The sequence below is a fragment of the Capricornis sumatraensis genome, chromosome 9, assembly GCF_032405125.1.
Source record: "Capricornis sumatraensis isolate serow.1 chromosome 9, serow.2, whole genome shotgun sequence".
NCBI lineage: Eukaryota > Metazoa > Chordata > Mammalia > Artiodactyla > Bovidae > Capricornis > Capricornis sumatraensis.
In genome coordinates, this window is record NC_091077.1 from 11,185,791 (window position 1) to 11,329,969 (window position 144,179).

Genomic DNA, 144,179 nt, shown 5'->3' on the forward strand with positions numbered 1-144,179 from the left:
TTATTTTATTGTACAATGCTAGGGGTGTACCTTAGCTCTGCTGGTACCCACAGCTCACAATCAAGTGCAACTGCCTCAGTGATGTACACTGTGGTCACACCCATGCTGAACCCCTTCATCTACAGTCTGAGAAATAAAGATATAAAGAGGGCTCTGAAAGCATTCTTTGTGAAGCAGACTACAAATGATCCATTGTCAGAATACTGAGGAAATGCACATGATAGCAGAAGACAAAGCCCCAGAGTCAGAAATTTTGATTATTTAATCAGATTGTTAAAGTAATATTTTTCTCGATTTCCTAATTTTTGTATTTCTTTGACCTCAACTTCATTATAAAGTTTAAGTAACTGACTTTATCAACCTTTCTGCTCTCTCTGATATCGAACAGCTTTGCTCATTGTTGTTTTCATGTTTTCCCAAATGTATTTCCAACCATGGCTCAGAAATATTTGGAAATCCCCATTTACCTAATGAAACAACATTTTAGAATATTTCAAATTATATACATCATATTAAATACTTTTTCTTTTGTTTTACTACTGGAATTGTCATGCATTATAGTACTCTGACGGAAAAAGGTACAACTGATGATGAAAGCAATTTATATAACTTAATAATAGAGGAAAATCTGAGACCACTCTTTGCCTTTTTATCTAACATTTCTTTCTGTAGCTCTACCTTAACTGCTCCTACTTACAATGCAGATTTTAACAGAGTAATGTGTTAAAGCTGGTCACTTTGTATTATTCTCCTCATTAGAATTCTGATACTCTTTTCTTATTTTTTGTTTTCTTTTTCTTAACTCAGTGTCCAAAATGCTAACTTTAGTCCCTGGCAAAGTTATTATCAAGTACATTTCTTCAAGAGGAGTCTTTATTACAAGATAAACTTTAATAAATATTGACCTAATATGACCTTAGATTCATAGATGACCTTTAAAAAGATGAAGATTTTTAAATCATATACTGAGCTACTTTGCAAAATATTTCTTTTTCATATTGTACATTTATTCATTGGAATATGGACATTTTTGGTGTTGGTTGGTTGTTAGTTGTGTCCAACTCTTTTGTGACCCCATGGACTGTAGCCTGCCAGGCTCCTCTATCCGTGAGATTTCTCAGGCAAGAATGCTGGAGTGGGTTGCCATTTCCTTCTCCAGGGGATCTTCCCAATCTATGTCTCCTGTTTGGCAGGTACATTCTTTGCCACTGAGCCATTTGGGAAGCCCAGAATATGGAGAACTGTTGTCCACAGAATAGGGCTTTTATATATGGGTGGAAATTTGATTGGCACTTTTTATAGTTTTATTGATGTATCATCTTTTCACCACTTCAAAACGTTTAATGCTGCCTATAGTATGACTCCTCCTGTTGCTATAAAGGAAATATGCCCCCTCTCCTACACTTTTTCATAGATGGGGAAACAGTAGAAACAGTGTCAGACTTTATTTTGGGGGGCTCCAAAATCACTGCAGATGGGGATTGCAGCCATGAAATTAAAAGACGCTTACTCCTTGGAAGAAAAGTTATGACCAACCTAGATAGTATATTCAAAAGCAGAGACATTACTTTGCCGACTAAGGTCCATCTAGTCAAGGCTATGGTTTTTCCTGTGGTCATGTATGGATGTGAGAGTTGGACTGTGAAGAAGGCTGAGCGCTGAAGAATTGATGCTTTTGAACTGTGGTGTTGGAGAAGACTCTTGAGAGTCCCTTGGACTGCAAGGAGATCCAACCAGTCCATTCTGAAGGAGATCAGCCCTGGGATTTCTTTGGAAGTAATGATGCTAAAGCTGAGGCTCCGGTACCTTGGCCACCTCATGCGAAGAGTTGACTCATTGGGAAAGACTGTGATGCTGGGAGGGACTGGGGGCAGGAGGAGAAGGGGACGACCCAGGATGAGATGGCTGGATGGCATCACGGACTCGATGGAAATGAGTTTGAGTGAACTCCGGGAGTTGGTGATGGACAGGGAGGCCAGGCGTGCTGCGATTCATGGGGTCACAAAGAGTCGGACACAACTGAGCGACTGAACTGAACTGAACTGAAAGTGATGGTGGATGAGCATTATCAATGTCACCAATTATGTTTCCCTATGCACAGAAATCTTTTCATGTTTATTTTCAAAAAGTGACTCAGGAGAGCATGGATTCCTATCAATTCACATGAATCAAGAGCACTAGTATTCCCGCACACACATGCATGTCCTTTCAACTGCTTCTGGTGACCATAAGCACTTTATAATATAGTCATCTGAAATAACAGAATAATCAAGAATACTGGCTTCAAATACAAGAAAAATGCCAAGAATAATCAGCAGATTATTGTCTTCATTCTTACTTCTGCTCCCTTTGCTCGTTGTATCAGTTAGCTATTGCTGCATAACCAGCTATCCTAAGAGCAAATGATATAGCATAATTCCTTTCTTACCAAATGATAATATATGATGTGATATATATTACACATAGATAATCAGAGTTCCACTGCTCTCTTCTTGTGTATAATAGTGAGCTAGGAGAATTCACATCTGTTTCTAAGGTTTGTTAATAATACGTGTGGTCAGGTTGCACTTCTTCCTACAATCAGTTTATCATGTTTTATACCTAGGTTCATCTTTTATTTTAGAAAAAAAAAGTATCAAAAGTGAATTTAATTTACCTATATCATTCCTGTATCTATATGTGACCATTTGTTTCTTCCCAGGAGGAAGAGATACCTATCACTGCCCAGTCTGAATCACCTACTAGTCCTCTAGATACTACTCTGATGCATTCATTGTTACATTTTCCCTTCTGTAAAATGTATTGGACTTTAATTTAAGTATGACACAATATACATGATACATAATTAAAATGTACAATTCAATAAATAAAAGGAGCCATACCAAAATTACAGTACCTACTTCATGTTTCCATTTGTATATAAAATTCAACAAAGTGCACAATAAATTTTAGTTTTTTTATGTGATTCTTAAAAATATAACATTTCTGAGCCACAATTTTCATATTTCTAAATGTCATGTAGTATTGTAAACATAGCATCAGGCAAATATTACATGAAATAAACGAAATGCGCAGACATATTTTCTCAGGCCCAAAGAAAATATTCGAAAGAAAGTTGTGTTCATGTATATGTAAATTCATTTATATAAATTTTTATTGCAAATAAACATACTCACACATATTTGTACACAAAAACAGACTCCTGATCTCATATTTTGTCTTTAAAGGAAACTTGGAGAGGATTAAAATGTAAAAAGTAAATCTAAAAATTAACATGAAATTGAAGAGTGTAGAAATTTACACAAAGATTTAAAGTAAGTGGTATAAGCAAATTTAAATGATTAATGACTTTCTTTACTTAATGTCTCAAAGATGAGAAATCCAAATCACATTTACATTTGTACATGAGAAATATTCTGCTGGTTAAAGAGACTGAATATCTCCAAATTAATTTTTAATTTCTTCTTCTGCTTAAGATGGGTGTCACAACATTAAATGCCTTTACAGGGGAAGCTAAATGAATGAACTGAGACACTTAATATCAATTTCCTGGGCAAACTTTATTAGTTAAATGTTTATATTCAATTCCCAATGTTTATTTTAAATACCATACTAGTGATAGAAAGCAAACACATGTATATATCTTTTCTTATGCTTGGTAAATGTCTTTATTTTTTTAATTTTTATTGGGGCAGAGTCACTCCACAATGTTGAGTTAATTTCTGCTGTACAACAAACCCCATCCTTAAACTTATACAGCGAAGTGAATCAACCATATGTATATGTACATCCAAGGAACTCTACTCACTGCTCTTAAATGGTGACTTAAATGGGAAGGAAACACATGTATGCTCTTATAATTTTAGGGTCAGAAGCCTGAAATGGGTCTCGTTGGGCTGAAATCAAGAGGTTTGAGAAATGTGGCTAAAATGGCAGAAAAACATGACCTTGAGTTCATCTCCTCCCATGGCAAAGCCAAAACTATAATTCACAGAGCAGCTTTTGATGAGAACTATCTATGAGAAGACTAGCCAAAATGATCTCCATGACTAAAGATTTAAAGAAGGAAACACAGCACAATGAGTAAGAAGGGAGGAATGCAATATATACCCAAGATCTCATTTCCAGGGAGGTGACTCACACAGGAAGATAATCACAACTTCAGAGGTTCTCTGCAAGAGTGCTGGGTCTGAGCCCCACAACAGGCTCTCCAGACCAAGAGTCCTACATTGGAAAGACAAGTCTTCAAAACATCTGGCATTGGAGTCCAGTGGGGCTTGCATATGGGAGAGTCAGAGGGGTACAGAATAAAGACTTCCCTCTTAAAGAGTGCATGAAAAATCTCAGTTGCTCTGAGTGAGACAGCGCAGAGACAGTTATTTGAGAAAATACCAGGTCAGACCCACATGCTTAACTTGATGAGCTTCTCAGATAGTCAAGAAACACTTGGGACTGCCCCTGAGGACATAGACACCACCAACAGTCATACTGGGGACCTCATTCTAACATGAGGACACTGCTGCTGGCAAACACCATTTTGGAGCCCTCTCTCTAGCATTCTAGCACAACAGTCTTACCTATCCACCAGTGGACCAGACCAGTCAGCTTCAGCCTCAGATCCAACCACCCCAGGATTTGGTTCTGCTATCTAGTAGGCCTCACCAACCCCAATAATCCCTGGGCTTTAAAGCCAACAGAACTGTTTGTGTGCTGTTTTCCTAGGAACTCTGTACAACCACACTTGCCAGGATCCAGACCTCCACACCAGCAGCCTGGTATTAGCCCTGGAACCACACAATCAGTCTTGCTGGAACCAGACCATGGTGTGTGTGTGTGTGTGTGTGTGTGTGTGTGTGTTTCTGATTAATTGTGTGTAAACACAAAAGACCCTAAGGCAATAGCTAAGGCAATCTTGAGAAAGAAGAAGAAAGTTGGAGGTAACACGCACTTTGATTTCAAACACTACAAAGTCACATAATCAAAACAGTATGGTTCTGGCTCAAAACAGACATATTGATCAATGGAACAGAATACAGGGTCCAGAAATTAACTCACATTGGTATGGACAGCTAGTCTATGGCAAAGGAGACAAAATGTACAACAAGGAAAAGAAAGCATTGTCACTAATGGTATTGGAAAGTTAGACAGATAAATGAAAAAGAATGAAACTGGACTACTGAGAAAGCAGACCATGTACAAAAATGAACTCAAAATGGAGATCTGAAAGTATAAAACTTCTAGAAGACATGGGCTGTATGCTCTTTGAATCTTGTCTGAGCAATATTTTTTTGATCTATCTTCTTGGCAAGGCAAATGAAATAAAAAATAAACAAATTTGCACAGTGAAGAAAACTTTCAAGAAAATGAAGAGGTGTCCTACTGTGGGTGTATGTTTCTGATTAGTTGTGTTTGACTCTGCGACCCTATGGATTGATTGTAGCCCAGAAGGCTCCTCTGTCCATGGGATTTCCTGGCAAGAATACTGGAGTAGGTTGCCATTTCCTCCTGCAGGAGATCTTCTCAACACAGGGATTGAACCTGCATCTCCTGCATTGCAAGTGGGTTCTTTACTGCTGAGCCACTAGATGAGAGAAGATAATTGCAAATGATATAGCTAAAGAAGGGTGGATAGCCAAAATATAGAAAGATGTCATATAAGTTAACATTAAAAAAAAATTAAAAATGAGCAGAAAGCCTGAATTGGCAGTTTTCCAAAGACACATACTGAGGCCAACAAGCATATGAGAATATGTTCAATATTAGTGTATGTGTGCTAAGTAGTTTCAGTCGTGTTTGACTCTTTGTGACCCCAGGGGCTGTGGCCCACAAGGCTCCTCTGTCCGTGGGATTCTCCAGACAAAAATACTGGAGTGGGTTGCCATGCCCCCCTCCAGGGGATCTTCCCAACCCAGAGATCAAACCTAGGTCTGTTACATCTCCTGCCTTGGCAGGCAGATTCTTTACACCTAGTGCAACCTGGGAAGTCGATATCAGTAATTACCAGGAAAATACAGATCAAAACCACAATCAGATACCACTTGACACCTATCAGAATGGCCACTTTCAAAGAGATAAGAAATAATAAGTGTTTTGAGGATGTGGAGGAAAGGGAAGCTTTGTGTCCTGTTGGTGGGATTGTATATTGGTACAGCCATTATAAACAACAGTATGAAGCTGTCTAAAAATAGTTAAAAATAGAACTTCTAGGGAGAACAAGATGGCAGAGGAGTAGATGGATGTGGAGTACATCTCTCTCCACGGATATATCAGGAATACACTTTCAGACACAGAAGTGTATGCAGAACACCAGTTGAGAGCAGACAGGAGTACATGACTGGTGGAAAAGAATATATAAAACCAAACAAAACTAGGTAGGATGAAGGAACTAGGGGGAAAAATAAGAGTGTTAGTGGGACTGGACCTGTCCTTGGCTAACTGGGGAACTGAAGCAGGGGTCCGATCCCCAAATCAGGACAATTGTCTGAGTCAGAGGAGAAACATTTAAGGCTGAAAGTGAAACAGCTGATCTGTTGCAGCCTAAATGGAATGAGAATCAGATAGTTCTTGCCACAGCCATACATGTCCTGGAGAGGGATACAGGTCCCCTGGAAGGCACAGCAGCTTGGAGCTGGAGTTTAGGGATTGTGGAGCAATCCTAGGGCGAGAGCTGCTATTGACTGCAGAGAGATGGATCGAGCAGATGTGAGGGAGGAGACTGTGGTGGGAAATGCCTGTGGAGGAAAGCCAGGCAGCCATGGAAGCAAGGTGATACTGCTAGTCAAGCATAGTGGGTGGAGCCATCACCATAGCCTCTCTCTCCCCACATGCCAGCATCAGAGCTGAACAATAGAGACTGGCCCATCAAAAGCCTGACCCACTGAACCACAAAGTAGGACCCCATCCAGGGTGCTCTTTTAAGTGACTAATGCACAGAACTACAGAGTAGGACCCCACCCAAGGTGCCCCTTTAAGTGCCTGACGTGCCTATCTACAGAGTAGGACCCCAGCCAGGGGAGCCCTCTAAGTGCTTGAAGGGGTGATGCTATGGAGAAAGACTGGCCAAAGAGGCCTTCTGATTGCCAGCTACAAGAGGCTTAAAAAGAGTATGATAGGTCCTTAATTCCTGCAGCAGAGGCAGTCCATGTCCCTGCACACTTGGTGCTGCCAGGGTCCCCACAAGCCAAGTAGCTGTGCTACCTTCATGCTCAACCCTCACTGGGGCAGAGCTGTCACAGCCCAAAAAAATCTTGCAGCTACACATTCAGGGTGGTTTTGATCATGTCAGACACTTTGCGACCCTGTGGACTGTGGCCTGCCAGGCTTCTCTGTCGGGGAGGTCTCAAGGCAAGAACGCTGGAGTGTATTAGCTAATACCAGTTGCCATACCCTTCTAGATCACTATATTTCCTGCTTCCCTAGCCACCAAATCCCCTGAGTACCTGGTGCTGCCAGAACCCCTGCTACACAAGCAGCTACACCACCTCCACTCCTGGCTCTCACTGGGGTAGACCCAAGTCCTCCAGGGCAGCCTTGGGAGCAAACCCCAGTGGACGACCCACATGCAGAGGTGGAAATAAAATCATAATTGAAACCCAGGGGCAGTGTGGCTAAGGAAGAAGACCCAAAACCTTCCCACCAGCTGTACAAGCTGCAGATTAAATCCATGTGACAACTAGGCAGACTCTTGTCTATGGAATATATAGAAGGACCTTGAGAGCTCCCACAAAAGAAAATGCACTAGTTCTGATATCTGTGGACATTGGAGGCAAGAATACACAGGAGTAGAACCAGATTAGAATCTGAGCTGCCCCCACAGTGGATCCAGAGACCAGCACAGTGTTGGAGGGCATCCGAGGGAACTGAGGTGGACTCTGACTCCCGGCGAGGAAAGGACACTGACAGCAGTGACTCAAGAAAAACATTTATTATTCTTGTTTTCACTTGTTCTGTAGAGTCTTTTGGATTTTTTCTCTCTCTCTCTCTTTTTTTTTTTTTTTGTCTTTTTATCCCCCTCTGTTGTAGATACAATTTTATTGGCACTATGAAATCTAATCTTTGCCTCCATCACATTTTTTATTGTTGTTATCTACCTCTGCCTCTAAGTTGGGCTTTCACAGTTCTGTAAACCTTTTTTAAAATTTTTCTTTCTTCTTCCTTTTTTTTCTCAATTTTAATTTTTTTAAACCTATTATATTTTTCTACAATTATTCCTTTGTTTGCCTTTCCTACTGTTCTTTTCCCCTTGCAGTTAATCTTGAATGTATATAAATCTTCTTCATCTACCTCTATTTAACTTTGCATATCTATTCTTTCTTTTTTTCTGTCCTTTCATTTCAATATATTTGTTAGTTTTGCTTTCATTGCTTTATTCCCAGCTTAGCACCTTGATTTAGTTTAGTTCTCCAGCTTGTGCTTTACTTGGTTTTGATCTTAACTGATAAATATAATTTTTTGATTTCCTTTGATCACCAGGTCAAGCTACTGTACTTTATTTTTGTTGGACTATTTGGAATTTGCTTATGGGTGTATATGTAAATGTGCATATTCCATTATTTTAATTATTCTTTGCCTGATTTTGTAACTGCCATTTGTCTGGTGTTCATCTTTGGTTTCTCATTTTTGGGCATTTGTTTTAATCTCACTTAATGGCATAACAAACCAATTGTGGAATCTTTGTTCTTGACAAGAGATCAAGCTCTGAGCCTTTGAGGTGGGAGCACTGTTTCCAAGCTCCTAGACTATCAGAGAATTAGCCCCAGGGAATATCAAATAGTGACAACTCACACAAAGGAAACCACTTGAATACAAGACTCAGTATCACCCAACCACCAGTAACATCCTATGCAGGACACCTCATCTAAACAACAAACAAAACAAAAATACAAACCCAAACATCAGCAGATAGAATTACCACCTCACTGAGAGGAAAAACAAGCAAACAAAGAAAAACTCAGCACAAATCTCACCCCGTACAAAGCTTACACAAACCACTGGACCAACCTTAGGAGGGCAGAAACCAAAAGGAAGAAAGAATTCAATCAACCCTGAAGCCTGGGAAAAGGAGACCTCAAACACAATAAGTTTTTAAAAATAATGAAAAGGCAGACACTTACGACACAAATGAAGACACAAACTAGAAACATAGAAGCCCAAATAAATGAAGAGGAAATAGGTGAATCACCTGGAAAAGAATTCAGAATAATGATAAAAGATAATAAAAATAAAAAACCTTGAAAACAGAATGGAGAAAATTCAAGAATCAATTAACAAAGACCTAGAAGAATAAAGAATAAACATGCAGAGACAAACAACACAATTACTGAAATTAAAAATACTCTAGAAGGAAAAATAGCAGAGTATCTAAAGCAGAAGAACGACTCAGTGAGCTGGAAGATAAAATGGTGGAAATAACTTATGAAGAGCAGAATAAAGTAAAAAGAATGAAAAGAAGTGAGGATTATTGTTACCATCTTTCTAAATTCCATATATATGCATTAGTATACTGTATTGGTGTTTTTCTTTCTGACTTACTTCACTCTGTATAATAGGCTTCAGTTTCATCCACCTCATTAGAACTGATTCAAATGTATGGCAAAACCAACACAATATTGTAAAGTAATTAGCCTCCAATTAAAATAAATAAATTTATAATTTAAAAAAAGTTTTTAAGAAAAAGAAAAGTAAGGATAGTCTCAGAGACCTCTGGGATAATATCAATGCACTAAAATTTGAATCAGAGGGGTCCCAGAAGAAGAGGAGAAAAAGAAAGGGTATGAGAAAGTCTTTGAAGAGATTGTTGTTGAAAATCTCCCCAATATGGAAAAGGAAGCTGTCAATCAAGTTCAAATGGCACAAAGAGTCCCATACAGGATAAATCCAAGAAGAAACACTTCAAGACACATACAAATCAAGCTAGCAAAGACTAAACACAAACAAAGAATATTAAAAGCATCAAGGGAGAAGCAACAAGTAACATACAAGGGAAACCCCATACGTTTAGCAGTGGATCTTTCAGCAGAAACTCTGCATGCCGGAAGGAATGGCAGGATATATTTAAAGTAATGAAAGGGGAAAATCTACAACCAAGATTACTGTTCCCAGCAAGCATCTCATTCAAAATTGATGGAGAAATAAAAACTTTTCAGACAAGCAAAAGTTAAGAGAATTCAGTACCAACAAGCCAGCTTTACAACAAATGTTAAAGGGATTTATATAGTCAAGGGATACAAGAGACGAAAAAGACCTACAAAATCAACCCCAAACAATTAAGAAAATGGCAATAGAAACATATATCTCAATAATTACTTTATATATTTTTTAATTTTTATTTTTACTTTATTTTTCTTTACAATACTGTATTGGTTTTGCCATACATTGACATGAATCCACCATGGGTGTACATGCGTTCCCAAACATGAACCCCCCTCCCACCTCCTTCCCCATAACATATCTCTCTGGGTCATCCCCGTGCACCAGCCCCAAGCATGCTGTATCCTGCATCGGACATAGACTGGCGATTCATTTCTTACATGATAGTATACATGTTTCAATGCCATTCTCCCAAATCATCCCACCCTCTCCCTCTCCCTCTGAGTCCAAAAGGCCACTCTACAATAATTACTTTAAATGTAAACGGATTTAATGCTCCAACCAAAAGACACAGCCTGGCTGAATGGATACAAAAATAAGACCCATATGTGCGCTGTCTACAAGAAACCAGCTTCAGACCTAAAGACACATATAGACTGAAAGTGGGAGTATGGAAAAATATATCCCATGCAAATGGGAAGCAAAAGAAAGCTGGAGTAGCAATCATCATATCAGACAAAATAAAACTTAAAGAAGATTACAGGAGATAAGGAAGGACACTACATAATGATCAAGGGATCAATCTAAGAGAAAGACATAACAATTGTAAATATCTATGCACTTAACATAGGAGCACCTCAGTACATAAGATAAACACTAACAGATATAGGAGGAGAAATTGACAGTAACAGAATAATAGTAGGAGACTTTAAACCTCACTCACACCAGTGGACAGATCATCAAAACAGAAAATTAATAAGGAAACATGAGTCTTAAATGATACACTAGAAGAGATGAATCTCATTGATATCTTCAGGATATTCCATCCAAATGAAAAGAAATACACTTTCTTCTCAAGTGCACAAGGAACATTCTCCAAAATAGACCACATCTTGGGTCACAAATCAAACCTCAGTAAATTTAATAAAATCGAAATCATATCAAGCATCTTTTCCAAGCACAACACTATAAGTCTAGATAATTACAAGGGAAAAAAAACTGTAAAAAACACAAACAGATGGAGATTAAATACTGTGTTACTAAATAACCAACTGGTTACTGAAGAAATCAAAAGGGAAATCAAAAAATGTCTAGAAACAAATGACAATGAAAACATGGCAACTCAAGCCTACAAGATGCAGCAAAAGCAGTTCTAAAAGGGAAGTTTATAGCAATACAATCCTACCTCAAGAAACAAGAAAAGCATCAAATAGACAACCTAACTTTACACTTAAAACAACTGGAAAAAGAGGAACAAAAAAACCCCAAAATTAGTAAAAGGAAAGAAATCATAAAGATCCGAGCAGAGATAAATGAAAAAGAAATAAAGAAACAATAGTAAAGATTAAAAAACTAAAAGCTGGTTCTTTGAGAAGACAAAAAAAATTGGCAAACCTTTAGCCAGACTCATCCAGAAAAAGAGAGAAGAATCAAATCAACAAAATTAGAAATGAAAAAGGAGAGGTTACAGCAGATAATGCAGAAATACAAAGGATTATAAGGGACTATTATGAACAACTACATGGTAATAAGATGGATAACCTGGAAGAAATGGACAACTTCTTAGAAAAAGTCAATCTCTCAAGGCTGAACCAGGAAGAAATAGAAATTATGAACAACCCAATTACAAGCACTGATATTGAAACTGTGATCAAAACTCTCCCAAAAACCTAAAGCCCAGGACCAGAAGGCTTCACAGAGGAAGTCTATTAAACATTTAGAGACCAGCTAATGCCTATCCTTCTAGAACTATTTCAAAAAATTGCAGAGAAAGGAACACTTCCAAACTCATCACTCTGATACCAAAATCATACGAAGACAACAGTCAAAAAAGAAAACTATAGGCCAGTTTCACTGATGAACATAGATGCAAAGTTCAGTTCAGTCACTCAGTCATGTCTGACTCTGCAACCCCATGAACCGCAGCACACCAGGCTTCCCTGTCCATCACCAACTCCCGGAGTTTACTCAAATTCATGTCCATTGAGTCAGTGATGCCATCCAACCATCTCATCCTCTGTTGTCCCCTTCTCCTCCTGCCCTCAATCTTTCCCAGCATCACAGTCTTTTCAAATGAGTCAGCTCTTCGCATCAGGTGGCCAAAGTATTGGAGTTTCAGCTTCAACATCAGTCCTACCAATGAACACCCAAGACTGATCTCCTTTAGGATGGACTGGCTGGATCTCCTTGCAGTCCTAGGGACTCTTAAGAGTCTTCTCCAACACCTCAGTTCAAAAACATCAATTCTTCAGCGCTCAGCTTTCTTTATAGTCCAACTCTCACATCCATACATGACTACTGCAAAAACTATAGCCTTGACTAGACGGACCTTTGTTGGCAAAGTAATGTCTCTGCTTTTCAATATGCTGTCTAGGTTGGCCATAACTTTCCTTCCAAGGAGTAAGGGGCTTTTAATTTCATGGCTGTAAGCACCATCTGCAGTGATTTTGAAGCCCCTAAAAATAAAGTCAGCCACAGTTTCCACTGTTTCCCTATCTATTTGCCATGAAGTGAGGGGACTGGATGCCATGATCTTCGTTTTCTAAATGTTGAGCTTGAAGCCAACTTTTTCACTCTCCTCTTCACTTTCATCACGAGGCTCTTTAGTTCTTCTTCACTTTCTGCCATAAGGGAGGTGTCATCTGCATATCTGAGGTTATTGGTATTTCTCCCAGCAATCATGACTTCAGCTTGTGCTTCACCCAGTCCAGTGTTTCTCATGATGTACTCTGCATATAAGTTAAATAAGCAGGGTGACAAAATACCTTGATGGACTTGTTTTTAAATCTGTTATTCCCTATTGTTTCTTCTGCACTTTTCTGATTAGATCTATTCCTAAAAGTTGCATAATCTCTGACTGTAATGCATTCGTTTTTACATTTAACTAAAGACCACTTTTACCCTCCATAAGTATATTTGAACCCATTTATCTTTATAAAAGAAGATATCATAACTTTTATACTTCTACCTCTTCAATTTTAAAATGCCCTTCTATTCTTTTATGCCCATGTCTTTGGAAATTTATTCTTGAATTAGCGACCCATGTGGATATATTTAAATTATCATTGTTTTTAAACTAGCTTTAGATTCTCATTTGTTTCTATTTCATAATGTTTTTTGAGACCTATGTGTTGTTGTTCAGTTGCTAAGTCATGTCTGACTCTTTATGACCCCATGGACTGCAGCACACCAGGCTTCCCTGTCTTTCACTATCTCCTGGAGTTTGCTCAAACTCAGGTCCATTAAGTCAATGATGTCATCCAACCATCTAATCCTTTGTCATAACTCTGTGTAACTCAATGAAACTATGAACCATGCCATGCAGGGCCACCCAAGATGGACAGGTCATGGTGGAGAGTTCTGATAAAACATGGTCCACTGAAGAAGGGAATGGCAAACCACTTCCGTATTCTTTGAGAACCCCATAAACTGTGTGAATCCTCTGTACTTGACCTAATTTCATTCCTACTGATGGCCTTTATTTCATAAATTCTTAGCTTCTTTTAACATTCTCTTTTTTGTGTTACATATATAGTCATAGGCATACAAACACACAAATAGCATTCTGTGGCATCACAATTGTTCTTCATGTCTTAGTGCAGTCCTTTTTTCTACATGTCCACTCTTTCTTTTACTCAATAATACCTCAAAGACTAAACCTCCATTCAACTAGTGTAATGCTAATTCATTATTTCAGTGGCTCCATAACATTTCATGTGACTGTGCTATTATTCACCTGCATAAAGCTTGTTTTACCAAAAGTTTTCACTTTTATCTCAGGTTCAAAGGATTTGTTAACAAAATGAGCCACTCGTTATATACAAACAAATAATACACATATTTACTAGAGAATTATCTTGGTTACTTTCAATATACTAACATTAAAAGAAAAGAGAAATAGAAAGAGCAGAGGATACAACACCAAATTGGGTTCTTACCAACATCCAAACTTAAACAGTGCTGGGAAGTCTCATGACACAGCACATCTGGAGTCCCAGTTGGGAAAGGGTCCCAGGCAGTAGTGTGTCCAATTTGTGGATGAAACTTCAAAGACCACAGTTCCAGTTCATTTCTAATTCCAGGAAGCAAACTGGTATCATCATCAATCTGTGAGCAAATTTCAGCTCTGTTTTCATGCTAATGCTGTTTGCCTTGTTGTGTAAAACTTGGAGTGTAGTCAAGCCTGTGTCTTGGTTGACCAGGTCTCCTCCAGGGGCTTAAAAATCTCAAGATGTTCCCCCCATTTTATCTATGGTGTTGCAAGTCTTGCACTCACAGCAGGCAGTCATTCCCAGTCAGGTCAGTGTCCAGGCAGCTTATAAGAAAGGTCAGAAACCTGCTCTGCTTTGTCTCTGAAGCCTAAACAAGGCTATTTAATTTCCCTAACAAAGCTTTAAATAATTTTTCTCAATTGTTGCTGTTGTTCAGTCACTAAGTCATGTCCAATCCCATATGAAAATCATACAAAAATATTTTAAGATTGCTATGTTAAAACTCTGATTCCCCATCAAAGGCAATATCGTTCCTTCAAGGGACATTGAGCGCTGTCCAGAGACATCTTGAACTAACATTCTACAATGCACAGGAAGACCTCACCACAAAGAATAATCAACTGGCCCAGGATGCCAACAGTGCCAAATGTGAGAAATCACAGTTAAAATATCTGTATTTTAATGTTAACAGTGTCTTCAGGTTATTTCCCCCATGTGTAACATTTCACCTTTCTGGAGAAAAAGCAGAGAATCCTTGCTTACTACCTGTTTAAAACCTCCAACCCCAATCAATGTGAGAGATCTTTAAGTTGTCTCACAAACTGATGGATGTGAAAGAGATTTCTTTTTGTTTCTTTAAACTATTAATCAACTTGAAGAAATATTCGTGTAGTTGATCAGCATGTTCATTATTATATGTCCATTGTTATTACATGTCCATAAATTACATGCCTTATATTGTTAGCAGAATTTTTAATGGTTTTTACAGATCTTTCTTCATTAACTCTTAGTTGAATATATTATCCATAAAAAGTTTTAAATTTTATGTAGTCAAATATATCCATCTTCTTACATGATTTTCTTGTTTTAATTATGACGGTTTTTCCCACATGTAGCTTTTATGTGTGTTGTTCAGTCACTCAGTCGTGTCTGGCTCTTTGTGATCTCACTGACTACAGCATGCCAGGCTTCCATGTCCTTCACCATCTCCTGGAGCTTGCTCAAACTCATGCCCATTGAGTTGCTGATGCCATCCAACCATCTCATCTTCTGTTGTCCCCTTCTCCTCCACACACTTTTATCTGTAGATCTTTACATACTCACCTAACAGGTCTTCTGTCTGTTTACACTGAGGTCTATAATCCTTCTGAAATTTTTAAGTTGTGTGAAGTAGAAACCCATATAATTTCCTTCTAGATGGATAACTACCTGTGCCAACTTCTTTGAAACAATCAGCCTTTATCAACCTTGTCATATATTAAAGGCCCATATGCACTGAAACCTAACCCCTTATTCATTCAACAAATAGTGGTAGAACATCTGTTTCAAGTCAAAGAGTTATAGATATACTTTATGTTATATTCTTTTATTTCAAATTCTTTGCTTACTTAATTATTGATCCATGTTAATATTGTTCAATTACTGCTATTGTACATCATATTTCAATAAGTTTTCAATGCTCCATTCATTTGTTGAAGACAGTTGTATAACCATAACTCTACTTAACTGGTTTTATTATCTCTGCCAATCATTTTATTTCATAATTTTTTCAGTTTCAAAGATTTGTTTCTATATAAGCACACTTCCCAAAAGATGATGCTGTGAAAGTGCTACACTCAATATGCCAGCAAATTTGGAAAACTCAGTAGTGGCCACAAGACTGGAAAAGGTCAGTTTTCATTCCAGTCCCATAGAATGGCAATGCCAAAGAATGTTCAGACTGCCACACAATTTCACTCATCTCACACACTAGCAAAACAATGCTCAAAATTCTCCAAGCCAGGTTTCAATAATATGTTAACCATGAACTTACAGATGTTTAGGCTGGATTTAGAAAAAGCAAAGGAACCAGAGATCAAGTTGCCAACGTCCATTAGCTCATTGAAAGAGCAAGAGAGTTCCAGAAAAACATCTACTTCTGCTTTATTGATTATGCCAAAGACTTTGATTGTGTGGATCACAACAAAATGTGGAAAATTCTTCAAAAGATGGGAATACCAGACCACCTTACTTGCCTCCTGAGAAATCTGTATGCAGGTTAAGAAACAACAGTTGACATGGAACAACAGACTGGTTCCAACTCGGGAAAGGAGTACGTCAAGGCTGTATATTGTCACCCTGCTTATTTAATTTACATGCAGAATACACTATGCAAAATGCAGGGCTGGATGAAGCACAAACTGGAATCAAGATTGCTGGGAGAAATATCAGTAACCTCAGATATGCAGATGACATCATGCTTATGGCAGAAAGTGAAGAAGGACTAAAGACCTTTTTGATGATGGTGAAAGATGAGAATGAAAAAGCTGGCTTAAAATTCAACATTCAGAAAACTAAGATCATGGCAGCCGGTCCCATCACTTCAGGGCAAGTAGATGGAGAAACAATGGAAACGGTGACAGACTTTATTTTGGGGGGCTCCAAAATCATTGTGGATGGTAACTATGGCCATGAAATTAAAAGACGTTTGCTCCTTGGAAGAAAAGCTATGCCCAAACCAGACAGCCTATTAAAAAACAGAGACATTACTTTGCCAACAAAGGTCCATCTAGTCAAAGCTATGGTTTTTCCAGTTGTCATGTATGGATGTGAGTTGGATTATAAAGAAAGCTGAGCAGTTAAGAATTGATACTTTTGAACTGTGGTGTTGCAGAAGACTCTTGAGAGTCCCTTGGACTGCAAGGAGATCCAACCAGTCCATCCTAAAGGAAATCAGCCCTGACTATTCATTGGAAGGACTGATGCTGAAGCTGAAGCTCTAATACTTTGGCCACCTGATGCAAAGAACTGACTCGTTGGAAACTACCCTGATGCTGGGAAAGGTTGAAGGCATGAGGAGAAGGGAATGACAGAGGATGAGATGGTTGGATGGTGTCACCGACTCAATGCACACGAGTTTGAGCAAGCTCCAAGAGTTGGTGGCATACAGGAAGCCTGGTGTGCTACAATCTATGGGGTTGCAGAGCTGGGCAAGACTGAGTGACTGTGGTAAACTAGTGTAAAAGTATTTCTATGAGTATATTTATCGACAATAAAAATATATGCAAATGAGCACACACATACATGCACATGACTTTCTCCTTGAACATTTTCTTTGGACTCAGCAAAATATATCCCCACATTTCATTTATTTCATGCAATATTCATCTGAAATCATGTATGCTATCCCACATAATGTTCATAAATAAGAAAACTGAGGTTCAGAAATAGTATGTTTTAATAATTACATAAAAGACATGATATATATTGTGCACTATCTTGAATCTTACACAAATGGAAGCGTGAGATAGGTACTATAATGTTTGTATGGTTCTTTTTACTTATCAAATTGTAAATATCAGTTCTGTGTTCTTTATAAAGTGATATGCTCCAATTATAGTCCAACAAGTTTCTTAGAAGGAAAAAATGTAACATCATATGTATCTGAATAGACTCTAGAACACTGGTAAGTGATTTATACTACCAGTATGTGATAGGAGTTATCTCTTCTGCCTAGGAAGAAAGTAAATTATCATATATAGGTATAAGAACATTAGAAGTAAGTTAAGGACCTCATTGACTATGCCAAAGCCTTTGACTGTGTGGATCACAATAAACTGTGGAAAATTCTGAAAGAGATACGAATACCAGACCACCTGACCTGCCTCTTGAGAAACCTATATGCAGGTGAGGAAGCAACAGTTAGAACTGGACATGGAACAACAGGCTGGATTCAGATAGGAAAAGGAGTATGTCAAGGCTGTATATTGTCACCCTGCTGATTCAACTTATATGCAGAGTACATCACGAGAAACTCTGTGCTGGAGAAAGCAAAAACTGGAATCAAGATTGACGGGAGAAATATCAATTACCTCAGACATGCAGATGACACCACCCTTATGGCAGAAAGTGAAGAAGAACTAAAGAGCCTCTTGATGAAAGTGAAAGAGGACAGTGGAAAAGTTGGCTTAAAGCTCAACCTTCAGAAAACGAAGATCATGACATCTGGTCCCATCACTCTATTGGAAATAGATGGGGAAACAGTGAAAACAATGTCAGACTTTATTTTTCTGGGCTCCAAAATCACTGCAGATGGGGATTGCAGCCATGAAATTAAAAGACGCTTACTCCTTGGAAAGAAAGTTATGACCAACCTAGATAGCATATTCAAAAGCAGAGACATTACTTTGCTGACTAAGGTCCGTCTAGGCAAGGCTATGGTTTTTCCAGTGGTCATGTATGGATGTGAGAGTTGGACTGTGAAGAAAGCTGAGCACTGAAGAATTGATGCTTTTGAACTGTGGTGTTGGAGAAGACTCTTGAGAGTCCCTTGGACTGCCAGGAGATCCAACCAGTCTATTCTGAAGGAGATCACCCCTGGGATTTCTCTGGAGGGAATGATTCTGAAGCTGTAACTCCAGTACTTTGGCCACCTGATGTGAAGAGCTGACTCATTAGAAAAGACTGATGCTGGCAGGGATTGAGGGCAGGAGAAGGGGACGACAGAGGATGAGATGGCTGGATGGCTTCACTAACTTGATGGACATGAGTCTGAGTGAACTCCAGGAGTTGGTGATGGACAAGGAGGCCTGGCGTGCTGCGATTCATGGGGTCGCAAGAGTCGGACACAACTGGGCGACTGAAATGAACTGAACTGAACTGAACTGATACTACTGGTGTTTCTCTTTCTGGCTTACTTCACTCTGTATAATCAGTTCCAGTCTCATCCACCTCATTAGAAGTGATTCAAATGTATTCTTTTTAGTGGCTGAGTAATACTCCATTGTGTATATGTACCACAGCTTTCTCATCCATTCATCTGCTGATGGACATCTAGGTTGCTTCCATGTCCTGGCTATTATAAACAGTGCTGCGATGAACATTGGGGTACACAGGTCTCTTCCAATTCTGGTTTCCTCAGTGTGTACACCCAGCAGTGGGATTGCTGGGTCTTAAGGCAGTTCTATTTCCAGATTTTTAAGGAATCTCCACACTCTTCTCCATAGTGGCTGCACTAGTTTGCATTCCCACCAAGGGTGTAAGAGGGTTCCCTTTTCTCCACACCCTCTCCAGCATTTATTGCTTATAGACTTTCGGATAGCAGCCATTCTGACTGGCGTAAAATTGTACCTCATTGTGGTTTTGATTTGCATTTCTCTGATAATGAGTGATGTTGAGCATCTTTTCATGTGTTTGTTAGCCATCTGTATGTCTTCTTTGGAGAAATGTCTGTTTAGTTCTTTGGCCCATTTATTTATTGGGTCATTTATTTTTCTGGAATTGAGCTGCAGGAGTTGCTTGTATATTTTTGAGACTAATTGTTTGTCAGTTGATTCATTTGCTATTATTTTCTCCCATTCAGAAGGCTGTCTTTTCACCTTGCTTATAGTTTCCTTCGTTGTACAAAAGCTTTTAATTTTAATTAGGTCCCATTTGTTAATTTTTGCTTTTATTACAATATTCTAGGAGGTAGGTCATAGAGGGTCCCACTGTGATTTATGTTGGAGAGGGTTTTGCCTATGTTCTTCTGTACGACTTTTATAGTTTCTGGTCTTACGTTTAGATCTTTAATCCATTTTGAATTTATTTTTGTGTATGGTGTTAGAAAGCGCTCTAGCTTCATTCTTCTACAGGCAGTTGACCAGTTTTGCCAGCACCACTTCTTAAAGAGATTATCTTTTCTCCATTGTATATTCTTGCCTCCTCTGTTAAAGTTAAGGTTTCCATAAGTGTGTGGATTTATCTCTGGGCTTTCTATTTTGTTCCATTGATCTATATTTCTTTCTTTGTGCCAGTACCATACTGTCTTGATGACTGTGGCTTTGTAGTAGAGCCTGAAGTCAGGCAAGTTGATTCTTCCAGTTCCATTCTTCTTTCAAGATTGCTTTGGCTATTCGAGGTTTTTTGTATTTCCATACAAATTGTGAAATTATTTGTTCTAGCTCTGTGAAAAATACCGCTGGTAGCTTGATAGGGATTGCATTGAATCTGTAGATTCCTTTGGGTAGTATACTCATTTTCACTATATTGATTCTTCCGATCCATGAACATGGTATATTTCTCCATCTATCAGTGTCTTCTTTGATTTCTTTACCAGTGTTTTATAGTTTTCTGTCTATAGGTCTTTAGTTTCTTTAGGTATATATATTCCTAAGTATTTTATTATTTTCGTTGCAATGGTGAATTTCTCTTTCTATTTTCTCATTATTAGTGTATAGGAATGCAACAGATCTCTTTGTGTGGATTTTATATCCTGCAACTTTACTATAATTCATTGATTCACTCTAGTAATTTTCTGGTGGAGTCTGTAGGGTTTTCTAGGTTAGAGGATCATGTTGTCTGCAAACAGTGAGAGTTTTATTTCTTCTTTTCCAATTTGGATTCCTTTATTTCTTTTTCTGCTTTGACTGCTGTGGCCAAAACTCCCAAAACTATGTTGACTAGAAGCGGTGATGGTGGACACCCTTGTCTTGTTCCTGACTTTAGGGGAAATGCTTTTAATTTTTCACCATTGAGAATAATGTTTGCTGTGGGTTTGTCATATATAGCTTTCATTATGTTGAGGTATGTTCCTTCTATTCCTGTTTTCTGGAGAGTTTTTAATCATAAATGGATGTTGAATTTTGTCAAAGGCTTTCTCTACATCTATTGAGATAATCATATGGCTTATATTTTTCAATTTGTTAATGTGGTGTATTACATTGATTGATTTGCGGATATTGAAGAATCCTTGCATCCCTGGGATAAAGTCCACTTGGTCATGATGTATGAACTTTTTAATGTGTTGTTGGATTCTGGTTGCTAGAATTTTGTTAAGGAATTTTGCATCTATGCTCATCAGTGATTTTGGCCTGTAGTTTTCTTGTTTTGTGACATCTTTGTTTGGTTTTGGTATTAGGGTGATGGTGACCTCATAGAATGAGTTTGGAAGTTTACCTTCCTCTGCAATTTTCTGGAAGAGTTTGAGTAGGATAGGTGTTAGCTCTTCTCTAAATTTTTGGTAGACATCATCTGTGAAGCTGTCTGGACCTGGACTATGTTTGCTGGAAGATTTCTAATTACAGTTTCAATTTCCATGCTTAAGATGGATCTGTTAAGATTTTCTGTTTCTTCTTGGTTCACTTTTGGGTAGTTGTACTTTCCTTTTTTTTTTTTTTTGAGTATATCTTTTTTTGTTTTTTTAATATAAATTTATTTATTTTAATTGGAGGTTAATTACTTTGCAATACTGTATTGGTTCTGTCATACATCAACATGAATCTGCCACAGGTATACACATGTTCCCCAACCTGAACCCCCTCCCTCCGCCCTCCCAATACCATCCCTCTGGGTCGTCTCAGTGCACCAGCCCCAAGCATCCAGTATCATGCATCAAACCTGGACTGGCGATTCGTTTCATATATGATATTATACATGTTTCAATGTCATTCTCCCAAATCATCCCACCCTCTCACTCTCCCACAGAGTCCAAAAGACTGTTCTATACAACTGTGTCTCTTTTCCTGTCTCGCATACAGGGTTATCATTACCATCTTTCTAAATTCTATATATGTGTTAGTATACTGTATTGGTGTTTTTCTTTCTGGCTTACTTCACTCTGTATAATCAGATCCAGTTTCATCCACCTCATTAGAACTGATTCAAATGTATTCTTTTTAATGGCTGAGTAATACTCCATTGTGTATATGTACCACAGCTTTCTTATCCATTCGTCTGCTGATGGACATCTAGGTTGTTTCCATGTCTTGGCTATTATAAACAGTGCTGTGATAAGCATTGGGGTACACGTGTCTTCAGAATGGGAGAAAATAATAGCAAATGAAGCAACTGACAAACAACTAATCTCAGAAATATACAAGCAACATCTGCAGCTCAACTCCAGAAAAATAAATGACCAAATCAAAAAAATGGGCCAAAGAACTAAATAGACATTTCTCCAAAGAAGACACGCAGATGGCTAACAAACACATGAAAAGATGCTCAACATCACTCATTATCAGAGAAATGCAAATCAAAAGTTGTACTTTTCTAAGTATTTCTCCCTTTCTTTCAAGTTGTCTATTTTATTGGCATATAATTGCTGATAGTAGTCTCTTATGATCCTTTGTATCCTTTGTGTTGTCTGTTGTGACCTCTCCATTTTCATTGTTAATTTTATTGATTTGATTTTTCTCCCTTTGTTTCTTGATGAGTTTGTCAGTTTTATTTATCCTCTCAAAGAACCACACTTGGCTTTGTTGAATTTTGCTATGGTCTCTTTTGTTTCTTTTGCATTTATTTCTGCCCTAATTTTTAAGATTTCTTTCCTTCTACTAACCCTGGGGTTCTTCATTTCTTCCGTTTCTATTTGCTTTAGATGTAGAGTTAGGTTATTTATTTGACTTTTTTCTTATTTCTTGAGGTAAGTTTGTATTGCTATGAACCTTCCCCTTAGCACTGCTTTTACAGTGTCCCACAGGTTTTGGATTGTTGTGTTTTCATTTTCATTCGTTTCTATGCATATTTTGATTTCTTTTTTGATTTCTTCTGTGATTTCTTGGTTATTCAGCAGTGTGTTTTTCAGCCTCTATATGTTGGAATTTTTAGTAGTTTTTCTCCTGTAATTGAGATCTAATCTTACTGCATTGTGGCCAGAAAAGAAGCTTGAAATGATTTCAAATTTTTTTAATTTACCAAGGCTAGATTTATGGCCCAGGATATCATCTATCCTGGAAAAGATTCTGTGTATGCTTGAGAAAAAGGTGAAATTCATTGTTTTCACGTGAAATGTACTATAGGTGTCAATCAGGTCTAACTGGTCTATTGTATCATTTAAAGTTTGTATTTCCTTGTTAAATTTCTGTTTAGTTGTTCTATGCATAGGTGTGAGTGGGGTATTAAAGTCTCCCACTATTATTGTCTTACTGTTAATTTCCCCTTTCATACTTGTTAGCATTTGTCTTACATATTATGGTGCTCCTATGTTGGGTGCATATATATTTATAATTGTTATATCTTCTTTCTGGATTGATCCTTTGATCATTATGTAGTGGCCTTCTTTGTCTCTATTCACAGCCTTTGTTTTAAAGTCTATTTTCTCTGATATGAGTATTGCTACTCCTGCTTTCTTTTGGTCTCTATTTGTGTGGAATATCTTTTTCCAGCCCTTCACTTTCAGTCTATATGTGTCCCTTGTTTTGAGGTGGGTCTCTTGTAGGCAGCATAAATAGGGGTCTTGTTTTTGTATCCATTCAGCCAGTCCTTGTCTTTTGGTTGGGGCATTCAACCCATTTACATTTAAGATAATTACTGATAAGTATAATCCTGTTCCATTTATTTTATTGTTTTGGGTTCGAGTTTATACACTGTTTTTGTGTTTCCTGTCTAGAGAAGATCCTTTAGCATTTGTTGGAGAGATGGTTTTATGGTGCTGAATTCCCTCAGCTTTTCTTTGCCTATAAAGCTTTTGATTTCTCCTTCATATTTGAATAAGATCCTTGCTGGGGACAGTAATCTGGGCTATAGGTTATTTTCTTTCATCACTTTAAGTATGTCTTGCCATTCCCTCCTGGTCTGAAGAGTTTCTATTGAAAGATCAGCTGTTATCCTTTCATGGGAATCCCCTTGTGTGTTATTTGTTGTTTTTCCCTTGCTGCTTTTAATATTTGTTCTTTGTTTTTGATCTTTATTAATTTGATTAATATGTGTCTTAGGGTGTTTCGCCTTGGGTTTATCCTGTTTGGGACTCTCTGGGTTTCCTGGACTTGGGTGATTATTTCCTTCCCCACTTTAGGGAAGTTTTCAACTATTGTCTCCTCAAGTATTTTCTCATGGTCTTTCTTTTTGTTTTCTTCTTCTGGGACTCCTATGATTCGAATGTTGGGGTGTTTAACATTGTTCCAGAGGTCTCTGAGATTGTCCTCATTTTTTTTAAATATAAACTTATTTTCTTATTTTGGAGGTTAATTACTTTACAATATTGTACTGGTTTTGCCATACAGTCTTTTGGACTCTGTAGGAGAGGGAGATGGTGGGATGATTTGGGAGAATGGCAATTAAACATGTATAATATCATATATGAAACGAATTGCCAGTCCAGGTTCGATGCATGATACTGGATGCTTGGGGCTGTCCTCATTTCTTTTAATTCATTTTTCTTTTTTCCTCTCTGATTCATTTATTTCTACCATTCTCTCTTCTACCTCACTAATCCTATCTTCTGCCTCCATTATTCTACTATTTGTTCCCTCCAGAGTGTTTTTGATCTCATTTATTGCATTATTCATTATATATTGACTCTTTTTTTATTTCTGCTAGGTCTTTGTTAAACCTTTCTTGCATCTTCTCAATCTTGTCTCCAGGCTATTTATCTGTGATTCCATTTTGTTTTCAAGATTTTGGATCAATTTCACTAACATTATTCAGAATTCTGTATCAGGTAGATTCCCTATCTCTTCCTCTTTTGTTTGGTTTGGTGGGCATTTATCCTGTTCCTTTACCTGCTGGGTATTCCTCTGTCTCTTCACCTTGTTTATATTGCTGTGCTTGGTGTGGCCTTTCTGTATCCTGGCAGTTTGTGGAGTTCCTTTTATTGTAGAAGTTCCTCACTATGAGTGGGGTTGTACAGGTGGCTTGTCAAGGATTCCTGGTTAGGGAAGCTTGCACCAGTGTTCTGGTGGGTGGAGCTGGATTTCTTCTCTCTGGAATGCAGTGAAGTGTCCAGCAATGAGTTATGAGATGTCAGTGGGTTTGGAATAACTTTGGGCAGCCTGTATATTGAAACCCAGGGCTATGTTCCTGTGTTGCTGGAGAATTTGCTTGGCATGTCTTGCTCTGGAACCTGTTGGCCCTTGGGTGGTGCTTGGCTTAAGTGTAGGTATGGAGGCGTTTGATGAGTTCCTGCCAATTAATGTTCCCTGGAGTCAGGAGTTCTCTGATGTTCTCAGGATTTGGACTTAAGCCTCCTGCTTCTGGTTTTCACTCATATTTTTGCAGTAGCCTCAAAACTTCTCCATCTATACAGCACCATTGATAAAACATCTAGGTTAAAGATGAAAAGTTTCTCCACAGTGAGGGGCACCCAGAGAGGTTCACAGAGTTACATGGAGAAGAAAGGAGGGAGGAGGAAGATCGAGGTGACAGGAGGAGAAGATGGGGAATCAAAAGAGGAGAGAGCAAGCTAGCCAGTAATTACTTCCCTATGTGCTCTCCACATCTGGACTGCTCAGAGATGTTCATGAAGTTATACAGAGAAGAGAAGAGGAAGGAAGGAGACAGAGGTGGCCAGGAGGATAAAGAGGGAATCAAAAGGAAAAAGACAGATCCAGCCAGTAATCAGTTCCCTAAGTGTTCTCCACCATCCGGAACACACAAGAGATTCACAGAGTTGGGTACAGAAAAGAAGGGGGAGGGAGGAGATAGAGGCGACCTGGTGGAGAAAAAAGAGAGACCAAAGAGGGCGAGAACAGTCAAGCCAGTAATCTCACACCCAAGTAAAAATGGGTACTGAAGATTGGGTTCTTAAAGGTACAAAATTGATAACAAATACCAAAAAGCAAAAATTAAAATCTAGAGTAGAGGTTGGATTTTCAAAAATTTAATACTAAAGAAAAAGAGAAAGAATCACAAAAATTATAAAATATATATATATATGAAGTTTGCTTTAAAAATAGAGTCTCTTATTTTTGCAAAGTAATAGTAGGTTATAAAAATGAAAATTGAAGGAGTAATAGAGAACTTAAAGTTTTTTTAATTTTTTAAATTAAAGAATGATAGTAAAAATAGTAATATATCTAGTACTTTCTCTGGTGGTGTTGTGGGCAGTGTGAAAGTCAGCTCATGTTCGGATAGTTCCTTGGTCCGTCTTATATTTCTCAAGATCTATAGGCCCCTTCCTATGTCGTCGGTACTAACTACAGAGTTTTAATCTATTGCACCTGTCACTTCCAAGGAGGTTCTCTCTGTTTTAGCTTTTTCTGTTCGCTGGTCTCTTCAGTGTCTAATTTCCACCCTTATACAACGGAATGGTGGTGGACTCTTTTTTAGGCTCACTTGTTCAGTCGTGGGGGGGGAGGGATGCTGCCAACAAATAACACTGGCATGTGCTCGCAGTGTCTCAGCCACACTGGGTTTGTCCCCGCTCACGGCATGTGTGCTTTCCCTGTCTACACTGCTTAGGCTCTAGGTTGCTCTGCTGGGAACTGTCTGAGGCTGGCCCTGGGTTGTATGCACTTCCCAGGTCTAAGCTGCTCAGGTTCAGGTCCTTGGGTGGTCCTCAGAGGCGCAGAATCGGTTGGGCCTGAGTTTTGTGCCCTTCCCAGGTCCGAGCAGCTTAGGTGACCAGGTGTTTGACCAGCATGGTCGCTGTGACTTATCTCCTCCCCCGACCCTGCAGCTCGGTTTTCTGGGTGTACAACCAGCACACCTTCTCAGGTGAATGTTGACCGTCCAGAATCCCAAGAAGTCTTGGTTAGCAACGAAGCCTGCTTGCAGCTTGGTAGATAATGCCTCTCTTGGGCCACGATTGCCCCTTTTGGGCTCTGGCTGCCCTCGCCTGCCTGTCACTGGAGGGGGATGGGTCAGTCTGCAGCCAGCTAGCTCTGCTCAGTCCTTTGTTCTGTGAGCGGGCCTGGTGGTGTCTTAGGTTAGGGCTTTTCGCGTGGTAGCTATCCCACAGTCTGGTTTGCTAGCCCAAGTTAGTTCCCTCAGATTGCCCTCGGGACATTCAGACTCAATCCTTACTCTAGCAATGCAGCCCGCGCCTCCCTGCCCAGCCCCCGCTTGCTAGTGGCGGATGCAGGCATCTGCGCTGCTTCTCCACTGGGAGTTTTCATTGGGCACATAATCTGTCAGTTTTAATAATTTATTTATTTTTCCTCCCTGTTATGTTGCCCTATGTGGTTCCAAGGCTCGCCACAGACTTGGCAGTGAGAGTGTTTCCTGGTGTTTGGAAACTTCTCTCTTTTTTAAGACTCTCTTCCCAGGTTGGAGCTCTGACCCTACCTCTTCTGTCCCTCTTTTTATCTTTTATATTTTTTCCTACCTCCTTTCAAAGACAATGGGCTGCTTTTCTGGGTGTCTGATGTCCTCTGCCAGCATTCAGAAGTTGTTTTGTGGAATTTACTCAGTGTTCAAATGTTCTTTTGATGAATTTACGGTGGAGAAACTGGTCTCCCCGTCCTATTCTTCTGCCATCTTGGATTGGGCTCTGGAAGATTTCTTATTACAGTTTTGATTTCTGTGGTTGTGATGGGTCTGTTAAGATGTTCTATTTCTTCCTGGTTCAGTTATGGAAAGTTATACTTTTCTAAGAATTTGTCCATTTCTTACAAGTTGTCCATTTTATTGGCATATAGTTGCTGACAGTAGTCTCTTATGATCTTTTGTATTTTGGTGTTGTCTGTTGTGATTTCTCCATTTTCGCTTCTAATTTTATTGATTTGATTCTTCCCTGTTTCTTGTTGAGTCTGGCTAATAGTTTGTCTATTTTACTTATCTTCTCAAAGAACCAGTTTTTAGCATTGTTGATTTTTGCTTTGGTCTCCTTTGTTTTTTGGGGTTGTTGTTTTTTTTTTTTTTTTCATTTATTTCTGCCCCAATTTTTACAATTTCTTTCCTTCTACTCACCCTGGGGTTCTTCATTTCTTCTTTTTCTAGTTGCTTTAAGTGTAGAGTTGGGTTATTTATTTGACTTTTTTCTTGTTTCTTGAGGTAAGTTTGTATTGCTATGAACTTTCCCCTTAGCACTGCTTTTACTGAGTCCCACAGGTTTGGGATTGTTGTGTTTTCATTTTCATTTGTTTCTATGCAGATTTTTATTTCTTCTGTGATTTGTTAGTTATTTAGAAGTGTGTTGTTTAGCCTCCATATGTTGGAATTTTTAATAGTTTCTTTCCTGTAGTTGACATCTAATCTTACTGCATTCTGATCAGAAAAGATGCTTGGAATGATTTCAATTTCTTTGAATTTACCAAGGCTAGATTTATGGCCCAGGATGTAATCTATCCTGGAGAAAGTTTCATGTGTACTTGAGAAAAAGGTGAAATTCATTGGGGGTGAAATGCTGTAGATATCAATTAGGTTTAACTGGTCCATTGTATCATTTAAAGTTTCTTTCCTTGCTAATTTCCTGTTTAGTTGATCTATCCATAGGTGTGAGTGGAATATTAAAGTCTCCCACTATTATTGTGTTATTGTGAATTTCCCCTTTCATATTTGTTAGCATTTGCCTTACATATTGTGGTGCTCCTATGTTGGGTGCATATATATTTATAATCCTTTTATCTTCTTCTTGGATTGATCCTTTGATCATTATGTAGTCTCCTTCTCTGTTTCTTTTCACAGCCTTTATTTCAAAGTCATTTTATCTGATATGATTATTGCTACTCCTGCTTTTTTTGTGGGTTTTTTTTGTTTTTGTTTTCGTTTTTGTTTGGTCTCCAATTGCATGAATTATCTTTTCTAGCCCTTCACTTTCAGTCTGTATGTGGCCCTTGATTTGAGGTGGATCTCTTGTAGATAGCATATCGGGGTCTTGTTTTTTTATCCATTCAGCCAGTCTTTGTCTTTTGTTAGGTCCTTACCATTTCTGTCCTTTATCAAGCCCATCTTTGCATGAAATGTTCCTCTGATATCTCTAATTTTCTTGAAAAGATCTCTAGTCTTTCCCATTCTGTTGTTTTCCTCTCTTTCTTTGCATTAATCACTGGGGAAGGCTTTCTTATCTCTCCTTGCTCTTCTCTGGAACTCTGCATTCAGATGCTTATATCTTTCCTTTTCTCCTTTGCTTTTTGTGTCTTTTCTTTTCAAAGCTATTTATAAGGCCTCCTCAGACAGCCATTTTGCTTTTTTGCATTTCTTTTCCATGGAATGGCCTTGATCCCTGTCTCCTGTACAATGTCACAAATCTCCATCCATAGTTCATCAGGCACTCTATCAGATCTAGTCGCTTAAATCTATTTCTCACTTCCACTGTATAATCACAAGGGGTTTGATTTAGGTCATACCTGAATGGTCTAGTGGTTTTCCCTACTTTCTTCAATTCAAGTCTGAATTTGGCAATAAGGAGTTCACGATCTGAGCCAAAGTCAGCTCCCAGTCTTGTTTTTGCTGACTGTATAGAGCTTCTCCATCTTTGGCTACAAAGAATATAATCAATCTGATTTCAGTGTTGACCATCTGGATATATGTCCATGTGTAGAATCTTCTCTTGTGTGGTTGGAAGAGGGTGTTTGCTATGACTAGTGCGTTCTCTTGGCAAAACTCTGTTAGCCTTTGCCCTGCTTCATTCCATACTCCAAGGACAAATTTGTCTGTTACTCCAGGTGTTTCTTGACTTCATACTTTTGCATTCCAGTCCCCTATAATGAAAAGGACATCTTTTTTGGGTGTTAGTTCTAAAATGTCTTGTAGGTCTTCATAGAACCATTCAACTTCAGCTCCTTCATCATTACTGGTTGGGGCATTGGCTTGCATTACCGTGATATGGAATGCTTTGCCTTGGAAACGAACAGAGATCATTCTGTCGTTTTTGAGACTGCATCCAAGTACTGCATTTCGGACTCTTTTGTTGACCATGATGGCTCCTCCATTTCTTTTAATGGATTCCTGCACACAGTAGTAGATATAATGGTCATCTGAGTTAAATTCACCCATTCCAGTCCATTTTAGTTCACTGATTCCTAGAATGTCAACATTCACTCTTACTATCTCCTGTTTGACCACTTCCACATTCCAGGTTCCTATGCAATATTGCTCTTTAGCTTCTATCACCAGTCACATCCACAGCTGGGTATTGTTTTTGCTTTGGCTCCATCCCTTCACTCTTTTTGGAGTGATATCTCCACTGATCTCCAGTAGCATATTGGGCACTTACTGACCTGGGCATTTCCTCTTTCAGTATCCTATCATTTTGCCAGGTTGTGTTGCAACCTGGCCAGCTGACTGTGAATTTGCTAACAAAGGACAGGGTTGGCAACTCAGCCTGTTTTTACACCTTCCTCTGAGCACACCCACGTCCGAGGTCAGGGGTGGCGGCCAGGAGGTTTTACCCCACGTTCGAGGTCAGGGGCAGCAGCCAAGAGGAGCAACCACATGTCCATGTAGTAGTGGCTGCATGGGTGCAGGAGGGCTGAGAGGAGCTACTCCACATTCAAGATCAGGAGGGGTGACCTCGTCCAAGGTAAGGAGCTGTGGCTGTGCTTTGCTGGAGCAGCCATGAAGAGATACCCCACATCCAAGTTAAGAGAAACCCAAGTAAGACGGTAGGTATTGCAAGAGAGCATTAGAGGGCAAACACGCTGAAACCATAATCACAGAAAACTAGCCAATCTGATCACATGGACCACAGCCTTGTGTAACTCAATGAAACTAAGCCATGCCATGTGGGCCACCCAAATTGGACGGGTCATGGTGGAGAGGTCTGATAGAATGTGGTCCACTGGAGAAAAGAATGGCAAACCACTTCAGTATTCTTGCTTTGATAACCCCATGAACAGGAGGAGGAGAGAGGGATTCAAAAGAGAAGAAAGCAATCTAGCCAGTAATCAAATCCCTATGTGCTCTCCACAGCCTGGAACACCCAGAGAGGTTCACAGAGTTACATAGAAAAGAGAAGAAGTAGGAAGGAGATAGAGGTGACCAGGAGGAGAATATGGGGCGGAAGGTCAAAAGGAGAGAGACAGATCTAGCCAGCAATTAATTCCCTAAGTGTTCTCCACAGCCGAGAATACCCAAAGAGACTCACAGAATTGGTAGAGAAGAGAAGGGAGAGGGAGGAGATAGAGGTGACCTAGGGGAGAAAAAGGAGAATCAAAAGGGGGAGAGGGCAATCAAGCCAGTAATCACACTCCTAAGTAAAAATGGGTACTGACGATTGGATTCTTAAAGGTAAAAAACTGATAACAAACACCAAAAAGCAAAGAGATGGTATGGGGAGGGAGGGGGGGGAAGGAGGAGGGGGAGGGAGGAGGGGGGAAGGGGGAGGGGGTAGGGAGGAGGGGGGAGGGTGGAGGGAGGAGGGGGGAGGGGAGGGGGGAGGGAGGAGGGGGGAGGGGGGAGGGAGGAGGTGGGAGGGAGGTGGGAGGGAGGTGGTAGGGAGGTTCAGGATTGAGAACATGTGTACACCCATGGCAGATTCATGTTGATGTATGGCAAAACCAATACAGTATTGTAAAGTAAAATAAAGTAAAATTTTAAAAAATCGGCAATTCAAAAGCAAAAAAATCTAGAGTAGAGGTTCAGTTCAGTTCAGTTCAGTTCAGTCGCTCAGTTGTGTCCGACTCTTTGCGACCCCATGAATCACAGCACACCAGGCCTCTCTGTCCATCACCATCTCCCGGAGTTCACTTAGACTCATGTCCATCGAGTCCGTGATGCCATCCAGCCATCTCATCCTGGGTCATCCACTTCTCCTCCTGCCCCCAATCCCTCCCAGCATCAGAGTCTTTTCCAATGAGTCAACTCTTCGCATGAGGTGGCCAAAGTACTGGAGCTTCAGCTTTAGCATAATCCCTTCCAAAGAAATCCCAGGGTTGATCTCCTTCAGAATGGACTGGTTGGATCTCCTGGCAGTCCAAGGGACTCTCAAGAGTATTCGTCAACACCACAGTTCAAATGCATCAATTCTTTGGCGCTCAACCTTCTTCACAGTCCGACTCTCACATCCATACATGACCACTGGAAAAACCGTAGCCTTGACTAGACGGACCTTAGTCGGCAAAGTAATGTCTCTGCTTTTGAATATACTATCTAGGTTGGTCATAACTTTTCTTCCAAGGAGTAAGCATCTTTTAATTTCATGGCTGCAGTCACCATCTGCAGTGATTTTGGAGCCCAAAACAATAAAGTCTGACACTGTTTCCACTGTTTCCCCATCTATTTCCCATGAAGTGATGGCACCAGATGCCATGATCTTCATTTTCTGAATGTTGAGCTTTAAGCCAATTTTTTCACTCTCCTCTTTCACTTTCATCAAGAGGCTTTTGAGTTCCTCTTCACTTTCTGCCATAAGAGTGGTGTCATCTGCATATCTGAGGTTATTGATATTTCTCCCAGAAACCTTGATTCCAGCTTGTGTTTCTTCCAGCCCAGCGTTTCTCATGATGTACTCTGCATAGAAGTTAAATAAGCAGGGTGACAATATACAGCCTTGACGTACTCCTTTCCCTATTTGGAACCAGTCTGTTGTTCCATGTCCAGTTCTAACTGTTGCTTCCTGACCTGCATACAGATTTCTCAAGAGGCAGGTCAGGTGGTCTGGTATTCCCATCTCTTTCAGAATTTTCCACAGTTTATTGTGATCCACACAGTCAAAGGCTTTGGCATAGTCAATAAAGCAGAAATAGATGTTTTTCTGGAACTCTCTTGCTTTTTCCATGATCCAGCAGATGTTGGCCATTTGATCTCTGGCTTCTCTGCCTTTTCGAAAACCAGCTTGAACATCAGGGAGTTCATGGTTCACGTATTGCTGAAGTCTGGCCTGGGGAATTTTGAGCATTCCTCTACTAGCGTGTGAGATGAGTGCAATTGCAGTAGTTTGAGCATTCTTTGGCATTCCCTTTCTTTGGAATTGGGATGAAAACTGACCTTTTCCAGTCCTGTGGCAGCTGCTGAGTTTTCCAAACTTGCTGGTATATTGAGAGTAGAGGTTAGACTCTCAAAAATACAATATTAAAAAAAATCACAAAAATTATAAAAAATATATATGAAATTAGGGTATTTTTTGCAAGGTAATAGTAGGTTATAATATGAAAATTAAAGGAATAATAAAGGACTTAAAATTCTAAAAAATGATAATAACAAAAATGTATCTAGGAATTTCTCTGGAGCTGTTGTGGGCAGTATGGGATCAGTTCAGTTTCAGATAGTTCCTTGTTCCAGCTTATACTTCTCAAGGTCTATGGCCCCTTCCAATGTAGTCATTGCTAACTACAGGGTTTTAATCTGTCGCACCTGTCACTCCAAAGCGGCTTCCTCTGTTTCCAAGTCTCTTCAGTGTCTAATTTCCACCCTGACACAAGGTGGCGAAGGTGGTCACTTATTTAGGCTCACTTGTTCAGTCGTGCTGTGGGGAGGGAGGAACACTGAAAACTAATATCACTGGCGTGTGTGGGGAGTGCTCGCAGTGTCTGGGCTACACTGGGTTTGCCCCCACTCACGGTGTGTGTGCTTTCCCAGTCTGCACTGCTCAGGCTCCCAGTTGCTCTGCAGGGAAACTGTCTAAAGTGGGCCCTGGGTTGCGTGCACTTCCCAGGTCTTTCAGGTTCAGATTCTCCGGTACTCCACAAAGGCACAGACTCGGTTGGGCCTGCGTTTTGTGCCCTTCCCAGGTCCGAGCAGCTCAGGCAACCAGGTGCTTGGTGAGCACACTCTCACCAGCTGGGCTGGGCATCATATCACCTCCCCGATCCCAGCTGCTTGGTTTCCTGGGTGTGCAGTGGGAGCGCTGTCTCGGGTGTGCCATGTGTCTCCTCTGAAGAGCTGATCTCTTGCTGTGACCCTCCCGTCGGATGTCAACCATCCAGGATCCCAGGAAGACTTTGTTAGCAACTGGGAGCCTGCTCACAGTTTGGTAGAGGATGCCCCTTTCTGGCTTTGGCTGCTGCCTGCCTGCCTCCCTGCCTCCAGCAGGGAATGGGCCTGTCCGGTCCGCTGCTGGCTAGCTCTCCTCTGGTATTCTCTCAGTCCTTTGTTCTGTGAGCAGCCTGGCAGTGTCTTGAATTAGAGCTTTTCGCGGGAAAGTTCTCTCTCTCTCTCTCTCTCTCTCTCTCTCTCTCTCTCTCTCTCTCTCTCTCTCTCTCTCTCTCTCTTCTCTCTCTCTAGCTATCTCACACTTTGTTAACTCCCTCAGATTGTCCTCAGGGCATTCAGGCCCAGTCCCTACTCTAAGCTAAGCAGCCCGCCCTTCACTGTTCAGCCCCCACTTGCTGGTAGCAGATGGGCTATTCCTCCACAGGGAGTTGCCCTTAGGCATGTAATCTGTGGTTTTATTTATTTATTTTTCCTCCTGGTTATGTTGCCCTCTGAGATTCCAAAACTCCCCACAGACCGGCCGGTGAGAGGGTCTCCTGGTGTTTGAAAACTTCTCTTTTATGACTCCATCCCTAACTTTTTTGTCTCTCTTTTTATCTTTTATATTTTGTCCTCAGTTCAGGTCAGTTGCTTAGTCATGTCCGACTCTTTGCGACCCCATGAATCGCAGCACGCCAGGCCTCCCTGTCCATCACCAACTCCCGGAGTTCACTCAGACTCACATCCATCTTGTCTGTGATGCCATCCAGCCGTCTTATCCTCTGTTGTCCCCTTCTCCTCCTACCCGCAGTCCCTCCCAGCATCAGAGTCTTTTCCAATGAGTCAACTCTTCGCATGAGGTGTCCAAAGTACTGGAGCTTCAGCCTTAGCATCATTCCTTCCAAAGAAATCCCAGGGTTGATCTCCTTCAGAATGGACTGGTTGGATCTCCTGGCAGTCCAAGGGACTCTCAAGAGTCTTCTCCAACACCACAGTTCAAAAGCGTCAATTCTTTGGCACTCAGCTTTCTTCACAGTCCAACTCTCACATCCATACATGACCACAGGAAAAACCATAGCCTTAACTAGACAGACCTTTGTTGGCAAAGTAATATCTCTGCTTTTCAACATGCTATCTAGGTTGGTCATAACTTTTCTTCCAAGGAGTAAGCGTCTTTTAATTTCATGTCTGCAGTAACCATCTGCAGTGATTTTGGAGCCCAAAACAATAAAGTCTGACACTGTTTCCACTGTTTCCCCATCTATTTCCCATGAAGTGATGGCACCAGATGCCATGATCTTCATTTTCTGAATGTTGAGCTTTAAGCCAACTTTTTCACTCTCCTCTTTCACTTTCATCAAGAGGCTTTTGAGTTCCTCTTCACTTTCTACCATAAGGGTGGTGTCATCTGCATATCTGAGGTTATTGATATTTCTCCCAGAAACCTTGATTCCAGCTTGTGCTTCTTCCAGCCCAGCGTTTCTCATGATGTATTCTCCATATAAGTTGAATAAGCAGGGTGACAATATACAGCCTTGACGTACTCCTTTCCCTATTTGGAACCAGTCTGTTGTTCCATGTCCAGTTCTAACTGTTGCTTCCTGACCTGCATACAGATTTCTCAAGAGGCAGGTCAGGTGGTCTGGTATTCCATCTCTCAGAATTTTCCACAGGTTATTGTGATCCACACAGTCAAAGGCTTTGGCATAGTCAATAAAGCAGAAATAGATGTTTTTCTGGAACTCTCTTGCTTTTTCCATGATCCAGAGGATGTTGGCCATTTGATCTCTGGCTTCTCTGCCTTTTCGAAAACCAGCTTGAACATCAGGAAGTTCATGGTTCACCTATTGCTGAAGCCTGGCTTGGAGAATTTTGAGCATTACTTTACTAGTATGTGAGATGAGTGCAACTGTGCTGTAGTTTGAGCATTCTTTGGCATTGCTTTTCTCTGGGATTGGAATAAAAACTGACCTTTTCCAGTCCTGTGGCCACTGCTGAGTTTTCCAAATTTGCTGGCATATTGAGTGCAGCACTTTCACAGCATCATCTTTCAGGATTTGAAACAGCTCAACTGGAATTCCATCACCTCCACTAGCTTTGTTCGTAGTGATGCTTTCTAAGGCCCACCTACCTCCTTACAAAAACAATGGGTGCCTTTCTGGGTGCCTGGTGTCCTCTGCCAGCGTTCAGAAGTTGTTTTGTGGAATTTCCTCAGCATTCAAATGATCTTTCAATGAATTTGTGGGAAAGAAAGTGGTCTCCCCGTCCTACTCCTCCACCATTTTCTGTGCTTTTTTTCACACATCTTATTAAACAGCCTTATAAACAGGTGTAGACACTCATAGCTGACTATATACTTGAGAGAGAAGTGGGGCTCTGGACAGCATCCATTATCATTTGGTAAGAAAGGGATTATGTTGTATCATTTGCTTTTAGGATAGTTTGTTATGCAGCAATAGCAAACTGCTATTTTATCATTATTTTATAATGATAAAAGTGAATAGAAGTAAGAGCAAAGAGAATAGTCTGCTGCTGATTATTCCTGCCAGTTTTCTTATATTTGAAGCAGTGTTCTTGGTTGCTCTGTTATTTCTGTAAAAATAGTGTTTCAAAGGGCTCATTTCCCAGTCACCAGAAGCAGTAAAGAACATGCTCATGTGTGTAGGAAGGCTGGTACTATTGACTCATATAAATGGAATGAATCTTTGTGACTCCATGGACCATAAGTCCCCAGGCTCCTCTGTCCATGGGATTCTCCAGGCAAAAATATAGGACAAGAAATAAATCTAGTCCTATATTAAATGTCCACATGTACTGAAACTTAATTTCTCATTCATTCAGCAAATAATAACAGGACATTTGCTAGAAGCCAAAAGAGTTCTGCTAAGTCGCTTCAGTCGTATTCAACTCTTTGTGACCCTATGGGCCATAGCCTGCCAGGCTCCTCTGCCCAAGGGATTCTCCAGGCAAGAATACTGGAGTGGGTTGCCATTTCCTTCTCCAGAGGATTCTCCCACCCAGGGATCAAATCCACATCTCTGGCATCTCCTGCATTGGCAGGCAGGTTCTTTACAACTAGTACTACCTTATGTTTGCTTATATCAAATTCTTTGCTTTATTAATATTGACTCAAGTAAATATTATTTAATTACTACTATTGTACATCATATTTCAGTCAGTTTTCAGTGCTCCAATCATTTGTTGAATACAGCTGTATGATACCACTCTATTTAATTGAGTTCATTATCTGTCAACCATTTTATTTCATAATTTCTCATTTTCTTAGATTTGTTTCTATGTAAGTACACATCTATTCACATACCATTTTGAGAAATTATGGCTGATATCACAAATGAAAGCCCTGCTTCTCTGAGACTTGCATTATAATGGTGAGGTACAACAAAATAAAATATATATGCATATGACCTGCAACCCCAGACAAGAATCTTGTGAAGATCATTCACAGTTAGAAAATAAATTACCATGTTGTGTGAAGAACTTAATAATGTGGGCTAAGGGGACCTTTGTACAAAGCAAGAGCCAGGAATAGAGTGTTTCCACTGATTGCTTTCAAAAGAGATCAAAAATGTGAAACCAGGAATAGCAAAGAAAAGATGACACTTAAGGAAAATAAAAGAGACTTGTCTCATGTCCTGTAATATCATATAAAATCCAATTGGTCAAACAAGTATGGAAGAGCCACAGGGGGAAAAAAAAATCAAGCCTTCTACTGCTTCATACATATTATGCCCAATGTGATTGTACTTTGCATATTTCCTTTGGTGACATGTTGACTTATTCCCTTAGCATATTTTTCTCTTGGAGCTTTGAATCTGCAAGTGATTGATACTATAAAAATATCACTGATTTTCTCTACTAACCAAATTTATTTTACTCCTTTATATACTTTCCCTATCTATCAAGGAGCTATAAGAATTGGAGTGAAAAGAATTTTTTTTTCTTTCTCACCATCTCTCAGGACCCACTTGAGCTATTAGATCTCTTTTCATGTTTATTCATGTCCAATTTCTCTCTCTCTCTTTCTCTCTCTTTTCCTGTTTATGGAGCAGATTCTTTCTGTTTCCATTGATATAGGACATAAAATGAGTATGCCAATCTGGATCCTCAATTTTATTTGTCCATAAGAAACATACAAATTGAAATTTCAGCTACCATTTCTACATTCTTTGCAGAAATGATGTGATCCGGTCAGACTGAGTTATACCCACTTGTGTTAATAGATTAACCACAGGAGCTGAGTATGAGAAAATATAGTAAGAACAGCACAGGAGGCAATGGTCTGGTGTGTGTGTGGACAGAGGAGTTTGCATATGCTTGTGTGTGTGTCTGTTTGTGTGGTGAACTGAAATCAGTCCTCAGTGGTACAGGGCAGGTCTCATATATTCCAAGATGACCCTTATAATAAAGAAGTCAGAATCCAAACAATAGATGGTGTTAAAGAGGACGTTCATTTCAATTTACAGGATGCCTTTAGTTCAGTTCAGTCACTCAGTCATGTCTGACTCTTAGCGACCCCATGAACTGCAGCACATAAGGCCTTCCTGACCATCACCAACTCCTGGAGCCCACCTAAACCCATGTCCATTGAGTCACTGATGCCATCCAACCATCTCATCCTCTGTCATCCCCTTCTCCTCCTGCCCTCAATCTTTCCCAGCATCAGGGTCCTTTCCAGTGAGTCAGCTCTTCACATCAGGTGGCCAAAGTATTGGAGTTTCAGCTTCAACATCAGTTCTTCCAATGAACACCCAGGACTGATCTCCTTTAGGATGGACTGGTTGGATCTCCTTGCAGTCCAAGGGACTCTCAAGAGTCTTCTCCAACACCACAGTTCAAAAGCATCAATTCTTTGGCTCTCAGCTTTCTTCACAGTCCAACTCTCACATCCGTAGATGACCACTGGAAAAATCATAGCCTTGACTAAATGGACCTTTGTTGACAAAGTAGTGTCTCTGCTTTCAATATGCTGTCTAGATTGGTCATAACTTTCCTTCCAAGGAGTAAGCATCTTTTAATTTCATGGCTGCAGTCACCATCTGCAGTCATTTCGGAGCCCAGAAAAATAAAGTCAGTCACTGTTTCCCCATCTATTTGCCATGAAGTGATGGGACCAGATGCCATGATCTTAGTTTTCTGAATGTTGAGCTTTAAGCCAACATTTTCACTCTCCTCTTTCACTTTCAGCAAGAACAGTCCCAAAAGGAGAACCTGCAGCTCTGCCTCTTTTGAGAATCCAAGCAGCATAAATTCTGAAACCTGTGTATCATTTCCTGGTTCCCTGTTGCTTATGAGATTTCTAGTGGTTCAGATGGTAAAGAATCTGCCTCCAATGCAGGAGACCCAAGTTCAATCCCTGGGTTAGGAAGATTCCCTGGAGGAGGAAATAGCTACCCGCTCCAATGTTCTTGCCTGGAGAATTTCATGGACAGAGAAGCCTGACGGGGTACAGTCCATGGGGTCACAAAGAGTTGGACATGACTGAGCAATCAACACACGTGTTCAGAGGAATGTAATTGGTCTACTTTCTCTGGGTACAGTCAACTGTGAGTCAATATTGTACCTAATCTCATCATTTCCCCAAACAGTCTTTATCTCAAAAAATCTTTCCTCTGCAAAATCAAGAATCTGTTTTGAAATGTCTCTTGATTATTAAATTTTTCTTATCTTGTTTTCCCCATTGATTCATGTAAAAATTCACAAATGAAAATGGCCATTGTGCTACTCCATATTTTCCAACACCTATGAAGATGCTGTGGCTCACCCAGATATTGTCAGCGAAATATTCATGTCCTTCCGTCCAGTTAATTCCTTGAATGATGGACAAATTTGGAAGATTCCCCTAAAACAGTGAGGAGGTGGAGACACTCACGAAGATTCTGCAAGACAATTGTGTTTTCTCATACCCTGAGTTTGATGAGAAAGACTTGAATATACTGAGGAAAAGCATTATGTAACTTTTTGGGACTTCTGAAAGTGAATTCCCATAGGGCCTCATTAAATGTAATATTCTTTGGTTTTTCTTCTCTTATGAATGTGATTCTTAATTGCTAAGACATTAAAAGAAAGCAAATGCTTGTGCCAGGTTTACTCCTTTAGGGTGGACATGGGAGCTCAAGTCATGTCTCTTATCTCACTGGACTTCTCAGAGTAGTTTCCAAGATGCAAGATATCATTAAAAGTTGATCCATGTGGTTATGGCATGCAATTTCTTCTTCCAAGAATTGAAGGACACAATTGAACACCTGAGCTGATGCTCTAGGAGTCTGACCCAAACATATTAGAAAAGTCCTTGATCTCACCTGATCCAGGAGAAAGTTACTGTGTGTATTTACCATGAGGCCCCTTTTGACTAACTGATAGTGCACATCAATAAAAAGGAAAACCATCACCACTGAGTAGGACAATGGAGTAACAATCATTGGATGCTTGCCATGGAAGTCTCATGGGGTCACCACAAGTAAGTCTGGTAATTTCAGTAAGTGGAGAGCAAGTGAACATTAGCAATCTACTATCCCACTGAGTCATCCATGAGGCTCAAAGTTAATTGTGTGCTGTACTATATATGTCATATGACATTCAAGGGATTATAGTAATACTTTTAATATTGATACCTTAAAATTCTAAGGCCCTGGTTCCCTTGTCGTTTCCTGGTTCCCTGTTGCTTATGAGATTTCTAGTGGTTCAGATGGTAAAGAATCTGTCAATGACAAGGGCCTTGTCAATGACAAGGGCCAAGTTTGAAGTTAAGCAAAGATGTTCATTTGGTGGAATACTACCAACAAACCCTCAAATCACTGAGCTGTTTTTCTACACTATGCTACACTATGGGGAGAAATATGTGATCAGTGTGAAAACATATCACCGAGGGATGGAATTCAGTTGGGGATGATAAAACAAGAGGAAAAGTCTTTCTAAGGAGGGGCTATTTAGGACTGACTAGAGAACAAAAGTGATAATATAGGGTGATAACTAGTTGAAGGGAAAGAGGGAAGATGTACACATTGGGAAGAATCTCTACTGTATCCTTTTTCTGTTTCTTCTCCTATTTTCTTCAGCACAGCTAAAAAAGACAAGGTAGAAACTTGTCAGTCTGACATGCTTGATTACAAAATTCCCTTGATGCAAAAGGGAAGAATCCAAAATGTTCGGATAAAGATACAATATTGTAAAGTAATTAACCTCCAATTAAAATAAATAAATTTATATTAAAAAAGAATAAATACATGATAAGGTTTATCTAAAAATTAAAAAAAACATAAGTGACTGTGATTACTCTATAGTATTCAATGCCATTCCCTAACCCAGTCTGGGATTCACAGGTGGCTCAGTGGTAAGGAATCTATCTGCCAGTGCTGGAGACACAGGTTTGATCTGTGGGTTGGGAAGATCCCCTGGAGGAGGATATGGCAATCCATTCTTGTGGTCTAGAATACTAGAATACTCTAATCCCCAATGTGACATGTCCGTATAGAGCTTCCAGGAGGTAATGCAGGTGTTGGGGAAATTAAAATAGAGGTCGATTTTAGGCTTCAGAGGCAGAATAGCAGGCCTCTAACCTTGCTTTGGATCTTCTTGGACACTGACAGATTCTATGCCTACCACAAGCACAGCTAGACTGGCAGCAGTTTAGACAATAAGTAGAGTGGGTCATGGAATTCTTGAGCCCCTGGGGGTCTGATCACCCACTCAGCATTTCAATCAGTCAGTTCAGTTGTGTCCGACTCTTTGCAACCCCACGGACTGCAGCATGCCAGATTTCCCTGTCCATCACCAACTCCCGGAGCTTACTCATGGTCGGTGATGCCATCCAACCATCTCATCCTCTGTCGTCCCCTTCTCCTCCTGCCTCCAATATTTCCCAGCATTGGGATCTTTTCAAATAAGGTGGCCAAAGTATTGAAGTTTCAGCTTCAGCATCAGTCCTTCCAATGAATGTTCAGAACTGACTTTCCTTTGTGGTTGATTGGTTGGATCTCCTTGCAGTCCAAGGGACTCTCAAGAGTCTTATCCAACACTACAGTTCAAAAGCATCAATTCTTCAATGCTCAGCTTTCTTTAAAGTCCAACTCTCACATTTATACCTGACTATTGGAAAAAACACAGCTTTAACTAGACAGGCTTTTCTTGGCAAAATAATGTCTCTGCTTTTTAACGTGATATCTAGGTTTGTCATATCTTTTCTTCCAAGGAGTTTAATGAAATCCTATGACTCACAAGATAAAACAATATTGCAAGATGTTTACATTAAAACCAGGGCTCCTTTTTGTACACAAACCAATTACGATATCAGTTTGAAGCCCAGAAATATAAATGAGAACCCCCAAAATTGCAATTTTAAGTCTCACTCATGGAGTGAACACACCGCCCAACTGGGACTCCAAGTTGCTTTTAATGAGGGAATTCCCAGTGCTATTTAATTCTGATTGTTGGTTGGCCAAATGTGGTGATATGTGTGCTGTTATTTCTCTCTATTGTTTCTATGTCTTTTCTTTTAATGACTGTATATTGAAGTCAAATAATCTTATTTAAAAATTGAAATTATTTATTTGTGTGTAATGAATGCACTGGTCATAGTAAACACCCTCTTCCAACAACACAAGAGAAGACTCTACACATGGATATCACCAGATGGTCAACACCGAAATCAGATTGATTATATTCTTTGCAGCCAAAGATGGAGAAGCTCTATACAGACAACAAAAACAAGACCGGAAGCTGACTGTAGCTCAGATCATGAACTCCTTATTGCCAAATTCAGACTGAAATTGAAGAAAGTAGGGAAAACCACCAGACCATTCAAGTATGACCTAAATAAAATCCCTTATGATTATACAGTGGAAGTGAGAAATAGATTTAAGGGTCTAGATCTGATAGATAGAGTGCCTGATGAACTATGGAATGAGGTTCATGACATTGTACAGGAGACAAGGATCAAGACCATCCCCATGGAAAAGAAATGCAAAAAAGCAAAATGGCTGTCTGGGGAGGCCTTACAAATAGCTGTGAAAAGAAGAGAGGTGAAAAGCAAAAGAGAAAAGGAAAGATATAAGCATCTGAATGCAGGGTTCCAAAGAATAGCAAGAGATAATAAAGCCTTCTTCAGTGATCAATGCAAAGAGATAGAGGAAAAGAACAGAATGGGAAAGACTAGAGATCTCTTCAAGAAAATTAGAGATACCAAGGGAGCATTTCATGCAAAGATGGGCTCAATAAAGGACGGAAATGGTCTGGACCTAACAGAAGCAGAAGATATTAAGAAGAGGTGGCAAGAATACACAGAAGAACCGTACAAAAAAAGATCTTCATGACTCAGATAATCATGATGACGTGATCACTAATCTAGAGCCAGACATCTTGGAATGTGAAGTCAAGTGGGCCTCAGAAAGCATCACTACGAACAAAGCTAGTGGAGGTGATGGAAGTCCAGTTGAGCTGTTTCAAATCCTGAAAGATGATGCTGTGAAAGTGTTGCACTCAATATGCCAGCAAGTTTGGAAAACTCAGCAGTGGCCACAGGACTGGAAAAGGTCAGTTTTCATTCCAATCCCAAAGAAAGGCAATGCCAAAGAATGCTCAAACTACCGAACAATTGCACTCATCTCACACGCTAGTAAAGTAAAGCTCAAAATTCTCCAAGCCAGATTTCAGCAATACATGAACCATGAACTCCCTGATGTTCAAGCTGGTTTTAAAAAAGGCAGAGGAACCAGAGATCAAATGGCCAACATCCGCTGGATCATCAAAAAAGCAAGAGAGTTCCAGAAAAACATCTATTTCTGCTTTATTGAGTATGCCAAAGCCTTTGACTGTGTGGATCACAATAAACTGTGGAAAATTCTGAAAGAGATACGAATACCAGACCACCTAACCTGCCTCTTGAGAAATCTGTATGCAGGTCAGGAAGCAACAGTTAGAACTGGACATGGAACAACAGACTGGTTCCAAATAGGAAAAGGAGTACATCAAGGCTGTATATTGTCACCCTGCTTATTTAACTTCTATGCAGAGTACATCATGAGAAACGCTGGACTGGAAGAAACACAAGCTGGAATCAAGATTGCCGGGAGAAATATCAATACCTCAGACATGCAGATGACACCACCCTTATGGCAGAAAGTGAAGAGGAACTCAAAAGCCTCTTGATGAAAGTGAAAGTGGAGAATGAAAAAGTTGGCTTAAAGCTCAACATTCAGAAAATGAAGATCATGGCATCCAGTCCCATCACTTCATGGGAAATAGATGGGGAAACAGTGCAAACAGTGTCAGACTTTATTTTGGGGGGCTCCAAAATGACTGCAGATGGTGACTGCAGCGATGAAATTAAAAGACGCTTACTCCTTGGAAGAAAAGTTATGACCAACCTAGATAGTATATTCAAAAGCAGAGACATTACTTTGCCGACTAAGGTCCGTCTAGTTAAGGCTATGGTTTTTCCTGTGGTCATGTACGGATGTGAGAGTTGGACTGTGAAGAAAGATTAGCACCAAAGAATTGATGCATTTGAACTGTGGTGTTGGAGAAGACTCTTGAGGGTCGCTTGGATTGCAAGGAGATCCAACCAGTCCATTCTGAAAGAGATCCACCCTGGGATTTCTTTGGAAGGAATGATGCTAAAGCTGAAGCTCCAGTACTTTGGACACCTCATGCTAAGAGTTGACTCACTGGAAAAGACTCTGATGCCGGGAGGGATTGCGGGCTGGAGGAGAAGGGGACGACCGAAGATGAGATGGCTGGATGGCATCACGGACTCGATGGACATGAGTCTGAGTGAACTCCGGGAGATGGTGATGGACAGTGGGGTCTGGCGTGCTGCGATTCATGGGGTCGCAAAGAGTCGGACACGACTGAGCGATTGAACTGAACTGAACTGAACTGAATGATTTCTTTTGATAACAAATCCTTTGAACCTGAAACAAATGTAAAAACTTCAGCAAAACAACCATGGAGTCAATCATTTAATAGGATTGGCAGCCTTATAAGAAGAGAAAGAGATTTCTCTCTCTCTCTCCCTTTCTCTCTCTGTTTCTATACTCATGAAAAGGCCATTTGAAGATGCAGCAGGAAAGCAACCACATTCAAGGAAGAGTGTTCTCATCAGAATTCAACCATTTTGGCTTCTGATCTCAGACTTCCATCCTCCAGAAATGTGAGAAATAAATTTTGTTGTTTAAGCTGTCCAGTCTCTTGTGTTTGTTACAGCATCCCAAGCTGACTAATGCAATATGTAGCAACCACGTGATGAATGACTGAGCAATGTCCTTTAGACAAATTCCCAAAATGTTCTTCAATTTCTCAGCAATGTATGTTTCCATATTAGTCCCTGTCCTTTGATGAGGAGATATTATGGTGTAAGGCATAATATCTTATGATATGAGATATTTTGGAGTAAGGTGTTCTGTGTGCCCTGATTCTGGTTCTGACTCTTGGGAGAAGCTTTCTTTGTTTTCACAGAGTTACACTTCAGGAAGAATTGTCTCCTATAGTAAAATGTCATCTATGTAAATAATCTCTCCCTGGCCAGTCAGTGGGTCTGAAGGCACAGGTACAGTGTTGGTTTTACACAGGGTCCAAGTTTAGGCTTCCTCCAGGCTTTAAGCCAATTCTTTAAGGATGTGATTTCTTCCATCATGTGCTACTGAAATAGGTAATAAGAGGAAACAAATCTACTCTAGCAAAAATGTTTTAAGCCTGGCTGCCACTCAGAAAAAACCTTTCAGGATGCCGGTTGTTTTCACTTGTCACCCTTGAAACAAAGTCTTTCAAAAATATTTTTAAAACAATGTCTTCACAAATGCATGCATAAACAATGTACAATATTTCCATCTCCTCGGAAAAGCCCCTCATGGTTTTGTAGTTAGTATGTCCTAAGCCCCTACTTTGGCACAGGCATCAACTGATCTGGTTCCGATCACCTTAACACTGATTTTGATTATTGTATACCTTCATAGAAATTGCTTCTCTTTTGTGAAGTTTGTGGCATTATTCATTCAAAATAGATTTTTTGAATTAATTTAAATTGTTGTTTGTATTTCCCTGGTGGCTCAGATGGTAAAGTGTCTGCCTACAATGAGAGAGTCCCAGGTTGGATCCCTGGGTCAGGAAGATCCCCTGGAGAAGGAAATGGCAATCCACTCCAGTACCCTTGCCTGGAGAATCCCATGGATGGAAGAGCCTGGTGGGCTACAGTCCATGGGGTTGCACAGAGTCAGACACGACTGAGCGACTTCACTTTGTATCTATAGTTGGGTTACTTTTATTGCTTAGTAGATTTCATCATTTGAATATGCAATTTTTTATAATTATGTAACAATGGTTATTTCAGTTTTTCTTTCATTTTATCTATTATGAATAAACTGGATATAAACATTTGTGACCAAGTCTTTGTGTGGACATGTTTTCATTTACCTTAAATGAAAACCTAGGAGTAGAATTGCTGAGTCCTACATGTAAATATGTGGCCTTCTCAGGTGGTGCAGCAGTAAATAATTCACCTGCCAATGCAGGAGATGCAAGAGATGTGGGTTCAATCCCTGGGTGAAGAAGATTACTTGGAGAGAAAAATGGCAACCTACTCCAGTATTCTTGCCTGGAAAATTCCATGGAGAGAGGACCCTGGAAGACTAAAGTCCATTGGGTTGCAAAGAGTTAGGTATGACGGAATGACTAAGCAGGCACACATACCCTGTAAATATGTATACTTTTACAAGAAATAACCAATTTTTTCAAAGGGTTGGTTCATTTTGTCATCTTATATAAATATATAAAAATTATACTAGTTTTCCACACCTCTGTATTATTTATCCATATTTTTGTGTAACAAATTCTCCCACAAAACTTAGAAAATGTACACACATCAATTATCTTAAAGCTTCTGTGAGTCAAGAATCTGGACATACCTTAGTTGGGTTCTCTGAGCCCTGGTCTCTCACAAGGCTACAATCTACCTGTCAATCATTGTAGGAAAGTAGATGCAGATTATTGTAAACTTCATCAGATGGTGACTCCAATTGCTTCTCCTGTTGTGGATGTGATATAGTCACAAATTGGATTAACTGAAACCCTGGCCATTAGTGTACAGCCTCTGATATATCAAATGATTTGTCATCAAATGAAGGACATTTGATCATATGAAGGAAAATTGCTTTCATCTGGTAGAGAAAACATTACACAATGATTCCTCCAGTGAGTCCTGTACTATTTTAAGGATCCAATTTTCTGTATTATATACTTCTGAAAACTTATGCGGTAGATTCTATTTCCCATACTGAACCCAGAGAATATAATAAGAGATGAAAATATTAAAGAAAATACAAGAAGAAGCCACTGCTTATAATATATGAAAAATGAAAGACACTGAACCCTGTAAATCACTTAAATTTCAGACTGTCTTTCTGGTCACTGATAATATTAATCATGATTTAGATCCTTTAGGGTTTTGAGAACTGTTACTCATGAAAAAGTCTCTATCTTCAAACAAATACTTCCCTTATACCAAGAATGTTTCTCTACTGAAGAGTGTTTTAAGGGCTTGCTTTATGTCTTTGTTTTTAAGACTGTAGATAAAAGGGTTCAGTATGGGTGTGACCACAGTGTACATCACTGAGGCTACTGAAGTTGCCCTGGAGTTTTGTGTGTTGGCAGAACTAACATACATCCCATGGCTTGTACCATAGAACAAGGAGACAGTTGAGAGGTGAGACACACATGTGGAAAATGCTTTATACTTCCCTCTCGTGGATGAAATTTTCAAAATAGAGGATACAATCTTAGAGTAAGAGAAAAGGATACCAGTGAGTGGAACAATAACCAGAACTCCACTTGCAGAATACATCAGGTCATTAAGGAAAGTGTCAGAACAAATAAGCTGAACCACCTCATAAAGTTCACAAAAAAAAAAGGTGAATTTCCAATTTTGTGCAAAAAGAGAGTTGCAAAATCATTAAGCCATGTAACAGAGAGTCGAGGACACTCACTAACCAGGATGTCAGAAGCAAGAGGTCACAAAACTCAGGTTTCATGATGATCATTTACTGCAATGGGTGACAGATGGCTGCAAACTGGTCATAAGCCATCACAGTCAAGAGGATATTGTCTAATATCCCAAAAAATCATGAAAAAAATACATCTGTATGATGCAGCCTTGCATCATAGGTGATAACTTGACTCTGAGTCTGGATGTTCCACAGCATCTTTGGGATGGTGGTAGAGGTGAAACAGATGTCTGGAAAAGATACGTTGAAGAGAAAGAAGTACCTGGTATGTGGAGTAGGGCGTCGGTGATAATGGCCAAGATGATGAGAAGATTCCCAATGAAAGTGACCAGGTACATGAACTGGAAGAGCCAAAAGAGGAGAGGCTGTAATAATACCTCTTCTGAGAGTCCCAGGAGAATAAACTCTGAAATACGAGTTTGGTTTCATGTAGCCAGTGAAACTGCAGAAATAGAAACAGGAACAGTGCAAATTTAGCTAAAAGAAGCCATAAAGAAATTAACAGAGAAGGAAGCAAGATATTTTTCAGTAGGTGAATGGGTATGTAAACTTTGGAACATTCAAACAATATACTATGGTGTCACTGAGTCTGCCTGCATTTGAAGCAGACTTGATAAGGTCAGCAGAAGTCTTCTATAGGATAAATCTATTAGTTTGCTTTCCTCTGAGAATTCTAGTTTTTAGTTCAAGTATCCTAATGGGGTAGCCATGTCTAGGGATCTCAAGAATGAGTCAGACGTTAAACAGGGAACTTTACAAGTCTTCTTCTATGTGTATGAAATGAGATAGAAAATACAGAGAAGGAGAGAGAAATGAAATAGACAAAAAGGGAGAAAAAGAAACAAAAGACTGCATTCCACTGAAAGAAGAAGTGATGGGGAATCACCTTCTTTTAGTGAAAGCAGTATTATACATCTATCTTTATAGCTCCCTGAATGCCCCCAGTAATAATAATATGAATACCCAGCTAGATAAATATTTTCAATCTTTATGACCTAAAATGATTCATAGCCTCACACTACCATTTATCCTCACACTACTATTTATTTGTATAAATAAAGGTCAATAAATAATTTTAAATATATATAGAAAAAGTGATAGAAATAAAACAAAATATTTTAAAGCTTTTTTTTTTTTTCAAAATCCAGCGTCCTGGGAAAATATTTTGATAGATGAAACAGTTATTTTTAAAATATTGCTGAAATGATAGAGAATTCTAGCAAAAACTTCAGAAAGAAATTATTTCCATTCCCCATAATATTTCCAGAAAGTAGAAGCAGTTAAAATAGTTCCTAACTCATTCTGTAAAGCCAGCCTTAACTAACAGAAAACTAAGTCAGCATATTACAGGAAAAGAAAACTACAGAACAATATAATTCACAAATATAGGTACAGAAGTCCTCAACAAAGTATTAGCAAATCAAAACAAGCAATAGAGAGAATTTTACACCAAGACTAAGAAGAATTTATTCCAGGTATGCAGGATAGGTTCAAAATTTGAATATAAATGTAATCTATTCCTTCCTTCAGGTAACAATTCAGTTAACTTTAAATTTTATTAATAATCTCATGTTAACTTTTAAAATACTAAAATGAAAAAAAGAAAATCAATGTAATCAGCCATATCAAGAAGCTAAACAAGAGAGATCATATCAATTGGTACAGAAAGAGCAGTTGACAAAGTCCAACAAACATTCATTAAAACAAAAAAAATAAGTCAGTAGATTGAGGATAGGAACTTCTTCAGTTTGGTAGAGAACATGTGACACAAAACCAATAACTAAGATCCTACTTGATGGTGAGAAAGTGTCGCAAAGACCATTCACAAAAATTATCTCAAAAGATATCATATAGCCAAAACAAAAAAAACTTAAGTCTTCTAGAAGAAATCACTGAGGGAAATCTAGAGTGTCTTAGGTTTCAAAAGCTTTTAGATACAGCACAAAAATAATAATTCATGAAAAAATACGTTGTATTTCATTAAAATAAAAACTAAAAAACTTTCTGCTTTACAAAAGGCATTGTTAAGAGAAACAATAGATAAACCACAGTCTTTGAAAAAGTACATGAAAAACATGTATCTAATAAAGGACTTGTATCCCCAAAATACATAGAACTCTTAAATTCAACAAAGAATCAAATAACTCAATTTAAAAATGGGCTAAAGGTCGGAAGGGCTTCCCAGGTGGCATTAGTGGTAAAGAACCCTCCTGCCAACACAGGAGACAGATGGGGGTTTGATCCCTGGGTCAGGAAGATCCCCTGGAGGAGGGCATGGCAACCCACTCCAGTGTTCTTGCCTGCAGAATCCCGTGGACAGAGGAGCTTGACAAGCTACAGTTCATGAGTTGCAAAGACTCAGACACGACTGCAGTGACTTTGCACCCATGAACACAAAGACATCTCACCGGAGAAGAAACACTGATGGTAAGAAAGTTTCTGGGAAAATGCACAGCATCATTTATCATTTAGATAATTAGAATCTACAACAATGAGATACCAATATATACCAATTAGAATGGCAAAAAACAAAACAAAAAAGTTGACGTACCAATTGCTGACAAGTAGCCTGGAAAATCCCATGGACAGAGGAGCCTGATGGGCTGCAATCCATGGGGTTGCTAAGAGTGGGGCAAAACTGAGTGACTTCACTTTCACTTTCATGCATTGGAGAAGGAAATGGCAACCCACTCCAGTATTCTTGCCTGAAGAATCCCAGGGAGAGAGGAGCCTAGTGGCTGCCATCTATGGGGTCGCACAGAGTCGGACACGACTGAAGCAACTTAGCAGCAGCAGCGACAGCAGTTGGAGCAACACAAACTCTCATTCATTGTTAGTAGGATTAAAAAATAGTGTAGCCATTTAGGACAGTTTGGTAGATTCCTCTGAAGCTAAGTATAATCTCACCATACAATCCAGCAGTATTACTACTAGGTATCTGCGTACTTACATAGTTGTTCAGTCATGTCCGACTCTTTGCGACCCCACAGACTGTAGCCCAGCAGGCTCCTCTGATCATGGAATTTTTCAGTCAAGAATAATGGAGTGGATTGCCATTTCCTCCTCCAGGGTATCTTCCCAACCTAGGAATCAAAACCACGTCTCCTGCACCTCCTGCATTGACAGGCAAATTCTTTACTACTCTGACACCTGGGAAGCACTACTAAGTTATACACCCAAGTAGTCCAAAACTTATGTCCACACAAAATCTTCATTCATGAAAGCAGCTTTATTCATGGTCTCTAAAACTGAAAACGACCAAGATGCCCTTCAATTAAGTAAATGTATAAACACACTGTTTTATGCCTGTACAATGTAATATTTCTCAGTGATAAAAAGAAACTAACAGCCCCCAAAAAGACATGAAAAAATCTTAAATGCTTGTCTTTTAATGAAAGAAGCCAGACAGAAAGTTTAAGTTTCTGTGACTCCAAGGAAGAAAGGGTTGAAAGGGTAAAAGAAAGAGATTTTTCAGAGCAGTGAAACTATTCTATAAGATACTGTAATTGTGAACATGTGACATTATGTATTTGCTAAAATGCATTAAACTTTACAGCACAAAGGGTAAACCTCAATGTATGCAAATAAAGACATCATTTAGAAGGTTCAGCAAATTCCAGGATGGAATGCAGAATGTGGGCAAAAATATCTAATTGTATTCAAGTGAATGAGACACGTTCACTGAAAGAAGAGGGGGAAACAGTGTTGAACTAAGTAACATTGGAAATGAGTTCAGTTCAGCTCAGTTCAGTCTCTCAGTCGTGTCTGACTCTTTGCGACCCCATGGACTGCAACATGCCAGACTTCCCTGTCCATTATCAACTCCCGGAGCTTACTCAGACTCATGTCCCTAGAGTTGGTGATGCCATCCAACCATCTCATCCTGTTGTCCCCTTCTCCTCCTGCCTCCAATATTTCCCAGCATTAGGATCTTTTCAAATAAGGTGGTCAAAGTATTGAAGTTTCAGCTTCAGCATTAGTCCTTCCAGTAGGAATGTTCAGGACTGAACTTCCCTTAGGATGGACTAGTTGGATCTCCTTGCAGTCCAAGGGACTCTCAAGAGTCTTCTCCAACACCACAGTTCAAAAGCATCAATTCTTCAGTGCTCAGCTTTCTTTATAGTTTAACTCTCACATCCATACATGACTACTGGAAAAACCATAGCTTTGACTAGACAGACCTTTGTTGACAAAGTAATGTCTCTGCTTTTTTATAGTAGAGATTATAAAATTAAAGGCAAAAGAATTGTACATAATTACTGTAATCAAGTTAATAAAGTTGTATTCCACCATAATATAGATTAACAATTATTATGCTTCTATTATACTGGAACAGAACAATTAAGTGGATGATAGATGGGAAAACCCAGGATCTCAGTATTGCAGTGGTGTTTACACATAAGAAAGGGGACTGGGTTGGAGTAAGTTTTATGATAATAAATTTGAGTTAGAGACATAAATACACAGATTATATATATAGATACATACACAGATTAGTATATTCCTTTCCTGGTAGTTCAGTGGTAAAGAATCTGCTTGCCAATGCAGGAGACCTGGGTTTAATCCCTGGATCAGGAAGATCCCCTGGAGGAGAGCATGGCAACCCACCCCAGTGTTCTTGCCTGAAGAATCTCATGGACAGAGAAACCTGGCAGGCTACAGTCCCTGGGAACCCAAAGAGTGGGAGCAACTGAGTGACAAAACGTGTATGCATGTACACAAGTTAGTATACACACATGTTGTATTTAGTTGCTAAGTCACATCCAAATCTTTCGTGATGCCGTGGACAGTAGCTCACCAGACTCCTCTGTCCATGGGATTTCCCAGCCAAGAATACTGGAATGGGTTGCCGCTTCTTCCTCTAGGCCATCTTCTCTGCCCAGGAAGTTAAACCTGTGTTTCCTACGTTGCAAGCAGATTCTTTACCACTGAGCCATCATGGAAGCCAAGAACATATACATATATCTCCTTGTTTGTCAACTAAAGGGCCTAAAGACTCCAGTAGAAACAAATAACTGGAGTCCAGATTTGTTTTTGTTTATTAGTTTGTTTTGGCTGTGTTGCACAATATGTGGAATCTTAGTTCTCTGCCCAGAGTTCCTAGTTCCCCAACCAGGGATCAAACTCCCCTGCACTGGAAGCTTTGAGTCTTAACCACTGAACCACCAGAAAAGTCCCAGATCTTGATTTCTAATACAATTAACCAACAGAATGAACAAGGATTTCTTGGAGGAATGACTATTTTTAGGCCTGGAGCTGGAAATATGCAAGATGAACCTGGATCATATTATAGTGCCATAAACAAGATAGAATTTTTTAAAAAAAGCTTTGTCATAATGGGGATATATAATATCAAAGGGACATAGGAGCCATCTGAAAGAACTCCTAATGACCAAAATTATCTTCTTAAAAAGATGTAACTACAGAAGAAATGTAGCTAAACTGGACTTGATGAAGATGGAGAATTTCTTCAATTCATCAAAAGACACCATTGAGAGAGTAAGAATAAGAAGATAGTTTCAATGCCAATATTTGACAAAAAAAAAAATCTAAAATATGCAAAGAACTCCTATAGCTCTAGTAATTTTCTGGTGGAGTCTTTAGGGTTTTCTATGTAAAGGATCATGTCATCTGCAAACAGTGAGAGTTTTACTTCTTCTTTTCCAATTTGGATTCCTTTTATTTCTTTTTCTGCTCTGATTGCTGTGGCCAAAACTTCCAGAACTATGTTGAATAGTAGCAGTGAAAGTGAGCACCCTTGTATTGTTCCTGACTTTAGGGGAAATGCTTTCAATTTTTTACCATTGAGAATAATGTTTGCTGTGGGTTTGTCATATATAGCTTTTAATTTGTTGAAGTATGGTCCTTCTATTCCTGCTTTCTGGAGAGTTTTTATCATTAATGTATGTTGAATATTGTCAAAGGCCTTCTCTGCATCTATTGAGATAATCATATGGCTTTTATTTTTCAATTTGTTAATGTGGAGAATTACATTGATTGATTTGTGGATATTGAAGAATCCTTGCATCCCTGGGATAAAGCCCACTTGGTCATGGTGTATGATCTTTTCAATGTGTTGTTGGATTCTGATGACAAATGGATAAGAAAGCTGTGGTACATATACACAATGGAGTATTACTCAGCCATTAAAAAGAATACATTTGAATCAGTTCTGATGAGATGAATGAAACTGGAGCCGATTATACAGAGTAAAGTAAGCCAGAAAGAAAAACACCAATACAGTATACTAACACATATATATGGAATTTAGAAAGATGGCAATGATGACCCTGTATGCAAGACAGCAAAAAAAGACACAGATGTGTATAGCGGACTTTGGGACTCAGAGAGAGAGGGAGAGGGTGGGATGATTTGGGAGAATGGCATTGAAACATGTACACTATCATGTAAGAAACGAACTGCCAGTCTATGTCCAATGCAGGATACAGCATGCTTGGGGCTGGTGCATGGGGATGACCCAGAGGGATGTTGTGGGAAGGGAGGTGGGAGGGGGGTTCATGTTTGGGAATGCATGTACGCCCGTGGTGGATTCATGTCAATGTATGGCAAAACCAATACAGTATTGTAAAGTAAAATAAAGTAAAAAAATAAAAATAAAAATAAAATAAAATATATTATACTTTATTCTAATAAATTTCTAAAACTTAGATAAATAGACAAAATTTTTAGAAACCATGATTCATCACAATTAATACTAAAAAAAAGATACAGAAGGTTTGCAGCACTATAATTTTCTCTAGCTTTACTGAGGTATAATTGACAAATTAAAATTGTATATATTTAAAAGATTGTCGGGAGAAATATCAATAACCTTAGATATGCAGATGACACCACCCTTATGGCAGAAAGTGAAGAGGAGCTAAAAAGCCTCTTGATGAAAGTGAAAGAGGAGAGTGAAAAAGTTGGCTTAAAGCTCAACATTCAGAAAACGAAGATCATGGCATCTGGTCTCATCACTTCATGGGAAATACATGGGGAAACAGTAGAAACAGTGTCAGACTTTATTTTGGGGGGCTCCAAAATCACTGCAGATGGTAATTGTAGCCATGAAATTAAAAGACGCTTACTCCTTGGAAGAAAAGTTATGACCAACCTAGATAGTATATTCAAAAGCAGAGACACTACTTTGCCGACTAAGGTCCGTCTAGTCAAGGCTATGGTTTTTCCTGTGGTCATGTATGGATGTGACAGTTGGACTGTGAAAAAGGCTGAGCGCTGAAGAATTGATGCGTTTGAACTGTGGTGTTGGAGAAGACTCTTGAGATTCCCTTGGGCTGTAAGAAGATCCAACTAGTCCATTCTGAAGGAGATCAGCCCTGGGATTTCTTTGGAAGGAATAATGCTAAAGCTGAAGGTCCAGTACTTTGGCCACCTCATGTGAAGAGTTGACTCATTGGAAAAGACTGATGGTGGGAGGGATTGGGGGCAGGAGGAGAAGGGGACGACAGAGGATGAGATGGCTGGATAGCATCACTGACTTGGACGTGAGTCTGAGTGAACTCCGGGAGTTGGTGATGGACAGGGAGGCCTGGCGTGCTGCGATTCATGGGGTCGCAAAGAGTCGGACACGACTGAGCGACTAAACTGAACTGAACTAAAGTTGTATAACATGATCCTTTGATATATATATATACATTATGAAATGACTATCACAATCAAGATAATTAACATAGCCATCACCTCATATAGTTCTTTTTCATTTGTTTTCTTTTGTGAGAACAATTAAAATTTCCTCTCTGATATGCTCAGCATCACTCATTATTAGAGAAATATAAATCAAAACTATAGTGAGATATCACTTCATCCCAGATAGAATGGCCATAATCAAAAATTCCAAAAACAACGAGGGCTGGAAAGGGCGTGGAGAAAAGGGAATCCTCCTACACTGCAGGTCAAAATGTAAATTGATACAGCCACTATAGAAGACAGTATGGAGATTCCTTAAATAATTAAGAATAAAACCACCATATGATCCAGCAATACCACTTCTAGGCATATACCCTGAAAAAACCAAAACTGAAAAAGACACATGTATTCACAAAGTTCATTGCAGCACTATCTACAATAGCCAGGAGTTGGAAGCAACTAGATGTCCATCGACAAATGAATAGATAAAGAATTTGTGGCACATATATACAATGGAATACTACTCAGCAATAAAAAGGAACACATTTGAGTCAGTTCTAATGAGGTGGATGAACCTAGAGGCTATTATACAGCATGAAACAAATATCCCATATTAATGCATATGTATGGAATCCAAAAGAATGGTACTGACAAATCTGTTTACAGAACAGCAATGGAGACACAGACATAGAGAACAGACTCATAGACAAGGGTGGGGAAGAAGAGGGAGAGGATGAGTTAAATGGAGAGAGTAGTATGGATGCATATACACTAACATATGTACAGAGATAGCCAATGGGAATTTCTCTGACTCAGGGATCTCAAACTTGGGCTGTACAAAAACCAAGAGGGATGGAAACAAGTGGGAGATGGGAGGAAGATTCAAGGACGGGACATATGTACACCTATGGTTATTAATTCATGTTGATGTATGACAGAAATCAAACCAATATTGTAAACCAATTATCAATCAATTAAAAATAAATAAATATTTTTTAAAATTTCCTCTCTGAGAAAATTTCAAGTATATAATTATATACTTGAAACTATGTAAGTAAAGTCGCTCAGTCATGTCCGACTCTCTGCAACCCTGTGGACTGTAGCCCACGAGGCTCCTCCATCCATGGGATTCCCTGGGCAAGAATATTAAAGTGGGTTGCCATTTCCTTCTCCAGGGAATCTTCCCGACCCAGGGATCAAACCCAGGTCTCCCACATTGCAGACAGACTCTTTAACCTCTGAGCCACCAGGGAAATCCATATAATTATGTAACAGTATAATTATTATCTATTATAACCATACTATACATCACCAGAACTTATTTACCCTGCATAAATAAAATTTCATGACCTTTAAAAATCAAAATTTCTCAATCTCCCCAACTCCCAGCTCCTGTTAACCAACAGAGACTTTAACACCTCACTAACACTGATCAGAGAAATCATCCAGACAGAAGGTCATTAAAGCGACGGAAGTCCTAAATGCCACAATAGAGCAATTGGGGACCTAACTGATATTTACAATACATTATATCCCAAAAGAACCAGAGTACACAATCCTCTTTAGGAATGTACATAGAACATTCTCCAGGATAGATCACATGAGTGTATATCTGTCTGATCAGTTGCGTCCTACTCTTTGTGATCATATAGACTGTAGCCCACCAGGGTCTTCTCTCCATGGAATTTTCCAGGCAAGAATACTGGAGGGATAAGCTACATGTCACAAAACAAGCCTCAATAAGTTTAAGAGGATAGAAAATGTATCAAACATCTTTTCCTATCACAATGACATAAAATTAGAAGTCAAGTACAGAAAAAATAATGAGAAAAGAGCAAACAAGTGAAGACTAAACAACATGCTACTAAAATACCGATGGGTCAAAGATTAAAATCTGAGAATAAAAAAAAAAAAAATCTGAGAATAAATAAGAAAATATCTTGACACACATAGAAAAAGACCATTCCAAAATTTTGGGGATGCAGTAAAGGCATTTCTAAAAGAGAAGTTCATAATGATACAGGTCTATACCATGAAGCAAACTCTCAAGTTATCTGACATACACATTTAAAAAATTAGAAAAAGAAGAAAAAACAAACCCTGAAGTTAGCAGAAGGAAGAAACTGCAAAAGATTCTGAATTTTCAAAGCAATCTTGAAAAAATAATTACCTTCCAAGACTTCACTATACTACAAATCTATAGTAATCAAAGCAGCATAGTCCTGGCACAAAAACAAACACATAGATCACTGGAAAAGAATAGAAATCCCAGAAATAAATTTACACACCTATGGCTAATTAATCTATGACAAAATGTACAAAAATATACAATGGAGAAAAAACAGTCTCTTCAACAAGTGGTGCTGGGAAAACTAAACAGCCAAATATAAAGCAATGAGATTAGAACATTTCCTCACTCCATATACAAATGTAAACTCAAAACAGTTTAAAGGTCTAAATGCAAGACATGAAACAATAAAGCTCCTAGATGAGGACATAGGCCAAACAGTCTTTGACATAAGTTGCAATAATATTTTCTTGGGTCAGTCCCTGGAGGCAAAAACATAACAGCAAGAGTAATGAAAATTGACTATAACTGTTTCAGGAAGGGGGACCCCTTCCAGGGCCTGAAACTGGGCTCTTGTCTAACACTCAGAAGTGAATTGCCTGAGGAGACACATGGGCTCACAAAGCAAGAGATTTCATTGGGAAAAGGGCACCTGGATGGAAAGCAGTAGGGAAAGGGAACCCAGGAGAACAGCTCTGTCTCAGGTTTTATGGTGATAGGATTAGTTTCTGGGTTATCTTTAGCCAATCATTCTGACTGAGTCCTTCTTGGTGGTGCATGCCTTGTTCAGCCAAGATGAATGCCAGAGAGAAGGATTCTGGGAGATGGTAGGACATGTGGTGTCTCATTTTGACCTTTCCCAAACTCTGCTGGTTGATAGAGGCTTATTAGTTCCGTGTTCCTTACCGGGACCTCCTGTCTTAAAACAATTTATGCAAATGCTTACTATGGTGCCTGGCCATGGTGGACAGTGTGCTTCCCCTAACATAACTACAATAAACAGGTATGTCTAGTACTAAACAATATATTCCTCAAAGTTTACTATTCTATACACATTGCTAAGTATTCAATCAATATTTATGAAACACAAGCAAAAACACGAAAAAACAACTCATGAAGAGATCAACAGAACTGTACTTAAACTAACAGTCAGGAAATTTAAAATAACTATGAATAATATATTAAAGGCAGTAGCGCTGCCTAAGGGACAACTTGGCCTCAGGAAATGTTTGGCAATTTCTGGAGACAACTTTGGCATCACAGACAAAGTTGGCATTAGTGAACAAAAGCAAGGGATTCTGTTCAGCATTCTACAATGCAGAGGACACACTCCCAGTCACAAAGAATTATACAGCCACCCCCAAATGTCAGCAATGCTGAGCTTAAGAAACTCTGTCCTTACTTTCTATAAATACTAAACTCAGCTATCTTCCTTTTGCCACTGGATGCAGGAAATTTTCTACAGAATCATATGAGTGGTAAAGAGAAAGTAACTTTTAATAGGAAATTCAATGTTCTCTTTTTTTTCCCTAAGATTGAGAAACCTTGTTCTCCTGGCAAAAGTGGACAGCATGTATGAACACATGAGAAATTGCAAAAGACAATGAGAGCCAACATTTTAAATTTTACAATGCCATACTTAAAAAAAAAATCTAGTCATAGAAAACATTGACAAATTTTACTACTCAAATGTTTCTAATAATTAAAGGCACCATTTACAAAGACTGAAAACAAAGTATTTGCAACGTTAGTAAGATACCAACACACATAATGTAATAAAAAGTGTGAAATTCAATAATAAAACGGTTAACAAACAGAGATATTTATAAATAATTAACAAAAGTAAAAATAAATTGCTTTAAAAATACCTAGTAATCAAGGAAATTGGAATTAATACAATGATCAAATACTGACATACATTAGATCAGGAAAATCTACAGATCTGAGTAACATTCAATATCAGTTACACCAAGGTAAAATGGATATTCCTATATGGTACTAAGGTAAGTTTATATAGACACTTTATTCAGGATACCTGTGGCAGATTCATGCTGATGTATGGCAAAACCAATACAATATTGTAAAGTAATTAACCTCCAATTGAAATAAATAAATTTATATTTTAAAAAAGAAATTTAGGATGCACAGACCCTTTAGCAATCCTACAGGGTTTAGCAATCCTACTTTTAAAATCTTCATTCAAGAAACATTCCTATGATTATAGAGGATATTTACAAAAAGGTTTATCGCACTACATTCACAAGAGATAAATATTGAAAGGTAGGTGAGCAAAACAATGTACACCAAGAGTGAATCCTAATGTAAGCTATGGACTTCTGTTGATCATGATGCATCAATATAGGCTCCTAACTTGTAACAAATTTGCCACTCTGGTGAGTAATACTGATAACAGGAGAAGCTGTACATGTCTGGAGGCAAGGGGAATATGGAAAAAACCTCTGTACCTTCCTTTTTTTTGCTGTGAATGAAAACTTATCTAAATTATACTGTCCAAAAAATGAGCAATTTTGTTGACACCCAAATCTCTTGCAGTTTCCCACTTGGCCTTCTCAGTTGCCCCTTAAACTATATTAATGTGGTCATTATCACCTCTTTGTTCCGAGATCATTGGTTGGCTGGGAGAATCTTTCTGATGGTAATACAATGCAAAAGCATAAGCTTTTTTCTGGGGCTTTAAATGTGTATATCAGTAGCCATTAATTTTATATAAAAATCAGTTATTTATAAGTATCTATATATTTAAGTAAATATATATACTTCCAAATTAAAACCAATGTTTTTTGGAGTTTTCTGAGGACTCTAAATTTTAACATTCTACAAAAAGCCACCTCAGTGCTTGACAAGGTTGGAGAGTTCTTGCAGTCTACAGTTTGTAGAAAAGGATGCTTCATCAAATGTAAATCAAAATTGTTTACTTATACTTTCAAATTACTTAGACTCTTAGCTTTTAACTAAAATTATTCTTTTAATTTGTTTTAAATATTCAAGCATCCATTCATAAAAAAATGTAAAAATAAATGTAGATATATCTCTATGAATAGAAAAGGATAAAATGCATGTATGGGTAGCATAGCTTCTATAAAGACAAGAAAAGATTTTCAATATACATAGTTCAGTGTAAAAAAAAGGCGACTTGAAATACAATGGGCATAGTATTACTGAGTTAATTCTTATAAAGAGTAAAATATTCTATTTTTACAGGTGCAAAGCAAAGAGCCTAAGTTTGGGGCAGTGATTAGAGGCATGATAACTTCTGTAATGTCCAAGATGTTTCAGAAAGATATATTTACTAATGTGATTAGCAGGTTATATGTTAAAAAGCAGAGACATTACTTTGCCAATAAATATCTGTCTGGTCAAAGCTATGGTTTTTCCAGTAGTCATGTAAGGATGTGAGAATTGGGCCAAAAAGAAGGCTGAGTGCCAAAGAATTGATGCTTTCAAACTGTGGTGCTAGAGAAGACTCTTGAGAGTCCCTTGGACAGCAAGGAGATCAAACCAATCAATCCTAAAGGAAATCAACCCTGAATATTCATTGGAAGATCTGATGCTGAAGCTGAAACTTCAATACTTTTGCCACCTGATCTGAAGAGCAAAATCATTGGTAAAGACTGTGATACTAGGAAAGATTGAAGACAAATGGAGAAGAGCACAGCAGAGGATAAGGTGCTTAGATAGCATCACTGACTCAATGGACATGAATCTGAACAAACTCCAGGAGAGAATGAAGGACAGGAAAGCCTGGCATAAAGCAGTCCATGGGGTTGCAAAGAGTCAGACACAACTTAGCAACTGAATGACAACAGCAAGTTTTGTCTTGAGTTTATGAGATAGAATACACATCCTAATCATAAAAAATAAGAATTCTGCTGAGGGCACTGGGATAGGGACAGTGTTCAAGAAGCAACTTGACACAATTTCTCAGTTCTAGTAAGTTATTTAAAGTTACAACATAAGCACTTAGTGCCTGAGTGAAGTGAAACTGTTAGTCAGTCATCATACCCAATTCTTTGGGACCTCGTGTATGTAGCCCACTAGGCTCTTCTGTCCAAGGGATTCTCCAGGCAAGAATACTGGAGTGGGTGGAGTGAAGTGAAGTCGCTCGGTCATGTCCGACTCTTTGCGACCCCATGGACTGTAGCCTACCAAGCTTCTTCGTCCTTGGGATTTTCCAGAAAAGAATACTGGAGTGGGTTACCATTTCCTTCTTCAGGGGATCTTCCCAACCCGTGGATCGAACCCAGGTCTCTCACATTGGAGGCAGGCGCTTTAACCTCTAAGCCACCAGGGTAGCCATTCCCTTCTCCAGGGATCTTCCCAACCCAGGAATCGAACCCATGTCTCCTTAATTGCAGGCAGATTTCTTACTGTCTGAGCCACGAAGGCAGTGCCAGTGCTTGTGTACTTCACAATAAATAGAGTATAAAGAATAAGAGACAACTTCTAAGTGTTTGGATAAATAATTCAAGTGTTCTCAATGACTACTGGTGTTTTGAAAGAAAGAGCAAAGAGAAATGCAAAAAAAAAAAAAAAAAAGAAGATGAATAGAATACTAAAATTTATAAGAAAAAGCAGTAGACTGGGAACACAGACATCTCTGTGGTACCAGGTCTTATCTGTCTGGATGTAAGGAGCCACAATTCTTACCTAAGTGTGGGATTCATGATGCTCTGGGTGGAGGGGGAACCATAAGATAATGTTACTGAAAGGAGGGTGTGGGGTCTGGCTGCTCACCACTCAAAAGCCAATAAACAGTCCAGGATGGTAGAAAGGAAAATTTGCTTCATTTCAGATGCTGGCAACTGTGTGGGGGGAGGGTGGCAGAAACCTGTTCAAAGGCCGACACCCCTCCCTCGACAAGCAGGAGGAAAGGCTTTTATAGACAGATTGTGGGAGTGGGGTGCTACATGCAGTCATCTCTAACAGTCATCTTCAGATCGGTTATCAGTGGTCTGACCAGCATCATCTCGAATGTTTTAGGTACAGTTCTTCTTCAGCTCCAGGGTCCAATTGTTCCCATTTCTTTGTGGTCAATTCTCAGAATTCTGGCAGCTCAAGTCTTGGGTACAGTCTGGTCATCATGTAGTTAACTTCTCCATCTAGGGTTTTCGTATCTATAAGACAGCTCACAGGATATGGATCAGAATATTATAAATAGCCCTAGAGAAAGAAATAAAGGCCTTTGACTATGCTTAATGACTACCTTATTATAATTTAGTCTCTTTTGACTGCTTTCCGTTGTTTTAGAATTTCTCGTTTCTCTGATTATTCTTTGACTAAAGTTTTCCACAGGCAAAAGAAAAGCAGAGGACTTGGGGGTTGGGGGAGGTGGGGTGCGGGAAAAACCATATAGTCCTGCTCCGTTTCAATAAGAGTGTCCATAGAATCACCCTCTCCCTGCTCCTTAAGAGGAATACTCTGCTGAGCCATTCAACTTTTCCTGCCTCCCAGTACTGAAGCCCTGTATTCTACAGTTGATCATGGTCCTTATATTTTGCATATCTCGGTAATGGCTCCAGGATTTCACAACCAGGTATGGGGTCTTTGCCCTCCTCCACTTTAAGTATCATGTCCATATACAAATCAAATAATCAATCTGCACCCACTTCAAATGCACAATTCTCCTTTAAAACTAAAATATTTACTAACAAGGCAAAGTTAAATCAGAGTTCAATTATAATAAGAAAATACATAGTGCTAGGAATAAAACCAGAAGGCATATATACTTAAAAGGAATATTTTTATGTGAAAAATGCTAGTTGCATAATCCTACATATAGTTTGAAACAAATTTTCAAAAATATATAGATATGTAAATCCTTGTAGATTAATATTTAGAAAGATTAACCTGTTATTGCAAAGTTTAAATCATAAGTGCCTTCATAACTGAGAAAGAAGATGCATGTCCACTTGTGTTTTGGACAGGCCAGCTGTGGGTAAGGGAATTTTTTTTGTATTTTGCTGTATCAGTACACATATAATTTCTTTGAAGAGAATATTCATATATTTTGATACAATAAAAATTATCATCTCTATCAAAGAAAAAGAAACACATGTATGAATAATTTTCCACTTCTCAATTTAATGTGTTCACGTCTAACTAACATGCTATTTCTTCTTTGGACTATGGTGGCAATTTACAATTTTTCTCTTGCTGTGTTTGTATTTTCCATACCAGTTGCTGCTTGCAATCTCTGTTTCTGGAATCCATTATTTTCCACAAGACATACATTCTTTGGATCTGAGATAAGGAGAAAGAGTAAATCAAACCCAATCACCCCTAATATGCTACCTTCACCTCACTGCTTGAAAATTTCTAGCTGCTTCATGAAGCCGACAGTACAAAGCACTTTCCTCAACAAGCAAACCCCCTGGAAACAGGCCTTCATCCACTCCTCCAAAAAAAACCCTACAAAACAATGTCTCCCAGGAGTGATCCCAGATTCACCTCCTTCCACACTCATAACTTTTCCTAGCTGGGAAATTCATTCTGTACTGGATACAGTTTAAGCAATGGCTCAGCCCTTTGCTGTGTGTTTCCCGTTGAATTATTTCATATCATATATCTTAGTTTCCTCAGCTCAATTCCTTCTCATTATCATCCCCCAATCATCTCTGCTGCCGCTCCAGATTTCCCTACCTAACTCCTTCAGAACATGATCCTCATTGCTCTATCAATCTTTCATATTCTCTCATCAAGACTCCTGAACCACAGACTGTCAATCTGGGTGATCAATTTAGACCCACAACAGTCTCTTTCATTATGTGACACTCAGTTTGCTTTCAGGCTCTACAATAGTCCAATTTTCACATCCACCAAGAGCAGATGGATTCTCAGTATCTCCAATGTTCAAGTGGATTCTTGAGTCACGCTCCTGGATTTTCACATATACAAGGTTTCAGTTCCCCTTATTCTCGTGTTTCCATTGACAGGAACAGAATGTGGTTTCCAGTTTACTCGTCACAAACTTCTGGTTTCCAGATCCCTGAGAATACCAACGTCTGGCAATCAGCAGAAAAGAAGTGTCATCTTAGCAAAGGTCCTTTGTTTTATCTATCAGACAATAGGAAGTCCCAGCTCTAAACACTTCTAAAGTAAGGAGCTCAAGGAGAAGACATTCATTGCAGCACTGTAAGAAGAAAACACAAGCTACTCAAATGAACCATTAATAAATTATAAAAAAATGAAAAGCCATCTCAATTTTAAGGAATGCCAGTCCACAGACCCAAAGACTGAATTACTTCTACCTATGTTGGCAAGGAAAAATTTCCTTGTAAGCAATAAAGAGTGATCAAGTTTTGGGGTGATTTTCAGTAAATGCTTCATAATTCCAAAAGTATACATTTATTAATATTTGAATATTTAAGGAATCTTATATAACTGTCAAGATTAAAATATAGATTCTGTGTATGCCAGAAAAAATATAGTTTTGTGATAGTTCAGTTCAGTTCAGCCACTCAGTCATGTCCGACTCTTTGCGACCCCATGAAGTGCAGCATGCCAGGCCTTCCTGTCCATTACCAACTCCCAGAGTTCACTCAAACTTATGTCCATTGAGTCGGTGATGCCATTCACCCATCTCATCCTCTATCGTTCCCTTCTCCTCCTGCCCCCAATCCCTCCCAGGATCAGAGCCTTTTCCAATGATCAACTCTTCGCATGAGGTGGCCAAACTATTGGAGTTTCAGCTTTAGCATCAGTCCTTCCAAAGAACACCCAGGACTGACCTCCTTTAGAATGGACTGATAGGATCTCCTTGCACTCCAAGGGACTCTCAAGAGTCTTCTCCAACACCACAGTTCAAAAGCATCAATTCTTCAGTGCTCAGCTTTCTTCACAGTCCAACTCTCACATCCATACATGACCACTGGAAAAACCATAGCCTTGACTAGATGGACCTTTGTTGGAAAAGTTATGTCTCTGCTTTTCAATATGTTATCTATGTTGGTCATAACTTTCCTTCCAAGGAGTAAGCGTCTTTTAATTTCATGGCTGCAGTCACCATCTGCAGTCATATTGGAGCCCAAAGAAATAAAGTATGACATTGTTTCCACTATTTCACCATCTATTTCCCATGAAGTGATGGGACCAGATGCCATGATCTTCGTTTTCTGAATGTTGAGCTTTAAGCCAACTTTTTCACTCTCCTCTTTCACTTTCATTAAGAGGCTTTTTAGTTCCTCTTCACTTTCTGCCATAAGGGTGGTGTCATCTGCATATCTGAGGTGATTGATATTTCTCCCAGCAATCTAGAATCCAGCTTGTGCTTTCTCCAGCCCAGCATTTATCATGATGTACTCTGCATAGAAGTTAAATAGGCAGGGTGACAATATACAGCCTTGACATACTCCTTTTCCTATTTGGAACCAATCTGTTGTTCCATGTCCAGTTCTAGCTGTTACTTCCTGACCTGTATACAGATTTCTCAAGAGGCATGGTGGTCTGGTATGCCCATCTCTGTCAGAATTTTCCACAGTTTCTTGTGATCCACACAGTCAAAGGCTTTGGCATTGTCAATAAAGCAGAAATAGATGTTTTTCTGGAACTCTCTTCCTTTTTCCAAGATCCAGCGGATATTAGCAATTTGATCTCTGGTTCCTCTGCCTTTTCTAAAACCAGCTTGAACATCTGGAAGTTCATGGTTCATGTATTGCTGAAGCCTGGCTTGGAGAATTTTGAGCATTACTTTACTAGCATGTGAGATGAGTGCAGTTGTGCAGTAGTTTGAGCATTCTTTGGCATTGCTTTTCTTTGGGATTGGAATGAAAATTGACCTTTTCCAGTCCTGTGGCCACTGTTGAGTTTTCCAAATTTGCTGGCATATTGAGTGCAGCACTTTCACAGCATCATCTTACAGAATTTGAAATAGCTCAACTGGAATTCCATCACTTCCACTAACTTTGTAGTGATGCTTTCTAAGGCCCACTTAACTTCACATTCCAGGATGTCTGGTTCTAGGTGAGTGATCACACCATCATGATTATCTTGGTCGTGAAGATCTTTATTGTACAGCTCTTCTGTGTATTTTTGCCACCTCTTCTTAATATCTTCTGCTTTGTGATAGTAGATAATAACTATTAAAGGGAGACTAGATCAGGCTAGGCTTCGATCATATATGTCTTGTGTTTTAGGTTTATTTTTTCAACCAATATTTATTCATGTTTTCCTTGTTATCAAAAATTTTTTTCAATTTAAATAATGCAAGAATATAGCTACTGAAAACCATCTAACACATGACATACCTCAACTCTGTGTGTGCTCTGCCAGATTCCTTATGCATACAGAATATCTGAGACCTTTTCTTAAATTACAATTTATAACTCAATAACCATTGAACTTTTACCAGTAAGGAAGCAAGACTTATTGTGCAACCTCATAGACCATTATTAAATGTTCATTTCAAAATATTTGAACACTGATACTTGAGTTGTCTCACAAATCTTTATCCTATCTCCAAACTCACACAAGTGCGATGAAAAAAGAAAGATACAAGTACTTGAAAGAAATACACAAAAGAGTCTTTATTTGCAGAGGGCAAGTTGTCTATCAAAGAAACTTCACAGAGTTTATTGAAAAATATTGAGTTCTACATCTATAGCAAGATCAACTTGCAAAATGCAGTGTTTTTTCTATCTAAAGAAAAAACAATTTAAAATACTATGGAAAAATTGTTTGAAATTTAAGAATAATACTAGGAACAATCCTCCAAGAATGCATGAAGTTCTTAAGCAAAAAACTGGAAAGTATAATTGAAAGAAATCATAAGCTACAGAGAGTGTTATATTGCAGGGGTTGGGAAATCATACTTTTTTAATATAAATTTATTTATTTTAATTGGAGGTTAATCATAGTTTTATAAGGAATCTATTACCTCCGAATTAATCTACAGAGCCAGTTCAATCAAAATCAAAGTCCCAAGACATTTTTTATGGAACTTGCTAATGTTTATATAGTATAAAAAATGTTTATATAGTATAAAAAATGTGAAAGAGAAAATAGCGCAGTTGTAAAGAATGACATTTATCAATTGCTATTTCTTACCCTTTGCTTTGTCTTGGTCAAGCTTGAAACAAGTGTTTCTCTTTTTCCTACAAGTCTCTGAACTAAGTTTATCCACAAGCCTGAGTAAGAACCAAAATAAAGTAGAACATGCCTTCATTTTTAACTTCTCCTGGGAAATGGCTGATCACATTAAAATCAATTTCCTGTCACAAACTGAGGATAATTTCCCCTTACTTGTCCAGCTTCCCCTTCCAAAAATTAAGTTTATCTCTGCCTCTTTCCTCCTTTACACTATAAAAGAAAAACTTTTTTCAGTATGATTTTGAGATCCTCACAGATTTCTGAGATCAGAGCATTCTCCCTATTTCAATAGACTTTCTGATGAAACTCTATTCTTATCCAACCAGATTCACACATTTAGCAGGCAATGCAGAAGTTTGCTTCATAGCACTTATAAAAAGAAAACTAAAGCATTTTAACTGTGTTACTGGTATGGAAATGGGAAAATGGATTCATGAAACAGAATAACAAATACGCCATGTATAGAAATTTAATGTTCAGTAGATATGGTATTTCAAATCAATGTATGAAAGATGGCATGTAAAGTCAGGAAAGTCACAATAACTCCTCCAATAAATCACATCAAGGTAGCAGGTTATTTATTCAGGAAAAATTATTGAATGAACAAATTCCAAGTATACTAACAATCTACCAAATGAACATTGGAAAATGAAGAACAATGCCCTAGGCAAGGCTAAAGCAAAATCCACATAGTAAATAATTGAAAACTAGACCAAACTAAAAGTTTGTATTGACATAGCTGTCAATTTCATCTTACTTCAATAGGAATGAGGATGATGTTTGCCCTTTTTTCTATCAACATGAGCACAGACAGGCAGCATCATCAAGTGAGCCTGATGTTAGAGATGCTCCTATCCACAGAGGTCAGAAAATGTGCAGTGAACAGGGTGTGCAAGTCATCTTGGACCCATTGCACAGCATTCAACTTTTTGATGGGTGCATCCTCAGTATCTGGCTCTCCTGCCAACATAGTTACTGATTCCCATCTCTGGAGGCAGCTGTGAGCTAGACAAGTCCATCAGCAATCAAATCCCAGTTTAGAAGAAGTGATTTGACTGTATCTGGTTAATAATGCCTTTGTTCTTCAGATTCCTGGGACTCCTACTATGGGCAGGAGACCAGCTGAATTCAGAAAGAATACAACTGTGACTTATACACATATTTCATTTTTAAAAATCTGCATTTGAAAGGAGTAACCTCACCATAATTTCTGTGTTAAAACCCTATTTGATGTTACTGAGCTTGCTTTTCTTCATTCTTTTATCCCAGTGAAAATGGATGATCTTGCTCTAGTTTCCAAAGTAAGATGATTCAGCATTCCCTTTACTGAGAATATTCTTAGGGACTTAAAATTATTGACACTGTTGCTTCCAGCATAGCTGCCTGTCAAATTAAAGTGAATATCTTCTTTCTTTTGTTTACCATTCTCTGGGAATAAAATAGGTAACAGGTTTTCAAGGGGGAAAAATATGGTAACAAAAGACACCACAATCAGAGCTTAAATGTGATACCATTAAAAATTTTACATTTTGTTTTTTCAAAACAAAGATATACACACACATCATGCACATGTATATATTCTTAACAATTTAAGTAAATACAATGAATAAAATAGTTTGCGAAAGATATGACTATATAATTCACAGAGTACCATGAAAATACAAAATATGTGAAAATTTCAACTACACAGATAATCAAAGAAATACAAATTTTTCTGAGATTACAGTTAATTGTTTATTCATCAGATCGGAGAAGGTAAAAGCATTTGATAATGCATTATTTCAAGATTCCTAAGTCTCTTAATGTTTAAATGCAAACCTTACAGAATCTTATAAATGTAAAATTGAATGTTCCTTTACAAATTATCTAGACTGATTCTTTACAAATTATATACTGTCATTCTATTGAGGAAAAAAAAAAAATCAAAACCTGTGCCTCCTTCAGAGACAGTGGCCCATAAGCTTGAAGTTTTGACCTTTCTGTATCCATAGATACATCAGATCAGTTTATTTTTCTCCCTTAGTTCTTGTCTCATCATAACAAAGATTTGAAATGACAGAATAATCACAGCTCAAGCAGGCAGGTTTTATTAAGGAGACAGCAGATAGTGCACCCTCAAGGTTATCATCTCATCAACAGACTAGTTACAGCTCAAGTAGTTGGAGTTAGCTCTTGAGTTAGAGCTCAAGAAGGCAGCAGGCAGTAGACAGTACACCCTCAAGATGGGAGAGCAGGCTGACCCCACAGGAGAGATTTGATCTCTCCTGTCTTCCCTTTTTATACTTTCTGTCTCATCCTCCTGGAGTCTCCCTGATTCAGCCTTATGCAAAATAGAACTTGTACCCACCACCAATCAAGAAAGGGAATGCAAAAAGGCATATGTTCAAGACCAATGAGGGAATGGAACATGTTCTGGGCATGTTTTCTTACCAGAGGCTCTCACTCCAGTCTTCAGCTTCCTCTTTTGCAGGTTTTTTCTTTGTTTGCCCTCTGCATGGCTTTTTCTAGCCACCATCTTGGACTCCCCTTTCCATTTTAATGACCTAATATATAATGAATTAACTTCCTAACATTTTTAAGTTCCTATATCTTCAGTTCAGTTCAGTCACTCAGTTGTGTCCGACTCCTTGCGACCCCATAGATCACAGCACACCAGGCCTCCCTGTCCATCACCAACTCCCGGAGTTCACTCATTTCACAGATGCCATCCTGCCATCTCATCCTCTGTCATCCCCTTCTCCTGCCCCCAATCCCTCCCAGCATCAGAGTCTTTTCCAATGAGTCAACTCTTCGCATGAGGTGGCCAAAGTATTGGAGTTTCAGCTTTAGCATCATTCCTTCCAAAGAAATCCCAGGGTTGATCTCCTTCAGAATGGACTGGTTGGATCTTCTTGCAGCCCAAGGGACTCTCAAAAGTCTTCTCCAATGCCACAGTTCAAATGCATCAATTCTTCAGTGCTCAGCCTTCTTCATAGTCCAACTCTCACATCCATACATGACTACTGGAAAAACCATAGCCTTGACTAGACGGACCTTAGTCGGCAAAGTAATGTCTCTGCTTTTGAATATGCTATCTATGTTGGTCATAACTTTTCTTCCAAGGAGTAAGCGTCTTTTAATTTCATGGCTGCAGTCACCATCTGCAATATCTTAGTCTTCTATTAATTTAATTCTAAGTGAGATAATGGAGAAGACAATAGCAACCCCCTCCAGTACTCTTGCCTGGAAAATCCCATGGACGGAGGTGCCTGGTAGGCTGCAGTCCATGGGGTCATGTGAAGAGTCAGACATGACTGAGTGAGCGACTTCACTTTCACTTTTCACTTCCATGCATTGGAGAAGGAAATGGCAACCCACTCCAGTGTTCTTGCCTGGAGAATCCCAGGGATGGGGGAGCCTGGTGGGCTGCCATCTATGGGGTCACACAGAGTCGGACACGACAGAAGCAACTTAGCAGCAAATGAGATAAATAATGGACTAGTACATATGTCACTTAAACCAACTGACAACAAAAATTTTTATGTTAAAAATGAAAAAAAATATGGCAGCAAGAGTGTTAATTGCATATAAGAAGTTGACCCTATCCTATAGCACCAATGGCACTTTGAGTACCGTTAATTAGAAGAGTTGTAGAATTTATCATAATGTAAACTATATATACTCTACAACCCAAATTTAGAACCACATAATGTCTCTTGCAAGGAAAATATCAAATGTTCCCCTTATGGTACTTTTGATATATTCACTGCAGCATTATTATATGGGCATAAAAATAGAGAATGGAAAATACATAATTTCTTCATGTTGTAAAATCTGGATACATGCAATAGCAGCAGAAAAGAAAAATGTGGATTTATATGCAATGACATGAAAGAACTCCCCAAGAATTATTGCTGACTAAAGAAACTTTGAAGACAAAGTTCATAGCATGAAAAACCTTATTTGAAACAAAATCACATCCAAAATATGTATAAACATCTTATATATCAGACAAACATAAGACTCAAAAAGATTTAGAGAAGCAAGATAGGACAAAAAACAAGTTTGTAAATATAGAGAACAGAGGTCAGAGAAGGGAAGAGGGTGAAGGGGATCAAAAGGTACAAGCATCCAGTTATATAATATCATATATGAAATGAATCGCCAGTCCAGGTTCGATGCATGATACTGGATGCTTGGGGCTGGTGCACTGAGATGACTCAGAGGGATGGTACGGGGAGGGAGGAGGGAGGGGGGTTCAGGATGGGGAACACGTGTATACCTGTGGCGGATTCATGTTGATGTATAGCCAAACCAATACAATATTGTGAAGTAATTAACCTCCAATTAAAACAAATAAATTTATATTTTTAAAAAAAGGAAAAAATAAAATAAAATAACTCATGTAGATATAACGTGCAACAAAGCAACAATAGCTAATAGTATTGTATTGCAAAGTTTCTAACAAAGTAAACCTTTTTCTTTCAATGTTCCATTCAGAAGTTAATGATTCTTCTGAATCAGACTTATCCATTGACAGTAATCACAGTGAGAGGCTCTCTCTCTCTTTCTCTTTCTCTCTCTCTCTCTCTCCATACTCACCAGATTAAGCAATCAGGAAATTTATTGTCTTACATATTTGAAAGTTCTGAGGTTAAACAAACTTCAGCGTTGGGTGATTCAGCTGATCAACAATATCATCAAGGTTCATTTTTCTGCTCTGCCTTTCTGACTGGACTGGTGCCCCTTTTCAGGCTGCTGGTTGGAGACATTCCAGCATTGCATCCAGAAATTGCAATGCCCAGAAAGAAAAAGGATGTCAGGAGTTTTTTCTTAGGAAGGACGAATCTTACTAGAAGCCCCACAGCTTTTGATCCTCATTGCAAGAATGGAGTCACCAATCCATTCTGAAACCAATCTCTGACTGGGGATGGGGCACCATAGCTGTTTATGGTCAAACAGAATGTAGCTTAGAAATGGGGGGTGGGGGTGGTGGTCATTGTTGTTCATAACTGGAGCTCTTGGACCTTGAGGACTAAGAAAATAAATGTGAGGGACATCAAAGAACACCTGCCTATGAATTAACTTACCTAATTCAGTTGAATTTTTTATTATTATTTTTTTTTTTTATTAAATTTTAAAATCTTTAATTCTTACATGTGTTCCCAAACATGAAACCCCCTCCCACCTCCCTCCCCATAACATCTCTGTGGGTCATCCCCATGCACCAGCCCCAATCATGCTGTATCCTGTGTCAGACATAGACTGGCGATTCAATTCTTACATGATAGTATACATGATAGAATGCCATTCTCCCAAATCATCCCGCCCTCTCCCTCTCTCTCTGAGTCCAAAAGTCCGTTATACACAGCTGTGTCTTTTTTCCTGTCTTGCATACAGGGTCGTCATTGCCATCTTTCTAAATTCCATATATATGTGTTAGTATACTGTATTGGTGTTTTTCTTTGAGTTAATATTGAATTGGCCAAAAAGTTGAAAGTTCCCATCACAAGCAAAAACAATTTGTAACTGTGTGTGGTGATGGATGTTAATGACTTACTTTGGTAATCATTTGGCAATATATACAAATAACAAATAATCCTGTTTCACATTTGAAACTAATATCGTGTTGTGTGACCATTACGACACAATTTTTAAATGTCCACTAATAAATAACAAATACATAATTCTGCTCACTCTGACCTAAGGGCCTCATAGAGGTAAAAAGTCCAGTATGATTATTCATGTTGGGGCCTTCAGAGAGTGAAAAAGTTGGTTTAAAGCTCAACATTCAGAAAACAAAGATCATGGCATCCGGTCCCATAACTTCATGACAGATAGATGGGGAAACAGTGGTTGACTTTATTTTTCTGGGCTCCCAAATCACTGCAGATGGTGGTTGCAGCCATGAAATTAAAAGACGCTTACTCCTTGGAAGGAAAGTTATGACCAACATAGATAGCATATTCAAAAGCAGAGACATTACTTTGCCAATAAATGTCCGTCTAGTCAAGGCTATGGTTTTTCCAGTGGTCAGGTATGAATGTGAGAGTTGGACTATAAAGAAAGCTGAGCACCGAAGAATTGATGTTTTTGAACTGTGGTGTTGGAGAAGACTCTTGAAAGTCCCTTGGACTGCAAGGAAATCCAACCAGTCAATCCTAAAGGAGATCAGTCCTGGATGTTCATTGGAAGGATTGATGTTGAAGCTGAAACTCCAATACTTTGGGCCCTGATGCAAAGAGCTGACTCATTTGAAAAGACCCTGATGCTGGGAAAGATTGAGGGCAGGAGGAGAAGGGGACAACAGAGGATGAGATGGTTGGATGGCATCACCGACTCAAGGACATGAGTTTGGGTGGACTCCGGGAGTTGGTGATAGACAGGGAGGCCTGGCGTGCTGAGGTTCATGAGGTCGCAGAGAGTCGGACATGACTGAGTGACTGAACTTAACTGAGCTGATACCAAAAAGATTCAAAAACCACCTTCAATGAGTATTTCAGTACAAATACTATGTGAAAGTCACTCAGTCATGTCCCACTCTTTGTGACCCCATGGACTATGCATTTCATGGAATTCTCCAGGCCAGAATACTGGAGTAGATAGCCTTTCCCTTCTCCAGCGGATCTTCCAGACCCAGGAATTGAATCGGGGTCTCCTACATTGCAGGCAGATTCTTTACCAGCTGAGCCACAAGGGAAGCCCAAATACTAATTCAGTATAAATACCATGCACATAGTTTAAAAATAGAACTGCAGTTTCTAAGAAACTAATCATAGGGCAGATTAAACGGGAAGAAAGAATCCAGATCAGCATTTTTCTCAGTCAGCTTCTTCAAAGTGCAAGTAACACTTAAAACAAGAAGTCTTTTCAATACACACAGACCAAGATCAGATGTCTTCTGTGGCTGGACTTGCTGGTCTCTACATCATGAAAAACAGCTATCTAAGGTTGCTCCCAGGTATGTAGAATTATAACATGGGGTATAGACAAATAAAGTTGTTTGGGGACACTATCCAGTCTGCGAATATTCTCTTCTTTCTTTCATCCTTGATATTTAACTTGCTTTCATACTATCTCTATAAGGGATAGACAAATAGAAATTTTAAGAATATTAGCACTTTGATGGTAAGTTTCAAAGGAGAAAACTTGTGAAACTTACTTCTAGGCAAATTGGAGACTTAAATATTTCTCATTTTGCCACCTGTATTAGTCCAGGTTTTCCTGAGAAACAGAATTCACTGGAATGTTTATAGAGAAGGAAAGAGAAAGGGATTTATTGAAGGAACTGGTTCATGGGACTGCAGAGGTTGGAAAGTTCAAAATCTACAGGACAGGGAGGCAGGCTGGAAACCCTGGGAAGACCTAATCCTGCTTCTCAAGTCCAAATGCAATCTGGAAGAATTCTCTCTTCCTCAGTGAGGTCAGTCTTTTTACTCTAAGGTTTTCAACTGTTTGAAAAAGGATCACCTATATAATGGAGAGTTACCTGCTTTAGTCAAAGTCTATGGATTTAAATGTGTGTGTGCATGCATGTTTAGTCTCAAAGTCGTCTCGGATTCTTTGGGACCCGATGGACTGTAATCCACCAGGCTTCTCTGTACGTGGGATTTCCCAGACAAAAATACTGGAGCAAGTTGCTAATTTCTTCTTCAGGTGATCTTCCCAGCCCAGGGGTTGAACCCGCATCTCCTGCTAGGCAGGCAGATTCTTTACCACTAAGTGACCTGGGAAGCCCTGATTTAAATGTTAATCTCATTCTTAAAAAGCAAAACAAAACCCCGCAGCAGCATCTAGACTAATGTTTGACAAAATATCTGGGTACTATGGCTGAGACTAGCCTGATAAACTTTTTTTTTTTTCCAGAAGAGTATAAAACCAACCTATGTGAAAATTCTAATGGCATAAGAAAAACACCATTACTTGGTCTATAGGCTTTATGTGGGATGGAATGATTTGAGGGAAACCACTCCAGTATTCTTGCCTGGAAAATTCCATGGACAGAGGAACCTAGTGGGCTGCAGCCTATGGGGAGGCAAAGAATCGGACACAACTAAGCAACCAACACTTCCAATAGTGAACTGGTGAAAAAACAGTATCAGAAAGGTCAGCTTAATTCTGATGAATCTTTATTTTCTTCACTGTTTAGAATAATACCTGTTACCTAGTAAGTCAAATGTTCCTTATATGTTGTCCTCATTGCTTGTAAATTGTTTTCTGGTTTTTATGAGAATGGCCATATTTCTTATCTTCTGATATGTGGAACAGAACTTTCTTAATGCTGGGCACATTTGGGGAAAATTCTGTGCAGACTCACAGATGATAAAATATTTTCATAGGGTTCACTGGCTCACATGGATAAGATGGCAGACTCTAATACGTGATCCACATATTGCCTATAAGAGTAAATTTTATCTTTGCATCCATAGTTATTTTCTTTTTTATTCATTTCTTTTAAAACTTTCATTTTGTATTGGAGTGTAGCCAATTAGGGGCTTCCCAGGTGGCACAGATGGTAAAGAACCCGTCTACCAATGCAGGAGACATAATGAGATGTGAGTTTGATCCCTGGGTCAAGAAGATCCCCTGGAGAAGGGAATGGCAACCCTCTCCAGTATCTTTGTCTGGAGAATTTCATGGACAAAGGAGCCTGACGGGCTGCAGTCCACGGGGTTGCAAAGAGTAAGACACATCTGAGCGATTAACACACACACACATGTCCAATTAATAATATTGTGATAGCTTCAGGTGAACAGTGAAGGGACTCAGCCATACATGTACATGTATCCATTTCCCCCCAAAATTCCTCCCATCCTGGTTGCCACATAACATTGAGCAGAGTTCCCTGTGCTGTGAAGTAGGTCCTTGTTAGTTATCCATTTTAAATATAGCAGTGTGTACATGTCCATCCCCAACTCCCTAAATATCCCTTCCTTCATTCTCCCCCACTTCCAGCAACTATAAGTTCATTCTCTATGTCTATGAGACTCTTTCTGTTTTGTAAGTTAATTTGTATTATTTCTGTTTAGATTTCACTTATAAGCGTTCTTTTCATAACAGAAAACTTGATCAGTAACTCATTTTCTCAGACCAAACTGGGGGATCAAGAAAAAAGGCTGTGCTCTTGATACACTATAGCAGGATCAGGAGTTCACTTGGAAGGAACCATAGAAGTCATTGGACTTCCCTGGTGGCTCAGATGGTAAAGAATCTGCTGAAATGCAGGAGACCCAGATTTGATCCCTAGGTGGGGAAGATCCCCTTGAGAAAGGAATGGCTACCTACTCCAGTATTCTTGCCTGGAGAACTCCATGGACAGAGGAGTCACCTTGTGGGCTACAGTCCTTGGGGTCACAAAGAGTCAGACTGAGCCACTAACTCTTTCAGTTTCATAGAAGTTATTGGTGCTATATGTGGAGAGGCCATTTAACATGGTGATAGTGACTCTACCTTAGTTCTTCTACCTTAGAAGTTGCCTTAGTTCTTACTTCTCACATGCTCTAAACTCCCTGTCTCCTGATTCCAGTGCTCCATGCCCTGCTGGCATAATTGTGAGCTAGAGCTCCTACTCAGGGCTGTTTCACTTCTACTACCCAAACTCATCTGTGTCATGTATGTTAAACATGAAGAGAGATCCTGAAAGAGAAATCTTCAGAGCAGATTTCTGCCACTGTCAGAGAACAAAGAACTTAGGTACAACAATCTAAAGAACTTTCTCCTCCACAAGTTAACGCTTCCACTGGAAGAGGTTGGAATTTCAAAGATGCATTTCATCAGCTGCCGGTCTATATATTGCCTGTCCTTTACCTGTAGCACCTGATTTTTCCATGATGACTGTGTCCATTGCTGACTGACTCCTCAGGGAGACCCAAGATTCAGGTGAAAGGCTGAGTTCTCGATTCTGAGTACAGTACAGGAGAATATGAGATGCCACTGGAAAGCTGAAGGATACAGGGCCCAGAAACACATCCCCAAGAGGCAATGGCTATGGAGACAGGAGGTGAAATTGAGTGTGACTCTACTCTGTCATCTTTCTGTTTTTTTTCCCCCAGGATTCTTGATTCTGCTGTTTTTGCCATTGGAATCCACATCCTTGAACAAGAAACGTAAGTTTGTTCAGCCAGCCCCATTAGTGACATGAGCTGTGGAGCATATGCTGGGGTCTGTGTCCTCTTACCAACAAAAGAAGAAGAAAGTAGGCTTATGCTGAATGTAAGGTCCAGACAGTTTTATGAATGTAGGAGAAGCTATTCCTCCCCACCCCAACATGCTCAGAAGTTTTTGTCTCTTCCTATTCCAAGAGAGGGCTTCCCAGGTGACTCAGTGGTAAAGAATATGCCTGCCAATGCAAGAGACACAGGTTTAATTCCTGGATCATGAAGATCCCCTGGAGGAGGAAAATGGCACCTCACTCAAGCATTCTTGCCTGGAGAATCCCCTGGAGCCTGGTGGGCTAAAGTCCATGGGGTCACAAATAGTCAGGCATGACTTAATGACTAAACAACAATAAATTCCAATGGAAGCCATCCCATCCATTCCTTCCCTTCCTCTACTATTAGATCACCAGCCTGAAGCAGGCTTTGTTCATTCCTTGACCTCCATCCCCACTGCTTCTTCCCTCACAGCCTGTGCTTGGTGGTGCCCTCCAAACCCTCCATGAGTCAACACGGATGCCTGCCGCTGCATTCCAGGATTCAGTTCTGCATCTGAGGACAGCTTCACCAGCCCCTTGAAGAGTTGCCATGGTACAGAGCCCTGGGGTGGTGGAAATGCTCAGACAGATTTGGGGAGAGGCTATGGTACATCTATAGCATTCAGCTCTGAGGGCAGCACAGAAGCACTTTGTTGAAAATAAGAAAGGAGACACTTTAAGAAAGCATGAAGGAAGTGAGCAGTCCCAGAGGAGCTGCAAATTTAATTGATACCAACAATGGGAAAAAAGTCCTTTCCTCCACATCATCACTAACACTTGTTCTTTCTTGTCTTTTTGATAATAGTTATTCTAACAAGTGTGAGGTGATATCTGGTTTTGATTTCCATTTCGTTGATTGGTGATGTTGAACACATTTCATGTACCTGCTGGCCATTTGGTAGTCTTCTTTGGAAAAACGTCTATTCAGATCATCTACCCATTTTTTACTCAATCACTTTATTTGGTTCTTTTTTTGCTATTGAGTCATATGAGTTCTTTATATATTTTAGATATTGACCCTTTATGTATGTATGATTTGTAAATTATTATCTGATATTGTAGATTTTCTTTTCATTTTTTGGATAGATTCATTTGCTGTACAGTCTTCCCTGATAGCTCAGTTGGTAAAGAATCTGCCTACAATGCAAGAGACCTTGGTTCAATTCCTGGGTCAGAAAGATCCTCTGGAGAATGGACAGGCTACCCACTCCAAAATTCTTGGGCTTCCCTTGTGACTCAGCTGGTAAAGAATCTGCCTGCAATGTGGGAAACCTGGGTCTGATCCTTGGGTTGGGAAGGTTCCCTGGAGAAGGGAACAGCTACCCACTCAAGTATTCTGGCCTAGAAAATTCCATGGGTTGTATAGTCCATGAGGTGGGACACAACTGAGTGATTTCACTTCATTTTGCTGTACAGAGCTGTGTAGTATGATGGAGTCCCACCTCTCTAGTTTGCTTTTGTTGCTTTGTTTTTGCTGTCAAATCCAAAAAAAAAAAAAAGCTATTGCCAAGACCAGTGCCGTCTCTGGGGTCACATAGAGTTGGACATGACTGAAGTGACTTAGCAGCAGTAGCAGCAGCAAGACCAATGTCAAGAAGCTTATGCAGTATGGTTTTTTCTATGAATTTTCTGACTTCAAGGTAGCCTGATTTTTGTAATTAGCAAATTCAGGCTCAAAGAGATTGAGTGATGTCCAAAGTTATATAACTAATAACGTAGTAGAAACAGACCATGTCTAAAGCCAAGGAGTTTTTATTCTTCAAAAACATGAACCACAAAAGGAAATCATTAAACATAAAGGTAAGATGAAAACTTTTGTTATGGACATTTTACTGCAATTTTTTAATGAGGAAGAAGAAAATTATATGATTTTTCATCAAGAAATATTCTTCATCTACTCAAAATAGTCTGAGTTATTGGTAATGAAATAAATTTATCCTAGCATATTTGAAACAATGAGTAAAAAAAAAAAAGAAAGAAAAACCTACAATATTCTAGAATACTAGACTTCTGGGTGATTTTTTCCCTTTTTTTTCTTTTTTTCACTTTTTCCCTGTTTTCTAAGTATCCATGTATGATTTAAAATTTGGGGGAAAGTAAATTTTATCAAATAAAGGAAAAGATGTTGTGATTACTGCACAGCCCTTACTTGACCCTGGGAGTATCTGAAAGATTCCTTTGTGAACTTGCATGTGTGTGTCTCAGGGAGATATGCAGACTCTTGAACATGGAAAGGAAATCCGGCTGCTGCTGTAACTGGATTTCAGCTCCTTTCTTGGACTACACTTGTCAGGTTGAGGAATCTCCCATCCTCATGTCTTCCCCTTCCAGCACTCATTCCCATGTGCCCCCACTCACTCTTCCCTATCCCTCAGCCTTTAATATGGGTTCGAGTTATTGCCATCATCTGAGAGGAGGAAATTTCAGCGATCAGATGGGGGCCGAACAAGAATATCTCAGGTGTGCATCCCTCCCCCTTCCATTCATATCCTTATGTTAATACTACCCACAACCTGGACCTGGGGCCTTAGAAGGGAATGTCAAGAGTCCAGATAAGAAACTCTGACCTGGGAGAGACCAGTTGTCTACCCTGACTGATCATGACCCTGTGAGTCCTTCCAGGCTCTAAATGTCTTTGGCTCCCTGACTGGAAGGAGATCATATATGTACAAGGGCCAAGCATTGTATTCCTGCATTTTTACTAAGTTGCTCTTGTTTTTAGCGTTGGTGCCCAGCACTTGCTCTATGGTTCCTTGACCTATTCCAAGGGGACCTGGCTCATGGGCACTTTTCCTCCTAAGTTTAGGTGCAGGGAGAGGTAAAATGTCAGAGAACACCTGCAGTGACTCAGCTGTGAGCTGCTTCCTCATTCCCATGCATGACAGGCTCTGATAAAATGGGATTTCTACAGAAGTGGAGAAAGCAAGTCTCCCATAGCAACATCCTGGGGCATCTCAAGAAGTCTTAACATGAGAGCTGAGGGAGTGCTTGATGAAGATTGTGGGGTGTACTAGGACTGCTATGACTAAAGTGGAGGTGGAGGGGATCGATGGGTAGGAGCCTGATCACCTACCCCTAACCTCAGCTGTAAATGATGGATATCACTCTGGACAATCCTCCAGTCATGACTGCCTCCGTTTCCTCAGCATCATGGGAAGACTACAGTGTCACTGTCACTCACAGTTAGGAATGACTGGAGCTCAAATGCATGTCCCTGATGATGCAAACAGCAACCAAGAGGATGGTCTGGAACCAAGTCATTTTTTCTGTCTACCCCAAAAGGCCTGCAGCAGGGATGCAGACCCCCTTCCAGTCCCCATAAGACACAGCAGAGTGTTTGAATCAAGGTACATGCAGATCCAGTCAGAGAGCAGGGATGAGCAGAACAGTAAGTGAGCTTTCTGGAGCAACTGGTGCTAGTTCAGCCTAACCCTACAAGAGCTAATGAGGAGCTGAGTCAGTTCAAGATCAGGATGGACGTGAGTGCCATGTGAATTCACAATGGAATTCATACCTTTGAGAGGTGACTTTTTGTCCTGTTGTGTTCCAGACATCAACAAGTGTGGACCATCATGGAAAGTGTCCTCTGGAATATATGTAGACTGCCAGAACTTTAACAACACACAGCGTCAATGCAGAGGAAACAGAACTCTTTCTCAAAAAGAATTTGAGAATGAGTGTACTAAGAAAACGTTTGGTAAGAAGGAACCCATTTCTTTCATTTCCTCATTCATTAAGTTTGGCCACTTACTCTAGGCCACAAAGGTCTGTTCTCAGCATCCACTGGTATCCCCTCTCTCTCCAAATCCCAAGGGTCAGAACCCCACATAGAGTGTCATTTCGGCAATATTGGATGCCCCCTTGACACTTGGCATCTTATTTTCTCAAAATAAACAGAGAAATGGTATTCAAGACATTTCAGGAGTTGACGTCCAATGCAATGAGTCCCAGGGCACTATCTGTACCCTTCATCATTAATTGCCATGATGAGACCTTTCTCACCTGGATCCCATACAGAGGTGAGCAAGCTAGGGGTCCTTTCAGACTCTTCTGGAATGATGGACCTGAGAACTCTGTCTAAAATGTTGGAAGGGGGATATTCGAGGGTGGTCCCATCTTCCCCAGCCAGCCCTTCCCCTGGGTAAACTTACCCAGTTCCTTGGCTACTCAGCCTTTGTCTATTTCACTATGCAAGTATCCACCATGCCCCTGACCAATAATTTCAATTAACAAGCTTATGGGAAACTCAAATGACTGGGACCTGGGAGGATGTTATGTCAGAATGGGTAGATGACATGAACCACAACACATATACTCAAAGTGGCTCCCATCTGGCACAGATGGAAAGAGAGAGTGTCACTGGGCTTCATTGTCCTAGCCCAACTCTCTACTTAGGAGGTCAACAAAGGCCCTACATTGACTCACACCACTTGAGCTTTGCGCAGAAGGAGCCCACAAGTTTGCATCCCTAGCTGGATGCCCAGGGCAAGGAAGAAAGAAACACCAGCCATTCCTTATCCATCAGCACCTGCTTCCTTCTTCAGCCACCCAGCCCTCACACAAAGCTGGCCTCACTCAGATGATGAGTCTTACCATTTCATTTCAGTTTGGAAAATGCCTTCCAAGGGTACAAGAAATGAATCCTTACAACACCAAGTCTGCATGGCTGGAAGTAGACCCCCATTGTATTCCTAGTCTGGTCCCCAGTGTCCAGGAGCCTCTGACCTGTCTGGCATCATCTTTACACTCCTTACCCCTTCCTGAAAGCATATTGAGGGTCCTGGCTCAGGGATGGGTCTTGAACCAGCTTCATGGAGCTAGAGTCTGAGCTAGCATGGATGAGAGAGCGCTATTCTTTCTACGAACGTGCAGCACATGAGGTTCCACAGGGGCTGTGTCTATCAGTGACTGATCCCTTAAGAGACCTAAGAAATGGAGGGAAAGTGTTGATTCCTTGGTTCCAAGTAAAGTACCGTAGCCTCAGGAATGTTGCTGAGAGCAATGGGCTATAGAGCCAGAGCCATCCACTAAGAAGGCAAAGGCCATGGGGATAGTGGTTGCAATTAGAGCTCAACTCTCTTCTCTTCATCATCTCTGTCTTTCTGCCACAGAATTGAGTCTACTACTGCTGAAGACAATGAACACTGCAGTCCAGAACCTTAAAAGTGAGTCTCTGCACCCAGCTCCATTGATGACATATGCTTGAGTGTGTATGCCATGGTCTGGGTCCTCTCACCAATAAAATGGGGAAAGGAGGTTTATTCTGCAAAAGTATCCTCTAAGGATACTAATAGCTGTTACTCTTCCCCATTATATCCAGAGTTTTCTGAGGCTTTTCACTCCTAGTGGCAGCCATTCAACACTTTCTTCCCCTCCTCTACTATTGGGTCTCTAGCATGCAGCTGACTTTCTCAGTTTCTTGGGTCTTCTGACCATAATCTTCATCCACACAGCCTCTATCACAACACGTTGTGCTCGGTGGTGCCCTCCAAACTCCAAATGTGTTGACGCCAACACCTGTCGCTGCATCCCAGGATTCACGTCTTCAACTGGGGAAGTCATCACCAGCCGCTCAGAGACTTGTGATGGTACAGAGGCTTGCGGGTGGCATAAACTTATGGGTGGTATATGCTTGGGGGTGGTATATAGAGATTGTGAGAGGACACAATAGGGCCTCCAGAGCCCTCAGTCATGGGAGCATCTCAGAAGTATTTTAACAAGTGTAACATAAAAGTGACAGCACAGGAAAGCATGAGGGGAGTGGAAAATCTTGTCTTCATGATCAGTTGAGAGAGGGCTGAGAGCTGACATAGCAGAGCTGAGCTACTTGGTGCAAAGTGTAGCTTGGACACAGGCTCTTTGACATTTAGGAAGTTGTTTCTCCTCTGTGCATTATTTGCTTGTCTGTAAACCAGAAGTAGTCATCAAACATTCCCGATATGGATGAACTTAGATTTAATATTTACCTTAGTGAAGAAAAGATAAAATTTCAGTTCAGTTCAGTTCAGTTGCTCAGTCGTGTCCAACTCTTTGTGACCCCATGAACTGCAGCACACCAGGCCTCCCTGTCCATCACCAAATGCCAGAGTCTACCCAAACCCATGTCCATCGAGTCAGTGATGCCGCCCAACCATCTCATCTTCTGTTGTCCCCTTCTCCTCCTGCCCTCAATCTTTCCCAGCATCACAGTCTTTTCCAATGAGTCAGCTCTTCACATCAGGTGACCAAAGTATCAGAGTTTCAGCTTCAACATCAGTCCTTCCAATAAACACCCAGGACTGATCTTTAGGATGGACTGCTTGGATCTCCTTGCAGTCCAAAGGACTCTCAAGAGTCTTCTCCAACACCACAGTTCAAAAGCGTCAATGCTTCTGCACTCAGCTTTCTTTATAGTCCAACTCTCACATCCATACATGACTACTGGAAAAACCATAGCCTTGACTAGACGGACCTTAGTGCGGAGAAAATTGTCAACACATGAGAGCTGTTATCATCATTCATACTGTTACACTATTAATATTTTTATGGCAAAAAGAAAGGGGAGAAATAAATGAACCAACAGAATTAAAGAAATGCCCAGGAGGAAGCTCAGGCTCTTTCACTATCTCAAGCTCACCAGGAACTCCTCCTCACTGACCACTGTGGTTTCCCACATCAATCCTCATAGCAGACCCAGGATGCTAGCACACTTCGATTTTTTTCCCCCACCTTCTCCCAGTTTGCTCAACTGTCATATTTTATTCTAGGAGTTTTACTTTTTCAGGGCAGAATCTTTTTTTCAATAATCGTATTTGGGCCCAAAGAGCTTAAGTTATATATCCAAAGTCACACATTTAGTAGAGGCATAGAACCAAGATCCAGATCTAAAATTTAAAGACTTTATTTTCAACAATATAAGATCATAATGGAAATTATATTGCTAAAAAAGTTGATAAGATGGTAAATTTTATGTTTTATGAATTTTACCACAATACTAAAAAGTAGGGGAGAATTATATGGTTTTTAAAAGAAATATTCCTTGTTTACTGATAAAAGTTTTTGATGGACATTTATTTCTACTAGAGAAAAATATTCCTAATATGTGCAATATGATGAGAAAAAAAATTCAAAGAAAGTTCCAGGGATCTGTGTAATGGACATAGGAGTGATTTACTTTCTTTCTTCCTTTTTTTTTTCATGTTTTAAATTATCTTTGTTTTCCAAGTATCCATGTGTTACTTAATATCTTTTATAAAAGTAGATTTTATCAGATTTTGTCTTTGACTGATGTTCGGTCTGTCACTCTAGAGGTATTCCCAGAGTTTCTTTTATGCATTTGTATGTGTGTCTCATGGAGATTTGTAAACTGCTCAACATGGAGACGGAGAAGGCAATGGCACCCCACTCCAGTACTCTTGCCTGGAAAATCCCATGGACGGAGAAGCCTGGAAGGCTGCAGTCCATGGGGTCGCTGAGGGTTGGACACGACTGAGCGACTTCACTTTCACTTTTCACTTCCATGCATTGGAGAAGGAAATGGCAACCCACTCCAGTGTTCTTGCCTGGAGAATCCCAGAGACGGGGGAGCCTGGTGGACTGCCATCTATGGGGTCGCACAGAGTCGTACACTACTGAAGTGACTTAGCAGCAACATGGAGAAGAGATCTGGCTGCTAGTCCCAGCTCCTTCCTAGAAGCACACTTGTCAGGATGAGGAATTCCCAATCCTCATATCCTCCCCTCCTCACACCCCATTTCCACTATCCTGCACTCAATTCCATCTCATCTCACCAACCTTTAAGACAGGTCTCCAGCGACTGCCACCATCTAAGAAGACAGGAAGAAGTCTCAATGCCCAGTTAGAGATTGAACTTGAATCCCTCAGTTGTGCATCCCTCCTACATCTTTTTCTGTCTTATTGCAGACCTTCCACCTGGGTCTGGGGCCTTAGAAGGGAAACCCTTAGGTCCAGAGATGAGGACTCTGATCTAGGGGGACCAGATGTCTGCCCCGACTCATCATGATGTTGTGAGTCCTCTGCAGCCATAAAGTCTTTGGTTCCCTAATTGAAATATACAGGACCAAGCATTCTGTTCCTTCTTTTTTATTCATTCTTATGTTCATGGTTCTTCTTAAACTATTACTCTGAGTAACCAAATATTCAGGGATTAATGTCTGGGATGGTACTTGGCCTGACCTGACCCCAGATCCCACTCACAACACACACACACAAATGCTCTCACCCCTAATGATCCACTGTACTGTTCCCTGCAGAGATCTCCATCCACACCTGGACCGCACCCTCAAGTATCAACAGCTCGGTGAGTGGCCCAGCAGACAACACGCAACAGGAAATGCCTCCATATAGCCCACCTATTTCCCCTAAGTTCTAACCTCCTCATATTCTTCCCCTCAGATGCTCTCCTGCTTCTTCAACAGAGTCCAGAATCTTAGTGAAAACATGCAGTCAGTCCCTGTCGAGGACACTATCCAGGTAAAGGTAGGACCCAGGGAGGCAGGTAGAGGCTTCCCACAGGTGCTGTGGGAAAATCTGGTCTGGGAGAAGATACCTCCACATAATGGTGCACTGCTCTGAGGCCCTGCCTCTCCCAGGGTGGGTGGGAAGTGTGGACATGTGTAGTCACTGTTAGACTCCCACGTGCACCTTCTAAAAACCTTTAATCTTGTAGCTCCTGAATATTGGGTTTATGTCATCTTTGACATTCATGTACAATATTGACCTCTGAATGGTTGGATTCCAGGAGCAAAGACTCCCCAAAGAACCCTACCTGGCACTGCCTTTATCACTCAAACAGTTTCCAAGCTCTGTTCTCTGTGAGTGAGTGGGTAATGTCTTCATACAACCTCTCAGGTGTGTGATCTATTGGCTCTGTGTCCTTATCTCTGCAGAACCTCATACAGGGGGTGGATGAAATGCTGGAAGCCCCCCGGGACCTGGAAACCCTGCCCAACTCAGAACAGCATCTTGTGGCCTCTAACCTGCTTATTGGCCTGGAAACTGTCTTGAGAGGACTGAGCAAGTCCCTGAACAATGAATCACTGCACTTCAGTTCACCTTCAGGCACAGGTAATTACCTGGAACAGCCTCCAGGCTCCTCCTCTGCTCATTCCTGGTTCATTCCTTTCCCAACCTCACTAGAGCCCAGTGACCAGGGTTGTATTTCATGTTGACCTCATAAATAAAAATAAATTTTAAAAAATAAGTAAATTATTGTGCTAAGCAAAACAATAAGACAGAGGAAGAGAAATACCCTGGCTTCTCTAATGATTCAGATGGTAGAGTCAGCCTGCAATGCAGGAGACCTGGGCTTGATCGCTGAGTCAGGAAGATCCCCTGGAGTAGGGAATGGCAACCCACTCCAGTACTGTTGTCTGGAGAATCCCATGGACAGAGGGAGCCTCGCCGTCTACAGTCCATGGGTTGCAGAGTCAGACACAACTGAGCCACTAACACTTTCAAAAAACTATACAAACATCAAGGTCATCAACATAGAGAACAGATTGGTGATTGCCAGAGACCAGGTTAGCAGTACAGGAAATGGTGCCAAGAAGTCAAAAGGTACAAGCTTCCAGTTAAAAATAAGTTATGGGAACGTACAACATGGTAACTATAGTTAATAGTACTGTACTGTGTATTTTAAATTGCTATGAAAGTACATCTTAAAAGGACTTGCCACAGAAAAATTTGGAACTCTGTTTGATGTTCCAAATCATACATATGTTAGTGGCTCAGTCTTGTCTGACTCTGCAACCCATGGACTGTAGACGGCGAGGCTCCTCTGTCCATGGGATTCTCCATACATATGTTCCATAATAACTAGTTTTTATGGTGACCGTTTTGCAATATATTCAAGTATGGAGTCACTATACCTGTCAATTATACCTCAGTAAGAAAGATATAAATGAATAAAATTGTATATAATATACACTTTCATTGTAAATAAATTATGAGCATAAAAATAATGATAATGAAAAGTTTAAGACAAAATAGAAATGGTTACAAAAGGGAAAATTTTTAATTTGGAATAACATAACTTTCTCATGTTATTTGTCATGTAGGTATAATCTGTTTCAATTGAGTATTTGTTTTGTTTAGCACAAGTATTTATTTATTTTTAAAATTTTATTTTTATTTATAGTAGTTTCAGAGTATAGCATAGTAATTTAGTATTTTTACAGAATACTCTCCATTACAAGTTCTTACAGGACAATGGCTATATTCCTTATCCTAACCAATATAGCCCTGTTGCTTATCTATTTTAAACATAGCAGTTTGCACTTAATCCCATAACCTTAACTTGCCCTTACACCCTACCATCTCCCTTTTGGTAACCACTAGTTTCTTTTCAATATCAATGAATCTGTTTCTGTTTTGCATATCTTGGTTTATGTTATTTTTATATTTCACATAGAAATGATATACAGTATTTGTCTTTCTCTAACTAGCTTATTTCACTAAGCATAATACTCTCTAGGTCTATCTACAACGTTACAAATGGCAGAATTTCATTCTTTGCTGTGATAGATTAATATTCTATTCTACATAATCACCACATCTTTTTATCCCATTCCTCCACTGACAGACACTAAAGTTCACAATTTTAATCAAAGTGTAAAATCTAGTAGCATTTAGCACATCATAAGGTTGTAATCATCACCTCTATTTATAAAATAACTTCAACTCTCCCAAGGTAAAAACTGTAGCCACTAAGCAAACACTCCTCAATCTTCTGTTCCCCTGGTCCCTGCCAACCACTGATTTGTTTTCTGTCTCTATGAATTTGCCATGCTGGAAATTTTGTATAAATAGAATTAACGATATATGACCTGAATGTCTAGCTTCTTTCACCTAGCATAATGTTTCCAGGGTTCATCCATGTTGTAGCATGTATCAGTATTTCATTCTTTTATGGCTGAATAATAATGTATTGTACATGGATGTACCTTCTTTTGTTTATCCATTCATCCATTGATGGACTTTGCCTGGCTGCCAACTTTTAACTGTTGTGACCAAAGCTACTATGAATTGGTGTTTCTTTTCTGCCCGCACCTCACAGCATATGGGAAGTAGGATCTTAATTCCTTGACCAGAGGCCAAAACTGTCTCTTGCATTGGAAGCACGGAGTCTTGGAAGCATTGTACTGCCAGGGAAGTCCCTGTAGCATAAGTTTTGGTTTGAATAACTGTTGAATAAAGTTCTTTTGGGCACATAATAGGGTGTAAAGTTGCTTTGTAATGTGGTAGTTCTACCTTCAGCTTTTTGAGGAACCACCAAACAGTTTTCCAAAGTGGCTATTTCTTCATTTAACATTATCAACAGCAATGTATGAGGATTCCAATTTCCTCATTCTCAGCAACACGTTACTTTCATTTTGCCTTCTTTTTCTTTTTTATTTTATTTTTTTTATCTTTTTATTTTTGCAGTTACCTCCTTCTGGAGGATTTTTTTTTTTTTTTTTAACTTTACAATATTTTGTAGCCCTTCTAGTGTGTGTCAGGTGATATCTCATCATGGTTCTATCTGCATTTCCCTAGTGACTAAGATGTTGAACATCTTTTCATGTCATTGTTGAATCTGTCTATATTTTATTGGAGAAACATCTACTAGAGTATTTTTCTTTCTTTTCAATTTCAATTTTTTACATTCGGTTGTTAAGCTATAAGAGATCTTCATAGATCTTAATTTAGATCCTATGAGATATGTCTTTGCCAATATATTCTCCCATTCTGTAGATTACCTTTTCACTTTTTTGTGGTCTTTTCATTTTAATGAATAGATATTTCCATTTTGATGAAGTCTATATAATCTATTGGCACTTTTGTTGCTTCTGCATACTTTTTCATATCTAATAATCCATTTCCAAATCCAAGGTCATGAAGAGTTACCCATGTGTTTTTGTCCTACTTGTTCTAGTTTTAACTTTTAAATGTAGATCTTTGACCCATTTTGACCCCAATGGGTCTCTGACCCATTTCTTTATTAAAATTTATTGTGTGAAGTAGGTCACTGAATTCCTTCATTTGTTTGTGGAAAGCTGGATGTCTCAGCATCATTGCTAAAGAGATTTTTCTTTGCCCATTGATGGTCTTGACACCCCTTAGTGAAAATCAACTGACCATAGATGCATGGATTATTCCTGGATCCTCAGTTCTCTTTTACTTCTCGGTATTCATATAGCAATTTCCCACCATTTTGAATGCTGTAGGTTGGCAGTATGTTTTGAAATCAGAAATTGTAATGCCTCCAAATTTGTCTTTCACCTATAAGATTGCTTTGTTTATCCAGGTCATTTGCAATCCATTATGGATTTTAGGATGAGCTTTCCATTTCTGCTGAAAATTGATTTAATGATGTCAGAATTTTGATGCAGATTGCATTGAATCCATAAATCACTTTGGGGACTGTTGAGATCTTAATATGATGGTTCTGATCCATGAACACAGGATGTCTTATGATTTATTTAGAGTTTCTAATTTCTTGCAACAGTCTTTTGTAGAGTTCAATATACAAGTCTTAAGTTTCCTTGGATAAAATTTTTCCTTGTATTTTGTTGACTATTTGTGTATCTATGTTCAAATTGACATTGATTTATTGGGATTACTGTGATACATTATCTTGTTTTGTTCTTGGGACAATGATGGTCTCATGGAACTATTTAGGTAGAGCTATTTCTCTTCTATTCTATAGAAAAGTTTACAAAGGATTAGTATTAATTTTTCCAGAATGCCTGGGAGCATTCACTGTAGAAGCCATCTGTTCTAATCTTTTCATTTTGGAAAGTTTTGGATACTGATTCAATCTATTTATCTGTTATTGAATTACTCTGATTTTCCATTTTCTTAAATCAATTTTTTGTATTTTGTGTCTCTAGGAATTTTGCCATTTTATTTAGGTTGCATTTCATGTTGTTGAATAATTGCTCAATGTTCTCTTACAATCCTTTGTAAATTTAAATGATATATGCATATACCACTATTATGTGTACCAAATGATATTGCTTAAAACAATAATATCATTATTTATAATATACATTATTATAAATATTATTATTTATATATCATTGATTAAATGATATATAATCATTTATATGCTTGCACAATCACATAAATGATTATACATATAAATCATCATATTTAGATATCATGTAAATCAATGATAAATTGATTTATCAATTATTTCCTGAGCTACCACGGAAGCCCATATAATATACATTATGTAATATATAAACTATCTACATATTTATATAATATATTAAGGGGCTTCCCTGGTAGCTCAGCTGGTAAAGAATCTTCCTGCAATACAGGAGACCCTGATTTAATTCCTGCATAGGGAAGATCCCCTGGAGAAGGGATAGGCTACTGAGACTAGTATTATTGAGCTTCCCTAGTGGATCAACAGTAAAGGTTCCAATATTAATCCAAAGTTTACAATGCAGGATACCTGGGCTCGATCCCTGGGTTAGGAAGATCTAGAGGAGGGCATGGTATCCCACTCCAGTATTCTGCCTGGAGAATCCCCATGGACAGAGGAGCTTGGTAGTCTACTGCCCATGGGGTTGCAAAGATTTGGACACGATTGACAAAATAAGGGCAGCACACAGTATATAATATATTAAAATATTTATTTTTATGTATGCAAATAATGGTAGTATGCATATCATCATAGGCACAATTACTAATCTAACTTCCTTCTATAACCCTCACAACTCTTAGAAATGTCACTGAAGGCACTGGATAAAGAAGATAAGAATGTCACCTTGATTCAGAATAACATAAAGATGATACTGATCTGGGATACAGTGCATGAATTTAATGACTCAGGTAATGGTTGTGGCAGGGTACAGATCCCTAGAAATTCAAAATGGAATATGATACTCAAAGAAGCAATAAACAGAAATGTATACTTTAAAGGAAACTATGGGTAATGGTGGGGCCACAGGGAAATAGTTCATTAAAGGAGGAGTCATGGATACCCCAAGGTATCAACCTTGCCCTTGTCCTGCAGGTCCCATTGTGGTGGGCCTTGTCTCCATACCTGGGATTGAAAAGTTGCTGGATAAAGTGCCCCTGATCGTGGATGCTGAGGAACAGGTAGTTCCACATGAGGCACACGGGGAATTGCTGCAGGAAATTCCCCCTATCCTGCTGTCTGATGTCATATCTGTTTTTATCAGCAACAGTAACACACAGAACCTCAGTTCTCCAGTCAAATTGGTCTTCAAACATGTGAGTCCTGGTGGATGAAGCTGTGGGTGTGAGAGAGACCTGAGTCCTGAGCACAGCCTTTGTACTTCAGGGATGTCTGTCACGGGTGCATCATATCCCAAGGAAAATCCATCACGAGCTAGATTTGAGTCAGCATTTCTGAGCAACAGAACCACCAGCTCAAACCTACTTCCTGTTTCTACAGTCAAGGACCTCTGAAACAAAGGGGAAGGTGCACTGTGTCTTCTGGGAGCAGGGCCAGAATGGAAGTGGCCACTGGGCAACCAGAGGCTGCAGGACGATGGACAGCAGAGACGACAGCACCACCTGCCAGTGCACCCACTTCAGCAGCTTTGCTGTCCTCATGGCCTACTACAATGTGCAGGTGACCCTCAGAGGGGCCGCATTCAGTATCTTGATGTGGAACAAAGTCTCACACGTGTAAAACCTGAAAAAAATACTGTCTCCCAGTTATCACAGGTCAGTGATCTGGCATGGTATAGAGGGGATGTCTGCTCAGGTTCTTCCAAGGCTGAAATCATTCTGTCAGCCTGGGCCGCATTCTGATCTGAGGTTTGCAGTCCTCCTCTAACCCTCTAATTTTTGGCACAATTCAGTTCCTTGTGGTGGTAGGGCTGAGGTCTCCTTGACTTCCTATCTGTCAGCAGGTGGCAATGTTTAGCTATTAGGGGCTATCTGCATTTCTTCCCATATGGACCTCTCTTGGGAACTTTAATACAGTACAAAAATTAATTTTATGCAATAAGCCAAACATTCTCAAATGTTAAAGTGCATCAGAATCATCTGGAGGGCTGGTTATTTATTTTTAAACATTTCATTCTTAAACAAAATCAAACATAGAGACATGGTGCAAAAATAAACTTGGTGCTACCATACTCAATTGCTTTTTATCCAGAAGCACCTAATTTGCAAATTTTAACATTCATTTTCTTCATCCTTTGTGCACCTCCCTCTGTCTTCTCCCTCTCTCTCTTCACCCAGACTTATTCTAAAAGGAAATTGGCAGATATTTTTTCCTTGTCCTCAGGTATTTAGGATGATTTCCAAAAAGAGGCGAGCTTCCCAGGTGGCTCAGTAGTAAAGAATCCACTTGCCAATTGAGAAGATCCAGGAGACTCAGGTTCAGTGCCTGGGTTGGGAAGATCCCCTGGAGGAGGAAATGGCAACCCAGTCCTGTATTTTTGCCTGGAAAATTCCATGGACAGAGGAGCTTGGCAGGCTACAGTCCTTGAGGTCACAAAAAGTCAGACACACCTGAGTGACTGAGAACACATGCATGCCAAAAGAGGCAGACACTATCAATTTTAAGCTACAGCCAACATCCAAGCATAGTAGTTTTTCTCTTTTACCCAAGAATTAGCTATAAATCTGTAAGTGGTCAATCATGAAGAAATATTACAGGGATAAACTGTGCTGAATTCACAGTTGGGGGTTGGAAATTGATACCTGGATCATGACAACGGGTAGAGACTTTGTCATAGATCATTACATTACGGGGATGGAGAATGGTGTTCAAAATGTAGTTTCTTGCCTTGTGAACCTATCGAGTTAACTGAGAAGCTTAGTCATGCTTTAAAGTCTAGAGGGAAATAAACCCTTGTGAGATACAGGTCTTGGTCTTCATTAGGACTCTCTTATCCTTCAGTCCTTCCAGGCACAGATTTTATCATTCAGATCCTATAAATTTCTATATTTTTTAACTGGGAGAAAATTATCCATAAACATAACACAAACATAACATATCCATAAACATATCCATAACATAATCTACTCAGTACCTCCATTCCTGATTTTTCTATGTCTACAAATAAAAATGGTGGAAGGATCACTACCCCACAGCAGGAAAGCATGACTGATCTTCTCTCTGCTGGGTCCCAGGAGGAGGATCTCACACTGACTGTGATCACCTATGTGGGGCTGAGCCTCTCTCTGCTGTGTCTCTTCCTGGCGGCCCTCACGTTCCTGCTGTGCAAAGCCATCCAGAATATCAGCACCTCGCTCCACCTGCAGCTCTCGCTCTGCCTCTTCCTGGCCCACCTGCTCTTCCTGACAGCCATCAACAGAACTGAGAGCAAGGTACGTATACTGTCCCAGAATATCCCTGCCCCAGGGATGCTGAGTTCATGGGGCCATACTGCATTGGACTCCTTAATATAATGGGATTCCAGGTAATGTTAGATGGATAAGTAGCCAATTCACAAGTACTGACACAACTAGAAAGCAAGCATTCAATTGATAATTCATTCATTTACATCAGAATTATCCCCAGTGGCAAGTCATAGAAGAAATTCTGGGGCCATGCTCCATCCTGACAAACCATCCAGGTGCCACCTTCCTCCTCCCTCAGGTGCTGTGCGCCATCATCGCAGGTGCCTTACACTATCTCTACCTGGCCTCCTTCACCTGGATGCTGCTGGAGGGTCTGCAGCTCTTCCTCACTGCACGCAACCTGACGGTGGTCAACTACTCCAATGTCAACAGGTTCATGAAGAAGCTCACGTTCCCAGTGGGCTACGGAGTCCCGGCTGTGATTGTGGCCATTTCTTCTGCATCCAGGCCTCATCTTTATGGAACACCCAAACAGTAAAAGCAAATTCCTGCCATCCTAACTTCTCATGCATGACTAAGGCCATCATAGAGCCAACATAGCACTTTCATTTTATCTTTCTCAATTTATTCATTTTAATTTAAGGATAATTACTTTACAATATCGTGGTGGTGGCTTTGCCATACATCAATATGAATCAGCTACAGGTGTACATGTGTCCCCCCATCCTTAACCTTCCTGCTTCATCCCTCCCCATCCTCTCCCTCTGGGTTGTACCAGAGCACTGGCTTTGTGTGCCTTGCTGCTTGCATCGAACTTGCACTGGTCATCTATTTTACATGTGCTAATATACATGTTTCAGTGCTATTCTTTCAAGTCATCCCATCGTCCTCTTCTCCCACAGAGCCCAAAAAGTCTATTCTTTACATCTGTATCTCTTTTGCTGCCCTGCATATAGGATCTCCATTACCATCTTTCTAAATTTCATATATAGGCATTAATATACAGTATTTGTCTTTCTCTTTCTGATTTACTTCACTCTGTATATAATAGGCTCCAGTTTCATCAACCTCACTAGAATTGATTCAAACGAGGTTCTTTTTACAGCTGAGTGATAGTCCACTCTGTATATGTACATCTTCCTTATCTATTCATCTGCTGATAGACATCTAGGTTGCTTCCATGTCCTAGCAATTGTAAATAATGCTGCAATGAACGTTGGGGTATATGAGTCTCTTTCAATTCTCATTTCCTTGGGGAGTATACCCAACAATGAGATTGCTGGGTCATACGACAGGTCTACTCCCAGTGTTAAAGGAATCTCCACACTGTTCTCCATAACGGTTGTACCAGTTTGCATTCCCACCAACAGTCCAAAAGTATTAGCTTTTCTCTATGCACTTTCCAGCATTTATTGTTTGTAGACTTTTTGATAATGGCCATTCTGACCAGGGTGAAATGATACCTCACTGTGGTTTGATTTGCATTTCTCTACTAACGAGTAATGTTGAGCATCTTTTCATGTGTTTGTTAGCCATCTGTATGTCTTCTATGGATAAATGTCTGCTTAGGTCTTTGGCCTACTTTTTGTTTGAGTTGTTCATTTTTCAGGTACTGAGCTGCATGAACTGCTTATATATTTTGGAGATTAATTCTTTGTCAGTTGTTTTGTTTGCTATTATTTTCTCCCATTCTGAAAGCTGTCCTTTAACCTTGCTTATAGCTTCCTTCAAAGGGCACAAGCTTTTAAGTTTAATTAGGTGTCACTTGTTTATTTCTGTTTTTATTTCCATTACTCTGGGAGGTGGGTCTTAGAGGATCTTGCTGTGATTTATGTCAGAGACTATTCTGCCTATGTTTTTCTCGAAGAGTTTTATAGTTTCTAGTCTTAACATTTAAGTATTTAATCAATTTTGAGTTTATTTTTGTGTATGGTGTTAGAAAGTGTTCTGGTTTCATTTTTTACAGGTAGTTGACCAGTTTTCCCAGCACCACTGTTGAAGAGACTGTCTTTTCTCCATTGTATATTTTTGCTTCCTTTGTTAAATATAAGGTGTCTATATGTGCATGGATTTATCTCCAGACTTTCTATTTTGTTCCATTCATCTATATTTCTGTCTTTGTGCCAGTACTATACTGTCTTGATGACTGTAGCTTTGTAGTATATTCTGAAGTCAAGAAGGTTGTTTCCTCCAGTTCTGTTCTTCTTTCTCAAGATTCCTTTGGCTATTTGAGGTTTTTTTGCGTTTCTATGCAAATTGTGAAATTATTTGTTCTAGTTCTGTGAAAAATAGCATTGAACTTTCATAGGGATTGCACTGAATCTATAAATTGCTTTAGGTGGTATACTCATTTTCACTATATTGAGTCTTTAAATCCATGAACATGGTATATTTCTCTATCTATTTGTGTCATCTTTGATTTCTTTCATAAGTATTTTCTAGTTTTCTATATATGGATCTTTTGTTTCTTTAGGTAAATGTATTTCTAAGTACTTTATTCTTAATGTTGCAATGGTGTATAGGATTGTTTCCTTAATTTCTTTCTGATTTTTCATTGTTAGTGTATATGAATGCAAGTGATTTCTCTTTATTAATTTTATATCCTGCAACTTTGCTATATTCATTGATTAACTCCAGCAATTTTCTGGTTTTCTATGTAGAGGATCATGTCATCTGCAAACAGTGACAGTTTTACTTCTTTTCCAATCTAGATTCCTTTTATTTCTTTTTCTGCTCTGATTGCTGCGGCTAGACTTCCAAAGCTATGTTGAATAGTAATGGTAAGAGTGGGCACCCTTGCTTTGCTCTTGATTTAGAGGAAATGCTTTCAATTTTTTACCATTGAGGATAATGTTTGCTGTGGGTTTGTCATATATAGTTTTTGTTATGTTGAGGTATACCTTCTATGCCTACTTTCTCAAGTTTTTATCATAAATGAGTGTTGAATTTTTTCACAGGCTTTATCTGCATCTATTGAGATAATCTATCGAGATAATCATACTGTCTTTATCTTTCAATTTGTTAAGATGCTGTATCACATTGATTAATTTGAGAATATTGAAGAATCCTTGCATCCCTGGAATAAAGCCCACTTGGTCATGATGTATGATCTTTTTAATATGTTGTTGGATTCTGTTTGCTAGAATTTTGTTGAGGATTTTTACATCTATGTTCATCAGTGATATTGGCCTATAGTTTTCTTTTTTGTGGTTTTTGTCTGATTTTGGTATCAGGATGATGGTGGCCTCCGTAAGGCTCAGACCCAGGTGTGCTGTGCATTTTGTGCCTTTCCCATGTCCAAGCAACTCTGGCAACCAGGTGCTTGGTGAGCACACTGTCCTGGGTGGGCCATGCATCTTATGCACTTCCCCAGTCCAAGCTGCTCAATTTCTCTGCTGTGTGAAGAGGGCACTATGCCAGGTGTGCTGTGTGTCTCCTCTGGGGAGCTGGTCTCAGGCTGTGACATTCCTTGCCAATGTGAACTGTCCAGGATCCAAGGAAGATATGGTGATCAACTGACAGCCTGCTCACAGTTTGGTGAGAAATGCAGTCTCTGGGGCCAAGATTGCAGCAGCCCCTTGCATTCCAGCTCTGGCTGTCACACACCTACCTCTCTGCCTCCAGGGAAGGAGGGTCGAAAATGGCAGCAGCTTACTCTTCTTTGGTTTTCACTAGGGCACAATATTTGTTCTGTGATCTCACCAGGTGTCAACATGGAGCACTTGAGCCTTCCTGCAGGAAAGGTCCTTTGATTTTCTTTGTCTCTCTGGTGTTCACATGGTTTGGGTTGCTGTGTTACATTAGCCCCTTCTGATTGTCCACAGGGCATTCAAACCCAGTCCTTACCCTAAGAACCAGCCACCAGCCCAAACCTCTGCACCCAGCCCCCACTAGCTGCTGGTGGACTTGAGCATCTGAGCTGTTTCTCCGCTAGTAACTGAGGTTCAGCACATATTCCGTGGTGAATTTTTGTTGTTGTTGTTATGTTGCCCTCTGAGATTCCTCTATCTCCCAGAGTTTGCTTAGGTTTATATCAGTTGCATTAGTAATGCTATCTAACCATTTCATCCTCTGCCACTCCCTCCTCTTTATGCCTTCAATCTTTCCCAGCATCAGGATATTTTCCAATCAGTCAGCTTTTCACATCAGGCAGTCAAGGTAATGGAGCTTCAGCCTCAGTCCTTCCAATTAATATTCAGGGTTGATTTCCTTTAGGATTGACCAGTTTGATCTCCTTGCAATTCAAGGGACTCTCAAGAGTCTTCTCCCACACCACAGTTTGAAAGTATCAATTCTTTGGCACTCAGCCTTCTTTATGATCCAACTCTCATACCCATACATGACTATTGGAAAAACCATAGCTTTAACTATATGAACCTTTTACAGCAAAATGCTGTTTCTGTTTTTCAATATACTGTCTAGGTTTTCCATAGCTTTCCTTCCAAGGAGCAAGCATCTTTTAATTTCATGGCTGTAGTCGCCATCCACAGTGATTTGGGAGCCCAAGAAAATCTGTCACTGAAAATCGGTTTCTGCTTCTGTTTGCCACAACATGATGGGACAGGATGCCATGGTGTTAGTATTTTTTAATGTTGAGTTTCAAGCCAGCTTTTTCACTCTCTTCTTTCACTCTCATCAAGAGACTATTTAGTTTCTCTTCACTTTCTGCCATTAGAGTGGTGTCACCTGCATATCTGAGGTTGTTGATATTTCTCCCTGCAGTCTTGATTCCAGCTTGTGATTCATCCATCCTGGTATCTTACATGATGTAATCTCAGCTTTGATGTACTCCTTCCCCAATTTTGAACCATTCACTTGTTCCATGTCCAGTTCTAAGTGTTGCTTCTTACCTACATACACGTATCTCAGGAGACAGGTATGGTGGTCTGGTACTCCCATCTCATTAAGAATTTCCCACAGTATGTTGTGAGGTACACAACAGACTGGTTCCAAATAGGAAAAGGAGTACGTCAAGGCTGTATATTGTCACCCTGCTTATTTAACTTCTATGCAGAGTACATAATGAGAAACGCTGGACTGGAAGAAATGCAAGTTGGAATCAAGATTGCCAGGAGAAATATCAATCACCTCAGATATGCAGATGACACCACCCTTATGGCAGAAAGTGAAGAGGAACTCAAAAGCCTCTTGATGAAAGTGAAAGAGGAGAGTGAAAAAGTTGACTTAAAGCTCAACATTCAGAAAACGAAGATCATGGCATCCAGTCCCATCACTCCATGGGAAATAGATGGAGAAACAGTGCAAACAGTGTCAGACTTTATTTTGGGGGGCTCCAAAATCACTGCAGATGGTGACTGCAGCCATGAAATGAAAAGACGCTTACTCCTTGGAAGAAAAGTTATGACCAACTAGATAGCATATTCAAAAACAGAGACATTACTTTGCTGACTAAGGTCTGTCTAGTGAAGGCTATGGTTTTTCCAGTGGTCATGTATGGATGTGAGAGTTGGACTGTGAAGAAGGCTGAGCACCGAAGAATTGATGCTTTTGAACTGTGGTGTTGGAGAAGACTCTTGAGAGTCCCTTGGACTGCAAGAAGATCCAACCAGTGCATTCTGAAGGAGATCAGCCCTGGGATTTCTTTGGAAGGAATGATGCTAAAGCTGAAACTCCAGGACTTTGCCCACCTCATGCAAAGAGTTGACTCATTGGAAAAGACTGTGATGCTGGGAGGGATTAAGGGCAGGAGGAGAAGGGGATGACTGAGGATGAGATGGCTGGATGGCATCACTGACTTGATGGATGTGAATCTGAGTGAACTCCCGGAGTTGGTGATGGACAGGGAGGCCTGGCGTGCTGCGATTCATGGGGTCGCAAAGAGTCGGACACGACTGAGTGACTGAACTGAATTGAACTGACACAGTCAAAGGCTTTAGTGTAGTCAGTGAAGCGGGAGTAGATGTTATTCTGAAATTCCCTTGCTTTCCCATGATCTAGCAGATATTGGCAATTTGAACTCTGGTTCCTCTGCTTCTTTGAAACTTGGCTTGTACACCTGGATGTTCTTGGTTCACATACTGCTGAAGCCTAGCTTGAAGAATTTTGAGCATAACATTGTTAGCTTGTGAAATGAGCGCAATTGTACAGTAGTTTGAACATTCTTTGGCATTTCTCTTCTTTGGGATTGGAACGAAATATACTATGATATTTGTCTTTCTCTGTCTGACTTACTTCACTCAGTATGACAATCTCTAAATCCATCCATGTTGTCACAAATGGCACTCTTCTCTATAGCTGAGTAATATTCCATTGTATATATGTACCACTTCTTCTTTATCCATTCCTCTATTGATGGACATTTAGATTGCTTCCATGTTCTGGCTATTACAAATAGTACTGCAGAGAACATTGGGGTGCAATTATTTTTTTAAGCCATGTGTTTCTCCAGATATATGCCACAGAGTGGGATTCCTAGATTATATGGTAGTGCTATTTTTGGTTTCTTAAGGAATGTCCATATTGTTCTCCATAATGACTGTACCAGTGCACATTCATAGCATTAGTGTGGGAGGATTGCCTTTGCTCCACTCCCTCTCCAACAATTTATTTTCTGCAGACTTTTTGATGAGGGCCATTCTGGCTGGTGTGAGGTAGTACCTCACTGTGGTTTTGATAACTCTTTTTCTAATAATTAGCGATGTTGAGCATCTTTTCATGTGTTTTTTCACTATGTATGATTTTTTTTTAAGAAATGTCTGTTTAGGTCTTTCTCCCATTTTTTCCTGGTTTATATATATATATATATATATATATATATATATATATATATATATATATATAGAGAGAGAGAGAGAGAGAGAGAGAGAGAGAGAGCTGTGTACATGAACTCTTTGTACATTTTAGAGATTAGTCCTTTGTCAGTTGCTTCATTTGCATCATTTGCAAATATTTTCTCTCATTATGAGGGTTGTCTTTTCATCTTGTTTATGGTCTCCTTTGCTGTGCAAAAGCTTTTAAGTTTAACTAGGCCCCATTTTTTATTTTAATTTTATTTTCATTACTCTAGGAGAAGAATGAGGGAAAAAGATCTTGCTGTAATTTGTGTGAAAGAGAGTTCTGCTTACGTTTTCCTCTAAGAGTTTTATGGCAGAAAGTAAAGAGAAACTAAAAAGCCTCTTGATGAAAGTGAAAGAGGAGAGTGAAAAAGTTGACTTAAAGCTCAACATTCAGAAAACAAAGATCATGGTATCTGGTCCCATCACTTCATGGCAAATCGATGGGGAAACAGTGGAAACAGTGTCAGACTTTATTAAGGGGGGCTCCAAAATCACTGCAGATGGTGACTGCAGCCATGAAATGAAAAGACGCTTACTCCTTGAAAAGAAAGTTATAACCAATCTAGATAGCATATTCAATAACAGAGACATTACTTTGCCAACGAAGATCTGTCTAGTCAAGGCTATGGTTTTTCCAGTGGTCATGTATGGATGTGAGAGTTGGAATGTGAAGAAAGCTGAGCGCCAAAGAATTGATGCTTTTGAACTGTGGTGTTGGAGAAGACTCTTGAGAGTCCCTTGGACTGCAAGGAGATCCAACCAGTCCATTCTAAAGGAGATCAGTCCTGGGTGTTCTTTGGAAGGAATGATGCTAAAGCTGAAACTCCAGTACTTTGGCCACCTCATGCGAAGAGTTGACTCATTGGAAAAGACTCTGATGCTGGGAGGGATTGGGGGCAGAAGGAAAAGGGGATGACAGAGGTTGAGATGGCTGGATGGCATCACCGACTCGATGGACATGAGTTTGAGTGAACTCCAGGAGTTGGTGATGGACAGGAAGGCCTGGCGTACTACAATTCATGGGGTCGCAAAGAGTCGGACACGACTGAGTGACTGAACTGAACTGAACTGAAGAGTTTTATAATGTCTGGCCTTACATTTAGGTCATTAATGCATTTTGAGTTTATTTTTGTATATGATGTTAGGGAGTGTTTCATATCATTCCTTCACATGTAGCTGTCTAGTTTTCCCAGAACAATTTACTGAAAAGATTGTCTTTTCCCCATTGATATATTGTCAATATTGTTCTGCAACACTCTACATGTTTTATGTGTCTGACATATGTCTGTGTTTGTATACCCTACAACCTGTTTACCACTGATAATTAGGTTTCCATCCATCACCATACAGTTGAACCACTTTGCCCATTTCACCTCTCCCCAAACTCATCTTTTCTCCTCTGTCAGTACTCTATTATCTTCATCTATGGGGAGAGGGCATTTGTTTGGTTTAGGTAGTTCATTTATTTTGTTTGTTTATTGGTTTGTTATATTCCACGTGTGAATGAAATCAGACTGTATTTGTCTTTTTCTGACTTCTTTCACTTAGCATAATAAACCCAGCATCCATTCATGTTATAACAAAGAGCAAGATTTCCTCATTTTTATGGCTAGGTAGTACTGCATGGCTGTACTTTGATAGGCACTTAGTATGCCTCCATATCTTTGCCATTGCAAATAATGCTGCAGTGAACATAAAAGTCTGCACATCATTTTGAGTTAGTGTTTTTGTAGTCTTTATAATTACCCAGGCATGGGATAGCTGGATCACATATTTAGTTCTATTCTTAATGTTTTTGAAGGTCTCAATACTGTCTTCCATAATGATTGCATCATATTACATTTCTAACAACAGTATATAAGAGTTCCTTTTTCTCCACATTCTCACTGACAGTGATTATTACATGCGTGTTTGATAAGAGCCATTCTAACAAGTGTGCTGGAATGTCTCACTGTGGTTTTGACTTACATTTCCCTAACATTAGTGATGCTGAACATTTTTCATGTGCCTGCTGATAGTCTCTATGACTTCTTTAGAAAATGTCTCTTTATTCCTGTGCCATTTTTTAACTAGGCTGTTGGTGGTAGAGATGTGATCAAATGCACACTGGTACTCACAACAAATTCCTATGCTAGACCATAAAGAAATCTAAATGCCAAAAATTGATGCTCTCGAATTGTAGTACTGTAGAAGACTCTTGGGACAGCCTTGGATAGCAAGGAGATCAAACCAGTCAATCTTAAAGGAAACCAACACTGAACATTCACTGGGAAGACTATGCTGAAGCTGAAGCTCCAGTACTTTGGCCACCTGATGCGAAGAGCTGACTCATTGGAAAAGACTCTGTTTCTGGGAAGATTGAGGGCAGGAGAAGGGGGTGACAAGGATGAAATTGTTGGATAGCATCACCAACTAGATGATATGAGTTTGAGCAAACTCAGGGAGATAGTGAAAGACTGGGAAACCTGGCGCACTGTGGTTCATGGGGTCACAAATAGCCGGACGCAACTTAGCAATTTAACAACTCACAACAAATTCTTATGCTGGTAAAAACTGATGTCAACCTGCATCAGATGGTTACTGGATCACTGGCCTTTCTAGATAGTTTAGCAAAAAAAAAAAAAAAAAGTCAGAAAACTTTCCCTATAAAACACAAGGTAGTAGATATTTTGGTTTTGTGGGTCAAACAGTCTCAGTTGCAATTGTTCACCTCTGTCTTTGTAGTTCAAAAGCAGCCACAGAAAAGATATAAGAAAATGAGTGAACTCTGACTCAGTAAAATGCATTACCAAAATCAGACAGGAGCCCAGTGTGGACCACAGGCTGCAGTATGCCAACTCTGTCTGTGTAGCTCTCTCTTTGGTTCTTCCTGGTGGATCCAACTAGCATGGTCCTAACACCTCCCAAATCGCACACAGTTCCTATTTGGGATCAAGCACCAATTCTATCATTTCTATCAGTGTGAACTTCAGTTACTGACTCTGTATCCTTATGCCTCAGATGCCTGATCTGTAATCATTTGATTACCCATGTTGTCATGAGGAATAAATTGTATAATGCCCATGAGCCCTGCCATAGCAATGTCAGGCTTACTGTTATTCTCTTTCTCTCTCTCTCTCTTCTCTCTCTCTCTCTCTCTCTCTCTCTCTCTCTCTCTCTCTCTCTCTCTCTCTCTCTCTCTCTCTCTCTCTCTCTCTCTCTCTCTCTCTCTCTCTCTTCTTGGCTGTCCCCAATTTTTTCATCCTATCTACACCTACGCGTCCTTCACCTCTCATCATAAACACAACAGAATTCTCTCAGGGAACTCTTCCCAGTATCAGAACCTCCTACAGGTCTGACTAGGTTATAGATCCACCTACATGTTCCCACAGCTTATTTGATCGTAAGCTTCATCATTTTGATTGTTTCTATTGTCTAACTATCAACAAGCCTACAGAGCTAGGAACTCCTTGAAGAAAGAGATCACTCTCTTAATCATAACTGGATCTTCAGAGCCAAGAACTGACCCTGATGGAGAAAGAGAGACTCAATATTTGTCTCATAAACCATAAATTAATTTTTATTGATTTTTTTAAAACATGTACATTCTTTTCTGCCAGCATATGAGGGCCAAGACTTAAAAGGACTTTTTTTTTTAGGGCTTTTTAAAATAAGTTTATATTTATTTAAAACCAGTTTTTTATGTTGTGATTTACTTGGGGAAAAGCTGTGCATGATTAATGTGTATAACCTGACAAATTGGGAATAAGTATACACCCATGGCCTTTACTAATATCAAGAACATACATAAGCTTTCAATTATGCAAAATAATAAGTTTAGGAAGTCTACTATAGAGCATAGTGCCTATAGCTAATATTGTGTTGTGTATTGAAATTTGCTAAGGGTGATCTTATGTGAAATATTCTGACCAAAAATAATAATAATAAAGGAGTCAGGAAAAACTTTGAGGAATGAGAGATATATTCGTCTCTCAATTCTTTATCCACAAAGGCTAATATACTCTTTATTCTGAACTGCTTCTCTTAGATGCTGGCTCAGCACAGAAAAAGGATTCATATGGACATTTCTTGGCCCTGTCTGCACCATCTTCTCTGTGAGTAATGGATGACATCAGAGGATCTTTCCTCCCTGGCTGAGGGTGAATTAAAAGCACAAGCAAAAGAGGGCTACAGACAGGGTGACCAATTATTCTAGTTAGCTCAGGAATGAGAGGGACCCGGGATGCAGAAATTTCCATTTTAAAACCAGGAAGGAGCATTTCCTTAGACATGGCACTTTCAGTGTTTAAACATGTAAATCCCCATGCAAAGTGAGTTACTGGGTGTTCAGTCTGGTTTTCTATGACTGTTATGAAATACAAACCCTTCCTACCTGCTGATTTAGATGTTGGATGAGCCACCAAGAAGGATTAGCAGATGTGGATGTACTTAATATCCCTTGTGATGTTTCTGCAGATTAATTTAGTTTTCTTCCTGATAACATTTTGGATTGTGAAAAAGAAGCTCTCTTCACTCAACAGTGATGTGTCCACTCTCCGGAAGACTAGGTGAAATGGATCAGAAGTACACATTGCCACCCTACCCCACCACACTTCCCCAACCCTGCACCATAAAAATCATGGTCCAGGAGCAAGGACATAGAGTTCCAAGCTCCTGATGTCCCTTCACAGGGTTTCAAGAGGACTTGAGAGGAGGAGTTCAGCCACCCTTCTTGGAAGCTCGAATACTGTTTTGTTGCTGATACCCAAGTCAAAAATATTCCATTCATCTCTAACCCAAGAATGGAACTATCTTAGCTACAGAGGAAATTGATTTTGTTCTGATAAACAGGGATTACCACCATGACCCTATGAGAAAATTCCTGAGAATATGTATATCCTTATAAATCACTTACATACCTGACACAGGCCCCAGCATGCCCTTTCTTGCCCATGTCTTTATTCACATTCATCCTGCTACCTTCATTTGCCCTGCTCTATCTGGTGAAGTCAGGTTGATTATCCACATATCATATCTTCTAAGAAGCCAAGGATATCCTTTGCTTTCTTTTCATTTACACAAAATGAATCATCTGACAAAGCATGCTCTGGGTCAATTCATGGAGATGGAAAAGATAGGGATTTCATTGGAGGGACCAGGGCAGAGGGACCTTCAATTTCACAAGTATAATTGACCATTTGTATTTATCTTCCCACTAGGTGGTAAGGTTTGTGAAATGAGAAATCTTGCCTTTGTTATTTTTAATGCACAGGGCCAGCACAAAGTCATGTGCACAGAACATCCACAGTAATATTAGTTGATTGAAACTTGGGATATTCATCCTATTACTGAAAACCACGTTATGAAGTATCACTACCAACTTCAGTCTAAGATAATATGCCATTCCAGAAACAAAAGGCATTTCTTTTAGATAATCATTCATAGTAAAGATCAGAGTGGCCACAACTGAGTCAGAGACATTCTTTGAGTTGAAAAGAGATGGACTTAATTGTGTTGGTCAGGGTGCATCGTGAACCTTTTTTGTTCTCCTACTCAGGATGCTAACATTTAAAGCCACAGCTCAGCTCTTTATCTTGGGATGTACATGGTGTCTGGGAATCCTGCAGGTGGGACCAGCTCCCCATGTCATGGCCTACTTCTTCACCATCATCAACAGCCTTCAAGGTTTCTTCATCTTCCTGGTGTACTGTCTCCTCAGCCAGCAGGTACCGCTGTCTTACTTCTACCCAGGACTCTTCTCATCCTCATTTCTGTCTGTGAGCTGATGCAGAGCATGCTTTGTCTCTACAGGTGCAAGAGCAATACAAGATATGGTTCAAAGGGATCAAAAAAACTGAGTCTGAGGAGTACACACTCTCCAGCAGGGCCGTGTCAGAACCCTCTAAACACAGTCAAGTAAGATCATGCATTGCCCCAGAGCACATCACTGATTGATTCATTGAGCAGCACATGCCTATCATACTGGACAATTGGGTATAAAGAAGGTGATACCCTATGATGACTCACACTGGTTTGTGATTAAACTCACTCAGGACATTCCTCTGTCATGAAAGAATGTCTTCCTCTTACTTCTGCTCATTGCATTTCTATTCTCATCTTGCCTCTCTTACATAACTATCTTCTTATTCTCCACCTGGGTTGAGCACCCATTTTGTCCATGCAGCATGGACTTTTTCATGCACAAACACTTAAGGAAGAGAATAGTCCTGTGTTAAACTCAATAAGCAGTAACTCTGGATCTGAAGCACAGATGCACAAGCTAACCAGAGTCACAGGACCATCATTTAACCCATGTTAACCCCAGTACCCCTCTATATGCATGTGTGTGTGCTAAATTGCTTCAGTCATGTTTGACTCTTTTTGACCCTATGGACCATAGCCTACCAGGCTTCTCTGTCTATGGGATTCTCCAGGCAAGAATACTGGAGTGGATTGCTATGCCCTTCTCCAGGGGATCTTCCAAACCTAGTTGTTGAATGCTTGTCTCCCGAATCTTTCTGCATTGGCAAATGGGTTCTTTACCACTAGCGCCACCTGGGAAGCCACTCCTGTACATAGAAAACAGTAAATACATGGTTTTTGTAGTCATAAAAGTAAAGTATAAGGATTACATTAGATTGGAGAATTTCTTTAAAAGTATGTAATCATTCCTGGGATTTGCAACACGCACAAATAATGCAAAATATAAGAAAATCACAGAGGTCATAGAGAGATCCTGGCAGTGTGAATCTTACCAAGAATTTGTATTTTTGAGTTTACAAAAACAGTTCTCATGTTTTCTGTTCATATATTCTTCACATCACCACTTGAAGATAAGGTATTACTATGTTTCTATTCGACAGGTGAAAACAGTGAGACCCATGGGGTCTATATGAATTGTGCAAGGACTTCAGCCCACCCTTTCTCTCAATGTTTTCACTCTCTCATAGTGTCAACTGATGCACAGAAGTTTTAATTTTTAACTAATGTATTTATTTTAATTGGAGGCTAATTACAATATTGTAGTGGTTTTTGCTGTACATTGACATGAATCAGCCACAGGTGTACATGTATCCACCCCCCCCAAACCGGTCCCACATCCCTCCCCATCCCATCCCTCTGGGTTGTCCCAGAGCAGCAGCTTTGAGTCCCCTGTTTCATGCATCAATCTTGGACAGGTGATCTATTTCACAAATGGTAATGTACATGTTTCAATGTTATTCTCTCAAATCATCCCATCCTTGCCTTCTCCCTCAGAGTCCAAAAGTCTGTTCTTTACATCTGTGTCTCTTTCACTGTCTCACATATAAGGTCATCGTTACCATCTTTCTAAATTCCATATATATGCATTAATATACTGCATTGGTGTTCTTCTTTCTGACTTACTTCACTATGTATAATGGGCTCCGGTTTCATCCACCTCATTAGAACTGACTCAAACGCATTCTTTTCAATAGCTAAGTAATATTCCACTGTGTATATGTACCAGAGCTTTCTTATCCATTCACCTGCTGATGGACATCTAGGTTGCTTCCATGTCCTAGCTATTGTAAACAGTGCTGTGATGAACACTAGAGTGCACGTGTCACTTTCAATTCTGGTTTCCTCAGTGTGTATGCCCAGCGGTGGTATTACTGTGTTGTATGGCTGTTCTATTTCCAGTTTCTTAAGGAATTTCCACACTGTTCTGAATAGTGGCTGTACTAGTTTGTTTTCCCACCAACAGGGTAACAGGGTTCCCTTTTCTCCACACCCTCTCCAGCATTTACTGTTTGTACACTTTTTGATAGCAGCCGTTCTGACTGGCATGAGATTGTACCTCATTGTGGTTTTGATTTGAATTTCTCTGATAATGAGTGATGTTGAGCATCTTTTCATGTGTTTGTTAGCCATCTGTCTGTCTTCTTTGGATAAATGTACATTTAGTTCCTTAGCCCATTTTTTGATTGGGTTGTTTATTTTTTGGAGTTGAGCTGCATGAGCTGCTTGCATATTTCTGAGATAAATTCTTTGTCAGTTGCTTCGTTTACTATTATTTTCTCCCATTTTGAAGGCTGTCTTTTCACCTTACTTATAGTTTCCTTCGTTGTGCAAAAGCTTTTAAGTTTAATTAGGTCCCATTTATTTTTGCTTTTATTTCCAGTATTCTGGGAAATGGGTCATAGAGGATCTTGCTGTGATTTATATCAGAGAGTATTTTGCCTATGTTTTCCTCTAGGAGTTTTAAACTTTCTGATTTTACATTTAGGTGTTTAATCCATTTTGAGTTTATTTTTGTGTATGGTGTTATAAAATGTTCTAGTTTCATTCTTTTACAGGTGGATTACCAGTTTTCCCAGCATCACTTGTTAAAGAGATTGTATTTGCTCCATTGTATATTTTTGACTCATTTGTCAAAGATGAGGTGTCCATAGGTGCATGGACTTATCTCTAGGCTTTCTATTTGTTCCATTAATCTGTATTTCAGTTTTTGTGCCAGTACCATACTGTCTTGATGACTGTAGCTTTGTAGTATAGTCTGAAATCAGGTAGGTTGATTCCTCCAATTCCATTCTTCTTTCTCAAGATTGCTCTGGCTATTCAAGGACTTAGTATTTCCATACAAATTGTGAAATTATTTGTTCTAGTTCTGTGAAAAATACCATTGATAGCTTGATAGGATTTGCATTTAATCTATAGATTGCTTTGGGTGGTACATTCATTTTCACTATATTGATTCTTCTGATACATGAACACTATTTCTCCGTCTATTAGTCTCATCTTTGATTTCGTTCATCAATGTTTTATAGTTTTCTATATATAGGTCTTTTGTTTCTTTAGGTAGATTTATTCTTAAGTATTTTATTCTTTCCTTCAAAATGGTGAATGGAATTGTTTCCTTAATTTCTCCGTTTTCTCATTGTTAGTGTATAGGAATGCAAGGGATTTCTTTGTATTACTTCTATGTCCTGAAACTTTTCTATATTCATGGATTAGCTATAGTAATTTTCTGGTGGTGTCTTTATGGTTTTCTATGTAAAAGATCATGTCATCTGCAAACAGTGAGAGTTTTACTTCTTCTTTTCCAATCTAGATTCCTTTCATTTCTTTTCTTTTCTGATTGCTGTGGCTAAAACTTCCAAAACTATGTTGAATAGCAGTGATGAGAGTGGTCACCCTTGTCTTGTTTCTGACTTTAGGGGAAATCTTTTTGATTCTTTGCTTTTGAGGATAATGTTTGCTGTGTGTTTATCATATATGGCTTTTATTATGTTGAGGTATCTTCTTTCTGTGCCTGCTTTCTGGAGGGTTTTATCATAAATGGATGTTGAATTTTGTTAAAGGCTTTCTCTGCATCTGTTGAGATAATTATATGGTTTTTATCCTTCAATTTGTTCATATAGTGTATCACATTGATTGATTTGTGAATATTGAAGAATCCTTGCATTCTTTTGATAAAACCCACTTGGTCATGATGTGTGATTGTTTTAATATGTTTCTGGATTCTGTTTGCTAGAATTCTGTTGAGGATTTTTGCATCTATGTTCATCAGTGATATTGGCCTGTAGTTTTCTTTCTTATGGCATCTTTTTCTGGTATTGGTATTAGGGTGATGGTGGGGCAATAGAATGAGTTTGGGAGTTTACCTTCCTCTGAAATTTTCTAGAAGAATTTGAGGATAGGTGCTAGCTCTTCTCTAAATTTTTGGTAGAATTCAGCTGTGAAGCCATCTGGTCCTGGGCTTTTATTTGTTGGAAGATTTTTTATTAGAGTTTCAATTCCATGCTTGTGATAGGTCTGTTAAGATTTTCTATTTCTTCCTGGTTCATATTTGGAAGGTTACACTTTTCTAATAGTTCATCCATTTCTTCCAAGTTCCATTTTATTGGCATACAGCTGCTGATAGTAATCTCTTATGATCCTTTGTATTTCTGTGTTGTCTGTTGTTTCTCCATTTTCATTTCTAATTTTGTTGATTTGATTCTTCTCCATTTTCTTCTTGATGCATCTGGCTAATGGTTTTTTATTTATCTTCTCAAAGAACCAGCTTTTAGTTTTGTTGATTTTTGCTATAGTTACTTTTATTTCTTTTTCATTGATTTCTGCCCTAATTTTTATGATTTGTTTCCTTCTGCTAACCCTGGGGTTCTTCATTTCTTCTTTTACTAGTTGCTTTAGGTGTAAAGTTAAGATATTTATTTGATTTTTCTCCTGTTTCTTGAAGTAAGCTTGTAATGCTATGAACCTTCCCCTTAGTACTGCTTTTACTGAATCCCATAGGTTTCAGGTTGTTGTGTTTTCATTTTCATTTCTTTCTGTGCATACTTTGATTTCCATTTTTAATTCTTCCATGATTTGCTGATGGCACCCCACTCCAGTACTCTTGCCTGGAAAATCCCATGGATGGAGGAGCCTGGTGGGCTACAGTCCATGGGGTCGCTAAGAGTCGAAGACGACTGAGCGACTTCACTTTGACTCTTCACTTTCATGCATTGGAGAAGGAAATGGCAACCCACTCCACTATTCTTGCCTGGAGAATCCCAGGGACGGCAGAGCCTGCTGGGCTGCCATCTATGGGGTCGCACAGAGTCGGACATGACTGAAGCGACTTAGTAGTAGTAGCAGTATGATTTGCTGGTTATTCAGAAGTGTGTTGTTTAGCCTCCATACGTTTCTATTTTTAATACTTTTTTCCCTGTTCAGTTCAGTTCAGTCACTTAGTCTTTTTAATAGATTTTTCCCTGTTCAGTTTAGTTCAGTTCAGTCACTGAGTCTTTTTAATAGTTTTTTTCGCTGTTCAGTTCAGTTCAGTTACTCAGTCGTGTCCGACTGTTTGCAACCCCATGACATGCAGCACGCCAGGCCTCCCTGTCCATCACCAACTCCCAGAGTTCACTCAAACTCACGTCCATTGAGTCGATGATGCCATCCAGCCATCTCATCCTCTGTCATCCCCTTCTTCTCCTGCCCCCAATCCCTCCAAGCATCAAAGTCTTTTCCAATGAGTCAACTCTTCGCATGAGGTTGCCAAAGTACTGGAGTTTCAGCTTTAGCATCATTCCTTCCAAAGAAATCCCAGGGCTGATCTCCTTCAGAATGGACTGGTGGGATCTCCTTGCAGTCCAAGGGACTCTCAAGAGTCTTCTACAACACCACAGTTCAAAAGCATCAATTCTTTGGTGCTCAGCTTTCTTCACAGTCCTACTCTCACATCCATACATGACCACTGGAAAAACCATATCCTTGACTAGATGGACCTTTGTTGGCAAAGTAATGTCTCTGTTACTGAATATGCTATCTAGGTTGGTCATAACTTTCCTTCCAAGGAGTAAGCGTCTTTTCATTTCATGGCTGCAGTCACCATCTGCAGTGATATTAGAGCCCAAAAAAATAGTCTGACACTGTTTCCACTGTTTCCCCATCTATTTCCCATGAAGTGATGGGACCGGATGCCATGATCTTCATTTTCTGAATGTTGCACTTTAAGCCAACTTTTTCACTCTCCTCTTTCATTTTCATCAAGAGGCTTTTTAGTTCCTCTTCACTTTCTGCCATAAGGGTGGTGTCATCTGCATATCTGAGGTTATTGATATTTCTCCCGGCAATCTTGATTCCAGCATGTACTTCTTCCAGCCCAGCGTTTCTCATGATGTACTCCGCATATAAGTTAAATAAGCAGAGTGACAATATACAGCCTTGACGTACTCCTTTTCCTATTTGGAACCAGTCTGTTGTTCCCTGTTCAGTTCTAACTGTTGCTTCCTCACCTGCATATAGGTTACTCAAGAGGCAGGTCAGGTGGTCTGGTATTCCCATCTCTTTCAGAATTTTCCACAGTTTATTGTGATCCACATAGTCAAAGGCTTTGGCATAGTCAATAAAGCAGAAATAGATGCTTTTCTGGAACTCTCTTCCTTTTTCCATGATCCAGAAGATGTTGGCAATTTGATCTCTGGTTCCTCTGCCTTTTCTAAATTCAGCTTAAACATCAGGAAGTTCACGGTTCATGTATTGCTGAAGCCTAGCTTGGAGAAATTTGATCATTACTCTACTAGCGTGTGAGATGAGTGCCATGGTCGTTTCAGCATTCTTTGGCATTGCCTTTCTTTGAGTTGATATCTAATCTTACTGCATTATGATCAGAAAAGAGGCTTGAAATGATTTCAATTTTTTTTAACTTACTAAGGTTAGACCTATGCCCAGAATGTGGTAAATCCTGGAGAATGTTCTGTGTGCACTTGAGAAAAAGGTGAAATTCATTGTTTGGGGGTTAAATGTCCTATAGATATCAATTAGGTCTACTGGTCCATTGTATCATTTAAAGTTTGTTTCCTTGCTAATTTTCTGCTTGGTTTATCTATCCATAGGTGTGAGTGGGATAATAAAGTCTCCTACTCTTATTGTGTTACTGTTAATTTCCCCTTTCATACTTGTTCGCAGTTGCTTTACGTATTGAAGTGCTCTTAAGTTGGGTGCATATATATTTATAATTGTTATATCTTCTTCTTGGTTTGATCCTTTGATCATTATGTAGAGTCCTTCTTTGTCTCTTTTCATGGCCTTTATTTGAAAGTCTATTTTATCTGATATGAGTATTGCTACTCCTGTTTACTTTCGGTCTCTATTTTCGTGAAATATCTTTTTCAGCCCTTCACTTTCAATCTGTATGTGTCACTTGGTTTGAGGTGGGTCTCTTGTAGACAGCATATATAGGTGGCTTGTTTTTGTATCCAGTCTTTGCCTTTTGGTTTTGGCATTCAACCCATTTACATTTAAAGTAATTATTGATAAGTATGATCCTCTTACCCTTTACTTTGTTGTTTGGGGTTTGAGTTTATACACCTTTTCTGTGTTTCCTGTCTAAAGAAGATCATTTAGCACTTATTGAAGAGCTGGTTTGGTGGTACTGAATTCTCTCAGCTTTTGCTTGTCTGTAAAGCTTTTAATTTCTCCTTCCTATTTGAATGAGATCCGTGTTAGGTATAGTAATCTAGGTTGTAGGTTTTTCTCTTTCATCACTTTAAGTATGTCCTGCCATTCCCTCTGGCCTGAAGAGTTTCTATTGAAAAATCAGCTGTTATCCTTATGGGGATCCCCTTGTGTGTTATTTGTTGCTTTTCCCTTGCTACTTTTAATATTTGCTCTTCATTAGTTTGATTAGTATGTGTCTTGGGGTGTTTTGCCTTGAGTTTATTCTGTTTGGGATTCTCTAGGTTTCTTGAACTTGGATGGCTATTTCCTTCCCCATTTTTGGGAAGTTTTCAACTATTATCTCCTCAAGTATCTTCTCATGCCTTTTCTTTTTGTCTTCTTCTTCTGGGATTGCTATGATTTGAATGCAAGGGTGGAGGTCTCTTAGGTTGTCCTCATTTCTTTTAATTCTTTTTTTCTCTTTTCTTCTTTGCTTCATTTATTTCCACTATTCTATCTTCCACCTCATTAATGCTATCTTCTGCCTCAGTTATTCTACTGTTGGTTCCCTCCAGAGTACTTTTCATCTCAGTGGTTGCATTGTTCATAGTTTATTGACTCTTCTTTATTTCTTCCAGATCCATTAAACATTTCTTGCCATCTTCTCAATCCTTATCTTTTATTTATCTGTAACTCCATTTTGTTTTCAAGCTTTTGGATCATCTTTACTGTCATTATTCTGAATTCTTTTTCAGGTAGAATCCTTACCTCTTCCTCTTTTGTTTGATCTGGTGGGCATTTATCATGTTCCTTTACCTGCTGAATATTTCTCTGCCTTTTCATTTTGTTTAGATTGCTCTGTTTGGGGCGTCCATTCTGTATGCTGGAAGTTTGTGGTTCCTCTTTATTGTGGAGCCTGCTCCCTGTGGACTAGTGGCTTGTGAAGGTTTCCTCGTTAGGGGAGCTTGCATCTGTGTTCTGGTGGGTGGAGCTGGATCTCTTCTCTCTGGTGTGGTATTTCTTGCTCTGGAACTTGTTGGCTCTTGGGTGGAGCTTGGTTTCAGTGTAGGTATGGAGGCTTTTGGATGAGCTCTTGTCTATTAATATTCCTTGAAATCAGTTCTCTAATGTTCTCAAGTTTGGGAGTTAAGTCTCCTGCCTCTGGCTTTCAGTCTTATTCTTACAGTAACCTCAAGACTTCTCCATCCATACAGCACAGATGATAAAAACATCTCGGTTAATGGTGAAACAGTTCTCCACAGTGAGGGACACCCAGAGAGGTTCACAGAGTTACATGGAGAAGAGAAGAGGGAGGGGGAAGATAGAGGTGACCAGGAAGGAGAATAGGGAGAGTCAAAAGGGGAAGGAGTAACCTAGCCAGTAATCAATTCCGTATGTGCTCTCCACAGTCTGGAACACCCAGAGAGATTCAGAGTTACATAGAGAAGAGAAGAGGGATGAGGAAGATAGAGGTGACCAGGAAGAGAAGAGGGGGGAGTCAAAAGAGGAGAGACCAATCTAGCAAGTAATCGGTTCCCTAAGCATTCTCCACAGCCAAGAACATCCAGAGAGATTGACAGAGTTAAGTAGAAAAGAGAAAGGGGAAGGAGGAGATGGAGGTGACCTGGAGATAAAAGGGAGAGTCCAAAGGGGAGAGAGCAACCAAGCCAGTAATCAACACCCCTAAGTGAAAATGGATACTGAAGGTTAGGTTCTTAAAGGTACAAAATTGATAACAAATACCAAAAGGCAAAGATTAAATATCTAGAGTAGAGGTTAGACTTTCAAAAATACAATATTAAAAATAAAAAACAAAATCAATCACAAAAATTATAAAATATATATTTATGAAATTTGCTTTTAAAATAGGGTCTTTTTTTTCCAAGGTAACAATAGGTTGTAAACATAAAAATTAAAGGAGTAATAAAGAATATAAATTTTTTTAAATTAAAAAGTGATGCTAGCAAAAGTATATCTAGGAATTTCTCTGGAGCTGTTGTGGGCAGTGTGGAGTCAGTTCAGTTTCAGATAGTTCCTTGTTCCAGCTTATAGTTGTTCTCAAGTTCCACAGGCCCCCTCCAATGCTTAGTCAATGTTAACTACAGGGTTTTAATCTGTTGCACCTGTCACTTCCAGTGGTTCCCTCTTCTTTGTTCATTTTGGCTTCCTCCGTTTGCAGGTCTCTTTGGTGTCTAATCTCTGCCCTGACACAAGGGGGTGAAGGCAGTCACTTATTTAGGCTCACTTGTTCAGCTGTGTTGTGGGGAGGGAGGAACACTGAAAAAAAATATCGCTGGCGTGTGTGGGGAGTGCTCACAGTGTATGGACCACACTGGGTTTGTTCCAGGTCACAGTGGCATGTGCTTTCCCAGTCTACACTGCTCAGGCTCCAGGGTGCTCTGCAGGGCACTGTCCAAAGTGGGCCCTGCATTTTGTGCATGTCCCAGGTCTAAACCACTCAGGTTCTGGTTCTCAGGTACTCCACAAGGGCACAGACTCGATTGGGCATGCATTTTGTGCAATTCCCAGGTCTGAGCAGCTCAGGCAACCAGGTGCTTGGCAAGTGCACTGTCCCAGATGTGCAATGCGTCTTAATCACCTCCCAGTCCTGGCTTGGTTTCCTGGAGCACGAGAGCACTGTCTCATGTGTACTGTGTGTCTCCTCTGGGGAGCTGATGTCAGGTTGTGACCTTCCTGGCAGATGTCAACCATCCAGGATCCCAGGAAGATGTGGTTAGCAACTGGGAGCCTGCTCACAGTTTGGTGGAGGATGCTGGTCTCTGGGGCCAAGATTGGAGCAACCCCTTGCCTTCCAGCTCTGGCTGTCACATGCTTGCCTCTCTGCCTCCAGCTGGGTGGCCTGTACACAGCCGGGGTGGTGGATCTGAGCTTCTGGGCTACTTCTCCGCTGGCAGTTGTGGTTAGGCGCCTACTCTGTGGGGTTTGTTTTTTTTTTTCCTCCCAGTTATGTTGCCCTCTGAGATTTAAAATCTCCCCACAGACCTGCCTGTGAGAGGGTTTCCTACTGTTTGGAAACTTCTCCTTCACAACTCCCTCCCCATGATGGGTCTCTGTCCTTAACTCTTTTGTCTCTCTTTTTGTCTTTTATATTTTGTCCTGCTGCTGCTACTGCTGCTAAGTCACTTCAGTCGTGTCTGACTCTGTGTGACCCCATAGACGGCAACCCACCAGGCTCCCCCGTCTCTGGGATTCTCCAGGCAAGAACACTGGAGTGGGTTGCCATTTCCTTCTCCAATGCATAAAGTGAAAAGTAAAAGGGAAGTCGCTCAGTCATGTCCGACTCTTCGTGACCCCATGAACTGCAGCCTACCAGGCTCCTCTGTCCATGGGATTTCCCAGGCAAGAGTACTGGAGTGGGGTGCCATTGCCTTCTCCGATATTTTGTCCTATCTCCTTTCAAAGAGAATAGAGTGCATTTCTGGGTGCCTGGTGTCCTCTGCCAGTATTCAGAAGTTGTTTTGTGGAAGTTGCTCAGCATTCAAATGATCTTTAGATGAATTTGTGGGGGAGAAAGTGGTCTCCCCATCCTATTCCTCCGCCATCTCGGGATCATCCCCCAGAAGTTTTAGTTTTTGAAGAAATTCAATTTCTCCATTTTTTGTTCATTTGTCCTTTGGGAGTCTTATGTTTAAAAAAAATAGCCTGCCACAAGGTCACAAAAATTTGCATGCATGTGTCTTCCAAGACTTCAGAACTTTTAGTAATTTCATATAGGCATTGTCTATAGTAATTGTATATAGGTATTGCTTGTAGTAATATAGTTTTACATATAGTCATTGTTTCCCAGGTGGCGCTAGTGGTAAACAATCTACCTGCAATGCAGGAGACCCAGGTTCAATCCCTGGGTCAGGAAGATCCCCCAGAGGAGGAAATGGCAACCAACTCCAGAATTCTTGCCTGGGGAATACCATGGGCAGTGGAGCCTGATGACCTACAGACGATGGAATCACAAAGAATTGGACATGACTGAGCAACTAACACTTTCACTTTCATAGGTATATCAATTTGTAATTAACATTTTAATTATATGAAGTTTATACTTTTTTTGTGAGGTCCACATTCTTTAGCATGTGGATATGCAGTTGTCCCGGCATCATTTGTTTAAAAGGTTATTCTTTCTCCCAGTGAACTGTACTGAAAACCTTGTCAAAATAAGTTACCCTAACAAGTTACCCTAATAAGTTACCCTTTGTGTCTGTACTCTAGGCTCTTTCATTCATATATCTTGATTCCAGTATTTTGTAGCAAATTTCACTTTGGAGAATTAACTCTATCAATAAGTTTTTCCTCAAGATTTTTTAACTATTTGGAACCCTATTCAGTTAAGTTCAGTTCAGTTCAGTCACTCAGTCGTCTCGGACTCTTTGCGACCCCATGAATCGCAGCATGCCATGGTCCCATGTAAATTGTAAGAAGTGCTTGTCAGATTCTAAAAAATGTTAGCTGAGATGTTTATAAGGATTGTGTTGAGTCTATAGATCGATTTGGGGGAATGCTGCCATATTAACTATATTGCCTTCTGATCCATGATCATGGAAAGTTTATTTATTTCTTTGGGTCTTCTTTGACTTCTTTTGACTATCTTTTATAGTTTTTGGTGTAAAAGTCTAGCACTTTCTAACAAAGTATTATTTTTAACACTTTTCTTCTCAGGATAATTGAATCAGTCAGTAAACCAGATTATCTGGTATCCTGGACAATGAGGAAAATTCTGAACTGTCATCTCTGAGAAGGAAAAAAAAAAAATACAATTTTTCGTGTTTGTTACAAGTAATTCTTCATGGAACCATTGTGGAAGAAAGCATGAAGGGAACGTCTGATATTCAGATTACTGGAGAATTGGGGTTTTCTGTTCCATATGGGTTGCTTACTTCACTAACAACATAATCAAGGAGATATGACTCAATTCCCCAGTTGCCTTGGGTTAAATCATCTGCTTTGACCTTTTTTTCTATAAAGTTCCTCTAATTGAAGATATATGACAAGGAGAATGAGCTTCAGAAGTCAAACTTAAAGTACAGTAAGAGAGGAAATAAGGTCAAACCCTACATACAGGGTAAACAAAAAATATGGTTTCCCAAGATTTTTCTGGATTATGTCCTAAAACACATTTGGGTTACAGGCAACGTAGGACAGATGGTCTCCATACATACATGCTTCAACTTCTTCACTCTCCATTTCTAAAGATTGCTAACTTATTCATTAGAAAAATACATATTAGCACTCACCATATGCTCCACCAAATTAAGAGATTTTCAGTTTCTAATTTTACTTATATGATAAATGAAGTGCTTTATCAGAGTAAAATCAGAACCCTGTGAATAAAATCTCTTAATTCGTATATCTTGTAAACTGAGCTGGGCAAAATAAAAGTGTATATTACTGTACAGTTTTGTTTTGTTTATGTATATAACAAATTATTTCTTTCTCAGAATGTGACCTATGCAAGATCTAAACCAGAGGATTACATCTACAATAAATGTCCTGCAAACACCCACTAATCTCTTTGTATCACTTTAAACAAAATGGAAAATGACTGTAAGTTATCATAATTTATAAACTTTAAAATATCCATGAGTTCTTGTTGTTTACTCACTGAGTAATGTCTGCCTCTTTTGAAACCCTATGGAATGTAGCCCACCAGGTTCCTCTGTCCACGGGATTTCCCAGGCAATCCATGGGAGTGGATTGCCATTTCCTTCTCCAAGGGATCCTCCCATCCCAGGGGTGAAACCCACATCTCCTGCATTAGCAGGTGGATTCTTTTCCACTGAGCCACCTGGGAAGCCCCATCAAGGAGTACATGTTGTTCTTCAATCAGTAAGACATGTCCAACCCTGCATCCCCATGGACTGCAGCACACCAGGCTTCCCTGTCCCTCATCATCTCCCAGAGTTTACTCAACTTCTTGTCCATTGAATCAATGATGCCATCCAACTATCTCATCCTGTCTTCCTCTTCTCCTTCTGCCTTCAGTTTTTCCCAGCATCAGGGTCTTTTCCAGTGAGTCAGCTGTTTGTATCAGGTGGCCAAGTATTGGAGTTTCATTTTCAGCATCAGTCCTTCCAAAGAGTATTTTCAGGGTTGATTTCATTTAAGATTGACTGGTCATCAAGACAGTATGGTACTGGCACAAAGACAGAAATATAGATCAATGGAACAATATAGAAAGCCCAGAAATAAATCCATGCACCTATGGACACCTTATGTTTGACAAAGGAGGCAAGAATATACAATGAAGAAAAGACAATCTCTTAAACAAGTGGCCCTGGGAAAACTGGTCAACCACTTGTAAAAGAATGAAACTAGAACACTTTCTAACACCATACACAAAAATAAACTCAAAATGGATTAAAGATCTAAATGTAAGATCAGAAACTATTAAACTCCTAGAGGAAAACATAGGCAAAACACTCTCCGACATATATCACAGCAGGATCTTCTATGGCCCACCTCCCAGAATATTGGAAATAAAAACAAAAATAAACAAATGGGACCTAATTAAAATTAAAAGCTTCTGCACAACAAAGGAAACTATAAGCAGGTGAAAAGACAGCCTTCAGAATGGGAGAAAATAATAGCAAATGAAGCAACTGACAACTAATCTCAAAAATATACAAGCAACTCCTGCAGCACAATTCCAGAAAAATAAATGACCCAATCAAAAAGTGGGCCAAATAACTAAACAGACATTTCTCTAAAGAAGACATACAGATGGCTAACACATGAAAAGATGCTCAACATCACTCATTATTAGAGAAATGCAAATCAAAACCACAATGAGGTACCATTTCACGCCAATCAGAATGGCTGCTATCCAAAAGTCTACAAGCAATGAATGCTGAAGAGGGTGTGGAGGAAAGGGAACCCTCTTACACTCTTGGTGGGAATGCAAACTAGTACAGCCACTATGGAGAAAAGTGTGGAAATTCCTTAAAAAACTGGAACTAGAACTGCCTTATGACCCAGCAATCCCACTGCTGGGCATACACACTGAGGAAACCAGAATTGAAAGAGACACGTGTACCCTAATGTTCATTGCAGCACTGTTTATGATAGCCAAGACATGGAAGCAACCTAGATGTCCATCAGTAGATGAATGGATAAGAAAGCTGTGGTACATATACACAATGGAATATTACTCAGCCATTAAAAAATACATATGAATCAGTTCTAATGAGGTGGATGAAACTGGAGCCGATTATACAGAGTGAAGTAACCCAGAAAGAAAAATACCAATACAGTATACTAACGCATATATACGGAATTTAGAAAGAAGGTCACAATAACCTTGTATGTGAGACAGCAAGAGACACAGATGTATAGAACAGTCTTTTGGACTTGGTGGGAGAGGGTGAGGGTGGGATGGTTTGGGAGAATGGCACTGAAACATGTAAAATATCATATGTGAAATGAATCGCCAGTCCAGATTTGATGCATGATACAGGATGCTTGGGGCTGGTGCACTGGGATGACCTAGAGAGATGGGATGGGAGGGAAGTGGGAGGGGGGATCAGGATAGAGAACACATGTACACTCATAGCGGATTCAAGTCAATGTATGGCAAAATAAATACAATATTGTAAAGTAAAATAAATAAATAAATTGATTTTTAAAAATTAAAATTAAAAAAAAAAAGATTGACTGGTTTGATCAGTTTGCCTTCCAAGGGACTCCCAGACTCCCAAGAGTCTTCTCCAGCAACACAATTCAAAAGCATCAATTCTTCAATGCTCTGACTTCTTTATTGTCCAGGCTCACATTCTTAGATGACTACTGAAAAGACCATAGCCTTGACTATACAGACCTTTGTCAGCAAAGTGGTGTCTTTGCTTTTTAATACACTGTCTAGGTTTGTCATAGCTTTCCTGCCAAGAAACAACTGTCTTCTAATTTCGTGGCTGTAGTCACTATCCACAATGATTTTATAGCCCAAGAAGAGGAAATATGTCACAGCTTCCACATTTTCCCCTTCTATTTGACTTGAAGTAATGGGACCAGAGGAGAAGGAAATGGCAACCCACTCCAGTATTCTTGCCTGGAGAACCCCAGGGATGGGGGAGCCTGGTGGGGAGCTGTCTATGGGGTCACACAGAGTCAGACACAACTGAAGCGACTTAGCAGCAGCAGCAGCAGCAGCAATGGGACCAAATGCCACGATCTTAGTTTTTAATATTGAGTTTTAAGCTGGCATTTTCCCTCTCTTCCTTCACCCTCATCAAGAGGTTCTTTAGTTCCTCTTCACTTTCTGCCATTAGAGTGGTATCATCCACATATCTGAGGTCCTGGTAATCTTAATTCCAGCTTGTAACTCATCAGCCCAGCTGACATATAGCATGAAGTGCTCTGTGTATAAGTTAAATAAACAGGGTGACAATAAACAGCCTCATCGTTCTCCTTTCTCAATTTTGAACCAGTCAGTTGTCCATACAGGGTTTCAACTGTTGTTTCTTGACCTGCATACAGGATTCTCAGGAGACAGTTAAGATGATCTGGTATTCACAACTCTAAGTTTTCCCAATTTGTTATGATTCACACAGTCAAAGGCTTTAGCATAGTCAATGAAACAGAAGTAGAAGTTTTGGGAGGAATACCCTTGCTTTCTCTATGATCCAGTGAATGTTCATAATGTTATCTCTGTTTACTCTGCATTTTCTAAACCCAGCTTGAACACCTGGAAGTTCCCAGTTCACGTAATGCTGAAGCCTAGCTTGAGGATAGTGATAAGAAAAGTATCAACCAATAAATATGGAAGATATGATAGAAATAGATCATGATAACTTTACAGTATTTAGTAAACCACCACTAAAAGCAAAGGGGAAAATCTTGTTGAAAGACAAGACTATCCCACAGAATTTCCTAACTGTGGGTTGGTTTTATATGTCCTTTTTCACAAAACTAAAACAAAAAGTTCAATTTGTATGGAATAGCAAAAGCAATTTTGGAAAAGGTAAACAGAACTAAATGAATCAGAGTCCCTGAAATAACACTGTACTAAAAATCTGCAGTTATTAAAACAGTATAGTGCTGGCACAAAAATAGAAATCTACATCAATGGAACAGGACAGAAAGTAGAGATAAACGCACACACATCTGTGGTTACATACTCTGACAAAGAAGGCAAAAATATACAATGGAGAAGAGATAATCTGTTCAATAAATGGTGCTGAGAAAACTGGACAGCTACATGCAAAAAAAATAAAATAAAGTAAAACAAAATACTCCATAACACCACACAGAAAAATAAATTCAAAATGATTTAAACACCCCAATGTAAGGCCAAATACTCTAAGACTCTTAGAGGAAAACATAGGCAGAGCACTCCTTGACATTGTAGCAATATCTTTATAATCCCTTGTGGTCCAGTGGGTAAGAATCTACCTTGCAATGCTGGAGATGTGACTCTGATCGCTGATCAGGGAACTATGATTATACATGCTTGGGGCGACTGAGCCCACATGCAACTACTGGGCCCACACTGCAACAAAATATCCCACATGATGCAATGAAGATCCCACATTTCACAACTATTAATAAGATCTGACATAGCCAAATAAACAGATACATAAAATTCTTTCTAAATGACAACTTCAGAGTGGGAGAAAATATTTTCTGAAGCAGCAACCAACAAGGCATTAATCTCAAAAATATTCAAACAGTTCATGCAACTTAATATTAAAATAAAATAAAAGCAAAAGTGGGCAGAAGACCTATATAGACATTTCTCCAAAGAAGACATTTGTGGGTGTGTGAGTCATGTCTGACTTTTTGTAACCCCATGAACTGTAGCCTCCCAGGCTCCTCTATCCATGGAATTCTCCAGACAAGAATACTGGAGAACTATGGCTGACTCATGTTGAGGTTTGACAGAAAACAGCAAAACTCTTTAAAGCAATTATCCTTCAATAAGAAATAAATTAATTTTTTAAAAAAAGAATACTGGAGTGGGCTGCCATGCCCTCCTTCAGGGGATCATCCCAACCCAGGTATCAATCCTGTGTCTCCTGCATTGCAGATATATTCTTTCCCATTGGGCCACCTAGGAAGCCTATGGAGCTACATAGAGATGGCCATAAAGGACATGAATGATGCTCAAGATCACTAATTATTAGATAGAGACATGCAAATCAAAACTATAAAGAAGTATCACCTCACACTGGTCAGGATGTCCATCAAAAATTCTACAAACAACAAGTGCTGGAGAGGATGTGGAGAAAAGGGACCCCTCCTACATGTTGGTGGGAATGTAAACTGGTACAACCACAATGGACAACAGTATGGAGATTTGGGGGTGTCAGTGGCACTAAGGAGCAGCACAGAAGCACTTCATCAGGAGGCCAAGGGAAGAGTGAAGCGAATAGGACACCGGTGTTGTCATGTCTAAGAGATGTAGCACGAAGCGTTAGATGGAAAATGTAGCTCAAGCATTAGAACTAGAGGACAGCAGTGATCATTGCCTTTCCACATAGAGGGGAAGGGTCATATGAGGACACAGTGAGAAAGGAGCCAGGTACAAGCCCAGAGAGAGCTTTCATCAGAAACCAGCCCTACCAGCACTTGATCTTGGACATCCAGCCCCAGAACTGTGAGAAAATAAATTTCTGCTGTTTAAGCCACTCAGTCCATATTTTATTGTGGCATCTCTAGCAGACCTAATAAACACAGCCACGTAGAAAAAATAAAGTTAAAAGCTGCAAACAAAGAAAATTATCATGATTCCATCACATAGACTACTGGAAAATTTCAGGAGTATGCTTTTCTCATCTTTAAAACATATCAGGAATATTTTCTTTCATCAACAAATATGAATCTCAGACTATATTGGGTCTTGTTGGAGAATAATATCCTTAGTTTTAGACTTGCCAAGGTTTAGGGATGCTACAGTGGAATGAGGGAGATCGCTGTGGTGATGGAATATTGATGTGTCTTGATTGCAGTGACAGTTACAAGAATCTACACAGCTGTCTGAGGAGGCCTTACAAATAGCTGTGAAAATAAGAAAACCGAAAAGCAAAGGAGAAAAAGAAAGATATAAGCATCTGAATGCGGAGTTCCAAAGAAGAGCAAGGAGAGATAAGAAAGCCTTCCTCAGTGATCAATGCAAAGAAACAGAGAAAAACAACAGAATGGGGAAAACTAGAGATCTCTTCAAGAAAATTAGAGATACCAAGGGAACATTTCATGCAAAGATGGGCTCGATAAAGGACAGAAATTGTAGGGACCTAACAGAAGCAGAAGATATTAAGAAGAGGTGGCAAGAATACACAGAACTGTTCAAAAAAGATCTTCATAAACAAGATAATCATGATGGTGTGATCACTCACCTAGAGCCAGATATCCTAGAATGTGAAGCCACGTGGGCCTTAGGAAGCATCACTATGAACAAAGCTAGTGGAGGTGATGGAATTCCAATTGAGCTATTTCAAATCCTGAAAGATGATGCTGTGAAAGTGCTGCACTCAATATGCCAGCAAATTTAGAAAACTCAGCAGTGGCCACAGGACTGGAAAAGGTCAGTTTTCATTCCAATCCCAAAGGAAGGCAATGCCAAAAAATGCTCAAACTACTGTTCAATTATGCTCATTTCACATTCTAGTAAGGTTATGCTCAAAATCCTTCAGTCTAGGCTTCACCTGTTTGTGAACCGAGAACTTCCAGATGTATAAGCTGGGCTTTGCAGAGGCAGAGGAACCAGAAATCAATTGCCAATATTTGTTTGATCATAGAGAAAGCAAGAGAGTTCCAGAAAAACATCAACTTCTGCTTCATTAACTACACTAAAGCCTTTGTGTGGATCACAACAAAGGGAAAATTCTTAAAGAGTTAGGAGTAGCAGACCACCTTACCCGTCTCCCGAAAAATCTGTAGGTGGGTCAAGAAGCAAGTTAGGACCAACATGTAAAAACTGTTTCAGAATTGGGAAAGGAATATATCAAGGCTGTATATTGTCATCCCACTCATTAAACTTATACACAGATTACACCATGCAAAATGCTGGTCTAGATGAATCACAAGCTGGAATCAAGATTACCAGGAGAAATATCAACAACTTCTGATATGCAGATACCACTCTAATGGCAGAAGGTGAAGAGGAACTAAAGAGCCTCTTGATGAAGGTGAAAGAAGAACAAAAAAAAGCTGGCTTAAAACTCAGCATTAAAATCTAGAATCTTGGCATCCAGTCCCATCAATTCACAGCAAATAGAAGGGGAAGTGGAAACACTGACAGATTGTATTTTCTTGAGTTCTAAATTCACTGCAGACATGAAGTGAAGGACAAGGAGGCCCGGCATGCTTCAGGTTATGGTGTCTTAAAAAGTTGAACACAACTTAGCAACTGAACAACAACCACACAAATTAATTGTCTTTTAATTGCTTCTTTGTCATGTTTATTAATTTGCCCCTTTGTCATAAATTAATACACACGTATCATATATATACATATATGTCACTAATTAATTATGTGTGTATTCATCTATCTGGAGCAGGAAATTGCAACCCACTTCAGTATTCTTACCTGGAGAATCCCCGTGGACAGAGGAGCCTTGCAGGCTACAATCCATGGGGTCACAAGAGTTGGACATGACTGAGCAACTAAATCACCACCATATTCACCTATGCATGATCAGTCATGTCAGACTCTTTTTCAACCCCATAGAATGTAGCCTGCCAGCCTCCTCTGCCCTTAGAATTTTCCAGGCAAGAATACTACAGTGTGTTGCCATTTCTTACTTCAGAGGATGTTCCCAACCCAGGGATCAAGCCTATGTCTCCTGGATTGGCAGGCAGGTTCTTTACCACTAGCGTCACCAGGGAAGCCCAGGACATATGCCACTTCTTGGCATACTACAAGGCTCTAGTAATCAAGAAAGCATGATATTTTCAGAAAAATTGATTCCCATATCAATGGAAAAGAATAGAAAGCTGATGGGTTTTCCCAGGATTGCTTTAACTATTAGAGGTCCTTTGTGTTTCCATATAAAGTTTAGAATTTTTTGTTCTATTTATGTGGGGGAAAAAATCCTTGGGATTGCTCTGAATCTGTAGATTGCTTTACAAAACATGGACATTTTAACAATGGTAATTCTTCCAATCATGAGCACATGATAAATTTCCATTTTTGTATGACAAGTTTTTTTTTTTTAACAATGCCATATCAGTTTCAATACACAGGTCTTTCACATTCTAGGTTAAATTTATTTCTAAGTACTTTTTATTCTTTTTTAACAGTTGAAATGGAATTGTTTTCTTAATTACTCTTTCTGCTAGCTTATTGTTACTGTATAGAAGTGCAAACCGATTTTTGTATGTTGATTTTGTGTCTTGCTACTAAACTTTTTTTATTTCTATTAAAATGTTGGTGATGTCTTCAGGGTTTTCTATACATACAGAATCAATTCATTCTCAGTGACAGTTTTAGTTCATCTTTTCCAGTTTGGATGGCTTTTAAAATTTTCTTGCCTAATTACTCTGGCAAGAGTTTCAAGCTCTGTTGTATAAGATGTTGAAACAGGGCATTCTTGTCTTCTTCCTGATATTAGAGGGATATCTTTCAGTTTTTCACCACTGAGTATGACGTCAGCTCTGGATTTGTCATATATGGCCTTTATTATGTTGAAATATGCCCCTTCTATACCAACTTGACTTAGAATTTTTTATCATAAATGGGCACTGATTCTTATCAAATGCTTTTTTGCATCTATTTAGATTATCATTTTTTATCCTTCATTTTATTAATGTAGTGCACCACATTGATCGATTTTCAGATGTAAGAAAAATTCTTGCATCTCCAAATTAAATCCTACTTGATCATGGCATATAATCCCCTTGATGGGATTCTATATTTAGCCTTCTAATATTTTGTTCAGGATTTTGGATATATGTTCATGAGAGATATTGGTCTTGTTTAATTTTTGTGTGTCGCTCTTTCTGGTTTTGGTATCAAGGTAATGTTGGCCTCATAAAGTGAATTAGAAAGTTTTCCCTCCACTTCAATTTATTGGAGAAGATTGAATAGGTATTAAATCATGAATATTTGGGAGAATTCACCAGTGATGCCACGTGGTCCTGGACTTTTGTTTGGGCATAGCATTTTGATAATGGTTTTAATCTCTGTGGTGATGGTTTTAGTTGCTAAGTCATGTCCAACTCTTGTGACCTCATGGACTGTAGCCTACCAGGCTCCTCTGTCCATGGGATTTCCCAGGCAAGCATACTGGAGTGGGTTGCTGTTTCCTTCTCCAGCAGATCTTCCCAACCCAGAAATCAAACCCAGGTCTCTTGAATTGCAGGCAGATTCTTTACCAACTGAGCTACAAGTTAATCCCTCATAATCTTTGTACAAGTAATCAATCTCTTCAGCTTTTCTATTGTTTCATGATTCAGTCTTGGAAGTTTGCATGAGTCTAAAAATTCATCCATTTCCTCCAGAAATATTCCTCCAAAAATTCGTTCGACTTGGTATTTAGCTGTTCATAATATTCTCTGATGATCCTTTGTATTTCCATGGTATCTATTATTATTTCCCCTTTTACATCTCTAATTTTATTTATCAGAGCCTTCTGTCTCTTCATATAGTTAAAGGTATTCATTTCCATGACCAGCTCCTAGTTCACTGATCTTTTCTATTGTCTTTTTAGTCTCTATTTCATTTATTTCTGCTCTGTTCTTTATTTCTCCCTTCTTTATACAGACTTTGGTCTGTGTGTTCTTTTTTTAGCCCACTTTGGTGTAAGCTTAGATTATTTCTTTTAGTATTTTTGTTTCTTTGTTAGGCTTTTATTGCTATAAGTGTGCTTTTTAGTTCCATTTCTGCTGCACCTCAAAGATTTGAGTGCATTGTATTTTCATTTTCATTTGCTTTTAGCTAATTTTTTATTCCCCATTGATTTCTTTGTTCAGTGCACGTGTTGTCCACTCTTCACATATTTGCAATTTTCCAGCTTTCTTCCCATAGTTGACTTCTAGGTTTTTATTATTGTAATCAGAGAGATGCTTGATATGCTTTCAATCTTATTAAATTTATTCAGATTTGCTTTGTGTCCCAGCATAGGCTCAATCCTTGAAAAATTCTCATGTGCACTTGAACAGAATGTATATTGTGCTGCATTTGAATGGAATGTTCTGTATAAATCTATCATATTCATCCTGCCTAATGCCTCATTTAGGCCACTGTTTCCTTGTTGACTTTCTATCTGGATAATCCATCCATTAATGAAAGTAGGGTGTTAAAGTTTCTTACTACTATTTTATTGCTGTCAATTCTCCCTTTGGGCCTCTTAATACTTGTTTTATATATTTTAACGCTCCTACATTAGGTTCATGAATATTAATATCTATGTCTTCTTGATGAATTGTCCTTTTTATCATTATGTACTGTCCATATGTGTCTCTTATTAATTTTTTGGCTTGAAGTATATTTTGTCTGATATAAGTATGGCTACACCATATTTTCTTGGCTGTCATTGACTATAAGTATCATCTTCTATGTCTTCAGTTTGAGCCTATGTTGTCCTTTAGAGCTGAGGTGAGTCTCCTGCAGGAGAACATAGCTAAGTCTTGTTTTTAATCCATCTAGCCACCCTGTTTTTTGAGTGAATTCAATCCATTTACATTTAGGAAGATTATTGGTAAATAAAGACTTAATATTGCCACTTTACCTTTCACTTTCTGGTTGTTCTATACATGCATTGTCCTTTTTTCCTCATGTTTCTGTCTGCCATTTTTGGTTTGTTGGTTCTCCTAAACATTCTTCTCAGTTTTCTCTATTTCATGTTTTGCTCCTCCACTTTAGATTTAGGTTTTGTGATTATTATAAAACTTGTGTATAATATCTCACAGGAAATAGTTTATTCTGTTGACAACATTTGATCTATAATTACCTATGTGAACTGCATCTTTTTCATTTTGTGTTTTTGTTGTCTTCAATTATCTGTGTGTTATCTTGTGAGTTCATTACCTAAATGTGGTGCTCACAGATATTTTTCTGTTTCATTTCCCCCTTTCACCTTTATGTTATAATAAATTTTTAGAAGATTATTCTGATATAGAGTTGCAACTCCCCAATCCTGTTTATATTTATCGTCTTGCTCAATTTACAATGCTTTTTAGTGCATTCTTCATCTTTTTTACTGAATTCCTAAGGTCCAGAATTTCTGTCTGATTCTTTTTTTAGAGACTTGATCTTTTTCAAAGTATTTTTTCTGTTCACTAACTTTATTCCTGAACTCATTAAACTACCTCTGAATTTTCTTGTAGCTAGTTGAGTTTCTTCTCGACAGGGGTTTGAATTCTCTGTCAGTTAGATCACTGTATTCTGTGACTTTAAGCTTGGTTTCTGAAGAACTGTCATTTTCTTTCTGTGATAATGTTATTCTGGTTCTTCATAGTGCTTGATGTGTTGTACTTCTGTACATTTCAGGCATGAACCACCTTTCTGCTTGATGCTAATAATTCAACAAATTAGAGGACTTTCTTTTATTTTCAACTAAGTGGAGATATAGCATTTTGTTTGTTCGTTTCTCTTATCTGAGCTGTCTGTGGTTATATTTGAAGAAATGGCACTTTTTACCCTACCCTGCTTCTGTCAGGTGTGGCTCTGTGCCTTCATTTTCACTTCTTGTGTCTCTGAGGTTGTTGGTGCCTTGTTGCTACCAATGTCACTGACATTGCTGTCTGGTGCACCAGGACGGTGGGCTCCTCCCTTTCATTCAGGATGGCATAATTTACAGGTACTACTGCCCTGGGGGAGCTGGGTTCATGCAGATGCCTCTCCTGTGTCGTGTTGTAAGATTCACAGGCTGTACTACTGCAAGGATCAGATGCAGATTCACAGTCATAGGCACCTCAGAAGTTGGAGGAACAGAGTCCCAGGCCCCACTGCTAAAGTTACCCAGTTGCCAGTAGCCACTGGTGTCTCTGTGATTAAGAGGCCAGAGTCTTGTGTTCCACCTCCCCTAACCCAGCCAGGTTCTCTGGGGCTGAAGGCTCAGCTATCACAGGCAGATGCTTGAATTGCAAGCACTGCCTCCATTGTTCCCTCAGTTTCACCTCTTCGATGCATTTCAGTCTACCCGCTTTTAGATGTACAAATTTGTGAATTAGCTACCTTCTTTATGTGATGGACAGAGACAACTGTGTTGCACTGGGTATGTTTTACTGAGTGTAGATTGGTTGGGAGAGCAAAGGCAGCTTTGCACTCCACCATGCTGCTGACATCACTCTCCATCTTATCTATTTTCTGAATTAGCACAGTACATATGAGAATTAATACCTTGGTATCACAAAGTACTTGATTGTAGAACTAATTTCTGAAATCCTTCCAGTAACAGAGCACTGCTTTAACGGATTTCTGCTTTCTGTCTCCTTGCCTCGAACCTGAACTGGGAATTAAAGCAGTTCAAGTCCCGAGTTCAATATTTCCTTCTCCAAGTTCTCCTGTGGCCTTAGAAGTAACCCACCAAAACAATATACTTCTTTCACTAAAAAGCTGTAAGGTAACAAATACTTGGGTATTGAGAATCTTGCTTTCTAAAGGCATGTATCTATAGTTATCTAAAAGTAATAATTTAAGTTTAAGTTAACTGTAGATTTGCCACAGCATGATGTGAAATATTGCTGTCTCTTTTAGCTACCACCCCCCACACATGCACACTAGAGTCACTAATGCCTTTAAATCTAATCAGAACACAGAACCTATTTCAGATGTCCAGCTCTGGAGTTATATTTCCTTGGAACCACTTCTGAAACCAGTAATTGCAGAAGTGAGCATTCAGTAATAGAACCAGGACTACTATGATTTAGGAATTATGAATTTATTACAGAAAGTAGACCTTACACATTTGAGAGAACAGCTCGGAGTGGAAGATTTGAAAGGGGTTGTGGTTTTCAAAATAACCACCAACCAGTTATTCAAAGAACATCTAACTGCTGGAGAGACACTGCAAAGTTTGAGTTTGTGATGAAGTTTTTGCAGATCTGTCATAACTCTGGCTCTGCAGCCAAATATCTGTTGATACATTTGAGGTCACTTTTGATCATCAGGAACATTAGTTGGGAAGAAGTGTTGACCAGAGCAGAATACAGTGAAGTCAAGCTAAAATTCATCACACACTTGCATCTATCTGTCAACTCATTGAATGTCAAGACCTTCAGAGAGCAATTATCATTACTTCACTTCTGCCTGCTAACTCACATACAACTTCTCTTTAGACAGAGCGGTGGCTGAGCGGGAGCAGGAGGGCCAAGAGGAGCTACTGCACGTTCAAGCTCAGGAGGGGCAACAGTGAGGAGGTACCCCTCATCCAAGGTAAGGAGCAGTGGCTGGAGCAGCTGTGAACAGACACCCCATGCCCAAGGTAAGAGAAACCAAAGTAAGACAGTAGGTGTTGCAAAGGGCATCAGAGGGCAGATACACCGAAATCATAATCACAGAAAACTAGTCAATCTGATCACATGGACCACTGCTGCTGCTGCTAAGTGGCTTCAGTCGTGTCCGACTCTGTGCGACCCCATACACGGTAGCCCACCAGGCTCCTCCGTCCCTGGGATTCTCCAGGCAAGAACACTGGAGTGAGTTGCCATGTCCTTCTCCAATGCATGAAAGTGAAGAGTGAAAGTGAAGTCGCTCAGTCGTGTCCGACTCTTAGCCACCCCATGGACTGCAGCCCACCAGGCTCCTCCACCCATGGGATTTTCCAGGCGAGAGTACTGGAGTGGGTAGCCATTGCCTTCTCCACACATGGACCACAGCCTTGTCCAATTCAATGAAACTAACCCATGCTGTGTGGGGCCACCCAAGGTGATGGGTCATGGTGGGAAGGTCCGACAGAATGTGGTCCACTGGAGAAGGGAATGGCAAACCACTTCAGTATTTTTGCCTTGAGAACCCCATGAGTGTATGAAAAAGCAAAATGAGAGAATACTGAAAGAGGAACTCCCCGGGTTGGTAAGTGCCCAATATGCTACTGGAGATCAGTGGAGAAATAACTCCAGAAAGAATGAAGGGATGGAGCCAAAGCAAAAGCAATACTCAGTTGTGGATGTGACTGGTGATAAAAGCAAGGTCCAATGCTATAAAGAGCAATATTGGGTAGGAACCTGGAACGTTAGGTCCGTGAATCAAGGCAAATTGGAAGTGGTCAAACAGGAGATGGCAAGAGTGAATGTCGACATTCTAAGAATCAGCAAACAGCAAAATAGACACAGATGTACCGAAAGGACTTTTAGACTCTGTGGGAGAGGGAAAGGGTGGGATGATTTGGGAGAATGGCATTGAAACATGTATAATATCATATGTGAAATGAACCGCCAGTCAAGGTTTGATGCAGGATACAGGATGCTTGGGGCTGGTGCACGGGGATGATCCAGAGAGATGATATGGGGTGGGAGGGGGGAGGGGGGTTTAGGACTGGGAACTCATGTACACCCGTGACTGATTCATGGTCAATGTATGGCAAAACCAATACAGTATTGTAAAGCAAAATAAAGTAAAAAGAAAAAATTTTTAAAAAGAGAGTGGACATGACTAAATGACTAACAAAAAAATAAAATAAAAAATAAAATGAACTAGAATGGGTGAATTTAACTGTGATGACCATTATATCTACTACTGTGGGCAGGAATCCCTTAGAAGAAATGGAGTAGCCAATATGGTCGACAAAAGAGTCTGAAATGCAGTACTTGGAGGCAACCTCAAAAATGACAGAATGATCTCTGTTCATCTCCAAGGCAAACCATTCAATATCATGGTAATCCAAGCCTATACCCCACCAGTAATGCTGAAGAAGCTGAAGTTAAACGGTTCTATGAAGACCTATGAAACCTTTTAGAACTAACACCCAAAAAAGATGTCCTTTTCATTATAGGGGACTAGAATGCAAAAGTAGGAAGTGAAGAAACATCTGGCGTAACAGGCAAATTTCACCTTGGAGTGCAGAATGAAGCAGGGCAAAGGCTAATAGAGTTTTGCCAAGAGAACGCACTGCTCACAGCAAACACCTTACCCAACAACACAAGAGAAGATTCTATACATGGACTTCACCAGATTGATTATATTCTTTGCAGCCAAAGATGGAGAAGCTCTATACAGTCAGCAAAAACAAGACCAGGAGCTGACTGTGGCTCAGATCACGAACTCCTTATTGGCAAATTCAGACTTAAATTGAAGAAAGTGGGAAAAATCACTAGACCATTCAGGTATGACCTAAATCAAATTCCTTATGATTATACAGTGAAAGTGAAAAATAGATTTAAAGGACTAGATCTGATAGACAGAGTGCCTGATGAACTATGGACAGAGGTTTGTGACATTGTACAGGAGACAGGGGTCAAGACCATCCCCATAGAAAAGAAATGCAGAAAGGCAAAATGGCTGTCTGAGGAGGCCTTACAAATAGCTGTGAAAAGAAGGGAAGCAAAAAGCAAAGGGGAAAAAGAAAGATATACCCAATTGAATGCAGAGTTCCAAAGAATAGCAAGAGGAGATAAGAAAGCCTTCCTCAGTGATCAATGCAAAGAAAGACAGGAAAAAAACACAATGGGAAAGACTAGAGATCTCTTCAAGAAAATTAGAGATACCAAGGGAACATTTCATGCAAAGATGGGCTGGATAAAGGACCGAAATGGTATGGACCTAACAGAAGCAGAAGATATTAAGAAGAGGTGGCAAGAATACACAGAAGAACTGTACAAAAAAAGAGCTTCATGACCCAGATAATCACGATTGTTTGATCACTCACCTAGAGCCAGACATTCTGGAATGTGAAGTCAAGTGGCCTTAGAAAGCATCACTACGAACAAAGCTAGTGGAGGTGATGGAATTCCAGTGGAGCTATTTCAAATCCTGAAAGATGATGCTGTGAAAGTGCTGCACTCAATATGCCAGCAAATTTGGAAAACTCAGCAGTGGCCACAGGACTGGAAAAGGTCAGTTTTCATTCCAATTCCAAAGAAAGGCAATGCCAAAGAATGCTCAAACTACCGCACAATTGCACTCATCTCACATGCTAGTAAAGAAATGCTCAAAATTCTCCAAGCCAGACTTCAGCAATACGTGAACCGTGAACCTCCTGATGTTCACACTAGTTTTAGAAAAGGCAGAGAAACCAGAGATCAAATTGCCAACATCTGCTGGATTATCGAAAAAGCAAGAGAGTTCCAGAAAAACATCTATTTCTGCTTTATTGACTATGCCAAAGCCTTTGACTGTGTGGATCACAATAAACTGTGGAAAATTCTGCAAGAGTGGGAATACCAGACCACCTAACCTGCCTCTTGAGAAATCTGTATGCAGGTCAGGAAGCAACAGTTAGAACTGGACAAGGAACAACAGACTGGTTCCAAATAGGAAAAGGAGTATGTCAAGGCTGTATATTGTCACCCCACTTATTTAACTTAAATGCAGAGTACATCATGAGAAATGCTGGACTGGAAGAAACACAAGCTGGAATCAAGATTGCTGGGAGAAATATCAATAACCTCAGATATGCAGATGACACCACCCTTATGGCAGAAAGTGAAGAGGAACTAAAAAGCCTCTTGATGAAAGTGAAAGAGGAGAGTGAAAAAGTTGGCTTAAAGCTGAACATTCAGAAAACGAAAATCATGGCATTCGGTCCCATCACTTCATGGGAAATAGATGGGGAAACAGTGGAAACAGTGTCAGACTTTATTTTTTTGAGATCCAAAATCACTGCAGATGGTGATTGCAGCCATGAAATTAAAAGACGCTTACTCCTTGGGAGAAAAGTTATGACCAACCTAGACAGCATATTCAAAAGCAGAGACATTACTTTGCCAACAAAGGTCCATCTAGTCAAGGCTATGGTTTTTCCAGTAGTCATGTATGGATGTGAGAGTTGGACTGTGTAGAAGGCTGAGTGCCAAAGAATTGATGCTTTGAACTGTGGTGTTGGAGAAGACTCTTGAGAGTCCCTTGGACTGCAAGGAGATTCAACCAATCTATTCTGAAGGAGATTCCTTTGGAAGGAATGATGCTAAAGCTGAAACCTCAGACTTTGGCCACCTCATGCGAAGAGTTGACTCATTGGAAAAGACTCTGATGCTGGGAGGGATTGGGGGCAGGAGAAGAAGGGGATGACAGAGGATGAGATGGCTGGATGGCATTACAGACTCGATGGACTTGAATCTGAGTGAACTCCAGGAGTTGGTGATGGACAGGGAGGCCTGGCGTGCTGCAATTCATGGGGTCGCAAAGAGTCGGACACGACTGAGCGACTGAACTGAACTGAACTGATACTAGTTTTCTATACCTCTGTATTACTTATCCATATTTTTGTGTAACATATTCTCCCACAAAACTTAGACAATGTACACATATCAATTATCTTAAAGTTTCTGTGATTCATGAATCTAGGCATGACTAAGTTGGGTTCTCTGAGCCCTGGTCTCTCACAAAGGTACAATCTACCTGTCACTCATTGTAGGAGAGCAAATGCAGATTATTGTGCTAAGTCATTTCAGTCGTGTCCGACTCTGTGCGACCCCATAGACGGCAGCCCACCAGGCTCCCCCGTCCCTGGGATTCTCCAGGCAAGAACACTGGAGTGGGTTGCCATTTCCTTCTCCAATGCATGAAAGTGAAAAGCAAAAGTGAAGTCGCTCAGTCATGCCCGACTCTTCATGACCCCATGGACTGAAGCCTACCAGGCTCCTCCATCCATGGGATTTTCCAGGCAAGAGTACTGGAGTGGGGTGCCATTGCCTTCTCTGGCAGATTGTTGTAAACTACATCAAATGGTGACTCCAGTTGCTTCTTCTATTGTGGATGTGATCTAGTTACAAATTGGATTAACCCAAACCCTGGCCATTGGTGTACAGACTCTGATATGTTAAATGGCCTGTCAACAGAAGATCATATGAAGGACAGTTACTTTCATCTGGTAGAGAAAGCATTACACAATTTCTTCAGCAATCCTGTCTTATTTTAAGCATTACATTTCCTGTATTACATATTTTATTTCTGAACACCGATGCAGTAGGTTCTATTTCCCACACTAAACCTAGAGTATATATTAAGAGATCAAAATTTTAAAGAAAATACAGGAAGAAACCACTGCTTATAATATATGGAAAACACCAATACAGTATACTAACACATATATAAGGAATTTAGATAGATGGTAATGATAACCCTCTATGTGAGACAGCAAAAGAGACACAGATGTATAGAATGGGCTTTTAGACGCTGTGGGAGAGGGAGAGGGTGGGATGATTTGGGAGAATGAAATTGAAACATGTATACTATCAGGTAAGTAATGAATCGCAAGTCTATGTTCGATACAGGATACAGGATGCTTGGGGCTGGTGCACGGGGATGATCTAGAGAGACGATATGGGGTGGGAGGTGGGAGGGGGGTTTAGGATTGGGAACTTATGTACACCCGTGACTGATTCATGTCAATGTATGGCAAAACCAATACACTATTGCAAAACAAAATAAAGTAAAAATAAAAATTAAAAAATAAAAGAAAGAAACTGAACTCTGTAAATAACTTAAATTTCAAATTGTCTTTCTTGTCACTGATATTAATTATGATTAGGATCTTTTAGGGATTTGAGAACTGTTACTCATGAAAAAGTCTCTATCTTCAGACAAATGCTTCCCTTATACCGAGAATGTTTCTCTACTGAAGAGTGTTTTAAGGGCTTGCTTTATGTCTTTGTTTTTAAGACTGTAGATAAAAGGGTTCAGCATGGGTGTGACCACAGTGTACATCACTGAGGCTATTGAAGTTTCCCTGGAGTTTTGTGTGCTAGCACAGCTAAGATACACCCCAAGGCTTGTACCATAGAACAAGAAGACAGTTGAGAGGTGAGACAGACATGTGGAAAATGCTTTATACTTGCCCCTTGTGGATGAAATATTCAAAATAGAGGATACAATCTTAGAGTAAGAAAAAAGGATACCAGTGAGTGGAACAATAACCAGAACTCCACTTGCAAAATATATCATCAGGTCATTGAGGAAAGTATCAGAACAAGCAAGATGAACAACCTCATAAATTTCACAAAAAAAATGGTGAATTTCCAATTTTGTGCAAAAAGAGAGTCGCAAAATCATTAAAGCATGTAACAGAGAGTCGAGGAAACTCACTAACCAGGATGTCAGAAGCAAGAGGTCACAAAACTCAGGTTTCATGATGATCATGTACTGCAATGGGTGACAGATGGCTGCAAACCGGTCATAAGCCATCACAGTCAAGAGGATGTTGTCTAACATCCCAAAAAGTGTGAAAAAATACATCTGTACGATGCAGCCTTCATAGGTGATAACTTGATTCTGAGTCTGGATGTTCCACAGCATCTTTGGGATGGTGGTAGAGGTGAAACAGATGTCTGAAAAAGATAGGTTGAAGAGAAAGAAATACATGGGTGTGTGGAGGTGGGAGTCAGTGATAATGGCCAAGATGATGAGAAGGTTCCCAATGAAGGTGACCAGGTACATGAGCAGGAAGAGCCAAAAGAGGAGAGGCTGCAATAATACCTCTTCTGAGAGTCCCAGGAGGATAAACTCTGAAATACGAGTTTGGTTTCCTGGTTCCATGTAGCCAGTGAAACTGCAGAAATAGAAACAGGAACAGTGCAAATTTAGCTAAAAAGAAGCCATCAAGAAATTAACAGAGAAGGAAGCAAGATGTTCTTCAGTAAGTGAAAATGAAATCGCTCTGTCATGTCCGACTCTTTGCAACCCCATTGGCTGTAGCCTACCAGACTTCTCCGTCTACGGGATTCTTCAGGAAATAGTACTGGAGTGGGTTGACCATTTCTTTCTCCAGGGGATCTTCCCGACCCAGGGATCGAACAGAGGTCTCCCGCCTTGCAGGCAGACGCTTTACCCTCTGAGCCACCAGGGAACCCAATTGGATAAGTAAACTTAGGCACATCCAAACAATGCACTATGGTGTCCCTGAGTCCTCCTGCATCTGAAGCAGAGTTGATAGGGTCAGCAGAAGCTTCTATGAAGTGAAGTGAAGTTGCTCAGTCATGTCCGACTCTTTGCAACCCCACAGGTTCCTCCATCCATGGGATTTTCCAGGCAAAAATACTGGAGTGGGTTGCCATTTCCTTCTCCAAGGGAACTTCCTGACCCAGGGATCGAACCCAGGTCTCCTGCATTGTAGGCAGACTCTTTACCGCTGAGCCACAGGGGAAGCCCAGAACCTTCTATAGGATAAATCTATTAGTTTGCTTTCCTCTGAGAATTCCGGTTTTTAGTTCAAGTATCCTAATGTGGTAGTCATGTCTACTGGGATCTCAAGAATGAGCCAGACATGAAGCAGGGAAATTTACAAGTCTCCTTCTATGTGCATGAAAAGAGATAGAAAATACAGAGAAGGAGAGAGAAATGAAATAGACAAAAAGGGAGGAAAAGAAGCAAAAGACTGTATTCCACTGAAAGAAGAAACGATGGGGAATCACCTTCTTTGGGTGATAGCTGCTTCTGCTGCTGCTAAGTCGCTTCAGTCGTGTCTGACTCTGTGCGACCCCATACACGCCAGCCTACCAGGCTCCAATCCCTGGGATTCTCCAGGCAAGAACACTGAAGTGGGTTGCCATGTCCTTCTCCAATGCATGAAAGTGAAAGGGAAATCGCTCAGTTGTGTCCGACTCTTTGCGACCCCATGGACTGCAGCCTACCAGGCTCCTTCATCCATGGGATTTTCCAGGCAAGAGTACTGGAGTGGGGTGCCATTGCCTTCTCCATTGGGTGATAGCAGTATTATTCATTCATCTTATAGCTCCCTAAATGCCTCCAACAATAATAATGTGAATACCCAACTAGATAAATATTTTCAATCTTTATGACCTAAAATTATTCATAGCCTCACAATACCATTTATCCTCACATTACTATTTATCTGTTTAAATAAAAATCAATAAATAATTTTAAATACATATAGTGAAATTGATAGAATTAAAGCAAAACATTTTAAAGCTTTTTTTTTTTTCAAAATGTAGTGATGTGGGAAAATGTTTTGATAGGTGAAACAGTTATTTTTTTTTTATTTTTTTTATTGGTTTTGCCATACATTGACATGAATCCACCATGGGTGTACATGCGATCCCAAACATGAACCCCCCTCCTACCTCCCTCCCCACAACATCTCTCTGGGTCATCCCCATGCACCAGCCCCAAGCATGCTGTATCCTGCATCAGACATAGACTGGCGATTCGATTCTTACATGATAGTATACATATTTCAATGCCACTCTCCCAAATCATCCCACCCTCTCCCTCTCCCTCTGAGTCCAAAAGTCCACTATAGCCATCTGTGTCTCTTTTGCTGTCTTGCATACAGGGTCATCATTGCCATCTTTCTAAATTCCATATATATGTGTTAGTATACTGTATTGATGTTTTTCTTTCTGGCTTACTTCACTCTGTATAATCAGCTCCAGTTTCATCCATCTCAACAGAACTGATTCAAATGTATTCTTTTTAACGGCTGAGTAATACTCCATTGTGTATATGTACCAAAGCTTTCTTATCCATTCATCTGCTGATGGACATCTAGGTTGTTTCCATGTCCTGGCTATTATAAACAGTGCTGTGATGAACATTGGGGTACATGTGTCTCTTTCAATTCTGGTTTCCTCGGTGTGTATGCCCAGCAGTGGGATTGCTGTGTCATATGGCAGTTCTATTTGCAATTTTTTAAGGAATCTCCACACTGTTTTCCATAGTGGCTGTACTAGTTTGCAATCCCACCAACAGTGTAGGAGAAAATATTGCTGAAATGATAGTGAATTCTAGCAGTGATTTCAGAAAGAAATTACTTCAATGCCCCACAATGTTTCCAGAAAGTAGAAACAGTTAGGATACTTCCTAATTCATTCTGTAAAGCCAGCCTTAACTAACAGAAAACGAGGTAGACATATTACAGGAAAAGAAAAGTGCAGATCAGTATAACTCACAAATATAGGTACAAACGTCCTCAACAAAATATTAGCAAATCAAAACAAACAATAGAGGGAATTTTATACCAAGACCAAGGAGAATTTATTCCAGGTATGCAGGGTGGGTTCAAAATTTGAAAATAAATGTAATCTATTCCGTCCTTCGGGAGAAAGCAATGGCACCCCACTCCAGTACTCTTGCCTGGAAAATCCCATGGATGAAGGAGCCTGGTAGGCTGCAGTCCATGAGGTCTCTAAGAGTCGGACACGACTGAGCGACTTCCGTTTCACTTTTCACTTCCATGAATTGGAGAAGGAAATGGCAACCCAATCCAGTGTTCTTGCCTGGAGAATCCCGGGGACGGGGGAGCCTGGTGGGCTTCCGTCTATGAGGTCACACAGAGTCGGACACGACTGAAGCGACTTAGCAGCAGCAGCAGCAGCATTCTTTCCTTCCGTTAACAATAGTGTTAACTTTAAATTTTGTTAATTACCTCATGTTAATTTTCAAAATACTAATAAGAAAATCAATTTAATCTACTATGTCAACAAGCTAATGAAGAGAAATCATATCAATTGATGTAGAAAGAGCAGTCGACAAAACCCAAAACACATTCATAATAATAAACCTGCAGTAGATTGAGTATAGGAACTTCCTCTATTTTGTAGAGAACGTGTAACACAAAGCCAACAACTAAAAATTCTACTTGATGGTGAGAAAATGGGACAAAGCCTTTTCACAAAAATTACCTCAAGATGTATCATATACTTAAAACACAAAACCATCAGTCATTTGGAAGAAAACACTGAGGGAAATCTAGAGTGTCTTAGATTTGACAATAAGGTTTTAGACACAGCACCAAAAGAATAATTCATGAAAAAATAAGTTGTATTTCATTTCCTAAAAATTCCACTTTGTAAAAGTCGCTAAGAGTGACAATAGTCAATCAGCAATCTTAGAAATAGTACTTGAAAACCATGTGTCTAATAAAGGACTTGAATCCAAATTATACATAGAACTCATAAATTCAACAATAAGAAACCAAGTAACCCAGTTCAAAATGGACACCACTGCTGACTTAGCATGAACAAAGGCAAAGACATCTCACCAAAGAAACACTGATGGCAAGAAAGCTTCTGGAAAAATGCACAGCATCTTTTATCATTAGATAATTAGAATATACAACAACCAATATACACCAATTAGAATAGATGAAAACAAACCAAAAAACTCTATACACCAATTGACAAGTATGTGAAGCAATACAAACTCTCATTCATTGCCAATGGGATTAAAAAATAACACAGCCACTTAGGAGGACAGTTTGGTAGATTCTTCTGAAGTTAAATATAATCTTACCATACAATCCAGCAGTGTAACTACTAGGTATGTGCATGCCTATGTAGTCACTTGTCATGTCCTACTCTTTGTGACCCCATGTACTGTAGCCTGGCAGATCCTCTGTCCATGGAATTGTTCAGGCAAGAATAATGGAGTGGGTTGCCATTTCCTCCGCCAAGGTATCTTCCTGACTCAGGGATCAAACCCGCATCTCCTGCATTGGCAGGCAAATCCTTTACCACTGTGAAACCTGGGATGTACAACTAAGGTATATACCCAACTAATCCAAAAACATGTCCACACAAAAATCTGCATTCAAATGATTATAGCAGCTTTACTCATGGTCTCTAAAACTGAAAGCAACCAAGGTGCACTTCAATTAAGTAAATGTATAAACACACTGTGGTACATCTGTACAAACGAATAAAAATAAATTAGTGATAAAAATAAATTAGCAAGCCATAAAATGGCGTGGATAAATCTTATATGCTTGTTTCTAAATGAATAAAGTCAGATTGAAACGTTAAGGTTGTATGACTCTGAGGAAGAAACAGTGAAAAGTTAAAAGACAAGGAATTTTTCACAGCACTGAAACTATTCCATAAGATACTGTAATTGTGAACATGTGACAGTGTGTATTTGTCAAAATGCATTAAACTTTACAAAAAGTAAATATCAAGGTATGCAAATAAAGACATCAGTTAGAAGGTTAAGGGAATTCCAGGATGGAACGCAGACTGTGGAGAAAAAAATCTAACTGTATTCAAATAAATGGAACACCTTCACTGAAGGAAGAAGGGGAAACAGTGGTGAACTTAGTATTACTGGAAATGAGTAGAGACTATGAAATTAAAGGCAAAGAATTGTACATAATTACTGTACTCAAGTTGATACAGTTATATTCCACCATAATATGAGTTAACAATTATGATGCTCCTATAGGTGTATACCGAAATGGAACAATTAAGTAAGTGGATGACAGATGTGGAAACTCAGAATCTGACTACTGCGGTGGTTTTTACACATAAGAAAGGAGAAGGGGCTGGAGTAACTCTATGGTAATAAATTCAAGTTAGAGACATAAATGCACAGGTTTTATATATGTGTATATAAACATGTATATATATATATATATACATACATACATACACAGATTGGTATAGGGCTTCCCTGGTGGTTCAGAGGTAAAGAATCTGCCTGCCAATGCAGGAGACCTGGGTTTAGTCCCTGGGTCAGGAAGGTACCCTGGAGGAGGGCATGGCAACCTGCTCCAGTATTCTTGCATGAAGAATCCCATGGACAAGAAACCAAGAAGGCTACCGTCCATGGGGACCCAGAGTTGGACACAATTGAATGACTAACCATACATGCAGGCACATAGATTCGTATACACACATGTGTTGTTGTTGTTGTTGTTGCTTAGTCACTAAGTCATGTCCAAATCTTTTGTGACTCCATGGACTATAGACCACCAGGATCCTCTCTCCACAGGATTCTCCGGGAAAGAATACTGGAGTGGGTTGCCACTTCCTTTTCCAGGGGATCTTCTCTGCCTAGGGATAAAATTTGCATTACCTACATTGCAGGCAGATTCTTTACCACTGAGCCACCAGGGAAGCCAAACACACATACATTTATCTCATCAACTGAGAGGGCTAATGACTCTTGTATAAACAGACAAGCGGAATCCAGATCTTGTTTTGTTTGTGTTGTGCCCATGTTGTGTAAGTTGTGGGAACTTAGTCCCCTAACCAGAGTCTTAGCTCCTCAACCAACGATCAAACCAGAGTCTCAACCACTAAACCACCAGGGATGTCCCAGATATTGATTTCTAATACCACTCTCCAATAGAAGGAACCAGGGCTCCTTGGAGGAGTAACAATTTCTAGGCCTGGAGCTGGAAAGATGAGATGAGCCAGGAGCATCTGATGGTTCCATAAAGTAATGGAGTATTTTTTAAAAAAACT

General features: G+C 39.6%; 3 protein-coding genes across 3 annotated transcripts in view; 2 read left to right on the forward strand and 1 right to left on the reverse strand.

The window, feature by feature from the left end:
- Positions 1-207, forward strand: part of LOC138085646 (olfactory receptor 7A17-like) — a 954-nt gene extending 747 nt beyond the window's left edge. Inside the window, exon 1 of the mRNA XM_068980108.1 lies at positions 1-207. This exon is cut by the window's left edge and continues 747 nt beyond it. Within this exon, the coding sequence (XP_068836209.1) occupies positions 1-207 (207 nt within the window).
- A 26,706-nt stretch (positions 208-26,913) lies between these two features.
- Positions 26,914-118,844, forward strand: LOC138085647 (adhesion G protein-coupled receptor E2-like). Its single transcript, XM_068980109.1, has 22 exons — positions 26,914-27,054; positions 30,376-30,657; positions 48,194-48,330; positions 77,849-77,902; positions 80,711-80,806; positions 81,135-81,376; positions 81,539-81,685; positions 83,442-83,576; positions 86,241-86,287; positions 86,383-86,460; positions 86,877-87,054; positions 91,702-91,809; positions 91,994-92,214; positions 92,399-92,578; positions 94,093-94,290; positions 94,562-94,797; positions 105,088-105,154; positions 105,516-105,607; positions 106,597-106,765; positions 106,851-106,955; positions 117,739-117,946; positions 118,605-118,844. The coding sequence occupies exons 1-21, from the start codon at positions 26,914-26,916 to the stop codon at positions 117,919-117,921; spliced, it is 3,096 nt and encodes a 1,031-aa protein (XP_068836210.1). The 3' UTR covers positions 117,922-117,946; positions 118,605-118,844.
- An 18,733-nt stretch (positions 118,845-137,577) lies between these two features.
- On the reverse strand, positions 137,578-138,516 carry LOC138085130 (olfactory receptor 7A17-like). Its single transcript, XM_068979273.1, has one exon. It carries the CDS (start codon positions 138,514-138,516, stop codon positions 137,578-137,580), a length of 939 nt encoding a protein of 312 aa, XP_068835374.1.
- Positions 138,517-144,179: the final 5,663 nt, after the last annotated feature.

Coding starts and splice junctions, on each gene's coding strand:
- LOC138085647 (XM_068980109.1), top strand. CDS start 26,914: ATGTTGACCGTCCAGAATCCCAAGAAGTCTTGGTTAGCAACGAAGCCT. Junction 86,461..86,876: donor CTGTCGAGGACACTATCCAG/GTAAAGGTAGGA, acceptor TTATCTCTGCAG/AACCTCATACAGGGGGTGGA. Junction 87,055..91,701: donor CAGTTCACCTTCAGGCACAG/GTAATTACCTGG, acceptor CACAACTCTTAG/AAATGTCACTGAAGGCACTG.
- LOC138085130 (XM_068979273.1), bottom strand. CDS start 138,516: ATGGAACCAGGAAACCAAACTCGTATTTCAGAGTTTATCCTCCTGGGA.